Here is a 142,275-nt window from a genome sequence, read left to right as displayed (position 1 = left end):
CCATGGCAACCACCCCCCACCCCACCCCCATCCCCACACCGTGGAGCAGCCATCCCATAATACTGTGCCTGCTTTATTGGTTATGACTGTTAAGAAACCGGGGGGGGGGGAAGGGGGGGGGGGGGAGCAGGGGCGAGGGGCCCTGTGGCGGCTGGAGCGGGTGGCTGCAGTCAAGGGGGCACCGGAGCCAGGGAGAAGGCCAAGCCGCGGGGAGGGGGGGGAAGGGGGAGGAGGCAACCAGGCAGTGGCACTGGGGAGGTCCCAGCGGGCACGGCCAGGAAACATGCCTCGGGCTGGAGCCCCCCCCCAAGACTGCACCAACATCCCATAATAGCTCCCTCCCTCCTCCCTCCCTCTGTCCATTGCATCCCATAATATTTCACAGGGAGGCAACCCCGCAGTAGGTACAGAGACATCCCATAATAATCCCCCAGCCACACGCACTGGGAATTGTGCCATCCCATAATATTCCTCTCTCCCCTCACTGTGGCTGCAGAGGGCCTTGCCATCCCATAATAGTCACCATCTCTCTCTCTCTCTCTCTCTCCCCCCCCCCCCAGGGGCATCCTCATCCCATAATACTCCCCCCCCCCCCGCAGAAGGGCCTGCCATCCCATAATACTCTCTGCCACCCACCTGCCCCCCTCCGGTCGTGGAAGGCCTCGCCATCCCATAATAGTCCTGGCTCTCCCTCCCCCGCTGCAGAAGGCCTCACCATCCCATAATACTCGCCGCTCGCCCTCCCCCCTCCCCCCTCCCCGGCCTGGCCATCCCATAAGAGCAGCGGCGGAGGCCTGACCCCGCGGGCCGCACCCTGGCGGGTCCCGCCGCTGCCGCCGGCCCCCGCCTGCCCGGGGACTCTCTGCCTCTCCCTCCCTTTGTCTTCTGCCTCCCCCTTTGTCTCTCTTTCCTCTCTCGCCCCTTCTGGCTCTTTCCTTTTTGCCACAGGGCCCGGCTTGTTCCGGGCGCGACTCCTCGAGCCCTGCGATTTGCACGGCAGCTCGAGGCTCCGTGTAACTGTGTCCGCTCTCGGGGGCACCGAGCCCCCTGGCGCAGGCTGCACTGAGTGCTGTCATGGGCTCGCCAGGCTCTGTTTCACCTCTGCTCTGCAGTGGCTCCATGCAGCCCTCCTGCCACCTGCTCCCAGAGCCTTTGCCCAAGGCCCCGCTCTGCTGTGCTGCAGACCTGCTCGTAGGGGAACCTGCCCCGGTCCCAGTGCCCTGCATCCTCACCACAAGCAGCGCCGAGCCTTGTGAACAAGCTCTGCCTGCCTGCATCTGCTCCACGCCGGCCACTCTGCAGTCCCGCTACCAGAGCGGGCACTGCCCGTCTCCTTGTGGCCATCACTAAATCGGCACAGAAGCTCAAAGCCAGAATAAGCACCCAGTTGTGTTGGTCAACAGCAATGCAATCGTGTGCTCACACCTGATCCATATCAAATTTGTGCTGCTGAAGGACTCTGGAGGTGCACTGATACAGCATTAATGGTTGTGACCTAATTCGCTTGGCACTGTGCTGCCTTTTGGAAGGCCTCCTGCTCCCCATGCCTGGCCACGGCTTGAAACAACTTGGTTGGCTTGCAAAAGCTTTACCAGAAGTGAACTATCTGCTCGCATCCATGTTATCATGTTTCTGCCATAAAAGATACCTCTTAATCTTACCCTCTGCTCACATGACTGTGTTCCTTCTGAACATGATTATTACAATCTTTTCTGGGTCTTAATTTCATTCACATCACTGCTTTTTGTGCTTCTACTGTATTTAGTGTTTGTTATCTGTTCATAATGGTATTTCCAAGCTTCTCAGTGGTGTTACTGGACATATTCACCACACATGCTTGTAAGTATATTCCAGCACGTACAAAGTTTACTTTTTGTTAAAGCAAATGAAAATCTGCCTTCCAAACTGAAATAATTACACGTGAGAGTTTTGCATGCAGAAAACAACAACAGTTTAACTTCTCATATCTGGAACAGAGACTCCAAATAAGAGATGTTGTGGATTAGAAGTATCTATTTAGACTCAGTAACAGCTAGAAATGGTGGCAACATAGCAACATGTTTTCTTCATGGCAACTATCACAGGGTATAGTAAAGGTGCCTGTATTCATTCAGCTGGATACTTACAGAATAAATACGGGGTTTCAGTTTTAGAGCAGCAGTAAGAAGTTTTGAAATCATTAAGAGAAAACACAGGGAGAGTTCTAGTTTCCTCATGAGAAATTTCCCACCAGTGCTTGAGCAGGACATCATGGGGCAGAGTCTCTACCCTGCCTCATTGAGGTGAGGCCAAAGAAAGGGTCTGCCAGGAACAGAGAGCCCAGAGAGGAGTCAGTATCACTGGCACTGGCAAGGTGTGGTCCTTTTGTCTGGTGGCTTTCCAGCAGTAGATGCAGAAACCCCTTGGTAACTCCATGCTTTACAGAGAGTCCCCCTGTGGCAGATTTGTTAAAACAGAAACTGTTTGCTGGTATCACAGGGGCGTGGAATGTGGTAGAGGATGCAGGCATGCAAAGAGCCTTACATTTTCTTGCGACTGTCATATAGCAGGGTTGATTTTTTTCGTATGGGCACGATTTTTCAGCATGGGTTTGGGGACGGGAAAAAAAAAACAACATACCGTATTCTTGGAGAAGCAGCTCTGAACTCAGAAGCACCAAGTGCTTTTGACATTCCTTCCCACTCAACTACTTTTCATGTTTCTGTGCACTTTGGTATCTATTAAATATAGGTCTCCAGTCTGCATTTTCAAGAAGATATCTATCTTTCACTTATTTACATAGAAGACAATTGAAGGGCCAAAGAAGATAATTTCAGGCTGTGCTAAAACAGGGCTTTAGTTTGCAAAGTATGATCTGTACTAAACCATCTGCATGTGATGTAGTTAGATCAATGCTAAATCTCCTTACTAAAACATTATGAACACTTAATGCAGAGGAGGAATTTAAACTGTTCCAAGCCTGGCTTTAACTGGATATATCTGTGGCTTGGGCACACATTCACTTAGCAAAAATCTGTTACAATTTAGATGCTACTGTCCCCTAGCTGTCTCTTACTGCCCTACTGCAGTAGCAGTTGCTATTCTTTCAGGTCTGGTGGCAGAGCAGGTGTGCATGCTTGGTACCTGCTCCCATACAAAGACCAGCGTTTTATTGCATAAGAGCTACAGGAGGAGATCTGAAAGTGATCCAACCTCACTCAGTAGCTGTTCTAGAGTTCCACCTGGGCATCCTCTGCTTTTTGGGGGCCTCTCTGCCCTAGCAGCAGCTGTTTCCTGCTCTCCTCCCTGTGCCTGCCTTCCTTGCTCTGCTCCCACCTTCTTCAGCCCACCTGCAGGTCCTCTTCTACCAATCCTCTGCCCTTCTGCACCTGCCACAGAGGAAAAGGGAAACTGCCCAATCCAGAGAGCCAGGCTGCTGCCACTGCTGCCTCAGCACTGTGTCTTTACAGGGGCAATAGTTGCAGCTCAGCATCTCTGCACAGTAAGCAGGCGCAGGAGGGTATTATGGGCCAGGCAACAAGCCACACCAACCCACAGGCTGTCAGCTGGATTACACTAAGTGAACTGGCATTTAATCCTTTTGTTTAAGAAATCACCAAATTTAATTAAATCACTTCAGAATGTTCCATGTTAGGTGAAGCTTAAATGTGTCCACACTAGCAGTTTTCAGAGGTGTAACTAGACTGCTTTTAAATTGATTGATTTCTGCTGATGACATTGCTAACAGATGAACCATAATAGGACAAACTCTAGGCTTCAGTCTTGCCTTTGTATTTTCTAAGAAACATTATGGGGTTTGTGTTTAAAGGGGTTATTTCCAGCTACCAGGCCTCATTTCTCCTTCCCCATCTGCTTCACAATTCTGAAAAAGCTTCTGAGAAGGTATGGTCTACTGCAAAAAGAATGCTATATTCCTTCTTTCGTATGGGTCCATGTATCAGATAAATATTTTTTGCTTTTACAAGTTATTCTTAAAATTGTTGGGGATAGCAGTGTGGCACATCCGAAAGCAGCAGGCTCAGACTCTGCAGATGAACCAAGAAGAAAGTTACAATCAGAGCTGGAATGAGACTGTCTGGATATTCCCACTATAAAGTGTTCAGTTGCATATTATTTTTATGACTAGAGATGAAATTTTCCATTTTGGCTGTCTGCCTATATCTGATCTATTTACTTTTTAATAAGGTTTAGCCTGAACATTTAATCTGATTCTTGGGAAGAGCAGAGAAAAATGTTTTAGACTGTTAAAAATGTATGCTAAAAAGAATAGCTCTTTACTATGAACAAGTCCAGCCATGTTTTGGAGAAGGATTGCTGAAATCTGAAAAAGTGCTGTCCTCCTCGCATCAGGAATGTACTACTTACTATCACCAGAAAAATCCAAGTAAAAATTTTGATAAATAAGTCTTAAAAAAAAAACAAAAAACACAAAAAACCACTTTCATTGTATATGTCTCTAAAGATCACATCTTCCCTGAATACTGTCTCACAAAGGTCAAATAAACATATGTGCGTATGCTAGGACTGCAAGCAGCAGCCACACGTTTTCTGTGACCACTACTTTGCTCTAGATCCAAGAGGAAGGATCCAGTCTCTGTTAACTATTCTAGGTCCAGACTGGGCAAGGGAAGAGCAAGTGAGTGCAAAGAGGACAGCAAGTCTGGGGAGAGGGAAGCACAAAAAGTAAACGGAGACAAGGAGCCTAATGACACCAGAACTGGTGTGGGGAATAAGACAGAAACAGTAACCGAAAAATTAAGGAGTAGAAAAAGGAGAGAACCACCTTGGCTGGCTGAATACCATGACAAGTTTGAGAATCATAGCAAATAGGACAAAAGAAAAGCCAAGTCTGGTAGCGTACAGTGAGAGGAGGGCCTAGAGACAAGCTGAATAAAGAAGCTGATCTTGGGAACAACGGACAATGCAGGAATAGGGAACCAGTGCAACAGGGAAAGGAGGAGGACTGAAAACCAGCTGGCAGCAGGAAGAGAGTAACAACATTGGACATGTAGATTGGAGAGAAACAGTTGTGACAGATGCATTTAAGGAGCCAGAGGGCAAGAAGAGCATTCACATTAACTGAGCAAAGAGGTTTGAGAGGGAAGGGTAGGTAAGTAGCAGGGCAAGTGAGCACCAGTATCTATCCTGCACTAGGGACAGAAGCAAGCTTCCAGGTTCCTGCATCTCATCATTCCTGAGTCATGATTCAGGAATATTGAGGCTGGTAGCACTGCTACTGTAAAGTGCTAAATGCAGGGAAAGAAAGAACAGACAGAGTAAGGTGGAGCGGGCTATATGACAACTTCTGAGCTGCTGTTCTCCACATGAAAGAACACAAATAGGTTACTCCTAAAAAAGTTCTGCCACCCTCAACAACTGAGGCAAGGCATCCTGAGACCATCTTGTGGGCAAAAGAGCACACCTTCTGGATCCCACATTCTCATATGCTTCCTTCACAGGCTCCTTGGTAATGTCACAGAGAGCCTGCACCAAATGAATCGAGTCTTTTCTTAAAGATTTTTTTTTTTTTTTTTTTTTTTGAGATGGGCATAGGGAGGAATTTAGGGGGAGGAAGACCAGAAAGAAAGCCCTGTATGTGAAAAAGGGGAAGATGCTCCCCAGGTCCGTGATGTACCTCTTCCTACTTCACACACATTCTACCCCCTTTGCCTTACAATTACTCTGTCTGCCCTTCATACTCGCTTACTGCTCAGGCTGTGATTTCACCAGAGCTGCTGATGAAGCAGATGACCAGGACAACAGAGCTGGATGAGACCCATCCAAAGTATGTTGAAGGCTTTGATTCTTCTCCTTTGCTGACCTTCTTCAAACACTATGATGGCATGGAGGACAAAGTGAAAAAAGCTGAGAGTGAATGAGCTCTACAAGATGGGATACTCTACAACCACATCTAGTTTGTTTGCTGACAGATGCAGCTGCTCAAACTTGAAGTAGTAATAAGGATGGCATTACAAAAACCCCAGGAGCTGCACATTAGTGTTAAAACTGGTCTTTGTAGTACTGCATTTAAGAGCAATCTTCCCTTCAAAAACAAACTTAATTGGACAATGAAAACAGGTTTCTCTGTGTAGTAGGTTCATCCTGACAGTTGCATGTAGCCAAATGGACTCTTTTCTTGTAGTTTGCCACCTTTCATGGATGCTTAGACTCTCCCCCACACACACCCTGCAAAATCAGCTCTCTCTTCAGAGTTACAGCCCAGGAATCACTCCCTAAGCTATTTGGGGAAGAAACTTTAGATGTACAAGTTTGGTGCAGGACAAGGCATATCAACAGGGCATTCACGTGCTATGCAAGATACGGAAGCTGTAAGCTCCAAGTGGCTGCAGGTTCAGACATAAGCAAAGCCTCATCTCAGATTCCAAAAACATCCATCGCTGTGGCATGTATCCAACGAGCCAAGAGAAAAGGCAGTTCTGGGCATTTTCCTAGTATCCAATTCCAGAGACAATGCTGTGAAGATCCTGTGTTTGTGATAGGATTGTTGTTCCATTAACATCTTAAAATTTTTCCTCTGATGAAGAATACAAGAATTGGGTCTAAGAGCTTTTGCCTGTTCCTTTCAGGCTTTGTTGCAGTGCAGTGTCTGACATCTCACAGGCAGCCTAGGCAATCCAGAACATTAAGCAGCACAACCACCCTCTGCAGGGCTCAGCTGCTAACAGATACTCTGCAAGGGGAAGAGCTGCCTGTCAGACTCTGAGATCCCCATGTTACCCTGCTCAACCCTACGGGCAGAAAAAGCAGTACATTCAAACCGCAGCTGGATTCAACCATTACCACTGATGAGGTTATTTCCACTAACCCACTATTCCACCACTTACACCATCTCTGTGCTAAATCTGAACTAGGAGGAAACTAAATGATTAGTGAAGGCTACCCCATACGGGGTAGCAGAAGCCAACCCAAGGACAGAAATAGAACTAGTGTAAAAAGCAGGCACAATCTTTTTCCTCACATGCTTTGGTGTCCATTCAAAGTTTCTCTCCCAGCTGAATTATGCTTTTGGCAGACAGAACCTCAGGTTTCTGGAAGAGAATATTCCTTGTTATCACTTGCAGGCGTGTCTAACAAATGACACGAAGAAGGACTGCATGGAGGGAACAGAGCAGCGCAGGGTTGGGTTTGAAGTAAACAAAACAGGGAAGCTTACATATGACAAGGCCCTCCCAAGTTTAAATATGACTCGAGTTATAAGTCTGACCATTTCCTTTTGTAGCATCTATGTCACTCTACTTATGAGATTGGTAATGTATTGCTACTAGCAGTTACTCTGAAACGGCTAAAGTCAATTAAAAACATTTTGAAATTAAATAGTTATTATTTCCCATTACTTCTCATACATTTAATTCTTATTTGTCCAGTAAATCATGGATTCTCATGCAATAGCTTTCATTCAGTACTGGGTCCAGTTTTGTTCAACTCATTCATCAATGACCTGGATGAGGGGACAGAGTACCTCCTCAGTAAGTTTGCTGATGATACCAAGCTGGGAGGAGTGGCTGATATACCTGAGGGCTGTGCTGCCATTCAGAGAGACCTGGACAGGTGGGAGAGTTGGGCGGAGAGGAACCTTATGAAATTCAACTGAGGCAAGTGCAGTGTCCTGCATTTAGGGAGAAATAACCCCAGGCACCAGAACAGGCTGGGGGCTGACCTGCTGGAAAGCAGCTCTGGGGAAGGACCTGGGAATCCCGGTGGACAACAAGTTAACCATGAGCCAGCATGTACCCTTGTGGCAAAGAAGGCCAGTGGTATCCTGGGGTGCATTAGGAAGAGTGTTGCCAGTAGGTAAAGAGAGGTGATCCTCCCTCCCAAAATCAGCCCCAGTGAGGCCAAATCTGGAGTACTGGGTCCAATCCTACTCCAATTTGGAGCACCAAGTGTGCATGTTGATGGTTAAGGTTGCATTCCAGATATGTAAGTAAGGCAGTCAGATTACAGACAACCTCTGCTTCCCAGGTCAACAAATAATGTATTGCTACCCACTCTAACAGAGGCCAAATTTAAATCAGCTTGCAGTATCATTGATACTTTCTGTGCTTAAAATTTGCCACCAATATATGTATTTTTAAATTCTGATGATGCATCCTTACTATGGCTGCACAAGACCTCCCCCACACGTCTGCAGAATTCAAGTCTCTCATAACATTCCGCCCCACACCACACACACACACACTGCAACAGCTACTGGGTGTAGTAACACTGTCTGTTCAATGCTCCAATTCAGCAGCCTGCAGCAGAAACACAGCAATGCCCTCTCCTGGGCTGCGCAGGGTAGCACACGCTGCCAGTCAACATTCCTCAGCGTTTTCAATAGCTATAAAATACCTACCAGTATCTTTAATGCATAGCAGCATATTTTTCCTACTTTTTTTTTTTTTTTTTTAACTTCTTTGTCCCCTTTGAATAAGCCTGTAACCAGACACCTAAGTGCTGCAATCATGCAAATTGTCCCACCAGGTTTTTGTCATACTAATTATGTCAAATGTATGCTCATCAATGAAGATGTCGAATTCCCTTTGCTAATTATCTGGATTTCACACAGTGATATAGAAGCACTTGAAAAATTAATCTCCTCACAATACAACATTTGCCATCCTTTACCACGACCTTAGTAGCCCCTGCCTCTGAGCACCCAGGTAATACTGGGCATAAGCACATAAACAAAACTTTTCCCAAAGGCCACTAATGCTTTGACCCTCCTTTTAGGAGTTCTTAGTTTGGGACTGGAGTTTGATTTGCAGAACTGCTTAGGTCTTGTATTTGTGACTGAAGTCAGGAGGAGCTACCCAGAGAATGTGTACATGCTACATAATACTCTGAAAAGTGAAATCCTAAGTAACTCAGAACATGCACTTTAACTACTACATTTTCTGTCTATAAAACAACAAAAATACCATATCATCTTATGGGCCTCTTGTGAAAGAAACTGATTTAGATTTGTGAAGTCACTGGATACAGTAATGATAAAGAACACAGAAAAGCCTGAGAAGATCAGTAGTCCTGTTTGCAGAGTGGAGTTTGAATAATATGCAGTAAGATTTGTGTGCAGCATGTGAAGGAAAAAAAAAAAAAAGAAAAATAGTAAATAGTTACTCCCCCCCTGCACCATGAGCAGTGTTCTTCCTACACAGGGAATAAAAAAGGACTTCATGGAGAAAATAATCTGTCATTGCATAACCAAGGACAACCGTGACACCTATGCGCAAGGAAGCCCGCAAGTAGAAAACTAATCCTGGCATTTCTGAACAAAAAGTGCAAGGCTTTAAAATCTTCTTTTGATGTATGCTTTCATTTATTGCAGCACTGTTTAGATGTGCAAACTCAGCATTTATCAAATTGGGCAAAAGCCTTATGGAAGACACTGACCTGCATGATGAGCGAGATTACTTCAAACTGCTTTTTCTTTTTGTTGCTTCTTGCATTGTTCACCTCACACCAAGGCATTCCTGCAATCCTGGCAAGAAAATTCACTCCCCCTTCCGGAGAAAGAGGCACTCACACCTTAACTTCCTTCTGTTTTACAGCTTCTTCCCGTTAATATTATTACTATTACTTCAATTTTGCTTTTTCCCCAAAGCTGACAAAGCTCAGAAGGAAGGAGTAAGGATTAGAGCTGCACCCTGATGCATGATTACATATGCCAATTAGCCTTGATTGCTCCCATCCTGGGGGACGGAGTCCCCCAGCTGGCCACACTGAGGACCCTCAGCACAACAGGGACAGAATACACGGCTCCCTCTTGCCTGACAGTATAGTCTCCTGGAGGGGCTTAAAGGCACTGGCACCCTTCACAGCTGCTCGAAAAGGGCAGCGTTTGGCTGGGGAAGAACCCGCAGCTCTCCTCCTCTTTCCACGCTGTGGGTCTGGCTGTGGGGCCTCCCAGGTGCTTGCGCAGACGTTGAAACTACAGTCGCACTTTCTCCTGAGCTTGTGGCTCTTTGGTGAGCTTACAACCGTTCATGGGAAGTGCCACACACCCAAGTGCAGGATGAAAACCTGCACCCAGAAGAGTTATCCTAGAGTTTAAGCCTTAAGGCTGTGCAGTCGCTGCAATACGGAGGCGGCAGCTGGGAGCAGTTACCCAAGCAACCCCACAGCTGGCCCCACACTCGTGGCTGGGCAAATTGCTCCATGGCCCCCTGGCTCGGGGGCTCAGGTCGCATCCTTCTCCCTGGGACTACCCATGGTTGAACTTGGCTTGGACTGCTCTGGTTAGCCCAACACGCCCCCAGCTCGGCGCTGTCCTCCCCCAACATTGCAGGGGAAAACGCCTCTCTCCTTGGAAGCCCGCAAAGGGACCAGGGGAAACGCTGGAGGACAGCCAAGGCTGCTGGGACGAGGTGTCCGGCGCTGCCCACCCCCGGGCCGAGGCCAGGCAGCGCGCCCCGCGGGGAGGGGGGGCAGCCTCGCCGCGGCTGCCCTGAGCGAGCGGGGCTGGGGCCAGCCCCGGGCCGGCGGGCGCAGTCGGCGGCACCGCGTGCCGGGAGCCCCCGGCGGGGCCCCGCGGAGCTCCGCGGCCGCCGGGGGCCGCTGTTGGCCGCGGGGAGCGCGGGCTGCGCGGCGGCGCCCGGGGCTCGCTGCCCTCCGGAGCGCCCGCGGTGCCGGCGCTGCCCGGCGGTGGGCGCGGGCCGCCCTGCGGCGACGGGGACGGGAGAAGTCCGGCCTGCTGCGTCGTGCTGCGTGGCCGCAAAAAGGCGGGCATGTGGGCTTGGCGGAGGAATTCCCCTCCGTTTTTTTTTTCTACCACCAAACGCTGTGTATGTGTGTGTCTCTGTTTAGTCACTGAGGGACATATATATGCAACTCTATATGTTGTTTTGGATTTAGGAATTCTGCTATTTCAAAAAAAAAAAATTTTGTAAAAACACGTGAAAACCACCCACAATATTGGTCATAACGTTCCCCCCCCCAAAAAAAAACGTTCATTTCGGTGAAGAGGTGCCTCCTCCCTCCAAAACTTTCAGCTACTCCTGCATATGTCTGATTCAGTATGTTTTACCCTCGTTACCACTCATTGGAGGGAAAAGAATAACAGGCTGCGACCCTGCTGGTATCCATTCAAAGCTAGAACAGGCTGTTCCAGGTATCACGCTGTGCTCTGGGTTTGGTTCTGTCATCTGAGTCCATTCCTTATGCAGTGGCAAGCTGCTCTACAGCTCAGCACTGTCTTTATTGCTCTTTCTCTGTTTTTCCAGAGTCAGGCAAGGTCTTTCATCCTCACTTTCTGGTGAAAAACTTGATCCCTCCTCTCCTCCCACCCCAGATGAAAATACTTTCTTGTTCCCTTTTATTTTGGAGGCTGAAATGGAGAGTATCTTACTGCCTGCACTTCAAATATTGCAGTGTTTGGGAAACAGGAAGATTTTACAGCTAACGCGGAAGAATAGATCACCTTGTGTTGTTTGGGGTTAAAGCAGATGTACATCCAGAGCTTTCAGTTTATCCCTACACAGAAATGGCAGCGTAGCAGGTTCTTTGCTGCGCTGAGATATCACACTGTTTTTATTCACCGTATCTGGGAGCCTTGATCGGGCCACTATCCCACTACGCAAAGTGCTATGCAAACCAAACAAAAATGATCCAGGCTCAAAGATCTTTTACAGTATAAGAACAGAGGCTGGAGATGTCATGGACAAGTGGGAAAACACGAGGAAGCCCTGAGACAGTACTGATCACTAGGATGTACAGCTATTACCAGCACAGCAGTAGCTTGCCTGGCCTTTGCCGAGGTTCTGTTGGCAAGCTGGGGTATGCAATCTGTAGTCCAAAGAAGTTTAATTCTAAGAGTGGATGATATTGAAGAAGCATCAGATATTGCCAGCTACCACCATACTATTAAGTCTTTGAACCAGAAGTCACTAGGATTTGGTGATGGTGGTTGGTTTCTTCTCTTTAACACTTCTCTGTGGAATGCTGAAAAATGTTTAGGGTACAAAAACATAGAATCATAAAGTAATTTAGACTGGAAGGATCTCTGGAAGACATTCAACTCCTAGAGATTTGAGAGTTTCTAAATCATACAAGTAAGCAATCACTTTCAAAACACTTTCAAAAGTGACTGGTGTGTCTGTCCTGCTGGATGTCAAAAGACTTGAAATCCTGATGTATTTATGCATTTTTGAGAATATCCTGTCTGACCAATATAGAATAAGCATTCTGTGCTCATTGGGCATCCTCTCTGACCTTTTGCCTTTATTTTCATTTGTTCAGCCCTACTTAATAAGAAGACATTTGTTTAGTGTTCACACCTGCAAATGACTCAAGGTGCAGGCTAGCAGTGAAAGGGAGCATCCTTTACCTCTGACATATTCAGCAGGAACCCTAATTCAAGAATTATTTTGGTAGGCCACAGAGAGTCATTTATATCTGTTGAAAAAGCTCTGGTGAACTTTATTCCAGGTAAAATTTTTCTTTCTTGAATACCTTTGTTTCATGCAGTTTGTCGTATCTATTGTTTTAAATACATTTTAAATACATGCTTCAAAGTGGTACCATTTTGTAATAGTCAAAATTTTGATGTGATGGACTCCATCATGTGCCAGGTCTTTCAGATCTTTTTTTTTGTTCGCTTTATGCATACTTGTTTATTAGAAGCTATAAACCAAAGTCAGGTCAGTGGCTCATTTCACTGGGAGTCAGCATATGCATGTTCTGTTCTTTATGACTGCATGATGGAATAACAAATCGGGCTGACAAAAGCAAAAATGTAGAAGCAGAAGATCTATCCAATACTGATTCTTTCTGGCAAGTATGAAAAATAACACTAAAACAGTAAGCAAACAACCAAAATACCTTCCAGAATCCAAAGTGATCAAATTCGACTAGAATTCTCAAAAATGAAATAAAATTTGTGCTAACTGAATATAATTTAAGTCCAAAAGGGCAAACCCTAGCTTCATGTACTGGGCATGCCACTGGCAATATGTAAAAACTAAGGAAAAACTTCATAAACCCAAAGTGGGAAACTTTATTGCTGCATAGTACAGCTAGCAGCCCCTTTAACTGTCTGATGAGATCCATTAAAAGATCAGGTTTTCAGTTATTTATAATTTTGTCAAAATATTTGAGCTAAAATTTCCTCTGCTGGAGGTGGAATATTTATAAAATGTTCCAGGTAAAAATAGTTTAGCTGTTTTCAGGAATGAAATAAAAGAAAAGCTGATGTTTTCTTGTATTCTTTTTGAGATTTTCTGTAATTGAAGTAGCTCTGCATTTTGGGGGGCTGCTTTAAATTTGGCAGGGGGGTAGCCTCTTTCAAAATTGTGCCATTTACCACCTGAAAATTAATTCCAGGCTTTGAAAGACCTCTTTTCACCCCGGCTCAGGAGAGTCTAGGGCTTCTCTGAAGGTGCTAGGAGTAAAAGTATGCTCTGGGGCCACCTTTGCAGGGGTGGTGGATATGCCTCCCAGAGGTCTTCTGTATCATCACACGCAGGCACTGGTGACCAAGGAGTCTGTCTTTCCTTGGTAGTTTCATTGATGCTTCCCACATCCTGGACTCAATTAGCAAGACTGCAGCCTTGAAGGAAGTAATCATTGCCCACTCTGCAGCGCTTGGGAGGCCACACCTGGAGTACTGCTGTGCAGTATTGGGTCTATGAGTATAAGACAGACATCAACAGCCTGCAGGCAGTCCCACAGGGGGTCAATAAGATGGCTCGGGACTGGAGCACTTGGCCTACGAGGAGAGGCTGTGGGTACTGTTCAACCTGGAGAAGAAAAGGCTGAGGGGATCTAATGGTGTCTGCCTTTACCTGAAGGGAGGGTTTACAGAAGGCAGAGCCAGACTCCTCTCGAAGGGGCACAGAGAAAACACAAGAAGCAACAGCCATGACTTGCAACAAGAGAAATTCATATTAGACATAAGGAAAACCTCTCGCCTGGAAGTGGTTTGGCACTGGCACAGGTGCCCAGAGGGACTGGATAATCTCCATCCTTGGAGATATTCAGGACTCATGGCCCTGAGCAACCTGATCTAGCTTTGACCTTAGTTCAGGGCCCTGTGAGCGTCATATCCCCTCCTGGGGAGGTGGCTGTATGGGTGTGGGGCCAGGTTAGAGACAGTGCACCTGAGGGCTACCCCTTCCCACTGGTGACTTTGAGAAGAGCTTCCAGAAAGCTCTGGTGGGAGGTCTCATCCAGGGTTGACCCCTCTTGTCCCCAGGAGCTGCTTTTAAGCTTGGTCTCTTGTTCTTTGTTTTCTCTAGCCATATTGAAGCTGCATTACAGCCTTGCTTGTACCTGGCTGTGTATCAGGTTGATCTGGACCCTGATCTAGACCCTGGCTCAGCTCTGTCCCCCAGGACAGGCTTCCTGGCTTGACCAGAGGCCTGCCTTGTCTCCATGGATTTATCTGGTGATCCCTGGACTCTGGCTTACTGTGGTTACTATCTCCAGGCCTGATCCTGATACTGACTTGCTAACTTGTTGAAGTCTGAACTTGGACCTGCCTTGTCACCACTGCCTTGTCTGACCATCTGGATTCTTACCTAAACCTGGCTACTGTTAACATGCCTGTTCTGCTCACCTTGTTTAAGTAGTTTGGGACAGGGCCCTTACTGGTGAGGCTGCTTGTTCTGCTTGCCTTGCTATCACGTTCGGCTCCTAGCTCCCCTTCCTTTAGGGAGCAGCCAGCCCTTGCTGTTCCCTGACAATCCACTAGGAGCAGCTCCAGAGCAGCCCCTTCCCACCTAAGTATTTCTGTGAATCTATGAAAAATCTGGGGAAGGGAGACAGGACCAGAGGAAAAGGGACACGGAAAAAAGTCTAAGAAGGAGAAAAGTGGAGGCAGCTGTGGAAATGGGCAATAGTGCATCTACTGTAACATCACTCCTCTACCTTGTAAGTTCCAGAACAAAACAGTAATGTCAAGTCCCACCAAAAGGTATGCACTCAGTTTTGTTTCCTTTCCAGCTGTATTATTTCATAGGTGATTCATATTCATGTCACAACTGATTTTTTGAAACAGAAATATCCACTCTCCCTCAAGCCTTCCTCCATCTCTCTTACTGCATCTCTCAGACACCATTAAATGTCTTTCATCTGCTGACTTATTTCAACACTAGTTTGTTGGTGAAGCATATGTCGAGAGAGGGGGACGTAGGTGGCCTCCCTAGAACATACGTCTCCCAAAACAGCCTGTGGCACAAAGATCTCCCTGTGGAGGTTCACCATCTAGCCACTTGTGTTTGTAGTGACCTGTAATACCAGGACAGGTCTTCAAGGGAGACTAGAAAGGTGGATTTGAAACCCTGTATCTCCTGAACTGTGTTGTAAAACAAAAATATCGTACATTGCCATAGCTTTTTTTTCCCCCACAGCAATCACAGGCTGATGGCTTGAAATGTGATTCTTTGCTGATTTAGAAGATAACATTGGACTTTACTGTGCACAACATTTCTAGACACTTTCCATTATCATTCTTTAACATTAAAAAATAATCATATATACTGTAATGGATCCACATTGGGATAACCTAGTACTGCTTTTTTGAGTCCTGCTGGAAGCCAAAGAGAGGTTCTGTTGTATTGCTGGTGGAAAGGTGAGTCTTGGACACTGGCAGGAGTGGATAACTGTGGTTTCTGACGTTGCCTGTGTATAGCTGGGTCTCTTGCTTCTGGGGAGATTTACTGGACTTTAGTCTACAGTACAGGCTGAAAAGCACATACAAACAGTGCAAGCAAATATATTTCACCATAGCCTTATTCTGTAACATCATTCTTCTTTGAGAATGAAAATTATGCAGACCTTGATATCAATCACCCAGTGCCTAAGTGACAAGAAAAAGTGCAAAGCATTAATGTCTTATGTAATCTTCAGAAGTGGCTTTAGTTGGTGTCCCTCTGTTTCTGTGGCTGTTATGAATGCTGGGTGTTTTCACAAGCTCTTTTGCCTTAGGCAAATGTATACCTCATTGTGCTGCATGTATGTGTGTGTACGTGCGGTTGACAGACTGCCAAAATATTGCTTTGCTAAGGACTGTGACTTACTATATGTTTAGGAACTTATTTTCTGTAAGAGTATTAAACACTCAGCTGTTCCCTTGACCTCAGCAAGGGTGGCTAGTCGCTTCAACACTTCTTGAAAATTACATCACTTAATTGGATGCCTCAAACTGAGGCATCCAGTTAAAAAAAACATAAAATTTTCCTCAGTCTTTACTAATAAATTTGCTCTGACAGCAATGAGTACTGTATTTGTGTTCTAATTATTCCAACAACCATTTTACCTTCTAGTTACGTGTGCAGAAAGGAGGTGCTCAGGCAGGATGGACTTACTATAGGAATCCACATTGACTAGAACTAGTCACAAGAGGTTTTTTTTCAAGCACTTGTTTCCCACTGCATGTTTCCTGTACCAGAAGATTTAGGTGGGACCATGTCACCATCATATTTATTCAAAACAAACTTTCATCCTTCCTCTTTGTCTCACCAAGTTCACCCACATACAGCCTACCGTGCACCCTCTCTCAAACAGTTTGCTAATTCACCCTGACCTGTTTCCTGCTGTCTTGCTTTTACTATTGAATGCAACTCAGCAATGACACAACCTTTCTGTAGTTATATTTCCGAGTCCTCAATAGGGGCATTCAGGAATATTTTAGTAGTAAATGATGGCAAAGCTCCACGAGGATGGATAAAATTGTCATCTGGAAACTGTTTCATTTTTGAGGAAGTATGGACTTGGTGGGACTTATTTTCCACAACCTGATTCTTTAGCATCCCTATATCTGAGTCCCAGGCTTGTCCCCGCTGCAGTTTTTTAAAGGTGTTTCGGAAACCCTCAGTACTAAAGTAGTAGATCAGGGGGTCCAGCATGCAGTTCATGCTGGCCAACAGCATCGTCACAATTAGCACTTGGCGCACAGAGGCTTGTGTTTGTTTCTCAACCTTCAGTATGTGGGCTTTTATCATCCCGTAAACTGCCAGGGTAGTGTTGTAGGGCACAAAGCAGATGATGAAGATGATCAGATTGACCAAGAGGAGACGAATGGTCTTCTGCTGTCGCAGGGTCCTTGTCTGGCTGGCCTGGCAGAGCTCCCAAAAGATCCGAATTGAGCAGTACATCACAGAGCTCAGAGGCAGAAGAAAACCCAGGATTTCAGCCAGGACAACTAGAGGGAAGAGGTTGTTCTGCCACATATTGTCACTGAAGCTTTCAAAGCACAGATGAACAGTCTGGTTCTGTGTCATACAATGGTTTTGCTTGTGGACCATGGCTGTGGGGATGGATCCCATGAGGATCATAATCCAGACAATCAGGCAAAGGACCTTGGCCACTTTGGGGCGCCGCAGATGACGCCAGCGGAGTGGATGTACAATGGCAATGTAGCGATCCAGGTTGATGCACATGAGGAATAGGCAGCTACCATACATGTTGATCTGGAAGACAGAGCCAGAGACCTGGCACAGAAAGTCATTGAAGGGCCAGTGGTGGTTGGAATAGTAATAGAGTCGCAGTGGCAGAGGAAGTGTGAAGATGAGGTCACTCATGGCCAGGTTGAACATGTAGATCATTACCACAGACTTCAGGCGCAGGTAGCGCATGAAGATCCAGAGCGCGATCACATTGAGCGTCAAACCTGTAATGAAGATCAGGATGTAACCAGGCAGAAGGAGGTGGTGGCTGAAGCTGTAATCCTTGCAAGGCTGAGACACATTGGCAGCTGACATGCTCAGTGGGGAACAGAAGAGGGTCTCAGTGAAATGGCTGAGATTGCTGGTAGGCTAAGGAGGCACAAAGAAAAGAACGAGGAGAAGTCATTCCCCTCTAGGAAGCTATGAACAAGCCATTCCCTTCATCTGCAGCTGAGAAGTAGATGGGCTTGTCTGTCTCTGGGCTGGTGCTGCCTTGACTTGATGGTCAGTGGTTATCTGACAGGGATGGTAAAGTAGTCACCTCTAGCTCAGCAATAACTTCCGGTGGTTACAGGGATGCTGACATGACGGAGGGTCATTGCTGATTGTTGAAAGTCAACACAATTCCTGTTAAGAGTGGAAGATTAAGAAAGAATAGTTTAATTTAGAGGGGTAAATTCTTGAAAGGTCAAAATTCCACCATGGTGGCTTCTGCTGCAAAAAAACATGAAGAAAGAAAAGAGACAAAGAAAAATGTGCAGTAGAAGAGTGATGAAATGGCAGAAGAAGCAAGAACACAAGAGGATGTAACTGCTGTAAGGAATCATTTACTATTCAGCCCTGGAAAATTTATTTTGTTTTGATCATTGATGTGACACAGGCATATAAGAAATGGACAGCACAAGAGCATACAAGTAAAATAGTCCAGGCAGCTCCAGAAACAAGAAAAAAAGAGAGAGTTAGAGAAAGAAGCAAGAGAGAAAGAAAGCACTTTGAAGGAAAAATGCTGACTGGAAAGAAACTTAGAGCAAAAGCTGTGTGATGCCGTTTTATATCAGAGAAACAGGACTTTGTACGTGCATTGTAGATAACGAGGATTACACTACAGGTAGTCTTGACTCCACCCTAACTTCTCTTCCTAGGTAAAACAACGTACAGAAACCTGAGTCCCAGCTAAGGGCTTGACCAGAATGGATGAATTTCAATGGATAGATGCACATTATCCATGTTTCTAGGGATAAAACTGCAAATGGAACCAGGGCAACAGATGCATCTCAGTTCCTTTCTCAGGATTTGTAATAGACGGAATAACAGGGTTGATGTGATGGTAGAAATGACTGTGCTGCAATTTAATTAAGAAATTCCAGCTAAGTGCAAGTAAAAAGAGAGGATTTGTGTTACAGCAGCTGAAGTTCCTTAAGTTGCTTATGTTCACACAGTTACTTCTCTAGCACTTTTGGTGAACTTTCTTGCATCAGACCAGTAGTGCCTATAGTGGTGTGTGTCCTTAGATCGTTTTCCTGCTTACGGCATCATAAAGCACGAGGCAGACCACATCCCACCCTGTGCTTTTACCAGCACAGAGCAGAGTACCCTGGTAAGGCCATTACACACAGCAACAGAAGAAGGTAGCACTACCATGGTAGCTACTACTTCCATGGTAGCACTACCCTGCTAAACACTGATCGACTGGAGTGGGTCCAGGGGAAGGCCACCAGCATGGTCAGGGGGCTGGAGAACTTGACCTATGAAGAGAGGCTGAGGGAACTGGGCTTGTGCAGCCTGGAGAAGAGAAGGCTTTGGGAGACCTAGTAGCAGCCTTCCCATTCCTGCAAGGAGGTTGCTGGAGGAGGACAGTGCTAGGTTGTTCACAGAGTATGGCAGGAAGACAAGAGACAGCAGGCATACATGAAAAAAAAAACATTTAGGTTGAATATAGTGATTTTTTTTTTCACTATGAGGACACTCAGGCAGTGCAACAGGTTGGCCAGAGAGGACACAATGTCTTCTTCCCTGGAAGTTTTCAAGACCAGATTGCATAGAGCCATGAGAACTTAGTCTGATCTGATAGTTGACCCTGCTTTAGGCAGGAGGTTGAACAAGACACCTCCTGAGATCCCTTCCAAATTATCCTATGAACCTAAAACTAGTCATCTGCTCTAAAAACTTTCACAGTAGAGTAAGGGTTAGTAAGCATATTTGTAGGGGTTAGGTAGGGACTCCCTAGAGCTTACATAGAGTGTGATTTACCTCAAAAGAAAAGTCGATTTTTTTTCTATCTGGAGGAAAAATTATATAAAGTGGATTTTACTGTAAGAGGATGCCAGCCAGTAACCCATGCCTTCTGTAAAAGTCTAATGGAAGGAAAAAACAGTGCTTTTTTTTTTTTTTTTTTTTTTTTTTTTTTAATTCTGATGAATACATGTTAGATAATAAAAGTAGAGCTCTAATATGAGAAAGCAGGAATTAAAAAGAAGACAGCTATCTATTTGCCCATCCTTTTTTGTTGTTGGGCAAGTCTGCCACCATAACAAGTTTTTTGGAGAAACTTCTATCTGTCAAACTACATCTGAGCGGCTCTCATCCATTTTTGAAGAAGTTGATGGAAAACTGTGTGTGAGCATTTGCTTAAGTAAAGTATAAGATAAGGAAGACCAGACAAATATACAAGAATATTACTGTTTTTAAGTGAAATGATTAGCTGCCTCAGAAGATATTGAGGGAGACATGCTAGATTACACTAACGCGAAAACCCTGCAATAACTCCCTACTGAACAGACTGGAGAGCACTTTTGTCTTGCCTGAAACACAGTACTACTGAAGACCTGTGACAGAGCAGTTGTAACTTATCTGATGACCCGCTGTAACATGTGTGCCCAGACCAGGTGTCAGGTGAGGGTAACTTGACTCCATAGACAAGCTATTTTTTTCAGGAGGTATTCAATAAGCACTGCTAGAGAACACAAGTATATATGCATGGCTCATACTGTGTCAGATTGGTGGTCTCTTTATCTGAAATGCTGCCTATCTGAAATAATGGCCGGTAATGGATGATAAGGAGACAATATATGGACAATGCAATTATGTAGTGATACTCCTCTAAATTCTCTTTCTGCTTCCAACAAGCTGTAACCTAGCCAGAGACTTCCTGAGACAGAGGTGATATAGTTGTATTTAATAGTCCTCAGTGGATTTTTCTTTCATTATTTTTTTCTAGTTGCTTTTTGAATATCTGTAAAATTTAGCATCTACAATGTCCAGTGCTAAGAAGTGCCAAGGAGTTCCAAAACGTAGCTGCATCTCATGCAAAGAACCACCTCTTTATACTCCTTTTGAATCTGCCACTTGCTAGATTCAGCTTCTAGTTTTAGTATATGAAAAGACAGAGAAAAAACAATCCTATTCACCTTCTCCTTATCACTCATGGTTTTATAGACTTCCACCGTATTCCCCATCAGCCACCTTCTTTTTTTGAGGCGGATAGTCTTCTTAGCTGTTCCTCAGAGAGGAGCCATTCTGCACTTTTGATCATCCTTGTTGTTCTTCTCAGAACCTTTCCAGTTCTGCTACAGCCTTTTTGACTCCTGGTGTGGAGTGCGGAAATGCACATAGTATTCAAGATGCGGAGGCACTGAGCTGAGGATGAGGATCCCATTTGCATGTGGTAATGGTCAGTTCAGATTATTTTTTCTCATCACTTAGCTAGATTGAATTTCAGCTGTCTTTTTAACACCAGTCACTCACTCTCCTAATAATCTCTGCAGTTCTACATAGCCAACTCTCATCTTTTCTACTTTTAAAAATTTTATGTCTCCAGTAGCTTTGTTATTTCATTATTCATCCTGTTTCTCGGGTCCTTTATGAATAAATCAAACAGCCCAAGGCCCAGAACAGGTGTCTTGGAACTCCACTGAGAAAGCTGACCATTTACTCTCACTCTCTGTTCTATCTTCTACCAAATTTTATCCATCTAGGGACTTTTTATCTTGATTTCTTTAAACATCATCAGTGAGGGGCCTTTAGAAAGCCTATTGGAAATTCACTTGGGCCGCTGTCTATGTGCTTGTTGATTTCTTCAAAGAACTCCAGTAGGACTATTAGACACATCATCCCTTGACAAAAGGCGTGTTGACTCTTCCCCAGAACAGCAGCTGTGTCTGCAGGGCTGCTAGCTTTTTCCTTTATTTTATATGCATACATATATAAAAAATTATATATATATATATATATGCATAGTTTGTACTAATTTGTCTAGCTCAGACATTTGACTCACTGCTCTTAAATCCCCCAATATCCCTGAAGCCTTTTATCAAATTGTGTCTGCTAGACAGTCTTTAAAAGCAGTTTTAAGCAAGTGTTTGTGTACCACAATTGGTCAGCGCTTTCCTTGAGTTGCTTTTGGAACTGTGGGGTAAAAGCCCCGTGGTTTTGGAGCTTTGCTGTTTAGTTCATCCTGTTGCTCTCTAACCCTTCCTTCCACCATTCTGAATAGAGACAGTCCTTCGACAAATTTCCCTATAAGGAGAGTTTCTGCCATGGAAATCAACCAGGCACTCCTGTTATGGAAAGTGGTCCAAGAAATCTCTTGAGTTTTGTCTCCACCATCACCTTCTCTTTTTCCTGAGTGGCCTTGTCTTACATATCAGCCCTTAAGCCACTGAGGCACCAAATAGCAGAGTTCTGTAGTAGTTCTGTAGTATTATTAAATATAACATCATAGCCTGAAATTTGAAATAAAAGATATTACAATTAAGATAACTGAGACCCAATATGGGATTCTTACATCCACTTTCTTTGGAAAGAGGAAGTTGTGGGAACAGAGCTATTCTCTACAGGGCTCTGGAGGTACTGTTCTCACTGTTCCTTACTGAAGAAAGCTCTTGATGAAGCAGGCTGGGAGTGGGGTATTCATTGGTCTGCATAAAGCTGCTGAGAGGTCTTGTCATCAGCTGTACAAGGAAGCAGTGGTGTCACAGCTTGAACTCACAATAGGGAAAAAGCAACCACGTAGATATTTTGGTTTCCAAATTCCTCTGCAGAAATCATCCTCCTCATGATGAGATGCTACCTTGAAATCTTGAAGGAACTTTCTGTTTGACAATCGACCTTAAGTGACCCAGCAGGTGATGGTGGTTTCTTTTTATCTCTCAGTGTAGATCAGTGTGAGCCCCTGAAGGCCTGTGGGCATCTGCCCAGACCATAGTCTTTTCTCTAGTGAAGACAGAAAAGAGTAGTTCAAACTAGAAATAGTGCCTAGGCAGATAACCTCTTCCTGTCACAGTTTCAGGCAAAAGGTGAATTTATTGCTGGTATTGTTGCTCTGGCAGAGGGGAACGAGGTATGATAAGGACATGACACGTGCATGCACACACACACACACACACAGTCACACACACTCACTTGCTCACTATAAGCAACTGCTGCAGGGGAAGAGGTGGTATAAGAACTAGAAGGGAGGAGGGGAAAACACTAGCATCAGTTGCTGGTGAGGGAGAAAGGGCTGCTAGTGTATGCATGAGATGGGGGACACTGGCATCAGCTGCTATTGCTGGGTGAGGGGAGAGGAGAATGTGATGCTGTAGCATGGTGGACCACCTGAGTAACAGCTACAAAGAAGGCGCTGCCCTTCCTCACAAATACACCCTCCCATAGCCACCCTGCATTGGCCACAGCCAGCCAAGTGCCTCCTCCCAGCATGCAGGAAGTGCCCACAGCCCTAGCTGGGATGGGGGGCTCCTGCTAGCCTTAGACAAGGGTGTTCTGCCAGGACTAGCACTAGCAGAAGACAAGCCAGAGGTCAAGCCCAAGGCCTGTCAAAGACAGTCTAGGCAAGGTGGCCCCACAGGACATGTAAAACGTGCAGAGCTTTTGAATTTGTCTTTTACAGGGTGGGAAAAGCTAACCTTACTTGCTTATAGGGGCTGAAAGAGGCAGATGGACCCTGAGATGTATGTCTGGTATCCCTCTGCCTGGCCCTTGGCATCTTCTTTCCCAACAGCATCCTACCTGTGTGACTGAGAGGTACCCTGTCACTGTCTGCTGGCACTGCACAAACGGTGAAGGAGCACAGCAAGGTGGAACATAGCGTTGTTTTGGAGTAGAGAGATGAGGTGGAAGGAGAGTGCTAGAGAAGTATTGCCAAGCATGCTACAAGAGGGTAGCCAATGTTTCTGATAGTGACTTGATGTTTAAGCCCTGGGACACTCTGAGGCTGCTCTGTGGATGAAGACAGAGAGCTCAGTATCGTGGTAGCAAGTGAGCAGAGCAGTGCGGATGAAACCACAGAACAGCAAAAGCTGACTTAGTAGATCTGAAGCCAAGAGGAAAAAACAAAGAATGCGCCAGACCTCAAAAAAAATCCCATGGTTCCTTTAGAAATTGCAAGTATATATTTTTTTTGTAAATGTGGGTGCATTTTGTCTGCTGTAAGTGATATTTAAGCCCCACTTTCCATCTTTTTGCTAACTATGAGATTAAATTACTGTGATGATTAGACCCACAGAGATTTTTGAGACTTACGAGTGTCTGTTTTTAAGAAAAGATGTGTGATATTGGAGCTCAAGCCTCTGTACTTAACTCATGAGATCCGACCATACTGTCACTGGCTAGCTGCTAGAAGTATTACTCGTCTTCATCTCCTAGGGAGCCCCATGGAAAAGGACATTTGTCCGTTGAGGGCACCGTGGGAAGTAAGCCGTGCACACAGACAATACCTTCGTATCACAGAAAACCTCCATTTGAATAAATACTGAGATCTGCCTCACACCCCTCGGTTCACTATGTAACTGAAGAGACACGTAGAAGCATTCTCATTGCCCAGTGGTCAGTTCTGGCAACACATGCTCTGCAGCTTGCCAGGTTGGATACCCTGTGCTCTCAAGCCACCCAGCTCTCTAACTGCTTCTTGTTTGCTTACCTCGCTGCTGATGACAGGCTGGGGCAGCACAGGGGCTTGCTGTCTAATGCTTGCTCCCACTGTAGCGATTTCGATTTGGGCGTCAAAACTGCAATCAGCTTGAATCAAAACAGACTGATCAGGCTGTCTGGCTCGTTCATCCGAATCACAGCTGCTCCCTACTGTTGGTCTGTCTGTCATGCTGCAGTTCATCTTCCCTCCTCTCTCACTTCCTGATGCACTGCTGGTTGGCCACAGAGCATGAACTTTGCTATCTGAAGCCGATAAGCTAAAACACATCCTATGAAAGCAAACATAATTGTGAAAGAAGCAACACCCAGGTGTGTTTGTAACTGAGGAGATCTGCCCTGGGTTGTAGTGTCAAATATTTACTGGTCTTTGCGCCTGTGCTAACTCAAGACTGGATCAGCGTGGGAAAATTCAAACATTCCCTTCCCCCAAAAAATTGCCAAACAGAAGAGATAGATAGAATTGAAATATGGGAAGTGAGAGCAAAAGCAAGCATGCAAAGACAATTTAATCACTAGCCAGCACAAAGGCTCAGCACTTTATCAGTCCCACAAGCTTGGGCACTTTGGTGCAGAGCTGCTGTGCGGGGCCCAGCTGTGCACTACAGGCATGAGGCAAGGGCACACTGAAAGAACTGAGCACAGTGCCCATGGCAGACAAGGGCATGTTTGTCACAAATGTCAATTCTATTATCGAAAGTTGCAGGAGGCACAGCACTAAGAAAGTGCAAGTGCTGAATTAACAGGACATCTGAGACCTGGCGCTGCCAGGTGTAACTGGGATGGGATCTGCCCTCTCTGGACTCCATCCTGCATTCTGTCACTTTCTGAAGCCTTATTTCTGCTTTGTCAGTCCCAGCATACCTGAAAGAAGACAGGAGTCAAGAGGACACCTCCTAATCCTACCATCTTCCTTTCCTAGGGGCAGCTGTTCTCTCATGCTCTGAGAAAAAACTGCTGTGTCTACAGGCTCTTCTTTCTCTGCAGCCCTTGCGCAGCTCCTCCGTGCTACTGGATGCTACTGCTTGTTTGACTTTCTCACTCCATGTGTTCCTTGTTCTGCCATCACTGCCTCCTTATTCAAGGAGTGACACACCAAGGGATTTAAGTCCCTGCTGCTCATAAATCCTTAGAGGATACAATAGCACCTGAAACACTGATCTCATTCTGTTTCATTTTAGTGCCTGTCTTTTAGCAACCAGACTCCCTTTCTCGCTTCCTAGTTGCTGGGATCTTTGTTCTCACAGTTTTTCATGTCTTTTTAATTCCTATCAAGGCTCTGGTACTATTAAAAGTTTGCAAACGGAGGGGTCCTTCCCCCTTTTCAAAAAGAGTCTTTAACATGCTCCATGGGAACCTTCCCCTCTGCTGCGATCCGCCTCCGTGCACATGCATGCACACACATGCTAAACCTGGCAGTTCTGGCCTTACCATGTGTATCAGGAGAGGAAGACACGGAGGAAATGAGCGTAGTCCACAGGTCTGCATAGCCCCACAGCACCCATTACACAATCAGGTTCACTCACCTCAGCGGGTCTTGGCTCGTCCGCCTGTGAATTCCCGCTGCCCTTCCCCGGGGGGGGGGGGGGGGGTCACAGCTTTGCCCCTGAGCTGCTCCTTGGAGACACGGCTCATTGGGAAGAACAGCACAACCCCCTGCCTTTCCTCACTGCTGTCTGAGTTGGCAGCAGGTAAGACCAGATTACCGGGGGGTGTGTCGGAGGCTACACCCTGGTGCTGCAGATCCCAACATGTCTGTCACCCCAGAGTACTGACTCCAAAAGGCAGGAGCAAGGACCAAGCAGAACTAGAGAAGCACAGAGGTGGAGAGACGAGCAGAGAAATGGAAAGCATCCTGCAGCAGAGGGGTTGGTCAGGTTTGAAAGGATGGCTGAGAAAACCAAATACTCTTCAAATCTCTTTGGGTAGGGTAATGTAGAAAAGTGTAACAAAGGGGTTAGCCCATGTGTGGGGCATGCAGAAGATGTGGAAGACCTGTAACAAGGCCAGAGTAGCATTATTTCACTTTCTGAGTCATTCAGGCAGGAAAAGCAGAAACCTTTGGGCTGTGCGTGGGAGCTATGCCTTCCAGAGACTTCAGGACACCTAGAGGACATCCCAGGCCTGATGGGGGAATCACAGTCATTAACCTCAGGATATTTCACTCCCTAATCCCAATCACCCAACTCAAATTTTCCTAACCTCTCAGAGGTTCTTAGGAAAGGTCTACCAACAGAGAAGGGGGCAGTGATCCCATTATGCCTTCTCAGAGTAAGGGAAAGGACAGTCCTTCCTGCTAAGAGAGAAAAAGTAGAGTGAAGGCAGAGCTGCTAGGGAAAGAGTTAAGAGCCAAAAAGCAGCCAGGCTGTGTCTGTTTGCTGTAGCTATGTGGGCTGCAGAGTAGAAAAGAGGAATCTCCTGTCTGGGGGAAGTAGATGAGTGAGAATCATCAAGGACGGCGGCTGGGGATGAGGGAGGCAGCCAGTCTTCTTTCTGCTCCCATGAACTGTCACTGCAGGGAAACTGGCTCCCCAAAGGGCTTAATGACAGAAAGCAATGATGAGCTGGAGGGTCTAGTAGCTGCTGCTTGATGCTGCCAGATTTTTCTTGCATGGAAGAGTCTGGCCAGTACTGATTGGGTCCCAGGCTGCTTTTTGCTGATGAAGGAACTTGACTGCTGAGAAAGATCACTAGATCATCTGCTTACAGTACTGCAGAGACCAGGTGTCAGACATTGATGCTATTCCCAGCCATGAGCTCCCTCGGACAGATGCTTGCCCTGGAGTCCTAGTTCAGAGCTCTCCCATGTTGCCCCACAAACTGTAGGGGACGGTGCTGGTGTGGATAAGCTCACAGGGCCAACCCAGCAGATTTCTCTGGGCCACCAGGAGTCCAGCGCTGACAAACACAACAGGGAAGTCCATGGTTTTTGTCCAGGGCTGGGGCTACCTGTTCTTTGCAGTGCTGATCTAGAGCTGCCGTGAGAGCAACTGTCTGGCATCGGAGGAGTTGGGGGTCAGACGACGGATGCACAGGAACTGAAGGTGAAGTTTCACTGGGGACAGAATGGAGATGGTGTGGCTGTATGTGATACTGATTCCAGTGCAGCACGTCTTTGCTGTGACCTGGCTGTAAGTATGCTTTGGACTTTTATCATCTGGATTGAAAAGTGACCAAGAGAGCTGCTGTCTCCCAGGAGAATAGGCAGATCTGTGAAAAAAGGGTGGAAAAAGGAACATGGGCAACACAAAGGCAGCACATTAGAAGAAAAACCTCTGGGAACACCAAGAGAGAGACACAGAGAAATTGAAGAGGTTCAGGTCAGGAGAGAGCTCCAATTCTGCACAGAAAGGAGGCCACACGACCACCTTCCTGCCTCATTTCTACTTTAAAATAAGACTACAGAAGGCTAGTTGCCTGCAGACAGCCCTGGCTCTAGCCTGTCTGCGCTGAGACTCTTCTTTGCTCCACAGGTACCTGGCCAAGCAGAGTTCCCTGCATGGGGCCCTTCAAGACCCTGGTGGCTGCATGGGTCTGACAGGGCTGGTAGAGGAGCAGGTACGCATTTGCCAGCGGCAGATGGAAGCCATGGATGCGGTGAAGCATGGAGCAGAGCTGGCCATCGAGGAGTGCCAGCATCAGTTTCACTCTCGCCGGTGGAACTGCTCCACACTACAGGGCCTGCAGGTCTTCGGCAAAGTCATCATCCAAGGTCAGCAGGCAAGGGGGAGGCAGCACAGGCAGAGCTGGTTTGTGGCGCGATCCCCTTCAATATGTGGCTGGGGTCCCCTTGGCACACCAGCCTTTCCTGGGTTAATGTGTAAAAGTCACACTGAGCCCAGCCCCAGCATCTCCAGGCACATGCTAACTTAGCTGTCAGTACAGAGCAAACTTGGACCACAGCACATGCTGTAGCAAAATAGAAATGTTCTGGCTAAACATCTTTACCATTCAGCTAAACTTGGCTTCTAGGTCCCATGTGGACCATTCAGGGTATTAGCTTTGCAGACTGGTAGATCTCCCTATCCGTGTCATCAGCCCAACCCCTAGGAGTAGCAGCTCAAATCAAACCTCTCACTTCAAGGTCACAATCCGTCTTTGCCCCAGGCCAGGGAAAAAGGATCTGTCCATGCTCCAAAACAACACTGCACAGATTTTACATGTGCTTGCATGGGAGAAGGCAAACGGGGAGCTAAGAGCAGCTTGTTCTCACTGGCTGCTAGAGATAAGGTGGCAAGACTCTCCCTCACAAACTTCCCTGCATGGGAGGCCTAGTCCTAGGCTTACTGACAACCAGGCTCCCCTTTCAGGGCTCTTGGGGCAGCACATTAACTGACTTCTCTCTCTCAGTGGGAACACTGGGCCTGAGAATTGCAGATGCCAGAGGTTGGATGCCCTCTGCCCACAAGCAGAGTGTCCTTGCTGGATACTACTACAGACCTTGGGAGATGCAGCACTGTCTGAACATCCTGAGAGTGATTTTTCCTAAGCAGTCTCCATTTATGTTCCTCCTCCCTCATGCAATTACAGCTCCCTCCAACACACCTCCCCTGTGCATCCCATCAGTGCCTTTCTTCTCTCCACAAAGGAGCACACCAAGCTCAATGGATAGGGGCCATTTCTCACCCTGCTGCAGGCACACGGGAATCTGCTTTCATTCACGCCATCTCCGCCGCGGGCATTGCCTTTGCTGTGACTCGGGCCTGCAGCCGTGGGGAGCTGGAGAAGTGTGGGTGTGACCGCAAGATCCGAGGAGTCAGCCCCGAAGGTGAATGAGGGGATGACATAGGACAAGCTCCACAGGGAACACCCTTCGTTGGGGAAGACAGAGCTCACTTCTCCCAGAATACCTCTGTATGCTCTTCCACCCTTTGCCCTTCTGGAGCTCCTCCCAAGACCTCTCCTTCTTCATTGCCTGGCCTCTTTCCTTCTGCAGGTTTTCAGTGGTCAGGCTGCTCTGATAACCTGTCTTATGGGATTGCATTTTCTCAAGCCTTCGTAGACAATCCAGAAAGGAGCCGTGGCATCTTCTCCAGCCGAGCTCTCATGAACCTGCACAATAATGAAGCTGGGAGGAAGGTAAGGGCAGGAACAAGGGCTGGTAAGCAAACTCTGCTTCTGGAGTTTCTCTCTAGTTAGGTGGAGCTCAGTCCCGCCCCTTTCCCAAAGTTGCAGTGTGGGACAGCCACAGACTCCCACAGCAGGTCTGTGTCCTACTGCCTTTCCCTCAGAGCCCATGACTGTTCTGTCCCGTGCTGGAGCTGGTTTCTTTTATGCTCAGAGCTGGCTCCCGATTTTCCTTATCTTCCTCAGGGCAGATTGCATCTTCTCTTCCACTGCTTCAGAGATTTTTCTAACAGACCATAGTCAGACTGTTTTCCACAGTGAGGCCCCTTCAGTTTCATAATCTCTCAGTTTAGCCTAAAAAACCTCCTTCCCATCCCATTGGCTGGTCCTGCCTCCCAGCGGAGTGCTGGGATCTCTTTCTGATCCCTTACACAGGTCCTGTGGGAGGGGTGTGGAAGAATGGCAGGTGATATGGGGCCCACAGGTGTGGGAGGTGTAGGGCAGGCACAGGGGAAGGTGTCCCAGGTCTGGTTGGCAACTGCCTTCTACCCCCCGCCTCAGGCTATCCTGTCCCACATGAAGGTGGAGTGCAAGTGTCACGGTGTGTCAGGCTCCTGCGAAATACGCACATGCTGGAAAGTCATGCCCCCCTTCCGTGAGGTGGGCAACGTCCTCAAGGAAAAGTTTGAGGGGGCAACGGAGGTTCACCCCACGCGGGTCGGTTCCCGCAAGCTTCTGGTGCCCAAGAGCTCTCACTTCAAGCCCTACACAGCTCATGACCTGATCTACCTGTTGGCCAGTCCAGACTTCTGCAACTGGGATCCCCGGCGTGGGGTCTTCGGCACTTCTGGCCGCCAGTGCAACCGGACATCCCCAGCCATGGATGGCTGTGAGCTGCTGTGCTGTGGGAGGGGCTTCCACACAGCCCAGACTGAGGTGGTGGAGAGATGTAGCTGCAAGTTTCGCTGGTGCTGCTCGGTCAAGTGCAAGCAATGTCGGCACCTGGTGGAAGTGCACAGCTGCCGCTGAGTGTAAGCTGGCTGGGGTGGTGGGAGGTTGACAGGGGACAGCAAAGAGGGACAAGCACATGGAGCATCTGGTGAGAGAACAGCTACAGAGAGAGACACAGTAGGGGAAGCAGGGAAAGAACTTCTGAGGTGATGTGGGTTGTTGCTCCGTAGGCCCTCCAGAGAGCAGCCTGTGGCTCTGGGAGTGCCCCACAACCTACTGTGTGTTCTTTGCCTGGCATGCTCTCTCCAACTTTACTGGGCTTTTTGTAGTTTGAATTCTTTTTATGGACAAACAGTTGGAGGATGCAAGTCCAATAAACCCTTAAACATTAGAAATAAAACATCTGCAATAAAAAGAGAAGCGTGTACACGAAGCTCCTTCCTAGTGTGCTGCATCTAGGATCTAGAGTGCACTCGGCTCTGCTCTCTCCAGTGTGCTGGAAGGGGATGAAACCATGCTGGAATCCTTGGGCTGAGAGCTCATTTGTCTGGGGCCATGTGAGCTCCAGCACGTGAGAAACAACAGGGAACTGAGCAGAGGGAACTGAGGAACCACAACAGTTGTGAGAAGGGTCACTAAGGGATGAAATAGAGTGGCAGTGGAAGAGAAAAGGGAGTAAATTAATTTTGTGGATTGAATGAGCTCTTTATAAAACATGACTCAGCTTTAGGAATGCTACTGATTGGTATAGGCCTGGAAAAAGGTAAAGACAAAAGATGGCTGGGGACTTCAGACAAGGACATGAGGGCCTCTGGGCCTAAATCCATTTCCCCAGGGCAGATGCCTTCTCCAGTTCTCCGCAGTTCCTGTGGCTGGAGAAAATTTTTCTCAGAAGTTTTATCAGGCACCACAGGGAAATGCTGTTGAATGAAGCTTCCGTCTTGGCTGTGCTGCTGTTGGGGATGCAGAGAAGGTGTTCAGATAATGAGATTTGGTCATGTGGAGCTCACTGGACAGCCAAGAGTCTAGGAAGAGCTGTCCAGGTTCTCCATGTCACTGCAGCTCCAGAGAGCATGTTCTGGATCCCTGCACCTTCTGTGTGTCCCACTATCGCACCTTATTGCTCAGTGAGACTGAGGAACCACTGGTGCCACAGGAGCACCTCCTCCTTTCCTTCTTCCTCACTCAGCACCTGGTAAGTCTTGTTCCGGTGGCAGCCAAGGCGAGATACCTGAAAGGAAAACCTGAACTCCAGGAACTAGCACCAATGTCCATTCTTCCCCTTGGCAAAGGGAACTCTGGGATGAAGGGCATCATGCAGCAGCTCTGGAGGTGGGACAGCCCCTCCTCAGGTCACAGAAACAATGGGATGGAAGAGGCCATTAGAGGAGAGGGCCTCCTGGGAAGTGATAGGGAGGGGACAATAGCTGAACTGTGTGTTTCCTAAGATATAGGCTAGTCTTCTGTCCTGCTCTGGTATTTCTGATTTTCATTACCACCTGGAAGCATATAGCAAGTGGGGGAGACCCTCCACCATGAAAGGAGACACACTGATACAGTGATGGATGGGAGACTCCAAACAGCTCCCCATGACTCCTCTGTCTTGACATTAGCGACTGTCTCTGCTGCTATCTGTTGAAGTATCTGTGCAAATACTGTTTCAATGACATGCCACCAAGCCATCGAAGCTTGGGTCAATATTTGCCACCCCCACAAACACATTCACTTCAAGTCCTGTTGGAGGGAAAAGCATTGGGCCATTGAGTCCGGCAGGAACTCAAGGCTGGCAGTGGGAAGGGACCTGAATTTGGAGTGACTAGCCATGGAGAAGGGCTGGCTAAAGGATAGTGCATGCTGCTTCTCACCCTTTGGTTGTGGAGGCTGTGTTGCAGGCATTGGTGGCTCTTGAATGCACAGTAACTAGGGTGCTGAACTCCATCTGAGTCACAGATCTGGGGAGACAGCAATGAAAGCAGGAGAAGAAAAAGGAGAAGGAGAGACGGGAGGGTGCTTTAATGCATGGCACCCACCTGGCTCGGAGTGTCCACAGCTGGAAAGGAAGTGTATTCTGCCTGCAGCCAGAGGGCTACATGAGGATCATCGCAGCCGTGGATGCCCAAGTGGCCGCACCAGTACTCTGCATTCGACCCGCTGTAAACATTGAGGGCATAGTACTCTACGGGCTTCGTGGAGCTGTCCTGTAATGGGGTAGAACTGGGAGAGCTGTGCTTCTTCCTCCCTCTCCCCACCACTCCCTCCTGTCTCCCTCCTCACAGATGAGCCAGAGATACAGCACGCTCTGTACCTGGTTGCCTGCCTGATACTGGGCTGAGATCTGGGGGTTGATGTAGGCAGTAAAATTGCCTGTCCTGCAATGAACACGTCTCAGGTTGGTGATGTTCTGGCACTGCTCCCTCTTCAGCGAGCAGAAAGCGCAGTCAGGGCACAGGTCCATGTGGTGCCGCCCAAGGCTATCACACACCTGGAGAGGGGAGGGTGCAAAGGGAAGTTGAGGAGGAGTAAAGAGAGCTGAGCAGCTTCCATATCCCTGGCTTGGATCTTGTCTCCCTGTTAAACCCTCTTTACTTCTCCCAGAGAAGAAGTAAAGGTTCCTGAAAAGGCAGTGCCAATGAGCTCTAGCCACTGGAGCACTGTGATCAGCACTACAAGGAGCCCTACACACTGTGGGGTCAAAGATGGACATCAACATCTTTACCGACTCTCCAAGCCCAAGGGCTCTTTCTTCCATTTGTTTCCAGGCCTGGGTGACTACTGATGAGATACAGTTTCCTTCCAACATTGCACGGCAGAGGATCATCACTGCCTTGTTCTTCTCCAGAGCTAAAAGGCTAACAAGAGAAAAGGAAGAGAAAAGTCATGTCTTGGGGTCTCATTCTTGTGACATTCTCTCATCGCAAGCTGAAGAAATAGGCTCTAGTTAGAAATACAGAAAGGCAAACAACCCCAAAATAAAGCAAGAAACCATCCCAAAGAAACCTTGGACTCTTGGCTAAACTGCACTGAGGAGCAGGGATGTCCGCAGAGTGTACACGCCTGCATGGCGTGGAGGCTGCGCGGGGAAGGTGCATTTGGGAGCACGTGAGAGGGACTGGAGGAGGAGTGCAATTCATGGAATTTTCGCAGGGACCCTGCAGCAGCTGCTGCATTGTTTTGCCCATCTGACTGCACAGCAATAAGATGTTAAAGGTCTGCTGAGTGTCAACCAGGGGGCAGTCCAATTTGGGTATGGAGTATATAACTTACGAGGTTTCCTCTCCTGCTTGAGCCAATATATTTGATGGAAAAGGAAGAAATTTGTTAACAATGATGGCAAATTAACTGTTGATACAAAGTGATATGGGAAGCTAAAGGTATAAGCAGAAAACCTAGGGACAAAAGGGCAAGTAAAATAAGAATATTTTAGATCTCTCCAGAGCAGTAGAAATCAGACATGGTACAGAACTGATCTTAGACAGGGATGATGTGAATTATCAGTGACGCAGAAGAGGCAGAAATGCTTACTAAATACTTCTTTTCTGTGTCTGGAAACAAAACCAATGATAAATGAACAGATTTTGATCTATCAGAAAGTAGGACGAAGAGTAGAGCAGCAATTTCTTATGTTTAAATACTCTAAAAAAAAACATGCATGGAGTAACCTCTATCCAGGAGTTTTCCTAAGGCTATCTGAGACCTCTTGGATACCTTCAGATTGGCAGTTAACAGAACTGTTTTGATGATAGAGAAATTCCAGTGATTGGGAAGGAAAGAAGCTAACTTTATGTCCTTGATTATAGATGGAAATTAGGTCACAAAAGGAGGTTTTCTCAGCAATGAGCTGTGGTAAAGTCATGGGAACAGTGGTCCTAGACACAGTTATTGCTGTACCAAAGGACAGAATAGTCACAGCTCCATGGAAAGCAAGCATTGTCACTTATTCAAATTTTTCTTAGTGATCAAATGTTTGGGCAAGGAAAGTGATTTAGACAATATATGTTACCTGGATGTTTATAAGGAATTTGAATTAGGCTAGCATCATCTTCAGACTTAAAAACCAGCACAAGACTGAAATACACTCAGCACATATTTTCACATAGGCCAAATATTTGAATCTGTTTGAGCAGATTCAAATATATCTTACAATAACTGTTGGGAAATCATCTACAGTACTGGGGAAACCAAGCGATCTCTGCAGAAATCTCTTCTCAGACTCTTCTTGGCCATATTTCCCTCACAAAACTAGCAAAAAACTAAACTTACTCACTAAGGCGTTTCTGGCATGGTCTGCACGTACCATAGCAATAGGAGTGTAAGTAAGAGCAGTCACTAGCTTTACAGTGTGATCTAGTTCCTTCAGTGGCCTGGGCTCATTTGAGCGATGGGCATTTGAGCACAAGTCATAACATCTAAGAACCAACAATGCAGGATCACAGATATAGGTTGGCATATTGCACCTGCAGAAGCAGTGACTATAGAAAGGACTTAATGATGACAGTGATATGTACATAGGTTCATAGCCCAAGGTGATGAGTGAGTATCCAGATGTGACCTTTCAACACACAGCAGGAGAAGTTCAAATGTTTTTAGTTCTGATGTTCACTCTCTCTCTCTCTCTCTCTCTTTTTTTTTTTTTTTTTTTTTTTTTTTTAAGAGATGGAGAACATGGAGGGAGCTCATGAAGATGACATCACCTAAGTCCTGGAAAATTTTCACCTAGAGTGAGAAGCTAAAAAAGCTTTACTTAGTTGAGCAAAGGCGATATTAATTCACCATTCAGTCAATCTGTATTTTATCCAGGTGGGGATCAGCTAGCAGGCTCTGTTCTTCAGTAGATGAAAGACGACTTTTAGTGATTGGAATCTCATGTGAGACACATTCAGTCTAGAAATTTGATTCATGTTGCTAATACAGAGGCTATTTATCATATGACCTCTTCCTAAGATATCTCCATGCCCTGGAGACTTCAAAAAGCTATGCCAAATTTCACTTTGGAGAGGGGCTGTAAACCAACCACAGGGTACTGTTTTTTCTTCGGGAACCATCAGACACGGTTCTGTATCCTCTGCTGTGCAGAAAGGCCAGGGTAAGTGATCAGAACGACTGCCTGACCTGGAGGCCAAAAGAGATCAGCTTCTTTGCCACAACTTCTGACAGACAAACTGTGCACATGTAAGCCTCTGCCAGTACATCCTGTGTGAAGAAATAAAGCAGTGGTGTCCACAGACCACTTGAGAAGCATATCCTATATCTACAGAAACATGTGACCACTTGGTATTTGTGCTGGATTTGTGTGTGCACTTATATAGGGCAATGTGGATGGACCTTATGACTACTGCTAGGAAGAAGTTTTGTGCACACTTGTGAGCACTGGACACAAACACACACACACACACACACACACACACACACTGGGTACATGCTCAGGAGAACATTGCCTCATTTACTGTTCATATACATACCAGGGTACGAGGGTTTGTGTGAAATCAGTTACATGTACACAAATGCAAGGAGCTCAGCAGTTTGTACAAGGTCATGCTTTAATAGATCCCTGGGCCCTGCTGCACTGCGTGGATGAAGGAGCTAACAGCATGCACTCTGCAGTTTTACAAGGTCAGAAACAAGCCATCCTGTACCCAAAGAGTTCACCCAAATGAGCTTGCCAGGATCTCTGAAAACATCTCTCTCATTTAGATACTACAAGAGAATCTGGAAAGTCTCAGTCACAGAAAATACAATGAGTGTTTCCATGGTAGATATTTTTTAAAGATACTAGGGTTAAGCTTGTTTTATCACATTGCAGCAGATGCTGCTCTAGCCTGCGTCAGACAAGCTAAGATGTTCCTTAAACACACAGATCTTTATTGCATGGGACAGATTGCAAATGGCATTCTGAGAATGAAAACACACGAACAAGTTTCTGTGGTACCAATCTACTGCACATCCACATTCACTGGAAAACTGAAGACATTTCAGATCCTAGAAATCTAAAATTTGCAAGTCCATGCACCTCTTATTGCAATGCATCACACTATGACCAGTCTGGTCATAGGTTGATGGAGGGAAGATCGGGATTCAGAAAAGATAGAAGAACACAAACTGAGGATAGCAATGACACATAACAACTGTTTCAGGCAAAGCTGAGAAGGATTAAAATATAAGTCAATTAAAAAAAGGAAATAAAGCTCACGTATTCTGAGAGAGCAATTCCAGAACCTATATGATACCTCATGTCTGCTCTTCCATCCCATGACCCTGTATGATACATTTTTTCCTCTGTAAACATTCAGATAATTCAGGACACAAAAAAGAACTGGAAAATGTTTCAAATTTAAGCAAAATGTCCTTGTGGTTTGTGCTAGCCCACCTTGAAATCTTGTCTAAAGTTGTTTAATTCAAGCATCTTAACATTTTCCTGTGATACAACTCATAGGAAATGCTACTTGAGATTCACGAAAGAAAAGATTTTCTCTTTGTGTGGGGATTACCTAACACTGACAAATTCTCTCTTAAGCAGAGCAGCCCCAGAGAGAACCAGTGTTCAGTCCATTTCTGTTGATAAAACCTATAACGACTGGAATGAGCCCCTGCCAGCACTCAAAAGCTCAACTGCTTAGTCACATTCGGATCTTCACCTTCAAGAGCTGGTGAACTGGCTGGGTCATTTTGCTGAGACTCACAAATTTCAACTAATGACTTTGACATTATTCTCCTAGCTTATCTGAAATAATTTCCCGCCAAATATATTATCATTGGCTATTATTCCATTACTTGCTTGTAATTTCCGTGGTATATTTTGATTTAATCCCCTTGTCATCAAACCAGGGTGATCAAGCCAGTAAAGTGAGAAGCACATTCAGAATAATTAAAAATGATATTAATGATACAAATGTCTCCCGTGCTTTCATGAACAAGATTGAAAAAGAAGGAAACTCTCCTGTCTCCTGTATTTTTTTAAAAATAGCAAATAAATAGCAGCCTGCGGCTTAGAATGCATTGACTGCTACAAACTGGGTTGCTTTCTCTAGCACATTTACTGGTCCAACAAATGCAGCCTGAACAAGATGAAAATAGAGGATTTCAGGCAAAAAAAAAAAAAAAAAGCAGTAAAAGGGAATTCAGCTCTGTTCTTTTCTAAGAAAGAGTGCTTTCATAAGTAGTTCAGTGATAAAACACCCACCAAATGTCGATGACCTACTTGTTAAGAACAGATTCAAAGTCAGGCATGTGTAGAAGCCTTTGCTACATGACAAAGTTTAGATTTATAGATGTGACAGCCTCATATTCATAAGTACAGCCTCTTGACACTTTTCTGTTGACCATGTATGTAAAAACACATAAGCTGTACCCACAACATCCTCTCACCCATCCAGGAAACTGAATCTTTCCATCAGCCTCAGGTTACCAAGAAATTCTGTCGCTCTCTTTTTCACATCCATTTCCTCCTTTATCTCTGTTCTCTGTTGCTGCTGCAAGGTTCTTTGGCCTCACCCTTGCCAATGTATAAGTTGGTCTATCACCTTTAAGCAGATGAGATACATTTGCCTCATCTGCAATGAGAACTATTTCCTGGAAGCAACTGAGAAGTGGTAGGGGAACAATTCCTCTCCTGCATCAGCAGATCCAGGGCCAGGTCCTGGTCTCTTCTCTCCTTTGTGGTGACTGGCAAGCCCCCACCCTGTGGTGCTAGCTGCACTTGGAGGTTGTCACTGGTTCCTCTCCTGGTGATATCCACCTCCCCAACACTGCTCTTCGGTGTATTCAGGCACTCTCCCAGTGCTGCTGCCTTCAGAGACTCAGCTGCCAAAAGCAGGAGCATCTGGGGACAGCAGGAGATGGGACGATTAAGCAGGCTGCCCTCTTTGCCTTCCTTTCTCCCATACTTCATCCCAGCACACCTGTCCAGCAGTCCTCGTCCACCTTAGCAGTCCCTTCTTTCTAATTTCCGGGCAATTTTGATGCATACTGCTGCTGGCCTGGCTGTGAGGGTAAGGGGATGTGGCAGAGCAAAACTCAGCTGACACTAAGAAGGATCTGTACTCCAAGTTCAGTAATTCTTCAATAGTGCCAATGGAAACTTTTGGAGGAAAGCCCACCTTGCTTTAGGAACTCAAGACATGGCATGACACACATGCAGACTACTTTACTTTGCTGGTATCTCTGAAGAGGGCTGACTGGGAATAGCCACCTCTCCAGTAGTGTAGATTATAAGGATTTTTGCCATTAACTTTCACCTGCTGAACCTCCCATATAGCTAGCTATATGAGGTGGAGTAAGCATCTGAGGCAAGCAGAAAAGAAAATAAGGAGCAAACAGCAACTTTTCATCATTTTGTAACTTCTGATTTATGTGTGTCGCAGCAGGAAGCTAAACCACTACAGAAAAAAATTCATTGATAGCAAGTTCAAGAAGAAAAAGAGATCTTTTTTAGATAGCATACCCTGAGCAATACTACATGGTACGGTTATTATGTTGTGAAGCCAGAGCGTGTTAGTTGACATATCTTGTTACCCAGAATAATAAATATCTTTCAGCCTGTTCATAACAGAGAAGAATATTTAACAGCATGTATTAGGAATAGATCTTTTCAAATTAGCAAGTGCAGAAAAAGGCTCTTGTTCTTAGTGTGCCGGCTAAGGGTTGTCTGGGCATCTGACATTGCCTTTGAAATGTAAAGTGACAGGGACATCTCAGCAGCCTGCATGCTACCTGAACACCAAGAAGGCAGGCAGAGCGGTGCCTCAAACCCAGCAGATAATCTGATTCAGGAACCATTTGAAGAACAGGAATATAGTGTCTGTCCAAGAGCTTAGGGGAATGTAAACAATGGAAAACAGTATTTTAAAGCATTACAGTTTTGGGTAAAGTTTGACCTTATGTTGCCTGCCAATCCTGTCACAGGCACTGGACATCATGAAGATACAGCTAGGTCTTAATTAAACAGCATGTCCCAGTATTTAAGGCTTCTCAGTGCTGGCAGGGCAACCAACTTCCAGTCTGCTTGCCCCCTTATCCTGAATCTCCACTCCTCATGCTGGGAGATATCATGTCACCTCAGAAAGGATATGAGAGCTAGTACCTCTTCCACCCTTTTATCCAGGAGTTTGACAAACTCCCTCTTTCTCCTGCTAAGCCACATGGTTTTGTAATCTTTTTATCTCTGCCTCATTGAGACACCGGGAGCTCCCTGGTCTGAGATTCCCAAAAGCATGGGAGCACTTTAACTTTTTCTGGCCCTGTGGTGATAAGAAAACCTGCCTGGTCACAATTCTCCCTTCCAAATCCAGCCAAACCCAATGGCAATACGAAAACACTAAATGAACTCTGATCTGATTGAACTACCAATCCCCCCCCCCCCCCAAAAAAAAGTAAGTGCTAACAAGAGGTGATAATTCAAGGGGAGAGTTTTGTCAGTGCAATATTTTTAATGAGTGGTCTGGTGTTAGAAGCAAAGCCACTGGGGATGAAAAACATCAGCACCACAAAGACTGTCGGAGAGGTAAAACATGAGGAGGATGGGGCAGCTGCAGACAGGCACCGCGCTTGCTTGGGAAGCTCGTCCTGTTCAAACAGCGTGGTTTAGTTCAAACAGCATCTGGGTGCAAAGAACGCCAGCCATACCGGCAGCACAGGCTCTGTATCTGGGGCAGCGTGACGTTAAAAGCAGTTTCGGGGTCGCAGAGGACAAACAACTCAATGGTGTGAAGCCCTGGGAAAAAGGGCAGAGGCAATTCTTGGATGTGCAAACAGAGGAGCAGGGAAAGGCAGCTGATTTCCTTCTGCTAACAGAGCTGCTGAGACTGATCATGAGCTGGGGCCTACGGGCATGGAGCATGTGGATGTTTTAACAGGACGCTGAAAACTGCCATGGAAATGAGAGTTGAGTGGGCTTCATAGTGTGGGAGTCACAGAGCTCCGCTTACCTTATTGTAAGATTGACTTGTGGTATGTAGCTAACATGGAGAAAAGGAAATACTAGGTCCTAAATATCTCTTTAAACCCAGGACAGAAAAGCACAACGAGAACTAAAAAAAAAAAAAAAAAAAAGAAAATAAATGCGATAGAAGATATTTTGCCATAATGATTCACGGTTAGTGTAAATACCATGAAAGAGTACTGCAAATTCTTCATCTTATTATTTTCCTGTCAGTGTGTCTTTCTGAAGGACACAACTGGCTTCACAAGAGACCACAGGGCAGTTTCTGCAAGAAGGGAGGAAGAAGGAGGGCTTGAATTCCTGCTGGATGGAGGACTCCAGGAAAAATATGCAGCCCCAGGTCCAGTGCCTCTGGCACAACTGTGCACACCTGGAGTTAAACCAGATGCTGAATATGACGTGCACATTGACCATCCCACACAGTGCTGCATGTTTTACTGGAATGGGAATGTCCCAGAGCCTTTTGCCCTTTTCTTAGGTCCTGCTTTGAAGCCCCTTTGAGAGGAGATGGGATGCACTGAACAGTGAAACTGAGAAGTGCGGTCTGTTTTGCCTTTTTTTTTTAACTTGAGTTTAAGCTTTGATTATTATGATTGATGGGACCCTGACGTCAGGTTATAGCCACGGTCAGCTTTAGTGCCTTTGAGAAACTCTGTGATGGAATATGCAACCACAGCAGTCCCTCAATAATCCCTACATAACTAAATCAGAGCAAGGCTTAGTTTCAGAGGAAGGGAAAATTAACGTATTCTCAACGACGTGTAATTTTGCCTTAGTGTAAATATAATAGGAAACATCTGATAGGCAGTAAAGGCCTCCTACAGCATTAGCAAGGAGGAGGTTACAGTCTTGCAATAGAACGGTTATAGTCTTGCAGTAGAACAGTTATAGTTCTAACAATGTGATTCAATCTATTTTTATCTGCGGGAGTGTGATCCCTGGCTCAGCTGTAGTAGTATGCTACAGTATGTAGCAGTATTTTCATGGAAATCCCACATGCACAAAACCTGTGTGCTTACAGGAACGTCACCAGCCACAAACAGAGAAAAACTTAAATGATTTCTTCTTGAAATCCACACGTAGACAGCATTAATTTCACTCTTGGCAAGCAAAATAGTCTTTGCATCTCAGCCAAAGCAAGTCGTCCTCAGCCCCAAAGTCTGAAAGGATCAAAAAGCAAATCTGAGTGCAAATACGTGCTCCCTTTGTTGGTCATGTCTGTTTGGCCTCGCCAGCCCCAGCTGCCTGAACTCTGAGGCAGGCACATCCCCAACAGATAGCTGAGAAGAGGCCGAGATGCTCAACCAGCACCTAAAGCATCCCAGCGCCCTTCTCAGATGAGATTGTCTCAAGAAACATCAGCCTAATGTTGCACACAGACAGGTGAGGAGCGCAGAGAGCCATGTTTACTCCAGTGTCTCCACGGCTTGTGATTGCAAGGAAGGTATTTCTGCAAGTCACCCAGACTCCTGGCAGCCATGAGGTGGGAGGGGGATGAGTGCAGAGGGGACGGCACAAGCAGCGTGAGGACACGCTGTTGCACATGTGCGAGGAGTAAAGCCCTGCCTGAATGCATTTTACCTGCATTTTCATGTCCTAGCAATGCTGGGACACCCACTCCCTGCTCACTCAGTGTTGGGGCAGGGATGTCCGAGAGAGTTTCCCTGCGTACATACCTGCTCTAGTGTGGGACGGCTTGCCCCAGACAGCCTGCCTGTGCTCACTAGCTGTCCAGGGTCCATCAACCAGGCGGGGAGCTAGGCCTTTCCCTCACCTGCCGCCGGAGGCCGTTTCCTGTACCCTCTCCTCAGCGCCGCTGGATGCACTGCCCTGCTCCGCCTTGATGCCGGAGGCCTGTGAAGGGGCCTCTGTGCTCAGCGACGTCTCCAGCGAGAAGATCAAGCTGTTCAGCTGCTGGATGCTGTGCTGCAGGCGGTAGTCCCAGACTCTGCCAGCCTGGGCACGGGCTCTCAGCTTGGGAGGCAAGTTTGCAGGGGCAGCTGGGACTGGCGGGCTTCGTGGAGGCACAGGGAGCAGCCCCCCATTCCAGGGGACAACCTGGGCCACTGCCATGGCAGAAGGGAGGTGCTTAGCCACTGGTTTCTGACTCGACAGCGCGTAGGAGTACTTCAGGAGAGTGTCCACGTTGGAGTGCAGATGGGCGTCAATGTGCAAAAGCGAAGGCTGCCCCAGAGCTGGGGAGAGAGCAAGACAGGAGGACTGAAAGACTGCAGCTCCAGCTGCACTCACTGCACTCCAGTTGTGTGGAGGGCACATTTCTGAAATCAGCCAGAAAGTTGCCTCCCCCGTTAATTTATTTGCAACCACTCTGTGTTAGCAGCTGCTCACATGTGTGCACATGTTCTTCCTACTGCTACGTGCACCCGTACACACCGGGGACTAGAAAGGTTTTTGCCATGCCTGCAGGCCCCTGCTCCTGTCTCAATTACGGGACCATTCTGCAGACCAAGACGACAGAAGTGACTGGACAATGCGCTGGCCCACTCCCAGCTGCACGTCAACTGCTCTCGCATGCGGGCCACGGACCCAAACCTCGCACCAACTTTTTCTGCAGGGAAGAAAAGTACTTGGACGTGAAAGGCACACAAGCAGAGACATCCAGAGGAGCCCAGTGTAGCCATACCTGATTTTGCAGGGAGGCTTCCATCCTTCGCCCGAGAGCCCACAGCATGAGATCGCTCTGCCTGGACAAGATGGTCTTTTGGAGGAGACAAACTTGGACATAGGGTTCGCTGAACAGAGGAGAGAGAGGGAGAAACTCGAGACCCACGTATTATCTTCCTTGCCTTTTTACCCCAGCCATGGATCCTTTCTCCCATTGGAACCATCTGAAACTTGATTCCTTCCTTCCCCTGAGAGAGACACCCCCCTCCCCCAGCCTAAACCTCATCCTCACCTTCATGTAGAATTTGCGGTTGGAGCAGCGGTACTGGGCAAACTGGCAGAAGGTCTGAAACCACAGTGCCTCTGGAAAATCAGAGCAGACAGGCCCTAGAGACAGGTGAGAGAGCAGTCAGGTTGGGGCAGGTGACCACTTTAAGCATATACCCCCTTGGGGGTAACAAGACACAAGTGCCTGTTGGGTGCTTAGTTTCAGCTTTGTGGTTGATTTGAACAGAAAGTCAAAGTGGGCTGCCCCCGAGTGCTGATCTGAGCTTCATGCTATTAAAACAGAGCTTAGATGCCACAGGCCGTGGGTAACCACACAGGGTCTCGCTTCACCCTTCTGCCCTTTGCCAGCTGCTATCTTCCATTTTAGAGGCCTAAAACTTTTGTTTCCATAACCTAGTAAGGACCCTGTTCTTAGTCTTAGAAAGGAAAAACAAACAAGCAAACAAAAAAGCAAAAAGACAGGCAAGTAGTTATGTGATGGGTTAGAAAAATGACCAGATCAAGACTGGAAACACCAGATGAGATAACCTTGCATCTAGGAGCTTTCTCTGGTCTTGTCAAAGGAAAACACTTCGGACTCCAGTCATGCTGAGGATGAAGGAAAGTTTGTTGCAGTGCCATGCTGCTGGCAAAGACTGCCTAAATGTACTTGAGTAAGAATACTGAGCAGCACTGCTGGCCCTACTAGTTGAGAAGTTGCAAGTCCTCCTGCAGCAATCACAGGATAGCTGAGGTCCTGCAGCAGAGCCAAAAATCCTGGAAGATTTCCAGAGAGGAGTAATTTTGTGCTCCCTCTGCTCCGTGCTTGGACAAGCCAAGAGCTACAAACATGAAAATCACCAAAATTCAGGGAAGACAGACATCTCACACCAAAGAAAGGCAGACACAGCCTAAACAAGGAGTAAGACAGCAGTCTGCAGAGTGAGCAAGCTGTAATGCACGGTATGCAGAAAATGCTTAGCATTCACTGCCCTCTGGGATGACTTCTTGGTAAGCTGTCCTCTGCCACACAATAAACAGGAGGCTATATACCCATCTAACGAATCCCTCATCTCTTGTGTTAAGCATAAGGCTTCACTAGCAAAATTGGAGTTTCAGTATCTACCAGATTTCTGGCTTAGAAAAAGGCCAACTTGTAATGAGCAAATCTGAAGCTCCCTCAGTCCTTTAGTGACAGCCTGTAAAATTTCTCCAGGACGCAGGGAACACGGACTCTGCCAGTGCACACAAACTGGGGACTGCATAGTTGTATTCCACCACACAGACACTGCTTGCGATGGGCAACCAACCAAGCAGGGGAGAAAGCCCAAGCATCGCCTATACTCCAACATACCCCTGGCCCTCCTCAGCCAGGCCAGGCTTTGAATATTGTAGGTTTCTTCTGTCCTGGCACAGAATGTCCTTCTGATGATACAGAAACTTCCCAGTTTAGAGGAGAAAAAGAACATTTTAATTCCAGTGCCTTGCAAATGAAGAAAAACTTTACACAGATAAGGTTTCCCATGGACTCTCTTTACTGGTCTACTTACCTGCTCTTTATGTACACCACAGATCAGCTCTCCCACAGCCTATCAACTGCTGGTGGCAGAGCAGGACTAGCAGCTTGCCTCCTTTAGCGTTGATCCTTACTTCCTTTTTTCTCTAAGATCTTCTCCAATAAGGAAATACTCTATACTCCCCAGATGCTTCTGCTCTCAGCAGCTGAGCGTCTGAAGGCAGCAGCAGTGGGAGAGTGCCTGAATGCGCAAAAGAGCAGCAAGGAGCTCCAAAGGGGAGCTGGACATCGCCAGAAAGGGAACCAGGGACAGCCCCCAAGTGCAGCTAGCACCACGGAATTGTGGATTGCCGGTCACCGCAAAGGAGACAAGAGACCTGGACCTGTCCTTGGATCTGCTGATGCAGGAGAGGAACCGTTCCCCTGCCACAGCTGCAGAAACAAGCAAGAAATAGTGGCCCTCGAGTTCCAGTCCAAATAAGCACAGATAGTTGGCTGATCATGCAGCTCCTTGACGTTCATAGCTAAATATAAAGACATATTTTTATGAGAAATTTGCTCCTATTTTTTTCTCTGTAGAAAAATACAACAGAAGTAGTCCCAAGTTTTTCAGCTGTGCAGATATAATTATTCCATTTAAATTCTTGGATGCATGGGTGCAGGGAAAGTGTGACTGAAGAGATTTAAAAGGGGCTGTTGCCATGGTGATTTCTGAACTGGAATGTTTCTTGGCCACAGAATACACTGAGAAAAGCAACTTATCAGCTCAGGGTTTATTAAAGGCCTATGAGAGCCTGTAAACCAAACTTCTTTTCTAAATCCCAGATCTATCCGAAAAGACTCAGTCAGTCCATAACATGAACTGTTGGGAAGAGCAGGCCAGAGAGCTTCTCAAAACTGTGGCCAGTTTCTCCCCCTGCTCCCTTCCACACACAGTTCAACAGAGATATGGAGAAAGTGAAGAAGTAAGTATGGGGCCACTAAGGCGGCTAGGGCTTTCAGTGGGTAACCCAGGCTGAGGGAGCTGAGCTTGGTTGGTCAGGTATAGATGAAGCTGAGAGGTGATTTAATAGTAGCTTACAACTACGCAAAGGGAAGCTACAAAAACAACAGAATCTAGCTCCTCTTTGTAGTGCCAGGCAGCATAAGAGGAAAAAGCCAAAAATTCCAATTTGGGATGTTCAGACTGGACACTACAACAAACTTTTTCACTAGGAAGGTGGTGTAGCACTGAAACAGGTACCCAGAGAGGCATTGGAGTCTTCATCCTTGGAGATTTCAAAAACTGACCTGGACAAAGTCAGGGTGACCTTATTTAGTGTCGAGATTGTCCTGCTCCAATCCCGAGGTTGGACTACAGACATCTAAGAGCCTGACCCACCACCATTTCTGCAGTTCTGTGACATTTCCATAGCTGGTGACAGGACAGAGAAAGCCTGTGCCATTCCAGCTCAGGAAATTGCTGTCTTGCACTCTGAAGGTGAGGTGATCTCAGTGGAGCACTGACAGCATGTGGAGTGCCCTTGCACATTTGCACTGCCCTACCTTCAGGGATCTGGCCATGGTTCTCCTGCAGGTCCTGTTGCAGGACTTCAGGACTGAGGCAGCCATGGGCGTGTCGTAGCTCACAGGCAACATGTGCCTTCCAGGAGGGCCTCAGGTTGGAGAAGAAGACCTGGTACTCACTGTCGGACAGAGGGCTGCCTGGAAAAGGGACTGGTGGAGCAGCAGATGGCAGCAGCCAGATCAGCACCCCTGAGAAGAAAAAGCAGGACGTGCTTAACCATCCAGGAGAAGTGATAAGTGGCACTAAAAGAGCAGCTTTCATTTTCTCCCAGCCTCTGGCTTCAAGTTTAGCAAACTCTGCAGGATTTGCTCTGCCATCCCCAGCCCCACATCCTGTCTAGGAGCCTCCAGTGCTCTGGAGGAGAGCAAAGGCAACTGTTGGTCCCAGGGTTGGTGTTGCAAGGGGATGGGACAGGAGGGGGCATGGGTTGAGTAACCTGGTGCAGGGACTTCAAGGCTCCCTTTTCTCCAGGTGTGACATGTCAGCGCCTGGCCTCAAGGTTCTGAACTGAGGTTTTGCATGGAGACAGCAGCAACCTGGGGAGCACTCACCCATCAGGGAGGGGAGTCTCAGCATCTCCGTCCTTCACGCCAGTGCTGCCATCCTGCTGAGCCCTCTGCTTGGGCAGCCAGCACGATGGTGGCAGTGGCCCTGGTGGCGCCAGCAGTGGCGGAATGAGAGTGCAGCGACCTCACACTTGGCTGTGGCAAGGGCACAGAGAGAATGTGAGGCAGACTGGGCAACGGGCGGCAAGCAGGAGGAACAGAAACAACTCTGGGAACGACAGCTCTGCTCCCGGGACATGATGGGGGCTGGCAGCAGTATGGAACAACATTTGAGGACCAGGCAGGCTCAACCAGGGCAGAGTACCCACCAAAGTGTTCTCTGCTCTTCTGCAGAAGAAAGGAGACAAAATCAATGCCTTTGCTGTTGGCAGAGAGTCAAACACCCATTGTGCCCCCTTGAAGAGTGTCCAAGCACCGACCTGTTTCAGGAGTCAGTAGGAAACTAGCTTAATCTCTCCTAGGTGGCTGTGTCACCTTCTAAATACTTAAATAGTCACTGAAGCAAGGGCTGGTCTTCCTCTCCCTCTAAAATTGATGTTTAATCATGAGGAAGCAGAGTCACTCTCTGAACATTAAAGTCGTTCCAGGCAAGAAGAGGAGTCATGCTGGTAAAAGACACAGAGACTGCCAGCATTGTCAGCTAAGCACAGAGGTGTCAATGACGCTGGTGGTGGCGGCACACCTGACATTCAAGACCAGTCACATCAGGCACTATAGGAACTTCTCACTATTTCTCAAAACAGGTCTTCTTCAAGGCTGAGGAGGGGAAGCTACAGTTCTGCCCTAAGAGAACACAGACTCTCCAGCTACTTCACCATCAGCAGTGAACTGAGAGAAGGACCCCATTCCTGTGACAGCAATGGGGACCTCTCTGTGCATCACATGGATTACGGTCAAAACCCTGCTCGGGAGAACTTCCCATGGCTAGGCACTTTGTAACACAACAGGGAAAGGCACGACCATAATCATCACAAGCAAATGGCTCTCACAGAGCAGTTGCAAGGAAAATGCTTGGTGCAGCAACACCAAGAACTGCATCCATGAGCAGTATGCAGGATGGTGCAGCAGCTTTGCAATCTACAGTGTCACCCCACAGCCTGAATTTGGTTGTGAAATGACACCCTCGCAGAACCAAACAGGAGCTGCAGACAAGACATACGACTTTTTGAATAGCCCAAAAATGTGAGCACAGCAGGATGCTGTTGAAGGAGTTGTTTCTACTGCAAAGTCCAAGAGATTCAAGCAGGTGTGCTCTCCACAGAGGCATTCTGCAGGTGCGCCTGTGGGGATCCCATGATTAGCACATCATCCGCCATTAGCCTGAGTGGCCACAGAGGTTATCAGTGTGAAAACTCAAATCACTGCAGCCATGTGGTCCATTGTAAAGATGTCTGGCAACAGCACATAACTCTGCAGTTTCATGTAGGAGACAAGCTGTAGCTTGCTCAGAGAGGTCTTGTTGGCAAATAACACTCCTGAGAAGCTTGAAGCCCCACTGTTTAACAACAGTACTGAAGTTTGTGACTTTTTTTTTGCAGTTGCTTTCGAACACAGTGAGCAAGTATCTGTTGCCACTCGCATCAAAACAGGCAACACTGCTGTGGCTTGAGACAGCACCATATGACTCAGGAACAGGTTTTAGCCCATTCCTAGTTCTCCATTGCTTAGCTTAAGGCGCATTGCTTATTAGCTGATTTTGGACAACTCCAGGGCCTTCAGCTCCCCTGCTCGTCTGACCCAGCATCACCTCTGCACCCAGTGGCAATGGAGCTCAGGCTCGGTTCTGTGGTCCTGACTCGAGCTACTTGCAAGGGGAACTTGATACTGACCTGAATCGCTGATGGAAACTGGTGACCTAGGAAAATACACCAGTGTGGCATATCAGATTATCAGTGTGTGGCAGATGCTGGCTGCACGGTTTATGTGCATACTCCATCAAGAGCTCCTCTTCATATTTATCATAAATGAAAACAGGAAATAAGAACGAATAGACCAGAGTCCTTGAAGAGACTCACTCAGCACCAGAGCACAGCCTACATCTTCAGATTAGCCTGGATGTGGTTAGGTTGTCAAAACCCTTCAAAGAACTCTTATGCCCTGCAAGTGCATGAGAAGCCAGCTGCTCTGCAGAGGGCACCAGGGAGGACCAGCAGATGCTGAGTGCAGGAGAATCTGCTGTGCTGTTTGGCCACATTTGTGTCAGTTGGATAGGGAAAAAAAAAAAAAAACAAAACCAAAACAAACAAACAAACAAACTCATCCAAGGGAAGGGAAAAGGCCAGGGGAACCAGCAGTTCTCATCTATGCGGGGTAAGCCTAGTGGGGAAGACATGTGGGATGACTGCTGCTTTTTTTTTAAGCAGTTCCATTGATCCATAAAGCACAACCCAAAGGTAAGGTTTATTCTAGTATTTCATAATTCATGCACTGAAGCAGGCTTGCAAGCTTATTTTCAGAGGCACCACAAAATCACGTTTCCTGAAGTCCTTGTCTCTGTCTTGGTCTGAGCTCATCAGGCTGCTGTGCACAGATGTAACCCCCCCAAGCCTACAGCCTGCCTGTCTCCAGCTAAAGCTACATATTAGAGCAGGGTAATAACTCACTGCTGTTACAAGGAAGGGAGCTGAATTTTCCATTTGTAGTTATATGATTGCTGTGTCTGTTCTGAGCTTTGAAAGGGGATATTTGGTTTACGACGAACCATCTTATAGCAAACAAGCTCCTCTTCCAGGTTAGTCTTGTTACTGCCAAGAGCTATTTCTCAGCATTTTCTGCTCTACACGTACCATCACAAACAGCTCTAAGACAGAAAATCAGCACATGCTACATGCTGTTACAACACATATTTTCCCTGCTGTTTAAATTCTGGGATTTACTTACTATGATATGTTTTTACCTATTATTTTATTATTTTAATATTTTTATAAGTATATGTTATGCTACCATTACTTTCTTACCCTATTGTTAGCATTAGTGAGCAACAGGCTTACTAACTTGTCCTATGTACAATAAATGGAATAAATATCATGGAAAGAATTCAAAAACTTCAAACTCCTACTCTTCTTTACAGATAAGTTTGTCCTAATTCTTACAGAACTTAAAGTGATCCATGTTCGCCTAAATGTACCTGAGATCAGTCCATACAAAAACTTCTAGGAAAAAGGTAGGTCTCAAATTTACTGAGATTATTTACAGTATGACAAGTTTCTTTAATGTTTTTTAGGGTTTAAAACTGTGTAGTGTTGTTTTAGAAAAAATGCAGGTGATTTTTGTAGGCTATTCCACCTGATTGCAGCAGGTTTCAGGTATTTACAATACCACATTTTTTGGTTTTTATTTTTATTTATTTATTTTTTTCCCCAGAACTCTGTGAAACATGGTAAAAAATGGTTAAAAGTCTACAACAGCCCTCCCAGCGCTTGCAGTGCTGGCACACTGGGCCAGCACCTGAGCCAGAGGCTGCGCTTTTTGGAAGCTGGGCCTGCTGCAGGTGGGGCTGGCAGCAAAGGCTCCAGAGCACTGTGCACCCACAGACAGGAGAAAGCCAAGAGTTGAGGCCGGTCCCCCCCTCTTTGCACTGCCTGTTGCAGCCTGGGGAAGGGGACAGAAGGAGCTGCTGTTCTCTCTCAGTGGGACAAGTGGCAGGAGCCCCTTCTGAGCACCAGGGTAGATTCCTCTTGCAACCCCCCAGTCTGTGGCTCACAGACCCTTCTTCATGTGCTACGACGGTTATGTTAGCCCTTCATTCATCAGACTGATAGAAAACAGCACAGGATCAAGTGAGCCCTCCCCCCAAAATGACCGGTCTAGATATGATGTGCTGACCCAACCCTCCACCCTCGTGTTTCACCCCTACCGTGTGCAGGGGCATAGGGCATGGTGCAAAACTCTGAAGCCCTGAATAGCTAAGGGCTGCGGCTAGAGGTAGCAAATACAGCTAGAAGAAGCCGTCCTCACCACGGCAGCATGTCTGCCAAGCCAGGTCTCGGTGCTAGTGACCGTGAGCGAGGGAGCACTTGGGGAAGCCCAAGCGGACTGGCTGCGGAGCCAAATCACACAAATGCGCAGCACTGTCTCTTAGCGCGCGCATGCGTAATAGCTCTTTAAAACAGCCCTGACACCTACAACTCTGCTCATCGCACATCTGATTCCCTTCCCCACATCCCTGTGAACTGGCCCTGTCTGCACGCACAGCACAGGCCCTACAAGGGCACAAGCAGAACCGACGTCTGAGCCAGAATTCAGAGGTCTGCCCACGAGCGGACGTCCTGGCGGGGGAACCGCAAGAAGAGACAGAGAGGGAGATGGCGACAGTGTTAATGTGAGATGTGGCCAATTACAGCCTGGCACAAAGAAGCCTCTGGCCAAGACAGCAGTCCCACTGCCTACGGGACAGGGATTTAGGCATCCTTCGGCACGGTCCGCTGCATCTACCGTCACAGAAGTGTGCCCTGGGCTGCCGAGACCAGCTGCCATCTGCTGCCAAAGGAAGGGACAGCCCAGCTGAGAAGTCGTCAGAGCCACTGCACAGCAGCCAAGCAGCTGCCCTTTTCCAGTTCGGTCCTGCTCCTCACATCTGTTCCACCAGAAGAGCCCGATAGCAAACACCCTCCAGCCGGTAGTTCTGGCCCTGGGAGAAGGGATGAGGGTACCAGCCCACTTAGAGCAGGGTTGAGGTCTCCATCTTCAAAGGCAAGAGCCCTAGACAGCAGGCTGATTTAAGTCAAAATGATATAAATGGCTGACTTTAATCCTAGGTTAACTAATCTTTGTTCTGCAGCTGTACTTTATTCTAGTAGGTTTACTGTCACTGACTGAGAGCTATGAGAAAACATTGATAAATACCGCCATTACACTAAAACTGGCATTTTTTTTTAATTGGTGGATATGTTAATCTTTTCACATTTATACAAGCACTGTACAGTTATAATATGCATTAATTCAGATACTTAATTTACATTTTATTATGATAGAAAATACTGAATGAAGCACATTTGACTTGTCATTTAGGAAATGGAATGTTTAATTGATTGCAAAAACAGCATTGAAAAATGGTTTCTTGAATTAATAATACAACTGAAAATGGAGCAGATTCATAAAAGCAGCATGAATGAACTGCTCCAGCCTTTTAGCAGGCTTCTTAAAGGACATGTGATTCTTAGTGTAAGAATAACCTGATCTAACTGTGAAGTTAGCCCCACTGCGAGGAGGGGCTGGACTGCAGACAGCAGAATTCCCTTCCCACCTGAATCCTAGTTACCTTCCATGGTAACTAAATGGATTTTTCCAATGACTTGATCCTTCAGGCCTTCAGAGCTGGGAAACCTCATGGTCTTACACTCTTTTTTTCTTGCTTGCAGTCAACGTATGAAAAATAATTCCAGCCTTTTCTCCTCCCAGCCTGGCTTTCAGCTTTGAATGAGTTACTCCTTTAACGGCAGTACCCCAATTCATGGAAATTAAATTGTTCTGTACATCTGCAAAAACAGACTGCAGCAGGCAATTTACTGAGTATTTTTTTAAACTAGGCTTTAGGAGCTTAGTGCTTGCTGCAGGTTTGCTTTTCCTTAAGACTTGGGCAATAATGCGTTTTTAAAATAACATTTACATTTATCTATGCAGAAGAATAAACAAAAACTGTCAAGATGTTTAATTAGTTTTATAAATAAAATGTATTTTATTACCCAAGCCAGACATATTTCTCCTGATACTGTAAGTACTAGGTAAGAGGGCTGGAGGAACCTCGTGCAGTTGGCTTTGGAAACAAAGATAGGATGCTTTGCTTTCTCCTATTAGCCTCCAACTCTCTTAAGGTATTATCTGGTGAAGCTTAAATACTTAATGTCAGCTTGCAACAAGATGTCATTTCCTCACTGAAGTCTACAGCCAGAGATTTAAGAAACTCGAATCACCCAAGCAACCAGAACATATAGGCTCTAGGCTCATTGCCTGGCAAGAGTCAAGGAAGCTTTCACTTTGCATTAGCTGCAATGGGTGTACTCTAACCTCTTCTCCTGTTTTAGAAGGAGTGCTGATTACTATTTGGGTTTCTAGCACAAATCAGGTAGACTTGGAAAGGTAGGAAGGGCAGAAGCACACATAAGCGCCTGTGGGAGTATGCCAGATGCTGTAAATAGTCTCTTTTCTCTTCCAGTCAATGCAGACATACATGCTCAGAGTAGGAGACTAAGCATTTACCCTGCCAATAACTGCTGGTGAAGGATTTAAACTGCTTTAATGAAACGATCACTGTAAGACAATCATATTGAGGGAGGGCTCGCTGACCACTAGAGACATGCTAGCCCCACTCTAACCAGCATTTATGCGACTCTTTCTGCTTCACAGCAGGTGCACGTGCTGCCAGAGATCCATTTGTAAAAATATTTTGTGGAAATAACAGGGCCCTTCGATCTCCCAGCAGTGGAAGTGATCTGGGAGACTTTTGAAAGGGCCTGGATTTGTGGAAGGAGAGGCAAGATCCCTGCTATAATCAGTGGTTATTAGTCTGAGAAGCACTTTCTGCTTGGTCACAGGAGCAAAACCCTTTGCACCTTGTTAGTGCCAGCAAGGCCTTCTGTGTGTGCCCTAGCCCCAAAACTAAACTACTATTGACAAGAGTTGGGTCTTATTTAAACGATCGTGGAGATGAGACTGAGGCAGAGGATTAGGAGTTAACAAGGAAGCAACCTGGATCAAATAGCCACAAGCAATCAGAACCAGGTCTGGTACATTGTGGTGTAAAGACAGGACAGGATGGGACAAGTGCATCTGGCAGCAAGATGACACCGAAGCATCCTTTGACTTCATATAAAAGTGCTGGCCTTGGGTGTTTGCTGTTCCTGTGTGCACCTCCAGCACTGCTTGAAAGCATTGAGTTCACACTGAAGGAGCTCAGATGGCATCAAAGTGCATGACTGCCTCTGCAATTCTGCAACTCTTCCCAGCTCCCAGTGGCCATGAGTGCCATCGTCTCTGTGCCACAAGCTGAGATCAGATCTATCAGAGATCACCTTCTGCCTTGGTTTCACTGGATAACGACCTCTCTCCATTGCAGCAAGCCTCTCCATGCTACACAGTCATGCTGTTCCCAGAAAGCACATTGCCTTATGTAGCAATTCTTGCTGGACGCACAGTCTTTGCTGTTTCTTAGCTCTGATCTGAGCAACTCAGATAAATCATCTTTTCGCCCTTCTTTTGGACCGGTTGTTCACAAGCTATCAATCCATTTTCCAGATGAGGAAAGAAACCCAGACCAAGTTATCCAGAAGACCAGAAGGCTTCCTTTGGAGAGGGGCCAGCCCCTTGTGCTGTCTTTGTGAAGAGACTGCTGAGCTGTTGTTTACTACCACGGCTTTAGTGCAGTCACGGAACGCACGCTCCCCAAATGTTGCCACTCGGCTTGCCAGCTTTTTCAGTTTGCCCTCCTGGTTCATGTGGCACGGGAAAAGTACACCCATTGTTAATTAACTGCCAAATCAGAAAGGGTTGTTTCATGCAGGGCCCAAATTCTAAGGTAACTCAGAAGTTTGGATATTCAAGTTATGTTAATCTACCAAGAATCACAGAATCATAGAATCAGTAAGGCTGGAAGGGACCTCTGGAGATCATCTAGTCCAACCCTCCCTGCTCAGCAGGGTCACTTAGAGCATGGTAGATAGGGTTGCATCCAGGCGGGCCTTGAACATCTCCAGAGAAGGAGACTCCACCACCTCTCTGGGCAACCTGGTCCAGTGCTCCATCACTCTCACAGTGAAGAAATTCCTCCTCACGTTCAGGCGGAACTTCCTGTGCTTCAATTTATGCCCATTGCCTCTTGTGCTGTTGCATGGGACAACTGAAAAGAGTTTGTCCCCGTCCCCTTGACACCCTCCCTTCAGGTACTTACACATATTGATAAGATCCCCCCTCAGTCTTCTCTTCCCCAGGCTAAACAGGCCCAGCTCTCACAGCCGTTCCTCATAGCACAGATGCTCCAGCCCTCTGACCATCTTTGTAGCCCTGCGCTGGACTCTCTCCAGTAGCTCCATGTCTCTCTTGTAGTGGGGAGCCCAGAACTGCATACAGTACTCGAGATGAGGCCTCACCAGGGCTGAGTAGAGGGGCAGGATCACCTCCCTCGATCTGCTGGCAACACTCTTCCTAATGCACCCCAGGAGACCATTGGCCTTCTTGGCCACAAGCGCACATTGCTGGCTCATGGTCAACCTGTCATCTACCAGCACTCCCAGGTCCTTCTCTGCAGAGCTGCTCTCCAGAAGGCCAGCCCCTAGATTGTACTGATGCCTAGGGTTATTTTTCCCCAGGTGCAGGACTCTGCACTTGCCCTTGTTGAACCTCATGAGGTTCCTCTCTGCCCAACTCTCCAACCTGTCCAGGTCTCTCTGAACAGCAGCACAGCCCTCTGGTGTATCAGCCACTCCTCCCAGCTTGGTATCATCAGCAAACTTGCTGAGGAAGCACTCTGTCCCTTCATCCAGGTCGTTGAAGCACTTGATATCTCCAGTGTGCCTTCCCTGCCCCAGGAGAAACAAAACATCAGTGTTGCTGCTGTCAACTAGCACCAGCCTATATGCTATAGTTGCATTGTGGTCTGGGCTTGATCACAACGTACTGCTATGTTTTGACCAGGACTTCACTGAGCAAAGTTAGTGACTCATATCCCTCCTTTCTCGGCCTCTGAGAAAGCGTCAGTTATTTCCCTGTAGTATGTCCAAGTGGAGCAATCCTGTTGCTGCCTTCCACTTGACACTGGATGGGCTGCATATCTGCAATGAGAGGCATTCTGAGAGGACCTGGCCTTACTTGCAGCCAGGCTAAGCAAGTTATGTCCTGGGACTGTTGTTTTTCTCTGCTGCCAACTTTAGTTCTTTGGACTAATTCAGGCAGCATCTGCATCAAGCCTTAAGATCTTCTGCAACATCATCTTTTGTGTGGAACAATTGCTACTTCTTATTCTAGCTTTCTCTGCTAAAGGCACCAGCAGGATCCCTTCCAATCAGTGTTTTCAGGTCTAAGATACATATATTTATATATACTGTCTCGTAAGAATTCTTCCCCAGTAAGCTAAGTAAATATTACTGAACCAGACTTTACAATCTAGTCTTACATGCTCTACTTAAGCACAGGAGCATTACGCTACCAGTTTAACAAAGTTATACACTGTTCACTAACTTGCTCTGAGTAGGTAAATAATACTTTAAGACTGCTTAATTAGAGGTTAAACATTGCTGAACTATGGTGCCTACTTCAATCGCTTGTTAACATTTGTAACCGATGAAGAACAAGGTCACACTGGTCAAAGAAGACACAGCTATGGCTGGAATCACTTCAGTGCACATTGCACACGATGAAATGCAGAGTCCCATATGTGAGAAGCTGTTACGTATTATTTGCTTATTGGGAAGAGGAATACTTTGACGCACAGTCTTATCAACTGTACTCACCCAGCTACCCAAGAGTAAGTGTCCACACTTTGGAAAATCATGGCTGGAGGAGATAAATCTCTCATTTCTGTGCATGACCAGTTTTTATTAATAAATGTGCTTAAAGGGGAGTTAAAGTCTTCCCTCTTGTACTGCTGTATGGCTCCAGTTTCTTGCAACTCAGACTTCATCATCCTGCTGATTAACTTGGTTATTTCCAATCACTGTAAAAGTCACTTTCTTCAGCTCCTTTTTAGAAAATGTTTATGTTGCACTAACAGCTATCCCAGGAGATCTGCTGTTTAGCCATTTCTTTAAAGGAGTTCATGACTACCTTAACATAGTATATCCCTTTTTTATTATTTTAATTCTAACTTTCTAGATGAAGTAAATTTTCTAGTTGCCCATTACCACTAGGGTGATACAGATAAATACCATCAGTTATCAGCTGAAAAATCAGATCAGGTTATTTTGGACAGACACGCTCTTGTTATTTCCAGTCAAAATAATTTTTATTTTATTGCTCTGGCTTTCTTGTACATCCTAAACAATTTGCTTATCCACTGTTTCAGCACTTCACACCTGGGCTGCTATCAGTTAGCTGACATGTGTCAGTCCTCTTGGCCTCCTTAGGTATCAGCACAGAACTGGCTCTTTCCTGGCCTTTTGAGCTTTCCCTAACAGCCCACAAACTGATACAGAGCAGACCACAGATGCATTCAGTTGGCTTTCACGGTTACAAACACCACTTATGAAGCCTGCTGATCAAAAAAACGTTCACTCCAACAGATGCTGTTTAAAATCCTGCTTACTGTTTGCCTGGGAAGTGCATCATCCCATATGATACCAGCACCAACACAGAATAAATATTTACAGTACATTTCTCCCGCCTCTCATTACAAACAGTTCTGCTATCTGCAGCTGGTAACAGACATGTGCCATGTTCAATTATATCAAAAAACAAAAGATGTTCAACCCCTCCCCCCCAAAAAAACCCCCAAACACCTGCTTGTATTTCTAGCCTTGCCACTTATAGACTTTGTTCCCAATGGTTTCATTTTTTGTACTCTGTAATTTCTAGCTTCTATTGATTTTACCCCATTATTTCATTTTCCCGCTTTTTTGATTAAATATTGCAGTTACTGCCTTTATTCCTCCTCCTCCAAAGTTAGTTTTTAAGGGTTATTTCTCTCATCTGTATTCATACTTGTAAGTCATTTAAAAAGTCTTGGTTTTCAGCCACATTTTTGTCTAATTTCTTCTTCCACTCAATCTGCATTTGAGCATTTCCTCAGCCGAAGCAAACATCCTGAATGGTAAGTGCTGCTGATCAGAAATGCCTTTGTCAAACAGAAGCAGGTCACCATTGCAAGTCTGCAGGGAAGGACCATTTTCCTACCTAGTACTCCCATCAGTTTTCTGATACTGAAACAAAATTCAGCCTAGGTGTTTCTCATGTCTTTCGTGTAAAACGTACTAAGAATGTTCCATCTATTTTTCCATCATTATAAACAACCAAAAAGCCTAGCAGGAGCTAGGACTGTAAAATAATAGAAGAAAACATGCTCTGTTTCCTAAAGAACAAGGTTAACATTGTGCCCAAGATTTGGAAATAGTTTTAGCTTGGAAATAGTTGCTACTAATCCCGCCATCACATACGCACAGTGTTCTACTATGACTTCAAAAGACCATAGGACATGCGTTCCCCAAACTGAACCTACTCTTAATAGAATTATTTCTGCACAGTAGGCAGAATCTAAGCAGCAGCTCATCTTTTTTCCTGGATTAGTAGGCAACAAACAGCAGCCCACTCCTACTGCTAGCTTTCATATTACACCACATGCATTTATAAACTATTACTTATCCTGAATCAGCAGTGGTTTCATTGCAGGACCACCATCTCAGACACCTCTCTAACCCACACTTTCTGAAGAGCTTGGTGCTAACAGTGACTGTTATAATCCAGTGTCCTATCCCATTAAACCAAACCATTTGAACTTGTGTTTGCATCCTCAAAGCCAGTTCAAGTTAAAACCACATTCGCCCTTTATTCTGTCAAGTTTAACACCCACTTGATATCTGGATAAACCTCAGCAGAAAAAAACACAGCTCTTCTGCCACAGCCTTCTCACCCACTTGATGGTAGCCCAGGCTCTCATGTAACCAAGACTGTGCCAGGCACACAGCAGACATCTTCCCTCTCTGTTTAAGGAGGGAACCCCAGGAAAACGGTTTAAGATAATCTGGGATTTTAGATCCAGACTGTGGCAGTGGCGCCACAGAACATACAATCAGTAGCCTGAGTAAGTGCTTGCTACTGATCTTTTCTGTGTAAAATGGGAATCCAAGCACCCCTTACCCAGGCAACAAGAAACAAAGAATGACTCATCGCTAACTCACTTAAACAGAAGGAAGCCTCAGCACCAGCTTCTGAGCTGAAGGCTTTGATAGGCTCCCCCATACAGCACGGCAAGACCAGAGTAGCAAAAGAGTCTCCACCTACACAGTCTTTTGGATGGTTTTAAGGATCTCCTAAAAGGAGAACTTCCACTTTATGACCACAGCAGAAACACACTGTTGATCCTCGTGCAAGTTATCTGTGTGAAGTGAACATCTTATGTTTCATTCCTGTGAAAAGCTTAAACCTTCATGAATAGCTGAGAAGAGGACTGAAACTCATCCATTTCCAGGCCTCACCAATGGAATAAACATAAGGGTCAGCTGCAGTGTGGATCACCTCCTCACACTTACCTGCGGGCACTACAGAGAGATGTATCTTAAGCAACTGTTTGTGAACCTTACATTTTTTTGTAACAGCAACTGGAGTTTCTGAAAACAAAATGATCCAAGGTGAAAGTAATCCACTAGGGAGCAAGTTACCAGGATATCTGAAAGATCTGAAAATCCACTGTCTTGGATGGATATGGTTTACTAGCTGATGGCTTATTTTCTGAGCTGCACTACCCAACAGCCATACTGAGCCTTCTATAGCCTTCTCCATTCTCATTTGAGATTAGACAACTGATGAAGTAAATGATCTGACAAAAACATGAATAAATACTTTCCCTCTCATGGGGACATGACTGAAGGGGTAGATATTTCATAGAAGCTCAGTAATCTTCTGGCAAGTGGTTCAGGTATATTTTCAAGCCTGACTCAGACTTAAATTTGCCTTGTGACATTTTGCCTTTCTCTGTTCTTACCAACACTGTTCAGTACTGTGGCATCAAAAAGTTGTATTAGACTCATCATTCAGAATAATGCAGTGCTGAGAAAGAAAAACTGCAGAGACTCATTGTCACCCTTTGCTTCCATGAGCTTTATTTAGTTCTGTATTTTACAAGTGGGATCTGGATCCCCAAACTTCCCACTATCAACAGAACACAGAAGCCCAACTGCATAAAAGGAAGGGAGAATTCTGGGGTCAGAAGACAGCCTAGATAATTCATTTCCCCCCACGCAGTCAGAAATTCTTCCTCCTTTGCACAATGTGTGTCCCAGGCTAGCAGGTTTACCCCAGGAAAGGAATAAGAGACAAAGCTGGCTCTAAACACTCTTCCCTCCTCGTCTTCCCAACAAAAGAGGCTGCTCAATGCCAGACAGAGTAGTGGAATGGTTAAAGACAGGGAGTACATTAGGTTTTCAGTCTCTCAACCAACCCACTAGCTCAAGAACTGGCCTGGTTACTCCCTCTTTCCTGAGAAAGATCCAGGAAAATCAGAGACCTAAAATGCTGAAGACTTACCTCCTTTCCTTTCCCCATCCAAAAGCCTTGTTCTCAAGCACAGAGTAGGCTATGGACTCTGAGGGGGCTGAAGGAAAGCCAAGGAAAATTAGGGGCTACCTGAATCCCTGGGAATCTGGTGGCTACCCTGGTGCCCTCATTCATTTCCTCTGAGGTTCAGAGACCTGTTTGGAACAGTACACAAAGAGGTCCTCCCTCAGGGATTTGGAAGCAGCTAGGAATGTAGAACACACAGGTACTGTCATGAGGGTACCCACCATTCCAGGGATGACCCAAACCACAAACAGGGCAAGACTCCCCCCAGTCAAGGCCCCAAAGGCTGGGGGAGCTGTGACTAGGCCCTGGCAGGGGAGAAGAGAGCTCCTGCAGCAGTACTGAGGTCTTGTAGGATTTTACTTCTTCTTCCTCTCCTGGGAACAGCGAGGGCAGAACCTGGTTTAAAGGAAAAACAAAAAACAGCATTTATGGCACAATAGCAACCTCCAACATACAGTCCCAAAGGACATTCTCCAATTCAAATTTCCTTCTTAAGAGGTCTAAGTGTGTATACAGTATTCTCTCTTCTACCACCCAGGACCTCCCCTTTCCAGAGACCTACAGACCCTCCAGAGTGCTTGCTTTTGCATCCACTCACCATTTTCCTCTTGGTTTTGTTGTCAGACCAACACAGGCAAAATGAAACCATTCGATGGAACACTGTTGGGGTGGAGAGCAGTAAATCAAAGAGTAATTTCCTTCTGAAATAACTTCTGAGACATCTGTTTCCCAGTACTTGATCTCATAAATTCCTAAATCCTTACACCAGTGACCTTAACTCACAGGATCAGTCGGAGTATGAAGAATCATACCCAGCCTGCACATTGTTAGTAAGAAGATCTCCCCTCCTTCCTTGTTAAATAGTGCCAAGAAAAAAGCCTGTCATTTTAGGGATAATCATGAAGAAAGATGCCCTTAGCAGGCCATGGCAAGTTACCCTTTTGCCCTTCAACATTATCAGAGCTAACCCCTCTTATTGTCACTGCTTGCCTGCTATCCAAGCAGGCAAGACTTTCTGCACAAGATTCTCTCCACCCTCCTCTCCTCTATTTTCATCTATGGCAGACTCTTACATCTGGGTTGTCGCAGCCAATCATCTCGCCATAGGAGACCTGGTGGCAGAGGCAGTAAGTAGGCTCGTTAGGGTCCACAGGCATATCCAGCACATCCGAAGGGTGTACATTTCCAAAGGTCACGGAAGGCATCCCATACTCTGTGCTACTGCATGATGAGAATAAAGTAGGTCAACAAAGTAACCAGTGTGGTGCACCTTTATGTCTTCCAAAACAATGCCCTTGTTTACCACACACACTTCTTTGAGAATATACATTCATCTCCAATGCAGGGACCTGCCTTACCCTTCATGCCACACTCCTCTTCAAGAATTAAAAGGTTTCCTTGCTCTTGTTTCCCCAAAAGAAGGGACAGAAGGACATACAATGTGGTCTGGGTGGGAATCAGATTCTTTACAGGCAAGCCTAGGCTAGACCTTCTTTGGTCTGATTCACGATGCTTCTCCTCGTTCACCCAAATCTACCCATTGCTTACGTGCGGACAAGTTTCAATTTCTTCTGGGCAGTCTTTGGTGCCTCCTCATCAGAGTTCTTCCCTTTAGAGCGAGCACGGGCAGCTTTCTTCTCTTTTTGGGCTCGGCCCTCTGGTAAGAGGAGAAAAAGGTGTTAAATCTGCTACCCAATAAAAATAAAACTTGATAGTAACAACTTCTCTGGCACTAAAACACACCCCTACTGGACTGACTTCGGGCTACGCACTGTATCTTTTTCTCTGGTGATACTGAACATGCTCACACCAGAAGAGCTCAGGTCACCTTCTTTTCACCTGTCCTTCAAATTTCAGCATAGCAGTCTTTGACTCATGTCATTCCAGTGCCTGCCTTCATCCCCACCACTTCCACAGTTGTTTGTCTGCTTCCTGCATCAATCTGCAGCTTCATACTCACTCTTCTTGCCCTTGCTGGAAGAACTGTCATAGTCACTTGATTCTATCTGTTTCTCCTTCAGGTCAGCTTCAAAGCGGGCAAGGTCTGTGTCCAGTCGCCGGATATGCTTATCCACCTGCAAAGATGACAGTGACCAGGAGTCACCACAGAACACAGCCCAGACAAAGAAGAGGGGGTGTAAGGCTCACACAAAGAGCAGAGAAGTAAGAATGCATGCCACCTAAAAGAGAGATAAGGCCCTTCCAGGTATGGAGATTTTAGCAGAGCCCTTCACATGATAAGCACTAGACACTTCCCTTCATACCATCTCATAGGTCTGCATAGCCAGCTGAACCTTGTCATCCCCGAACTCCTTGCATTTCCCATAGGCCTCTTGGATCTGCTTGAGAAGCCCCAGTTTTTCCTCCGAAGACAAAGTCCGTGCATTGCTGATATATTCTGTGGCCAGTTTATCGATCTCTGACTTGAGGTCTGAAACAAGTTCACTGTTAAATACATAAATATACATACTTAAACACATACATACACACATGCACTACAGTGCCCTCTGTTAAGACAGATAGAAAGATCTGGGCAGCTGCAGGCTTTCCTGCCCTGAGATCCCAGTGATGAAGGCAAACGAAAGAAAAGCTCGTCAAGTTGCATGCTTCCTGCCTTGTCACAGAAATCATCTCTAACCCTCACCTTCTGTTCTCTGATCCAGATCTCGCATGAGCTGAAAGTTTCTCTGCAATTCAAATGGCAGGTTCTCAATACCTGCAGAGAAAGGAGGAGATATAGAGAAGTCAGATTCACATCCAGGATGCCAATGCAGAAATAAAGCTAACTCAACTGATAAACACACAAGCAATTCCCAACATTATTTCCTGGTGCGCATTAGTGGACCTCCATTTATTGTCAACTCTAAATGAGACAGTCTATAAAAACATGACACATTTAATTCAGGTGCACAGTTCTACAATACATATTAGTTAAGAGAAAAATGCTGCCATGCAGAAAGGGCTAAATTAAAAAAGCAGCAAAACAAAACTTATAATGAAGTCAGGCAACATAGCCATCTAAAAACTCTATTTAGTAATGAAAAAAACAGCACAATAATTGGTACATAATGTTATTTAGTTATTTCTGTGCAAGGATGTCAAAACTGAAGTTGATCAAATGCTAATTCATTGTAACCTGAGTCAGTTTCAGTGCATCATTTTTACAGACCAGGGAAGGGAAACACTTTGTGGAGAGCCAAAGAACAAGTCTGAGAGAGCCCCACTGTCTCCTGCTCCTTGTCCTGCCTTCTGCACCATAATCTCAGTGGGATCTATGCAGTACCTGAAAGGATGGATTTCTGCTGTACATTGTAAATAACAAATTTGTTTGTAGGGCTTTGAACGAGCAATGAGAAGTTCCCCTAGCCATCATCAGATGCCCAACTGACAAGACTAATAAAGCAATTTTCATTTTTTCATGCCTGTGTAATCAAACAGAGATCTAGCGTTGCTGCATTAACCTGAATTCCAAGCTTAGCTCTTGTCACCTTTATATTGAATAAAACATCTCTTGTAGGTTAAAAAAAAAAAAAAAAAGTGGCAGAAGCTCTTCAGAAACGGAACATAAGCATGTCTGCTTCCTGAATCCACTGTCTAACACATACAGAACATAAATGAAGGCGTCATAATCAAAGCTCTCTAACACATCAGTCCCAGCAACCCCAGGAGTGGCCTCTCTTTTCATTGCCAATTGTGTTTCCACTGTAAAGACATTTCCCCAAAAAGCAAATCAGCCAGCAAGGGAGCTCTGAATGGAAGAGACAGATCTGTACAAGTACCATACGCAGGCCATGAAATTTGTTCCTACAGAGGTAAAAACAACATTGTGTCTCATTAAGCTCAAAAGCCGTTTCCCTTTTACCTGATTTTTCCCCCTCCCACAAAGAGAATGTAGTAAGATACATACAAAATCTTTATAATTAATCAAGCTATTGCTTCAACACATTGTTGCCATTTCCATTTTAAATATCTGAGAAAAGCTCAGACAGCAGGTGCCCTTAAGTACTTAGATTGTTTCCATCATAGTCACACAGTATATACAGGCACCTCCCCTTCCCCTGCATTCAAGGACAGTTAACAGTGCAAAATCAAGTTCTCAAAAAATTAGGAAGCAGTAAAATGCTTCCTGCATATTCCTAAATTTGGTGCTTCCACATTTGCCCAGTACGACACACTTCATACAAGGTTCAAGCAGTCTGCTACCAGATTAGACCCCTAACGCTCCATAAAACATCTCATAAAACAATGGGGACACAGTTCCATGCAAATTTTCATTGCTTACAAAAGAAACTGACAGCAAGGATGAAATCCAGCTCTGGAATCACAAAATCTTTCCTTTTTCTTCCTGAAAACCCCAGCCTCATTGACACCAAACCTTTCAAATTTGTACAGCAAATGAAACATGGGTCATAAAGCAGTACACTACTTTTCACTCCTCTCCTGCAGCAAAGACAGGTATCCTCTAGAGGAAAAACAGCATCTGCTCTTTCACTGCGAATGTGTCAAATTTACACAGAGTTTATTAACTCTAGAACATCATCAGTTGTTATTTCTTGACTCTGTAATCCCTTTAAAAGAATTGGTGTAATTTTCTTTTTCTCCTCTAAGGAAAGTCACTAAAAGCACAAACTACATACATACTACGTACAGTCACACGTTCCCCGCAGCAGGAGTAAAGCCCTTCTATTAACAGAATACCTGAGCAAACACAAACCCCAGGAGGATGGTATTCTCTAGGTGGAACAATCCTCAATGAGGTTACTGCCGTTTCACAGCAATTTTCTAACAGTGGGAGAAACCTCATCTAGAATTTGTTTCTGCTACAGAATCCAAAACAGACTATACTCTAGCCTTTACAGATGTTACTTCAAAAATCTGCCACCATCTGTCACTAATGTTAGCATACACCCTCAACTGAAAAGTGTGTTTTCCCTTTGCATCTGTATCACAGCTTGTCTGGTGTCTCCCTTTCAGCCTGCCCTTCCTATCATCCCGAGTCTCTCTATTCCCAGTGTCTCCTCGCTTCATTGCCAGGCCCTCAGTCAGGTCAATCTTTCTTTCGTGTTCTCATCTGCCTTCACTTGTGGAAAATTCACATCACAGGAGATAAATACTGTTCCCAGTGTATCTCAGCTGCCCAGCATAACTGCAGAGAGTGGCGTTACCAAGCTTTGATTCTCTAGCCTAGAACAGGCTCAGCACAGACAGAGTCATTAGATCATTTATCAGTCAAACACATATGAGCAATAATCCTCCAGAAGCTCATTAACTGAGCAGATTTCCACAGTTATTGCTCAGACAACCCCCTGCCATTTAGGTTCCTTTCCTGCTAAAAACACAGCAAAATTAGTTATTAAAAAAAAAAAAAAAAGAGAGAGAGAGAGAGAGAAAGAAAAGAAAACCAGTAAAGATGCACAAATCTATTACTGACTAGCATTTTGTAATAGTTTTGTCAATAACTTGGAGAAAACAAAAAAACTGTTAGCACAGTGGCTGCAATCAGAACAGTGATAGAGGTGCTTAGTCTGCTCCTCTGAAAGTGGAAAGGAGCAGAGTATCTCCTTACAATCATGATCCAGAGAATTTGGTAGGAACATAAAGCATAAGACGACAAAACTCCAGCTGAGCAAGTTTTAACTGAGCAACTAACTACTCATACGGAAGGCAGTTTACCTCGGTACATAGAATTTTTCTAGCATTTGCAACTTAAGTCAAAACCTGTTGTCTATCCTTAAAAAGGCACACTTTCATCTCACACAATTTATCAGAGTGGTCAGAACACTGTTGAGATTGCTTGGCTTGTATTATGCTACCACACAAGATTATCCTAATAGGACTATTTATCATAAAAAAAAAAAAATCCTGTTTCCTCATTCTTACTAATGTAACACACTTTCCCTATCTTTCTCAAAGCATTCATATTATTTATGTAATTTTGTTTCCTCATGTATTTCTCCTTTTCCCTTTACAATTCATTTATTCTTTCTTCTTATAAGATGCATCTTAGCTTTTCTTGACTAAGTACTATTATCTAGAAAAAAGAAAAAGATAGTAATTCTTAGATTCTGAAAAGGATTGTAGGAAAAAATTTCACTGCTAAGAAAGCTTGCCCAGGATACCATATAGACCTCCTTGGTAGTCAGAGAATAGGCCAATGAAATGGAGTCACTTGGTCACATATAGAAAGCAATTTTACAGAAAAATAAAAGCAATGGCCTCTCTGAACACAAACAGCATAGCAGTGTGAGAGGAAGGCGAGGACGGGGAACACACGTGCTGTGAAGAAAGCTAACAGCTTGGCTCAACGGGTTGAGTGGGACTAACGCAACTATGCTAATTTGCACAGGTCCGCACAGAGCAATGTGCAGCCCCACCATGCCCAATGCATTTCTGCCATAGCACGATCATCCCATCCATGATTAGCATAAGTGTCTCACTGAGCTCTCCCTCCCCTTCCTTTTTTTTCCCCCATTTTTTTCTAAAGCTAAGAGGCAAGAGATGCTTTCCTTCCTCTTCCCAATTCTCATCACTTCAGTCTCCCCATTTTTCACTTCTCTATTTTCCCCTTTTTTCATCCCTCCTTCCCCCATTCACATTCTTTTCTCATCACATGAAGTGTACATCCATACCATGCTGTGTTCTCTCTTAAGAATCACAGAGACCCTGAATTCTCACTCTTCCAAAGTTAGAGCCTATCACCAGCTTCCTCCCCCAACAACTCTTCAACACGTACGTAGGATGTCGGTGCAGGCAACTGATACTTAAGCCACAGCTACTTATCTCAGATGTTAATTCTGACTCACACAGGCAAAGCACAAGCTCATGAGCCGAAGAAACTAAGCCACCTGATAACTTTCGCCATCCTTCATTCTAAGGTCTGCCATAATAGCTATCTTTTAATAATGCCAAATCACGGGTTTGTATTGTGACAGGGTTCAAGAGTCCTAAAAAAAGAGATCCATTGTGCCAAGCACTGTACAAAGACATGGTGTCCTTCCCAAAACATCTATTCGCCTACTGTATTCAGACGTATGCTTAAGTTTATTAACAAAATAGGAAAATGTTTTGAAACAAAAATCACAGTTGCTTTATTAAACAGTACAGATTCCAACAATTTAAACACAACATTAAAAAATTCTGCTTGTGACAGACAAGTAAAACAAGAGTTCTTCACACGCTTAAGATAGGAAATTGTCAGGGATTTTGTGAGGGAAGCAGACAAATTTTTGGCACTACAATTCTCAAAATTTTCTAGCACAAAGCATACTGCATTGGCTGATGGCAAACTTCAGCAACTTCCTTGTTCTCTCACTGCAGAGAGGCATGTATTACATGACCCTCTAACCCTCCTTTTAGATAGTATAAGCCTTTAAAAGAGCTGCTTCCACTCTGTCCTGATTGTTTATCTTCCTATTCAGATCAGTCTTTCCGGAGCTCACTGAAATTGGTGCACCTTTCTCTGCATTCATAAGTGGCTCAGCACTAGTGGTGTATGCAGTCTAACAACTAACATTGTCCTCCAAACCACCTCTGTAAGAGCTAACACTATCTACAGTTTAAAAATTCAGTACTCAGCAGCACAGCTGATTGGATTGCCAAAGGCCACCCAAGAACTCTGTGGTCATATCACATATCCCAAGTCCTGGGCCAGTGTACAACACACCTTGGTGGTCTAGATCATCAACTTCAGGCGCTGGCCAAAGAAACAAATATCAGTCAGTAACAGTGGTCAATATAATCACCATAGAAACCTAATAATACTCCCCCAAAGACAGTGTACACTTAGAGAGGGGCGATTCTTTTGGAAATGTTCTCATTACATCAGTTCAATACTATAGCACCCACAGCCAACACAGTAGACAATGAAGTTAATTTCAGTAAAGGGATCTTTATTGTTACATTAAAGATCAACTTTGATTTCAGAAGTTTGGGAGATTGACATGTTAAATAAGTCTTATAATTCCATCTGCATCACTGCAGGCATTTCCAGTCTAACTCTGACACAACTCCCAAGGGCACTGGCCACCACCAGAGAGACCACAGGACTTTTCCCCAAAATATCAGATCAGATTTGCTGATTAAGTGAAGAAATATGGAGGAAATGCAGTATGCTTTGTCTCGTTAAGCCATTTTGTATCAGTTCCAATAATAACATCAGCCAACAACAAAACCAAATTTAAATGAACTGGTCATCAACAATAATAACTATATTAAACAAATACATTATAAATGTGAATTGTGCTAGTAGCTTTCATGCAGAAACTAATGATGTCTATGAAGCATCAAATCCTCTTCTCTGCACGAGATTTTGCAGTTTTACGTGGATTGGCCTTATAGGTGCAACTAATCCAAAGCTTCAGTAAGGTGAAAGAGATCTTTCACAACACTAATACGATGATCAATACAGAAACAAGTTATTAAGAGATTTGCATATCTAAAATACGATGTGAGAAACCTTATAGGGAAGAACAGGAAGGTATGGCCACATGCTACATAGGGGAGGGATAAGAGCAATGACAGAAGGTGAAGTGAGAGACAAAAGAGCTACAGGGGAATTTGGAAGGTAGCTAGGTGTAACAGAACCAGAAAGTAATCAAGTGCTAGCCTACAGCAAGTTCTGATATCGCAGCTATGTTCCCTGAGAATAACAGAAAGACAATACACATCACACCCTCAGCTGATGAAGTTACACCGGGGGGAAGCCTGACAGATGCAACTACAGTGAAAGAATAATGCTATTTTACTGGGTTAATTAATGTTCAGGAATGAAAGGACATTGCTGTACCGGTTGAAGGGGAAGGAAGATGACTTTCAAGGGAGTCCATACTGCTAGTGGCGCTCTAAGCTCCTGCTGGCATAAGTATTCTAGTATTGGCAAGCCGTGAACTGGTGCATCTCTATATGCCTATTGACATAAGCAAACAAGCAGCAAAGGAAGCTGATGCCTCCCTAATCAGCATAAAAAGGGAGGGAAAACCCCAAAGAAACACAATGACTTCACAATACCATGTTAACTTACCAGCTGAGGACTCCTCATCTAAGTCTGTTGTCTCCATCATCCTCTTCACTGAGGCAGATATGTCCTAGTGTCTGCTCCTGGAACAGGTCCTGACTGGTGGCCTCCAAGACAATGGAATGAATATCAAGCAGCCATCTGAGTAGACAGGCCAGTGACATCCTTCTGCTTCTCAAGCTCACCAAGATTATCAGCACTATGTTGATGACTCTCCCAAGTGTTTAGATGTGTTAGTGTTAGACCAAACGTAGGCTGACTGTTCCTCAGAGGTTCAAGAAGGGGGAAGCTGGAAGCATTATTATTTTGTCACCATAACTTACTAACATTTTATACTGATATATTCAATATCAGACCAGTTCAACCATATGTTTAAATAGGCATTTGAATTTCCTTCCAGTGTGGCATGCACATCCCAAATGGAACAACAAGTGTTCCATATTCAAAAAGGCAAATAAAGCAACAATCTCATTGTTCCAGGCAGGAACATGCATGATGGACAGTGATGGGTGGAACCAGCAAAGAAGGTGCTACTTCACTGCTTCAAAAAGCATACTCACAAATACGACCTTTGTGTTCACCATAGCTATCTGAGCAACTGGGCAGACATCAGCAGCAGCAGAGCATAGAAAAGTGAGCAAGGAGGTCAATTCATAATTTCAGGCACTAGACAGTTGAGGAGAACTACATTCCTCAGTTATATTGTCACAAACGGCAATTTTTTTTTGGTGTCACTATGCATACTTACTTTACTCTGACACCTACTCAATGGGTAAACAGGGAAGCGTGGGTAGAAGAAAACAGATATGATTGCACAGCAATTCCCTCTACTATAAAGACAATCTCTACACTGGTAACACTTTCAGATACAAACATAGACTTGCTGTAGACTATTTGGGACTATTTTCTAAATGTACGTACTTCAATGATGCCTACAACCAAGAAGTTCTACAATCCTCAAGGCATCTAAACGCTAAAGAAATCCCAGCTATTTGTAACTTATCTCTAGAAAAACTATAGTAGCCACTCTTCCTTTTGCCTCTTCACCATACTTCTAACCCAATAGGGGAACAAATACTGAGCCAAGCACTGGAACACAAGTTTGAGCAAGCACAAACTCCTCTAATGAGTCTTCAAGTACATTCAATGCTCTCAACACAAAATACTATTATTTTTTCTTTATTCTTTTACTCTATTCCCTTCTACATCTCTCTAACTCCTTTGCAGTCATGGTTTCCCCCTTGCTAAACTTGCACGGCTTTCTTAGCATGAGTGAAAGCACTTCAGTATCTTGTTTTCCCCCCTCTTAGAAGCAGACATAAAATGATTTAGAGACCTTAAAACATAGACTAGAAGGAGGATAATATTTGAGAAGGAGATGAAAATCTTTTCATGTTTACCTTCAGACAATAATGAGAACTGAAAAAAGAGAAAAGCTCAAATAAAAACCATTCAGGAAGAAGAGAACTGGAACAGCAAACATTCCTCCTCCCCTTCTCTAAACAAATTGGCTCAGTATTATCATCGAAGGGGCACCTTTGCTATGAGGAAGGAAGTGCTCAGTGTAGACAAAATATGGCATTCCTCTGAGAAGGTTCCATACATACAGAATATCCATATTTTTCTGCTGCAAAAATGCCTGCTAGGGGCATAACACATTTCAGACAAAAAAAGCTTTGTAATTAACAGTTTAGAGCAAAGTCAAAGGCATATGTAATCCTAGGTCTAAATCTTGTATCAAATTGCAGCAAGGAGTAGAAAGCTACTGAAATACAAGAGATAAGAAATTGCTGAACATTTTACTAAAAAAAAACATTGTTAACTTGCTGTTCCACAAAAATCTCCTGAAAAGGATTTTAGAGGCGCAAAGTAGAGTTATGAACTGAAACAACTAAGGCTGTACATGCAGCTTTGTCAGACCGCTTCTGAATTTTAACATATATTCCTTAACTACCTAACCACATGAGATTTGCCATACAAAGTAGTTTTCATACCAAGTGACTGAGCAGTGATTCAATGTTTTATTTTATCCTCTTTGTTCAGTACCGATTCATACATACACTATCCCAAAACTGATTTGGTAATAAACTTTTCAAGGTGTTTATCACTGCAATATTAGAATGCTTTTTCACAGCACACCTGTACAGTTGCCCACTTCCCTTACCAATAAAATGAATAACTGAGGTAAAGAGGTTAAGGCTAAAGAGGCCAGCTAATTACATGCATCCCATTTGAAATATCTAGAAATGCTATACAGCTTAGCTTTCCAGAATTATCTGTTCAAAGCAGAGACTTCAATTGCAGCTATGAGCACTCTGAACATCTGCTCCTCTGACTACAAATTTTCACTGAGAATTTGAGATGCACAATCTGTGCGAGGAGAACCTGTAAAAAACATGACCTCAAAATAAATGCAAACATCAAACTCACTCTGTCAGAGTAGCATTGAACTGCCTCAATCATGAGATCACCTTTTCTCTTCCTACAAAATCTTCACTTAATTCATTATAGACCTTTCTTTCTTCAAGGAATGGAAGAGGATGTCTACAAAAAACTGCCCTCTTTTTTTCTTTTTTTTTTTTTTCATCACACACTCAGGGATTCACTCCCTGAGCAGATCCAGCCAGTAAACCATATGAAAGAGAAACTCTGTGGGAGAAAAAAAAAATCAACTGAAATTTGTGTCTACATTAGCACTAAAAAGTTAAACGAATTCCATTCTGACAGATAAATGCAAATATTAGACATTTTCAAAAGAACTGAACAAAGATCCCAGACTACTTATTTGTATCAAATTTCAGCATTTTGGAACATTAGTGAATTTCTTAAGGACTTTTTTCTAAACATTATTTTAGTGTTTAAAAAAAGAAGGGAAGGAAGGTATGAGGGGGGAACAGAACTTTGTCAGGCAGACATAAATCCAGGGAAGAAAAATGGAAGAGCTGATCTGAGATCATCTCAAAGAATTAAATGACGCTGGCAGTACAGATTAAATGGGAAAAAATCTTGCCCAACTTAACTTTTTTTGATAAAGATATAAAGTTAATCAGTAGAAGTTTTAATTTATTAAACTACAACTTATAGCAAAAACTTGAGCGGGTATCAGAAAGAATCTTGCAAACTAGAATGATAAAAAAATGAACACGAGATACATTAAAATGAATTTAAACTGCCACATAACAAGGCTTCAGAGAGGAAGGCATTATAGAGAACTATCACCAGTGGCTGCATCACTTCTGCAAATTTCACATGAAGCAGTTCTTGATCCAACAGAAGAAAAAAGTTACTGATCACTTGTAAATGAAGTATACACTGGAAAAAAATGAGAATGAAAGGAACAAACTAATAGGACAACAAGACACAGCCTGAATGGAAACAGATACTTTCCATGAAGTCTTACATAGGGCAATACATTTAGGAATGAACAATAAGAGTGGTGGATACAGGACGCTGTACCATATTTCTGAGAAGCAGTGAGATTTGATTATCATGGTAGATAATTACCTGAACATTAGCTCCCAGCTGAAACACAACAGTGAACAGGGATAAGGGTATACCCAACAGAAGAATGATAATCTGACTTCTTTAGTTAGAACTATGAAGACTGGTAATAAAGGACTGTACACATTTTCAGAGAGTCAGAAATTCAAGCAGAATGTCAAAAGATTAGAGAAGGCTTAGAGAAGAACAAGGCTAATTAGAAAACTGAAAAATATGTTATCACGGGAGGGTTTTTTTTTTTTCCCTAAGTTAAGATTTAATTAATTACAATCTACACAAGGAAGAAACTTTTTATGAAGAGACACTTCAGTTTGATAGGTAAAAGGCAAAACAGGTACAACAACTGAATATCAGAGCTATGAAAATTGAGACAAAAGTCGTAAAACCTAATTTAGCAGACTAACTTACCAAGGACTGAGAAGGATTCTCTTTGACCGGAAGTATTAAAATCGATACGATTAGCTTTTCTAAAAGATAAACTCTAGCTTAAGTACAAGTGTCTTACAATTAGCTAACAAAGGGAATTAACATTGCGTATAGGACACCAGACAAAATAATCCACAACAGCCTTAAGAACTCTAGAAGTATGCAGAAAAGGCTAAGTCGATGCTGTGAAGGTTACTATGTTTTTCCTAACATCTTCATAGCCATTGTTTTTAAATACACTTAGATTGAGCGCATTTTTTAGAGCAAAACACACATTAAAGCATGATATTCCACATCACCACATTGATATCAATATGCAACAGGATGATAAACTACCTCGATTGTAGGACAACACTCATATTAGCTGAGCGAGAAAATAATATCTTGTAATTTTCTCTGCATGGTTGCACTAGAGGGAAACAGAGTAGTTTTCAGTGGTTTCATGGATTTTAGCTGTCAGTGACAATGAGATCCAAAAGTGTTTGGCTTTGATGGGAGCACTCTCTAGCCACCAAGCTCATCTACAGCTTCCTGTCTTCCCAGCTTGATATTTATCAGACCAATGATATCTATCATACCTTTCAACATTCAACATTGCATCTTCCTCATCCCTGCCTTCTGATTCTACATCTCAGTTTTTCATTCCTTTATCTTCACGCTCTAGGCTCCTACTCAGAAAATGCTTGTTTTCCCATTAGGAAAAAACTACATCCTCCCTATGCATTTATGCCTTATTCTATCTGCTTCTTTCCCCTCTTATGCAGCCCGCAGCTGTTCCCATCCTCCCATCTCCAAGGCATCTTCGCTCAGAAGCCTCAGCCAAACACAGTCACCCATAAAAGAATGAGAAGAGCAGAAAAAGATACACCTCTGCTGAACCAGTCCTTGCTCTTCCCTAGCAGTCTGCCTTCTCACCCAGCGTTTCTTCCTGCCTTTTACATCCCTCTTCCTCACAGTACTGGATTGATGTTCCTGCCTGTTCACTTCCAGGTTCTTCTTTTGAGCTTCCGTCATAACTTCATTTCTTCTGATTCTTGAATGTTCTTAAATTAATTTACACAGCTTTTTCCCCCCACCTAATGACAAAAGGGGCATTGAAGTTAAATGAGAATAAACCCTGGGTTTCCATTTCAACACCATCTCAGCCTGTTTCCTAATGGCAATTGGTTCTGAATACCCAACCTGAAAGCTCCACAGTTTCCAAACATATTCAGACAGATGACAAGATATTTAACTTGAGCAAATGTCACAAAGTAAAAAACACGCTGCCGCTAGTACTGTGCTTTTAAAATGCTGCCCATCACCACCCTTGCTGACACCAAAGGACTAGGTCAGAAAGAAAAATAACGTTCATCAAAGAACGGGTCACCAAATCTTAACACATTAACACGTTTTTTCAGGAACAACTAATCCGGTTCGTTTATTTGACTATTTTAAGAACAAGTAGGGGGAAAAATGCATTCAGAGTCTTATTCCCTCAAGGACAGAGTTTGACAAAGTTATAAGCAACTGAGAGCAAGACAATATCATGGGAAGGCTTGGAGAATGCTACCAACCCTGTTAGCACATGTATAGCTCTTCTTCGACCAGCAAAACGAGATTGTGCTTTTATACACCGTAAATAAAGGAAGCCGATGTAACCATCTCCCTACAGATTACACTCGCTTTATCTCCTCAGTACCACGGCATCGTTTGTCGAAGGGAACAGCCAAGCTGCTGCTTCTGAAAAGCGGCTCCAAGAGCCCCTCAGCCCTTTCCCCAGGACAAGCCAGGCGGCGGCAGCACCGCAGGCCGGGACACGGGCAGCGGGCTGCCGCGGCCGAGCCCTGCCCGCGCCGGAGGGGCAGCCCGCGCCGTGCCCCCGGGGTGGGGGGGGGGCGCCGCTGCCGCTGGGTCTGCGCGGCTGGGCGGGGCCGGGGTCTCCCTGCGGCGAGGCCGGGGGCAGGCCGCCGCCCACCCGCGCGCGCGGCTAGGGCCCGGTCCGCCCCGGGGCGCAGCGCGGGGCCCCGCCTCTGGGCACGGCCCGTCCGTGCCTCGGCGGCCTCCAGCCGGGGCGGCCCCAGCCGCGGCCCGCGGCCCCGCCCCCTGCGGCTCTTACTATCCAGGTAGTGCTCCAGGTACATCCCGGCCGCCATCTTGGGCCCCGCGCACGCAGGCTCTTCCGGGGGCGGGGCGGAGGGGTGGACACCTCCTGCCCGCCCCGGAAGAAGACGTCCCCCCATCGCGGAGTCCGCTTCCGCCCTTCTTTGTAGGCGCTTCCGCCTGGCTCTGGCCGCCATTTTGAGTGCTGCGAGGCGGCCTGTGTTCCGCGGCGCGGGGAGGGACCCGACGGCGAGGCCGCCGCTTCGTCGCAGGACGGCAGCCCGGCGGCGGCGACAGGCGCCTGCCGGGGCCCAGCGGTGCCGCCCTGGCGGCTGTAACGGAGGACGGGGGCCGGCCCACTGCGCTCTGGGGAGGGCAAGGGAGGGGATGAGGCTCGCGGGGTGAGGGGTTTAAATGCAGCCTGTTCCTGACTCCCCTCTGCTCTGAAAGGGTAAATACCTGCTCCTTCAGCTCGCTGTTAGACGAAACAGGCCCTGTCTTTTGAAAGTGACAGAAATCTTCTGGCTTGAAATAATTTTCGAGAGCCTGACAGGACACTTCTGCTGAATAATCTGTGTGTAGAAGTTTGTTTCAGCACTGTATTTTTCCATTTACCTTATAATATGCCAGCTATCATCAGCTGCTGCTGCTGCATTATAAACAGAGGCTGTCGTTGTAAAATGATTATGGTACAAATTTTAAAGTACCTTAACAACCAAAAAAACAAAATTAAAAGTAACGTGAGCATGCCATTCTTTCTGCATCTTGCCATTACAACTTACATGACCATATACAAGGCACTCATAGATCAGTGATCTCCTTAACTTCAGAAGTGCTTTCCCAAGTTGTCTTTTGTTAGTGGTTGCACATGTATGGAATAGTATTGTGCTACAAAAAGAGAGGTCATTAACTGCAGTTACAAAAGAACTGATAACTTTTATCTTAATTCTTTTGGCCTTTAGGAGCTATAATGTTCAGGATTGTCACATGATGAGATTAAGGCTAGTTTAGCATGCTGAATGTATATGAGGCATTGAATTTACTTTTGGTCAATGTGAAATTTCATCTGCCATTCTCCTGTCCACTTGCCACCTGTGTTCTGTTTTTTTCTGAGTCTCCTGCTAGACTGTATAGTAAGAGTACTTACTATAGTAAGACTGTATAGTAAGTACAGGGTACTCTGCTGCTAGACTCTGGCCACGTGGAAAACTGACCAGGCTTGTTTCTGCTCTTTTCTCCCAAAGATCTCCCCATGTGCCAGACCTTGTCCTGTGTAGACATACTGGGATTAAGCCTTTTAGCAGCCTGCAATGCCAGACTTGAAGAAACTATTAATTCAAACAGTTCATTTTTTCTACCATTTTGCTCTTTGGTTAATTAAGAGGTCCACTGTTTTAAAGATGCAATGTTCTTCAGGCCTATTCGTATGTCATTTAGGTTATTTATGATCTATTTTTAATTACTTAAAACACTTATTCCTGATTCTTTCCAGTTCCCTTATGAAGCAGTTGGTTTCAATTAAGCTGAACTTTATTATTAAGCCTCACTACACATTTTTTCTTAAGGTACTGCAAAATTTTTTAATAAATTGCCTTAAACTTATAATTAAGGGGAAGGATGTGGCTCTTGCATGACACCATCTGCTTCTTATACCCCTCCGCAATACTAAACCAAAAACGCCCAGATGTATCCTGCTTGGAACTACCAGGTTAGATGAAGCTGATGTTAAGAACTAGGCATTCCTAGACACCACCTGTTTGGTTAAGAGACTACCTGGCACTCCCATCTTAATCCTCTGAGCTACAGCTAGCTAGAGGGCAAAACAAGACTACTGAACTGGAATGAATAACTCCATCTGGTCTATAGCAAACTGTAGAAAAATGAACAAATATATCTTTAACCTCATTAACTGCCACTCTGAAACTGGAAACAAAAGGGGAGAGCGAGTTTAGCATACTTGCATGGTCTGGCAGCCAGTACAAATGCTACCAGTCCAGTAAAAACTAGTTTCTAAACTCTAAATCTGGAAAAGTTTGCTGTTTGTCTTTTAAAAAGCTGAAGCACTGATGTTCATGGAGAGGTACATCTCTCAGGATGCAAAAAGCATCTTGATCTGCAGCTGAAATGTTACTGCTGTACTTGAGGGGTGTGATTTTTTTTTAGTGGAAATAGTTTTATGAGCTAGTTTTACTAGTATGGATACGTGATTTCACAGGAGGATGTTACCCAAACTGGAATACGCTGTACAGCCATATGAGGCCAGTGCTATAGTATTAATACCTGGGTAACTATTTTAGTAGCAAAGCCATATACATTAACTCCAATGGTTATTACTCTTTTTTCACCCCGTAAGTGTATTGGGTTTTGCTACTTCAATTTTATCCTATAGTTAGAGCAGCAAACACCCCTGAGTTTGGATGAAGGCTTGATTGATGAGTGGGTGTGCTACTCAATAGGCCTATGCATCTCAGGCAGGGAAACTAAACGGCCTACTAAAGTAATCTAGAAATGTGTTTCTCAGCCTTTGTGGATCTACTGATGCGTGTGTATTTTGCATGGAAATCTAAACATCCTTTTAACAAACTTAAGCCTCTAGCTTTTCATTTACCTTTCACAGACCTAAAGTAGTCCAAGGATTACAAGTGAAGGCCGCTACTTTAGAGGGATCTTTATGCATACCACAAAAAGAGGCCTACAACGCAATAGCCTCTCCTTTGGTTCCCTTTTTGTTGTAGAGGTAGATATTCAATCCTTCTCACACTTTAACATTCTCAGTTCAGAGGTCCCTGCTCTGTAATTCTCTCTCTGCTGGAAAGACTAGCGTACCCACACTTCTTTCTCATAAACACAATTCATCTGGAGCATTTGCCCCAAGTTGGTTAATCAATTTAACATATGAAAAAGGACACAAATGGCCCCATATTGTAGCTGTGTCCAGACATTCCAAAAATATACCCTAATTCAGTAGCAAAACTAGGCAGAGACTCTAGTTCTTTGGAATCATCATTTCTTTTCTTCCAGTTCTTTTTTTTTTTTTTCATTCATTACATAGACACTCCATGAAATCAAAATGTTTGTTGGACAAGTCACTACATCTCTCTAATATTTGTAATGCAGGGGATGCTCTACTATACAGAAACAAGAAACCATGCACATAAATTTAGTCTGTGGTACCCAAAAAGCAGACTGAACAGGTACCTATCTTGTAGATAAGAAAATGTAGAACTAAGCAATTTCCTGCTGTGTTCTAAAAATGTACTAGTAAACTTGAGCAGCTCTCAGGTATATTATCTGCAAAATATTAGCAAGAAGAAAATCCTAGACATGACATATATCCTTTACTAGATGCAAAGATGATAAAATATTAGTAACAATGCAGAAAAGAGGCAGTAGCTCATAATTATATTCTATATTAGGAAAGAAGTTGGATGCCATAGACAAATCTGAGAGAGAAGTAACGAAACATTATCTGTTGCCAGTGAGACTGAGGAGAATGTTTAGTTCTACCTGTTAAATAAAATATCCTAAAACTTGCATAGCTAGAAACTCACAACCAAGAATCTTAAAATTGTCTGGCAAGCAGATGGAAGCAATGGGCTTTCTTTTCAAAACAACTTTGGAGTTCTGAAAGTGTTCCAGAAAATCAGCAAATACTTTTATTTAAAAAGTATTTTAAAGGGAAATGGGATCATCCGTGTGGCTCTGAGCCAGTTAATTTAGCTCTGATTTGGCAAAATCACAGTGTAAGTGATACAGGATGCACTCTACTAAGAAAAAAATCCCATAATACTATTTAATTTAAAGTGTAAGATCTTATTAAAAGAACTACATATTCTTTTATGGCAATGTAAGTTCAGTGCTAAGAGATAACTGTTGGCCTAATATAGCATGACTTCTGTCTGAATAATATACAGCCTAGTCATTCATAAAGAAAAAAAGAAAGGCAACAGATAAGTACTACATGACATGAGTCGAACATTATTGTGAGGCACCTAAAACAGCTCGATTTAACTTTGCTGTTTGGGAAGATGAATGGAGTGACTTGATCATGGTCTGTAAGTCATAAAAGAGAAAGATTTCTGATAGCAAAAGACTTTAATATATTGAACAAAGGCATAACAAGACCCTATGGATTAAAAATCAAAATAAAATAGAATGGCATTTTTAATGGCAATGATAACCAACCGAAAACCTTTAATAAGGGACATAGTTGAATAACCGTAAGGCTTTAAATTATTTAAGCCTTAAATCTTTCCTGAAGATTAATTGAATTATAGATCAACCTTACTATCATTAGTTATAGTTGAGATTCATTTACTGTTTTGTGGATGACTTTTCTAAATGACCTCAAACTTACATGACAACTGTTTCCTTTAAAAGCAATGATCATTTCAAAATCCGGCTAAGAACAGACAACAGATAAAGGAGAAGTGCTACTGCCTTTCAGCAAGGATACAAGACTAATCTAAGACAGGACCTGAGTCACTGTCAAGGACATCGTGGGCACAGATTTACAAGAACAAATGGACTGGCATCTTGAAGAAAATACAAGGTTTAAGAATGCAGGTTGCTGAAGAGGAAAGACCGTGTCATCTTCTTAGAAAGTATCCCAGTCTTGTGAGTGAAAGTTAAATAACTGAACTGGACAGTACAAAGCAAAAAAACTGCAGACTGTGAAATTTTAGGCTTCATCCCAATAGGGAAGAGTTTTGTTTAGATGTTATATATTGCATCCTGCAGGTAGAAACTATTCTTTTTAAGTCACCTGAAGTGTTTTGAAGGTATTAAATTGAGCACAGGAATGCAAAGAAGAAAGCCTAATACAAACTCAAAATAAATAAATGACAGAAATAATGAAAGTAATATACTATTATTATACTAATAACAGGAGTCTGGGTAAAGAGAGAAGTAAATTACAACTGATGAGGAAAAAGATGTCCTGGAATAAAGTGGCATTTCTGAAACTTGGTAGGAAAGTCCCATTAATTACAATTGATGAGGAAAAAAATGTCCTGGAATAAAGTGGAATTTCTGAAAATTGGTGGGAAAGTCCCATTGTAAAAAAGTCATTAGTTTCTTCTTAGACAGTAAAAGCTATAGGAGGTGCAAACTGCACAAACACAGGCAGTAGCATCTGAAATTACTGGTAACACAGGGGCTGTGCAGCCTTAAGATACACATGGATCTTTATGCTAGGTCACAGAGTCCAAGAAGGAAAAGGATAGAAGACATTAGAAACCAACGTGTCAAACCAGGGACCAAGAAGGATGATTTCAAGCACCTGTAACACATAAAATGAAAAACCACTGCAAGGAGTTTTAATTTCTGAGATGTTCCCCAAAGTATTCAACCAATCAGCAAGTTTCCAAATTCTAAAATGATAGTTTTCTTAATACAAGATACTGCACCCAAAACAAGTCAACTTTTTGGACTTCAATATGATGCATAAAAGATAAGAATCACTTAAGTGGAAACTGGCAATTATGTCCAGCTCATATTGAATATGGACATGCAGAGGAAAGCCACAAGCAGTAATAAAGCTACACAGAGTCTGTGCTTCACAAAGCTAATTTCCAAAAGTGAGCAAAACTGTAAACTAAGTTGTCTGTGGGGGAAAAAAAAATAGTGAAAACTCTTCTTTAAGAAAAATTTATTGTATGGCCAAAAAAGCCCCAATTCCACAATCAAGAAAGAAGAACTTTGGGTGAAAGCTCATCCTGGGTTCAGTGAGGAAAGTCTGTGAGAAACTAGAAACTTTTTTTTTTTTTTTTTTTTTTTTTTAAATAGGCCAAAATATAACACATGGAAAAGGATAAAGCTAGACAGCAAGCAACATAAATTAGGCATTATAAAGCAGAGAAAACTGACAAGGAAAGCTCTGTGGCTAGCAAAACTACAGAAAATAGGAAAAGGATTTGGGATCTTTCATTCCTTTTAAGTAAAAATGGAACAAAAGAAATCTTACCAATAGCACAGATCCATACTAGATAAAAACAGTGAAATTGCTAGCGACACGGAACAGGGAAAATCAGTCAACAAATACCTCTATTCCATATCCAGAAAGAAACAGGATGTGGTAGTAGTTTTAAAATAGCAATTTACCTCCATTACCTTTGTATCAAAGTAGGGGATTAGACAATATCTACTAAGGATATATATTTTTAAGTCAGCAAACAATGAGGAGTCCTAAAAGAGTTAACTAACAAGCTTTCTAGCCCATTGATTCTGATTTTAATTAATCTTGGGATATTAGAGAAATACCATTAAGACATTCACGACAGTATTCCCAAAAGGCAAATGAAATGACTCAATGTCATAAATTTGACAGTAGTCTGAGGCAAAATAATGGAAAAGCCACTGAGATGAAGAATTAATGAATGAAAAATATAACCTATAATCCAAACTATCAACTTGGTTTTATGAAATAGAGATTTTGTTAAATAAAAAAAAAAAAAAGCCAAACCCTAATTTCATTCTTTGATGACATTATCATACATTTGGTTCGACAAAGTGGACTGCATAGGTGCAACATATGTAAATTTTTGTAAGGCATTGACCTAGCACCATAAGTCAAAAAAATTTACTGTACATAATCAACAGAGCACATATTAAAAGGATTAAGAAATGCCTAGCCTGCAAGTCTCAAAAGAGGATAATAAAAGGTTGCACTGAATGATGCTTTTCAAGTTCGTCTAGGTCAGATGCAACACAGCATTTTCAACCTGGATCTGAAAGTAAAAAATAACAGTGACAAAACCGGCAAAGTAGTGAGCAATCTGGACCATCAGCGAGCTGGGTCGATTCAAACAAAACGATCTTTAGTACAGTCAAATGTAAGGTTTAAGTATCTAGGAAATAAGAACTCAGGTCACACCTGTAGAAAGGGGAAAACACTATCATGGAGAGCTGAGACTACAGATGATCTAGGAGTCACAGCAGACAAGCAGCTAACATGAGCTCCCAGATAATGCTGTGAGAAAGGGGCAAATGCAATCCTCTGAGAACTTAAGGCAAAGGGCAGGGGGACTTTGTCCATGGCACTGGGGCTTGAACACTGGGTTCCAAAATCAACTTTCACAAGATATTGAAAAATGCAACAAGATGTAGAGAGACATAAAAATAATTCATGGACTGGAGGAAATCCCTTACAGTGAAAGATTTAAGGAGCTCTATCTATCTAGCTTGTAAAAAGGAGACTGAGAAGTGACACTACAATGTTTAAATACCTAGCCAGGGGATAAACACCCACTGTGCTCTAAGGCTCTCTGAATCAATGGGATGGATACATCCAGAACTAGTAGCTGGAAGCTAAAGCCAAACAAATTCAGAGGAGGAGAAATCAGGTCCAACATTTAAACAGCGAGAACACTAAGCCCTTGAAACAGGCTACTAAGGGAAGGGATAGATTCTCTGTATCCCAGTGCCTCCAAATCAAGCCAATGCATTTCACTAATACGTACCTCGAATACACATTAGTTACTGGGGCTCAATACAGGAGAAGTGAGTTGAAATGTCACCTGTGAAATGCAGGAAGTCAAATCAAATCAGACAGCTTCTTCTAGCCTAAACTATAAATCTACGAAACACTTCATTTGCAGCCAAGCCTGGTGACTAAGCGCACAGAAACAGTTCTCTGCCACAGGCTACACGTGTGCAGAGTGCAAAGAGCAGAGTTCCTAGATTCCCTTGTCAGATCTACTAGGCTGCCCCAAGGCAGGGGTGCGCTATTCTTGCATTCACACAGCCGCTCAGGACTCACAGCAACAAGATGCTCATGCAGTGTTCTGGTGCATGGGGAAGGAACACACATCACAGTGGCAGAGTGCTCAAAGCAGCACCTCCACAAAGCCTTTTACACCAATTTATTTCTATACAAGGTGGTAAAAAAAAAAAAAAAAAAAGCCCCTATTGGTTGCTCATACAGAAGTTTGGGATTCTGTACGCTTTGGGTGGATGATTGTTTTTAAATCCCAACAACACGTGCTTTTTCCCTTGTCTTCTCATTCTCTTCTGAGTCAGCCTCCATGATCCAAATAAACTAACAAGTGACACAAGACCAGTAGTTATGTGGACCAAAAAAAAGGAAGGAGAATTGAAGATGAAGAGAGAGGGAAAAACAAACGAAGATTGAAAATAAAAATTCGCCAGGATTATGCGTTTTATAAACACAGAGATAGAAACAGTTACAGCAAGGACAGAGCGGGCTGGGCTGGGGAATAGATATTTATATATATATATATATATATAAATTCAAGGAGCCTTCAGTTTATTCTTGTTGGCTCCCCCTTCTCATTAGATTGGTCTCTCTGTGGGGACTTCATCCCCTTCTCTCCACTGTCCACCTTTTGGGGATTCTCTCCCATGATCAGGGTCCAGAAGAGGCCACCACTGCCATGAGTCCAGCCCGTCTTGGCAAGAGGGAACCTGGGAGAGCATTCTGATGGGAGGTGAGCAGGAGAAGCTAGCCTTTCCCTGTCTCCTGCTGACTCCTTGAAAAGATTGGTCTATTCCTCCTCCTCCTTCCCTTTGGGAAACTGGGGGCAGGACAGGTGTGCCACAGTCAGAACTGCTGTTCTGCCTTTCAGGGAAGGGAGTAGAGAGAAGGGTGATGATTATTTTGGCAGTCTTTTACCCTCTCTCCAGTTGCTTTTTGGTTTGTTGTTGATGCTTGCAGGCTCTTTTGAGGAGGTGGGGGGAAGAAAAGAGGGAGAGGAAGAGGAGTACAGGCTGCTAGTACATCATCCACACTGGGCAGGAAGAGCAATGAGCAGGAACCCACACTCCCTACAGAGCCTTGGCCATCATGCTGCTCAGACAGCTGGGAGAGAGGAAGCAGCCAATTCAGAGAGACTCCTCTCTACTGCTCTCAATGAGGGGAGGAGAAAGAGTGCAATACTCCACACCCCTCAGACAGTTTAGGCACCTGTCAGGTCCAAAGACACACCTTACGTCTCCCGCCCCCATCTCACCTTCCACTGGGGAGAAGGAGGTTTCTCCCATCCAGTCCTCAGGGCAGGACAAGTGACCTCTCCTACCGTTCACAAGCAGGAGGGACAGGAATGGATATTTCTCTCTTAGACACTCAAGGAAATCCTCAAAAAACCCCATTCAGCTGTGAACTCTGCCACATTCTTCTATGGCCTGCAAAAAACATGTGTCCAAGCCCCTGTACATACAAGGACCCTCTCTCCATCCCATCCACCATGCATGCCTCAACAGGCACCCCCCCCCCCCATACACATCCTACAGTGAGAGAAGGCAAAACAGGGGCCTTTCATTTGGGTTTGAAAGGAGGGGCTCTTGCATGAGGAAGTGATCCCAGCACAGGAAAGGGGCTCTTGCACAAGGAAGCATCCTCCTACCAGGCAGTCTGTTGCACAGAAGGAGCACCCCCTTGAGATAGGCTGTTCTTCAAGGGGCTGCCATGAACAGGGTTACACGGCCAGAAGAGGCTGTTGCAGGAGGAGAGGCCAGAGACTGTTGCACAAGGAGGGCTGCTGCACAAGCAGTGCCCCTGGGCACAGGCTATGCACAAGAGGCTTTCTGCTCCCTGGGTTGAGGTCTCTCTAGGAGCTGGAGAGGTGCTCCACTTGGATGGCGCTGGTGCTGACAGTGAGGCAGATGTCCTTGTGATGCTCTGAAGTCTTGTAAGGAGTCAGGTCAAAGGAACACTGAGGGGGAGGGTTGGGTTGGTTAGTGTCTCCAGAAGGACCCCCTGCTGCCCCACCCCCCTGGGGCTGGAAGTGCTGCTGCTGCTGCGAGGCTTGGGCTTGGGCCTGAACCACTTGCTGCTGCGGGTCGGGGATGTTGTGTTTCCGCATGTGCTTCATCAGGTATGTCTCCTGCAATGGGAAGAACAGCATGAGAGGAGTGGATGACTTTTACAAAGCCTACAGGGAGGCATGTGACAGCTCATGGGGCTGCTCCCATTGGACCTAGAGGATCTACTCCTTCCACCTGTGCTCTCCCACCCCACATGGTGCAAACACTCACCGAGGTGTAGGCCCGGCTGCAGATGGAGCAGGTATAGACCTTGGCATGTTTCACCGTGTGCGTAGCCAGGTGTACCTCCAACGAGGCAGCATCTGTGTACGCGCGGTGGCAGTTGTGGCACTTGAAAGGTTTGTCTTTGTTGTGCTGCCGTCTGTGGGACTGGGGTGACGGCAGCAGGGCATAGGAAAGAGAAAGAAAGAGCAGCAAAGGAAGTGAACATTAATACTATAGGTAGGCTTTACTTCTCTCTCTCACAGCCCCTTCCAGAAGGCTCCAAGTTCCCTAGACCCCAGTATGCTGAATGATAAGACACCTGGCTCCTGGTGTAGGACACAGAGCTCTTGTCTCCAGCCCAAATCTTCCCCACAGATGCCATTTTTTCCTTGGGCATACTAGATGTTTGAAGAAGGGAGTATCCTGACTGTCCACAACCTCCCTCTTCACAGTCTTCACCCAGCTCTCATTCTTTTCCTTCTTTTTCTCCTCTTCTACCTCACTCCACATTTACTCCCCATATCTGTCACTGCCCTTAAGGACAGAATCTGTTTTAAGTGTTTATGGGCATTTACAGCTCTGCCATTTGGCATCTCCTGCAGTTGCCTTCCTTCAGGATACTGTAACAGAGCACAACACCTGTTTCTCTAAATCCTTATTCTCACACCCCCTCATTTCATTGTAAAACAAAATACTATCAAATAGGAATAAAACTCCTCATGTTTTGCTCCACATTTCACATTTAGCAAAAGTCTTGTCCCAGCTGAGTCAGAGAACTCCACAGAACAGATTAGAGGGAGAGGAATCCAGCTTTACCAAAGTCTTGGCACTTTCAAGTCAAGCTTATGATTCTGCAGAACAGAACTCATTTTGTGACTTCTCGGGATCACCACCACCACCACAAGAGCCATGAATCATTCCCCCCAGTGCATCAACAGCTTTTCAGCACTTTTTTGCTTTCCTTTCAGTTGCCCCAATTCCTCCATCTCTTACATAATAGCGCAGAAGTTTCTCCTCCTGCCCCTGCTGGTGAAAAGGGGAAGCCCAGCTCCTTACCTGCAGGTTAGAAAGCTGGGTGAAAGCCTTTTCACACCCAGGGTGAGCGCATTTGTAGGGCCGGTCCCCAGTGTGGATACTGTCGAGGAGAAAGAGCACAAATGGGAGGGAGTGAGCAGCCAGACAGGGAAGACTGCCAGGCTTGATGCTGTGATAAAAATTTCAGAGCCACTCAGGAAAGCAGGGTAAGGGAAGATGTTGAATCCAGATGCTGTTCTAGCTGAACAAAGAGAGCTCTGCCTAGCCCCTGTGTCCAGCTAGATGTTAAAGAAGATATGCAGTCAAGCAGAGTTGAGAATGGCAAGGAATGAGAAGCAAGAACTCATGAATGTGTGGCCAGCTTGGCATGTGGGCCACCTGAAAGTATGCTGGGAAGGGGTCTGGAGGCCCAGGCTCCTTGCTCCCAGTTCAGGTGTCCCATATGACCAAGGAAAATCTCTGCTCTAATTTCCCAAAAGGCCTTGAAAACAACTCTGTTCCTTCTCAGAATACACACTCAAATCACTTTCCTCCTCACATTATCAGGCTGAAATCTGCTACAGCATGTGTCTGTCCCTCCTGTCCCCCTGCAATACCAGGGGCTTCCACACACTCAGTCACAGAGCTCAACCCTCATGGTGCTGGGCTGGGTTCCCCTATGGCCAATGCCTCTCTCTCTATCGCTCTCTCTCTGTGCCCGCCACGGTGCAAGACCAAGGATCCCCAGGGCTAGCATGTGCCCACCTCTGCCCTGACGTGGTCAGTGTCTCCTGCGCAGCCTCCACTCCGTCCACTCTGGTGGGCCACCTCCTTCTGGGGGTGCAGCTGGCCGCATTCCCCGCCCGCCCCCCGCATGCTTGGCGCGCGTTCTCCACAGGTGCATGCCGGCAGCGCGGGGGGGGCCAGGGCCAGGCCCCCAGCCTCCTCTGGCCCTTACCGTGTGTGCTGCTGCAGGTGGGAGAGCTGGCGGAAGGCCTTCTGGCAGTAGCGGCAGGTGTAGGGCTTGGCCCCCGAGTGGATGCGGAGGTGCTGGGCCAGGTAGGATGTGTTGGCGAAGCTCTTGGAGCAGTGAGGACACTTGTGTGGCTTGACAATCGCCGTGTGGAGCTTGGAGTGGATCCTGCCGAAGAGGAGGAGGAGCAGCAGCAGTTGGACACGACCACCATCTGGCTAGTGCTGATGGAATCAGGGCACAAAGGGGGTGGGACAGCACCAGGCTATCTGGCTACATGGAGGAACTTCAAACTGGGAATGAGCATGTTCCGTGTCAAACCGTGCTCCCCTTGGATTCAAGAGACCATGGTCTGTCTGCACCGGGGGAGGATCCAGAGAGAGGAACAATAGAGTTTGGACTGAGGGGCATTGGCAAATCTGTGTGTGGGAAGCCTATGGCTGGAACCGCAGGGGGCTGCAAGTCTGGACTGAGGTGTCTGGCAGAACTACAGTGGGGTGAGAGGGAGCAGTCTTTCTATATCCACTCTACCCTGACATAAGAAGTCCTACCTTCTGTCAGAAATACCACTCCACTACAGACATCCATTAGAGTAAAACAGCACTAACCTCTGTACACACCCAGCCCCTCACAGCAAGCAAAAAGTCATGTGTAAGATACCACTACTGCCAATTTGTTGTGTATGAGAAGTGACCAGCCTGTGAAAAACAGCAAGGTCTCCCCAGGTAGTTGCCCACTGAGGGTGCTCACAGCATGCTGGGATGACAGCAACATGCATTGTGGATGGCCCTCAGCCTCCTCTGGCCCTTACCGTGTGTGCTGCTGCAGGTGGGAGAGCTGGCGGAAGGCCTTCTGGCAGTAGCTGCACGTGTAGGGCTTGGCCCCTGAGTGGATTCGAATGTGCTGGGCCAGGTAGGAGCTGTTGGCGAAGCTCTTGGAGCAGTGAGGACACTTGTGTGGCTTTGTCTCCGTATGGGACTTGGAGTGGATCTGCATCTCCGACTTGGAGTAGAAGGTCAGCGAACACATCCGGCACCTGGGACCGGGGTGAGGGGAAGAGACAGTGTCATACGGGGGCAAGCCCCAATATGTATCAATTCTAAGTGGATGGGGTCTTCCATATTGGGTGAAGAAAGGATAGTTTCTTGCTATGTGGTTCTGGGGAGGTTTCACCTTGGATACTGTGCTTAGCTGCGAGTCCTCCAGTCCCAGAGGGGCAAACTTAAGCTAGGAACTGGCAGAAGAGTCCAAATTACACCTTGCAGCAAGAAAAGTACAGGTCTTAGAGTTAAAGAGGTTAATTTATTAGGCTTAGAAGGGGAAGACGATGCAGCACTTCAGAAATTTTCCAATAGGAAAATGAAGAGGGCTAGAATAATAATTCCCAGACAAAAAAAAAAAAAAAAACAAAAACAAAAAAAACAACAAAAAAAAGGATTTATTTCAGTCAAAAAAGCTGGAAAGCCTAGAAATCCCAAGTTAAGGTTCAACTTCATAATAAAAGTTAATTCCATGTACTGCAACATCTGCAAAAGCAGTTATGACCAAAACCACTTAATTCTGCTCCTGTTTTTGGAGAAGACACTTGAGTAGTTGGAAGGCAATATCAAAAAACAAGAACAGTGCTGTTCTCCTAGTGAGTGGAAATCAAATGTGGTATTTCATTGGTCTCATGAACTTTCATCACTGATGTGATGCTTAACACCTTGTCTAGGAGTTCGGACTCCTTTGTTTCCACAATGAGGAGAAACATATTTGGTCACACACAGACTCTCTGAACAGAAAGAAGCAGTTGGTATTTATCTGCTACGGACACTGCTTTTAAAAACTGTTCCCCCCTCACAACATAAGGCTGTTAAGAGAAGCTTGAATTGTTACACAGTTTAAGACAGTAAAAGATTTTGTGGTTGATAACGTGATAGAGAGATAGAAGCTGCATCCAAGGGACCTGACTTCTCTTTTTTCTTTTCTGCCCCTCTCTCTTTAACTGTGTGCCAATTGAGGGGCAAAGCTTTCTCCGAATTTACTTTTCACTTGCAGACTTGTTGATTAAAAAAGACAAAATGGAACCTGCACTTGAAACTTCCAGGTCACATCAGAGAGAAAAAGAAATATCACCCAGAAGAGGTCAGGCAAACATGACTTCAACCTTCATAGCAGGTTGATTATGTTTTTGTCTGGGAATTTCCTACACTTTTACAAGTGTAAAGTGACAAGAGTCTGTGCAGGTGCTACAAGCCACAGAGTTGATCCTGCTCTTCCCCATGTTCATTTATTTGCTCTCCTCCCAGGATAATGCTTCACTACATCTATTATTGTGACTATTTGTTTTGCAGTCAGAAGCCTTTATGAAATGTTTAGTCTGATCAATGTATGTAATGTAGGCAATATTTACCCAGCACCTACCTTAACTTCCACATGCCCTTCCAAGCTACAGCTTGAATTCAAGCCACTTAACAGGAAGTCATGCCTCCCTAGTGAACACACTATTGTACACCTGCCATAACATTTTTCTTCTTCCCAATCACTGTTGCTTTACATCCATTATCATCCCTTAACAGTTGTTGCCACATTTCCTATCTTCATCTTTCTCTTATTCCACGTTAACTACAAACCCTAATACAATGCACAAATTAAAATGCATTTATGTATTACACCCATTGGCTAGATGCATCACTATTTCAAGAACATATCCTTATATATCCTCTCTCACACAAACACAAATCAATCCTTCCTGGAATCAAACAGAAATAATTTGGCCTGTTTATGCCTAGGTCCGTTAAAAATATGAGGAGTTGAAATGAACATCAGTCATCTTTTCTTTTTCTTTTCTAAAAAAGTAGTTTTTAGTTTATAAACCGAAGTATCTCCAAACATTTGTTCAATTTGCACCAAACTTTCAGAAACTGCTGAAGACTTGAGAGTATATGCACACTGGAGTTATCAAGTCATACTTACAAGATGAGCACTGTATCCTTGAAAGCAGTGAAGCTATAAAGAACTTCCAGTTGAACACTAAATTCAGAAAATCTGAGTAACCAACTCCAGCTCCCATAATTGCAAGCAATTACATCATAATTCCATGCATGAATTTATCTAGCTCCATCAGAGGACATTTATTTCCAGTATTCCTGATTGAAGTCTGATCCAGAATCTCACTCCCTGAAGAAAGTTGTTCAATTGAAAAATAAGCTCCCAATGCGATGTGCTAATATGGCTAACAGAAACACAAAGAGGAAGAGCAGGTATCACCTTTGTAAACAGGAATGGTATGACTGTTTTTGCAATAGTACGTCTAATTCTGTGGTCTGTGTAATCAACAATTATTGAAAAACTTAGGCTAGATCCAATTATTGAAAAACTTAAGCAAGATCAGACAACTTAAAGAATGATGTCATGCATGGAAAAATCTGCCTCCTAGTAGAAATTCATTGAGTCCAGTCTATGTAGGTTTGGAGGAAAAGTTTAAAGATAACTTGGTCAATACCCATAAAAATCATAAGAAAGCAGTATCACCCATTAATTCTACAATGCCATAAAGCCATCTACTTTATTGTCTGCTACTTCTGTGCACCTTTCCCTTTACCTGCACTTCTGTTGGGTGTCTACCTTCAGCTCAGAAATTCTCTAAAACAAATTTTAATTTACAAAGACAGAATATGCTTTCAAAATTTCCAAATAAATTTATAAAGAAGGTATTTCATAACCTCTCCAGCACTTGCATTAGAATGAAAGATAAACCTGACCATAAGTGGGGGGAAAAGCCCAACAAAGTCCGCCTGAATTTATCAGTGGTAGACATTGTATTGTATTGTTTTTCAAAATCAACATTAAAAAAAAAGTTTTGCAACAACTCATTTTCCAATAATCTAATTATCACCAGCCCTGAAAGGGCAAGAATATTATGTAGCATAAAGAAATTTATGACCTTTACGAATTAAAAAAAAAAAGCCCTAGAATACAGCAGAAAGCTGTACTCCAGACAGTTTCATATTATGTGGTATCAGGTGTTTTCAAAGGAACAAATGATCTCTTTAATTAAGGGCTTCACATTTTGCATCAAACATTATCAAATATTAAAAAGGAGGATGCAATCAGCCCTCTAGTGGGCAAGTACGGATCCAGAATAATGTTAGGTCCATACGGATAGCGAGATTACCATATCTGACACTTTAGTGGTGTTTATCAGTATTAGATTTCTCTAGAAATTCTCCTTTTTGGAGAAAGGAAAAACCACAAGTGCTGCTTGCTAAGCAAGAACATAATGATGTGTGAAATAGTCTTTTTTCTTTTTTTTTCCTGCTTAATGGCCATTTTTGATCTTTTTTCCTCGAGTTTCAAAGCATTTCACACTATGCCTTTAAAATAGTTACTTCCACTGTATTCTTTCTGAGAGCAAGGAGCAGACATGACTGCACTATTCCCAACACTGTTGATATAACTTCCTATCGACTGCTTGCCATACCATTCTGTATATATTCAGTGTTCTTGTTATGGCACTGGAAATTTAGACAGCCTAAGAGAACGTACTCTTAAAAACGCAAAGGTATATTTCTCCATATAAATAGCTAATTTAGTACCCAGCAATATGCCAAAGATCAAAAGTAATGCCTTCCAATATTTATCATTCTTTCTTTTTATAGAGAATCTACAGAAGTTAAACATTGAGATAATGTTCATGCTGCACAGAAACACCCTCAAAATCATGAAATGCCATTAAAAGCTGGATGTACAATTCTAATTCTGCTCCCAGATGAAATTTATCATGATGAGTCATAAGTGAAATTACACTTATAGCAACTAGACTACAATTCTGTGGCATGCAGTGCTGGATTTGCTCCACTATTCATGGAATGCTCTGCTTCATCCATTGGATGCTGTTATGAGACAAAATAACTGCTGAAAGAGCAATTCATAGCAAAATTTGCCTAACTGTCCAGTGCTTAATTAATTGATATCATAGTTGTAAACTCTGTAAGCTTTTACATCGCTTTGAGAATTCAAACTCCTAATATCTGAGTTTGGTCTTAGATGTTAATTAAGCCCTTGCTCCTTCTGTTGGACCACAAACACATTAATGGAATGGAATGTCTGAAGTTAGACTAGGTAATAAGTTTAGGCTGTCAAAGTCAGCAGTTCAATTAGCAAGGTGAATTTACTCCTTTTGTAATGTACAATTAATGAAATAACTAATGCAAACATGGCATAGTTCATGATGAATGCCAATTTAACCCCCTCTCCCCAATCTTTTAAAGCTGAAGTTAAACAGTTCCTTGCTAATATTTGTAAGACGTAGGGAAAAGGAGATAGTGTAACTATTTAATATAGAGAGTTAAAAAACTCAAATAAGACCTAAATAAATCCAGAGAATATAAAATTGCCAAATGAAAGCATTTGATTACTGTAGCTCTGGCTTCCCCATTTCCACACCCAGCATCATTTTGTCCCATTTTGTCCCAAGGAGGCAATGGGCAAAAATTGAAGCACAGGAAGTTCTGCCTGAACGCGAGGGGGAGTTTCTTCACTGCGAGAGTGACAGAGCACTGGCACAGGTTGCCCAGAGAGGTTGTGAAGTCTCCTTCTCAGGAGATCTTCAAGGCCTGCCTGGATGCAACCCTGTCTAACATGCTCTAGGTAACCCTGCCGAGCAGGGAGGCTGGACTAGATGATCTCCAGAGGTCCCTTCCAACCTTACTGATTCTATGATCATCCACGCCTATTCAAAAGTTAACATTATGCTTGCATTTACTAGTATACACTATTGACATGCATACTATGAAAACTGCATCAGCTATACTCCACGACTTTAGTCGACTTATTTCCAGTCCTTCAGTCACTTGGTAGCTTCATAAGCTGTGGTCATGAGGCCACAGAAAATAACATGCACCACTCTCCTGGCAAGGCAGTGAGTTTTTTAAATGCTCTCACTACATATCACTTATCCAGTTCTTAGATTTCTGAGGACATTCCAGATTTTGTCCATTTTTCCAAGCCATCTTTTCAAAATATCAAGCCCAGACCTTTATGTGGTATTTCAGCATGCTTCACAGTTATATCTCTTATTTTAATCACTCCAGCAATTACATTTACCTCCTCCTTCCTCAGCCTTGCACTGGGAGCTTACAAAATATCATTTAATTCCTAAAAATCTTCTTCATAGTCATTGCTTTCTAGGATACTGTTTCCCTGCCTATATTCCTTATTTTTAGATCAGACATATTCAGTGGTAGCCAATAGCACACTTCTATCCAGGCCCAGATGATTTTGTTTGCTTTACAATATGTTAAAGCATCTAAGCCTCAGTTGCTGACTCTGTTGGGGAAGTCATACAGTATTACCCAGTAAACTAAGCCTTCTCTTTGGTTATAATAAAAATATATTTTTCTTGAATAATCCCAGTTTAACAACCACATACAGCTTCCCTATCATTTTTAGCTATCCATCAGTATTGGTTCCATCTGTAAACTGTGAGTCATGATTTTACGCTGACCTCAAGATCAGTGAATATCGGACCTAGGACCTTGTCTACCAATTTCAGACATCAGCCACCATTAAAGAGCGGCAAAACAATAAAATACAATAAGACATTTCCCAATACAGTGATAAGATGCAAAAGCTAAGATTAAAAGAATACAAAACCCCATGAGAAAGCACTAACAAATTTGGAAATGCCAGAATTAAGGTCATCTATGTCACCATAATTTGGCTCCACAATGCAAACACATTCTGATACACCCTCATTTACTGTTTCAATTGAACTGCATCCTTATTTTGTTACAGAGATAAATACCTAACAAGCAAGCATTTAGCTTTTTGTTTCATTATCATTCTGTGCACGGCCTCAAGCCTTGTCGACCACATGCAAATCCAATTTCATAAAGTAGAATCACTCATCTGCAGTACCCATCACTGAAATATCAGTGCTCCATAAGCACTCATTTATCCCCACAATATTCTTGTTTCATCACTGCCTCCTCCTTAGCAAAAATAAAAATCAGACAGGGAAGTGAAACAGTAACTAATTAAGACACATCCACTAATTCTGATTGGCCAACCTCATATTTAGGACTTCCCCAAGCCCTCTCCAAAGGAAAATGTATACTATATATATATATGTGTGTGTGTATGTGTATATGTATATACACACACACACACACATATATATAAAAATACACTCATATATTCCTGTTCTGCAGCTGAGAGAGTCAATGACCCTGCAAAGCAAATCTGGGTCTGACATGTAAGAGAGGAATATTCAGCAATACTCGAGATAAAGGTTTGGGAACACTTGAGCCACCAAACGTTAATTATTTTACAATAGTTATCTGTAGTCACTTCTAGCCTGCAAGAAATGCAAATCTACTGAAGGCTACAGCTTACTCATATTTGCACATGTTCCACAGTAGGCTTACTTGCAGGTCTGAACCACATGCGGCTATAGAATACCATAGTAAATTTATTGCAGAGGCAAAGAGAGCCTCCAGTTCTTCAAACTAGCAATAAACTGCCTTTGCCAAATTACCCTTCTTGTTTATGCAATATATATATATAAATATATATATATATATATATATATATATTTTTTTTTAAAAAAAGAAAAAACCCACTCCTTGCAGATTCCCCAAGTAAACATGCAGGAGTCTGACAGGCAAGAGAGTCTAGTCATTGTATACACAATACTTGTAATCACATAATAAAGGATGGTATAAAAATGCATTGACTCAATAAGGCCAAATTAACGGGATGGTCAAGTAAATAGTTCAGTGACAGAATAGCTTCAAAGTTCTCTCTCCTCAGTTGAAACACAGTAACTAGCCCCCTGCACAGACTCATTCCATTGACATGCAAGGTAAAATGTGCTAATACTACAGCTCACAACTGTATAGTGTTTACTGTTAAATCCTTTTGTTTTACACTATGAACTAAGAGTGCGCTCTCTCTCTCTCTCTCTCTCACTCACAGACACACACACACACACAGCGCTACCATATCTCATCAGAAGAGAGAGAACTTGCCACAACACAAACTTTTGCCTTACTATGTCCTGAAGCATACGGTCAGTCTTAATTCTGACATTTTCTAACTTCAAGCACAGCACTTGTATACAAAGTTTAAGTGTACAAACTCTATGTGTACACACAGATCTGCATGTGCACCTGTCCACCTTAAAGTTTTGAAATAATCAGCCAATTTCAAATGAATCTGATTAAGGGGTAAAGATCTTAACAATAGAGTCACTACAAGTCTCATAAAATATGCAGCTGGTAAAAGAAGAGAGAACCTATTAGAGCCCACTGCTGAGGGAAAGGCTAATAAGCTCACCCTTGATTAGACATCAGAGAATCCACACAGGAGAGAGCCGCTGGAAACCAGGCTTCATTAGTTCCGCTGCTCACGGAACTACTTGTTAAAAAAAGCAAACAGAAATTCCAACATGTGGCATCATACTGACACCCACATTGGTCATCAGCAATCTTAAGATCCACTGCACAAACCTCTGTCATTGCAGCTAAGAGGATAAATGATGGCAACGGTAACTTGACATCTTTTTCAGCATAGCATTAGAGGGGGACGAGACTCTTTGCCAGAGGATGTCACATACTTGTGCTCATTGCAGATATGGCAAAACTTAAGAAAATGGCTTTAATTCTTCCAGGCTTTGGAGGGAATGTGGTCAAACTTTCTGCCTGATACTTCCAAACTTAATCCCCCTTTGCCCCTACCCTTCCAATCTGCTGCATCCTCTGTCTCAAACACCAGCTTCTTAGCCCCATCCCAGCCTCTTTACCCACGTCCCATCCTCCCTATCCTCTACTTTAGTTGCTCTTCCCCATTTCCTTCTACCAATTCCTCAACATTTCTTTCTTCTACCCCTGTTTTTGTCTGTCCACCTCCTATGTTCTTGTCTGCACCTGTTCTGCTAATTATACACATCTCATTTTCCCACCTCAGCTTATCTGTCTCATTCCTCCTCCTCTCAGGCTTGGCTCCTCATAGCTTATTTCTGTGCCATCTTTCCCTTTGCAAATGCATTCCCCATTGCAACCTCTGCTGCATTCCCTAGTTTCTAGGCTTCTTACACAAACATTCCTAATCTTTATTCTCTTCTCCTTTCCCACTCTCATTGCATCTCTACTCAAATTTCCAGACTTCCTAGACACCATCAGCTCCAGTCCCTATTTATATCACATGGTTGTCCCCACTGCATTTTAACCAAGCAGTGTCTTCATCACCCTGCCTCTGTGGCCACTAGGAGGTGGTTACGGTCAACGCTGGGCATAGAGAATCCCTTCTGAAGCAGAATGAGCACTATGTATGCCTAAAGGCATCCTTGGCCCTTCAGCCCTGCTCCTGTGAAGATGCTTATTACCGCAGAGAGAGCACACATAGTCCAGTCTCATATAGAAACTAAGAGAGGGTATAGTGTATTTAGTTGTTCTGGGGAGATGGACAATCTGGTCAGTGCCTGGAGTGATGCAAGCCTCAAGTAACATCAGAGAGAATACAATCTTCACATATTTCAATTACTGAACTATAAAGCATTTCTGAGCATGCTTAACATCTTTCCAAAGCTAACAAATAGCCAAATTTGGCCATATTTTCACAGATATATGTGGCTTACAAGAGCCAGACTCACCAGTTTTTGAATCTATTCTAAACCACAGGAAGTTCAACAAACAGCAATGCTAAATCCCACACAAGGCTGAAAAAAAAGGCTTCAAATGAGAAATGTCTGAGAACGTGCCTTTCTGTTCTTCCACTGCCTCCTCTTGCCTCCGTAATTCCCCAATTAAAGGGGGCCTCCACTCAGTTTCTTCCTTTACTAGAGCTCAACTCTACTTATTGCCAAGCCATTTGGCTTATGTGCCTTGTTTCTCCCTAGATTTATTTCAGAAGCTTCCTAAAATCCTTAGCTGCTCATGTTTCCCAAACTGAAACTCCCTTTTATTTCCATAGCCTAGTGAAAGTAAGGAAACTCAGAACTGGATATGGGAAACAGAGAGCTCATTGGTTACAGTATGATGGCAAGGCCCTTCTCAACCCAACCATTTTTCTGTTTATGTCCTAGGTTCAAAAGGACAACTTGCAAAACCATTCCAGACAATGACTTTACAAGCTAAATAGTGGAACCAAGTAATACCTGTAAAAAGCTATCAATCCCTTGTAAAATATCAACTTATTGGAGAACTGTTTGTCAGAGAACTGATCTGGCCTTGTTCTGAACCTGAAACACCTCATCAGCCCTGTCAGCTGATCATATCACACCACAAACTTCAAGAAGTGCTTCTGTATACAGGCAGAAGCCATAGTATGCAAAAATACTACTATCTCCAGGATCTATGCTACTTCTCTCTTCCCTAGCACTGTTTCCTAGCTCTGATGAGAAGCCATGTACTTCATACTGCCAGCATCTTTCTAGAAACACCTCTGATGTTTATTTCATTTTCCACAGAAAAAGTGAATTCTACAAAGATGTCAGGGAAGATTAATAAACACTTGACATTGAGTCCAGACAAGACTAAAATGACACTACGTATGAGTAAAATGAGCAAAAAATATTTTCCTTATACGGAAAATGCTTCACAGAACTGGTTTAGATGCCATCCCCTGTAGGTGTAAGCATTCATCTAATGACGCAAAGCCAAGTATAAGGACTTTGCTAGACTAATCCTAAAGCTAGATGGTCAAGATTCGCAAGCAACACCATCATTAGCAAAAGCTTCACACCTTTTCTTACAAAGAAAAATCTAGTCACAAGAATTCTTATATCACTTATAGAGGAGGCTACAGGTTTACTTCTAGAGCTGATAGGACAGCAGGAGAGCTACACTGTTCTGGACCTGGAATCTCCTCGTGCAGCAGGCTGATATGCAATATGCAAATCCTCTTTGTGCTCCAGTCCCACCAGAGCTCTCTGCCTGCAGTGCTGCCCATTCAAGGCCTTCCTGTATTTCCAACAGTACACCAGGAGTCAGATATAAGCAAATACTTGCTCAGATACTTGGGACAAAGCTCAGAGTCAAAAGAGAAACATAAAACCAAACAGTAATTCAATTTGACAAAAGACATTAGAAATTCACTATTAAAAAACCTAAAAAACACACAATCAAGATGATCAACATAGTCCAACTCTTTCCAGGCAACTGACTAGATTGTCCTCAGCATATCACCACCAGAATCAGCGAAATTACACAAACACGTACCATAAGCAACTCCTTCCCCAGCCTGAGAAGGAACAAAAGAAACATCTCATTCTACAATCCTAATTTAGCTAAGATATGCCTGCATATTGTAGTAACAAGAATTACCAAAATTGTCTTTTTTTTTTTTTTTTTTTTTTTTCCAGAAAACAGAAAGGGGCTAGGAATCCTCAAAGTTTTAACGGAGAAATAATTTTACTGTATTTTACAAAGGTCACCTCTCCGACAGCTTCAAGAGGAGGCAGCATTTTCCTTTGGTTTTCAACAATTATTTTTAGCTCTGAACTTGCACATGAAAAGCATCAGCCAAAAGGAAGGCATCCACCAATGAAGGCAGAAGTACAGAAGTACTACTTGGTGATCTTCAGTAAATCTCAGTTTAGCTATCTTCCACCTTAACACTGCTCAGAGGAAGATCTGCTTGGGACAGGGGCTAAAGGAAGAGGCAGAGGCACCACATTCAGACTAAATGTGAACACAGGAAATTTTCCTGATTATATGTTCCTACATATAAATGCGTTTGTCTTTTTTTGTTAAGTCTTTTTCATGAGCTGTTACATAGACTATTGGTGTTCATGAAGTTTCTGCTGAGTCACTACACCTGGTCATGGGTATTTTTTTTTCCAAATTTGCAAGTAAACAAGGAGCTATAATTAAAGCCTTCGTTCAGCTTTAATTCTAGTGTTCACTGCCAATTGTGTCCCCTGTAAATAAATATTTAACAACCTAATTAGCAACCCAGACTGTAAGCAGCTTGACTAGTGCGGAATTGTGGCTAGGGCCCAAAATAAATGGTGGGATTACACATAGCAAGCTACCTAACACTCCCACCCCTCTTCACCATACGCTGATTATATTTTCAAAGTGGAAAAACTGGGACACTGGTAAGGGAACTAAAAGGCTGATCCAAAGTCTGGCTTTGTACCCATTTAACTGTATTGATTTAAAAATGTAAACCTTTTTGAAATGTTATAGCTAAAAATAATACAAACCCTGCAATGGATGCACTGATTCTGTATAAATACCTCCATATTGTTCGGACTTAATCTGAGAAACATAATTAAATCTGGGGGAAAAAAAAGTCCAGGTTGGCAAAAGGGAAACTTTCAGAAGGAATAATGGGCACACAGTAGGAAAGTGAGAAGAACTGGGGACAATCTCCTATTTCTGTTTCAATCTGCCTACGTGCAAAGGGCAGAACAGGAGAAACTTTATCGTTGTGCTACTCCCTTGTCTCTTCTTGATCTTCATTAGCCCTCTGAAATACCCATCACTAAATCACCCATACATGCTCCCACTTCCCAACCAACACGGTCCATCACATTTCTTTCCTAGCATTCCTCTGTTCTGTCCAGTTCCCACCTTCTCAAAAACACCCATGCTCATTATCCTCCAGTACTTCTCCTTAATTAACCTCTCTCTTTGCTACCACTCACTTACAAACTCGGGCCACATCCCTCCAAGGTCAGAAAGCCAACCTCAGGGCTCAGAACTCTTCCCCCCTCTTATTTGATACCCTGAAGGCTCAGAAATACCTTTATATCTAATTCAGAAATATACTTTTTTTCTGTTTTGGGGGGAATGCTGAAACAGGAGAGCACAAGGGGCAATGCATATGGGAGCAGACACATCACCACAGTTCACTCCCTGCTCTGTGCCTCCAGTTTGTAGCACTTGCATTGCACAGTCTGGAGCTCTAGCTCAGGGGCAGCAAGGCACACTAGGGCTCCCACCTATATCTGAAGTGCTCCAGTTACACCCAACAGTACTGTGTTTTGCAGTACACTAGCCAGAGCACCTGGCTGTGATATTAAGGATATGGCTCAACCCCTGTAAGATCTTGGTCATTAACTGACTTATAGTAGCATTAATATCTGTATATTTAGGAAATTGAGATTGTCCACTAAAAAGGAGATCCCTCATTTGGGGACAACCCACAGGCTTGCAAATATTTCCAATTAGAAAGAAAACTAAACTCCTTGTGCAGCAGAAAGTTTCTATACTCAGGGACTCTACAGGGATGAGGTACAGATCTTTTCTTCCCCATACAACCCTCCAAAGGGTGAAATACACCCCCATCCCCATGCAATGTTACAGCCATGGTTGAACCCTGCTCCCCACCTGTACGTCTTGCCATCCTTGTGCTGGTCCTCATCATCCTCGTTTGACAGCACAAAGGGATCACTCATCTCTGGCAGCCCCGACTCCTGCAATCGTTTCTTCTTCCGGCCCCGGGGTGGTTTGGGGGCAACTCCCCCACCCCCACCACCCCCAGCACCTTCAGAGAGGGTGGTTGTCCCTTTCTTGGACAGATCTGGTACCACCTGGAGGGCTGCCTGGGAGCCAGGGGGTAGTGCGGAGACAATCATGGGGGCTGAGATGGGAAAGGTTTGGGCAGAGGATGCTGTGGTCACCAGAGAACCTGATGGGGAGGTTATCACCAGACCAGGACCTGCAAACAGAGAAAGATGGAAAAAGTCAGGTATTATATCTCTTACTATTTCAAACCTCTTCAACTCAAAGAAGTAAACTTTATGCATCTACTTTTGACCACAATGCAAATGAACAGAGTAGCTTGCCCTTCCTCCAAATATCCCCAGGTTCCACTGCTGGAAGTCAACATCCATGTGTCAAGAATGTCTAAAGAGTCACAGTGAATCCATGCCTAGGGCCAAGACAGTCCACATCATCAATAAGGCTAGGATTAATCTAATGTCCCCCAAGGATTCTCCAGGACTCCCCATCCCCTTCCCATCCTGGAGTCTCCTTCATATTGTCCCACGGCTCTTTGGAACCCCCTACCTGCTGTCATGAGCCCAGCAGACTGCACTGGTACCACAGTGATGTTCTGAGTCACAGGGGCTTGGCTGTGTGGTGTCAGCTGCTCTGGCTTGGTGTCCGAGTCCATGGAGATACCAGTGGGTAGAGCCACAGAGGTGGGTACTGTCAGCAAGGCAGGGTAGTGGGGGGGAGCCAGGCTGCAGCCCTTCTCTGTGGGCAATAGCTGCTCCTTCATCTTGTTAATAAACATGGTGTTCTCAATCTAAACAGGTGGGAAGAACGGCTTTTAGAATACTGCAGTGCAGCCTCTTCCCAGCAGTTGGCTGAGCAAGAAACATGACAGAAACACTTATCACACATGAACTTCTAACAGGAAGCAAGACCAGCATAATAGGTTGGAAGACAAAGATCTTACCTGTCCCGAGACGGTGGGCACCGCTGGCCAGAAGTACGGGGAGGAGTTGAAATGAGATTCTTCCATCCTAGCTGGGCGCAGGGGGGAAGAGAAGGGGGGAAGGGAAGAGGAATGGAGGAGAATGAAGACAAGACAGACAGACACACACACACAAAAGGAACATTAAACCCAAAGAGACTCCAATAGGAAACCGGCTTAGTCTAATGCCATGACAGTTCCTTTATCCCCTCCACCCTTTCTTACTTGAACAACTCCTCCCCAATTTCAAGCTGTCTGCCCAATTCCTGTTATTTTCCAAGGGAAAAAAGTCATGTCTGCCATTTCCAGAGGCTCAGGTCCCTCTCAAATGCCTCTTGCCCACAGACTTCCATGCAAAATAGTGCCTGATTACATCTGCCCTGAAACACCTCAAAAATTTTGATTACCATCAGCCCAAGTGCAAGTACATTAATGAAGAAGTCTGTGCATTTGCAGCCAGGCAAACACAGCTGAAAACCATTTTTCACTGACACAGACAGTCTGATCCCACAAGTGGTGAGAAGTCTGGACCCTGCCTGCCCTTCCACCCCAGCTCAATGCTAAGGACCTGGAGGCAGCAAGGGGACATTGGCATTATGTTACACAGGAAGAAAGACAGAAAGAAAGAGGGAAGCAAACTTGCCTGAGATACAGACAGCCACAGCAGATTAAGAAGTAAAAAACATAAGGCTCCTAACTTTCTATTGCCCACTGCTCTAACCACTTTAACCCCCCCCCCCCAAAAAAAAGGAAATGCCACTCCAGATTCCCGACAGACAGTATCCTCTTCACTCCCATCCAACAAAACTATACAGTGGGAAAGCAACCTGACTACTCTGTGCCCAAGACACCCTATTTCCAAGTGAGATAAAGCCATGGCTTTGTATTGCCCATTTCATCCCTGTCTTTGGCATAAGACTCTGTAAGATTCTTTCCTCAGTCAGGTGCCCACTGCTTCATCTCAACTCTGTGCAGTCAGAGGACTGGTTAGACACTGAAAAACATCTCTCTGAAGACAGAAGTGTAATATTTTCAAGAATATCCAGTTGAAGAAGAAACCTAATATTTCACTCTTTTCCATTCCAATCTGACCATTCATTTGTGCAGTATTACTAGCTAGCAAAGCCTACAACACTTACGCAAATGTCAGTCATAAATTAAAGAAATTCAGAAAAGAATATTTTCTAGAGCAGAAGATGCACCCATCCCTGAACAAATATGGCAAAATCGGTAGATAAAATAGAGAACATTATGACTAGCAGAGTAAGCTACTTAATGAAATCAAGCACTGTAGGTTTCTCATGCAGCTATCTGCAAATTGTTCCACTTCTACTTCAGTTATCATATAGTAGTGGTCTAATTAACAAATACTGTTTCTGAAGGGCCTCAGTCATCAGATAAACCGTGGAGAATGCCCTGAATAACATGAAATAGTTACTTTCTGGAAGCATACTCGAATAGAATAAATGCATGTGAAACTGTTGCATGTGTGCCAAAATGGAAAGATAATTTTCCTCTATGCAGAGGATCAGTATTTAAATGAACCAAATTACCTGTTAATTTTATTTTTATGAATTGCTCATGGAACAACAGAGCTAAGTATGCCTGCCTCATCAAACCAACCAACAAATATACTTAAGGATGAATTATTTGCTTATACTAGTGGCATATGGCCAGACTGCCAGCTGATTGACTGAATTACTCTGGATTTACACTGCTGTGATTCAGGCCGAATCAGATGGGGCAAAAATCTTACTTTCCTTCATTTACTTTCTTCACTGAGCCAAATACATTCTATACTTTGCCTACAGCAAGGTCCTGTGTATGTAATACTCTTAATTGTAGGGCTTGTTCTTCCACAGGATGGACATAAATGAAGAGATAAGACATTCCTTGACAGTTGAGCACCTCCTAAACCAAGAGTTTTTTGCTTGGAATGTCAAGGAATTTTTGTTGTTGTTGTTCTTGTTCTTTGCTTTTTTAGCAAGAAAATCTCTATCTGCTCAGCTTCCACATTAAAAAAGTGAAACTGATTCTATAGAAAAATGTCTCATATAACAATCATATACATATTCAAAAATTTTTTTTAATTCTTCCTGATTTCCTTTAATTCCTAAAGTTTCCCATTCAATCAATCAGAAAGATGCCAATTTAAATAAAAATCTCACAACAATCCTCTCATTTGAAGAGTACAAGATACGAAAGGCAAATCCATTTTCAGATTCTAAGATCTAAACCAACATAGGCTAGGACACCATTTGCTTCCTGTCTTTGTTTAGTTTCCTACTAGAACTTCACCAAGCACCTAACTTCTGTTTGCTTAGTTTACAAAACACATATGTTAAGAAAGCCTTGTACTGATTCTCGGAAAATGACTACGCTGTTCTCATTAAACTCTCTTAGAATCCATTTCCCCATCCAAAAAATCTTCATTCTTGAGCAGATACCAGACCTCAATAATCAGTTTGAAAGATTTAAGTCCAATGAAGTTAAAGGAATGGGAAGAGAAAAGAGAAATGGTGTAAGAATTGAAGTTTTCATGCAATCTCACTATTACGCCAATCTTCCAAAGGGAGAAAACAAAGATAAGATTCCTCCACCAAGCTACTGTCTTAATACCCACAGCCACCCCTTCCCTTTCCCAGTCTCAGTTATAGGATATTTTATAAACATGCACCCCTATTCACAGCCCCAACTTTAATACAGCTCACACTTACTTTACCAGAACCCTGAAAGTAACCCTTCCAATTGCTATACCTATCGTATATGGGCTGCAGCTTCAACCCTGTATCACAGCATGTTCCCACTGCAGTGCCTTCATCATCCCAGCTTCCATAAACAGGCCAGAGATGAGACCTTCTTCCCATTCACCAGTCTAGTATCAGATAGATGTCAACGTACCCTCCTGATACAAACCAGAAACACCTTCTATGTACACACTTCATATTTATATACACCAAATAAACAACCAAGTGAACTAGAGAACTCACAAGGGACAAGGAATCTGAAGTTTAGCTCTCAGAGTACTTCACAGAATCACATATTTAACGTGCAGGACTTATACTTCTTTGCAGGTCATCACTTTAATCATAAACACACAGATAAAAGCATATGCAAGTATATAGCAAGGTAGAGGCTGTGTTTCTGGAAGGTATAATTAAAGATGGATATGCAGGTATTTAAAGATTTACTTTTAATATGTTTTCCTTATTCTCCACATACCCAGCTTATATTTTCCATTCAGTATAGACTTTTTAGTTGAGAAAAAGCCCTGAATATGACACTCAAGAATGATTTAAAATGTTGCTTTGTATCTGCCTAGATCTTTGTTCAATAACAAAGAGTTTTTAGGCTTAATTGCTGAAAAATACTACTGATGCTGAAGGCCATACAAGATATTAGATCAATTGCAAAAGTGTCTCCACTAAGCTCATAAGCAACAAAAAATCCAAGTACTACTACATTTTTAGGGGAAAAAGAAAAAAAACACACGAGGCATACCTCAAATGCAAAATCTCAAGCCCACACGCAAGGGCTGGAACAATCTTAGTGCTTTTCCTTGACACATGCACAGCCACCACCCCAGCTACTTGAGCCGCCGTGGAAACAGATGCCTGGCAGGGTACGTACTCCACACACCTTACAGTTGAATTCCTTCCAGACAGTCAGTCCCTTCTCCCACGCCCTGAAGCCCATGTGACTTCAAGTCCCAAACGCTGTGACCTGCAGCCCACTCCCCCAACTCGATGCATGCGCTGGGGCAGCCTGAGCACCTGGGGCAAAGGCAGGGGGTTAGGGGTCACTCACACAGCTCCGGGAGCTCCTTACCCCTCTCACTCTCCCTCCTCTTGCATTTCTCCTCCTTCCGGGGCAGTCTCTGCAAACAAACCGCCAGGGTTACAGGGGCACTTGGGAGCCTGCATGACAGCGGGCGGCGCAGGGCAGGGCCCCCGCATCCGCCGGCCACATCCAACCCTCGGGGGAGCGGCCATAGCGGGGGGAAGGCGCTCTCCCACGGACCCGGCCGAGACCGGAGGGGGGGCCTGGACCCACCTCCCCCCGCGGGGCCTCGCGCGCACACGGCGGCGGTGGCCGAGGACGGGAGCTCGCCGCTCCGCTCGGCCCCCAGGGGCGCGATGCAGAGGCCGCGGCGAGGCGTGGGGCCGGCCCGGAGCGCGCCTCGGCCGCGCTCTGCACCAGACACCGGGACGGCCGAACAGACAGCCCAACACCCCCCTCCGTTTCCGCTTCCGGATCCCTGCGGCCCCGGAAGTGCCCCTTCCCCGGCTCTCCCCTCTCCCCCACCCGCCACCCAGCACATTACCGCGCACCACCCCCCGGCGGCGACCCCAACCCCGACTTCAGCGGCGGCAGCGGCCTTCTCACCGGAAAGAGGAGCGCCGAGTCGCTTCCGGGTCAAGAGGCGGGGCACGCCTCAGCTCTTCCGGGGCGCGGAGTGGAACGGAACGGCGTCATCGGCGGCTTTGCTTGAAAAAGAGGCGGAGCGGCAGCAGCCGCCGGCCTGCGGCACGTTTCCCGTCGGCGGGAGCGCGGCAGAGCGGCGGCTGCGCCGCGAGCGGCCGCGCCGGGGCCGGAAGTGCGAGGGCCGGGGGGCGACGTGGGCGCGCGCTTACCGGAAGTACGAGGCGCCGGCGCGCGGGGAGCTCGGGCTGGAGGAAGGGCGGAAGTTGCTGTGCCGACAGGGGAGGGCGCGCGGGGTTCCCAAGGCCGGCCGCGAGGCCACTTCCGGCCGAGGGTGACTCCCCGGCGTGACGTGTGCGGTGTGGGAGAGCCGCAGCGTGAATATTCATGAGCGCTCGTGAATATTCATGAGCAGCCGCTGGTGAATGGCCGCGGGCGCGGCCCCGGGCGGTCCCCAGCAGGGAAGGGAGAGCGGGCGCCGCCGCCGCCGGCCGCAGGTGTAGCGCTGGCCTGCCCCCAAGGCCGTTTGCAGTTCCTAGGCAGGCGTGAAGGCTCCCTCGCAGCCTGGCTGCCCTGGCCTGCCGGCCGAGGCCTCGGGGGGCCGCCCGCTGCCGTTGCCGCCCGCAGAGGCAGCGAGGCTGGTGCTGCTCGCTCCCTGCGGGCGGCCTCGGGGATGTTTGAGCCTGCCGGACGGGCGAAGAGCGCGCCCTTCGGGTTGGGTGGGTTTTCTGCTAGCTGTGCGTGTGTCGTGATGGCTTAGCGAAGAGCCCAGCGCAAGGGAAGGGGCAGGAGGGCAGGAATGAGTGGCTGGATGGCCTGGTGGCACTGAGCTGCGCAGTGACTGGCTTGCTGCTGCCGCCGCTGCGTGAGGCTGTTCCTCCAGACCCTTCTCTGGTGCTGGCTCTGCCACTTCCCTGCCTAGGTGCCAAACGAGTTTGTCTCACTGGCCTAGCAGAAAGGACTTCTGGCAAGCAGGTGTTATGTCGGAGGTGAAGTGGGCATCTCTGTCAGAGGAGCGTTGTAGGAAAGGGGGGAGCAGGGCCGTGAAGTTGCATGCCATAGCTGCAAGGCATTAGATCAGTATAACCACATGCAAATACCACTTTTCTCCTTTGTAATCATTCACATCTTATTCTGAATCCTGACATGACCACGGAGAGGCCTGCAGCCCCAATCTGATAATGTAGTTTAACAGATAACTCACCTACGTTTGGGTTGAAAGTCTCCTGCTGATCTTTTTCATGGCACCACCATTCACATTATTGTGCAGCACAAGTTACTGTGCTGGAAGCAGCAGTGGGTCTCTTGAGCCTTGGCAATGGCACAGGAGAGGCATGAGGCTGTTCCTGGGGGAGAGGGCGCAGATTAAAATTAGAGCCACCTCACAAGACTATTAAGCCAACCTGGCTGTTGCAGTTTTGCCCTGCCTTAGTCTCATGTAATAGTTCAGGTGGGAAGCGACCTTTAGATGTCATTTACTGCTTTCCACCACTCATAGCAGGGTTAACTTCAGCATTTGATCCAACTTCCAAGTTAGGCTAGGTTGCATTCCTCACCTGTGTCGTTGCTCACTGGGCATTTAGCTGAGCCATTTCAGTACTTTGACCTAGGAAAAAACTCCTTTTTTTTCTTTCAATTGCTAAATGAGTTTTCTGCCAGTTTGGCATGCTGGAACAGCTCTTCAGAGTCAGCATGAGTAAGAGGGTGGGACCAGGGAGAGCACAACTATAGCAGCCAGCGGTTAGATTGGCTCAGGCGATCGTGAAACCACAAAATCCGGAGCACTGGGCAATGGGAAATCTCCTGGTGGCTGAAAGGCAGGCTGCTTGATTAGCAGTGCCTGTTTGATTTCAAAAGTGCTGGGGTCATCCTAGACAACGCAAAAATTCCTCCTGGGAGGAGTTGGGATTAGCTCTGCATTCTTCAGCAGAAGTCACATGAAGGCAATTGTTGATTTATTTAAATAAAAGGAGTTGGCAGTCTAATCAGTTTGGTAATTAATTTCCTCGTTAATTTTGGATTTTTGACTTGCTCATGAATATTCACAAATCCCCATTTTTTTTTTCTTTATGTAATTATTTTTGTTTGTCAGATCACCTCTGAAGGTAACCTTTCTCTCCTTATTCTGCAACACAGCAAATGAATTCAATGTCACGCCTTGGAAAAGGAAATCTGGTCTCCTTTGCCTCTTCTTTGTCCCAGTGTCCTCGGTAGCCTTTCAGCTCTCCTCTTTCCTCTCTACGTGCTGCCTAGAAAGAAATAAGACAAAGTCTGCTCAAAAAGGAAGGCTGGCTTAGACTTGGCAACTGAGAGAGCTTGTCAAAACATTCTATGCCAGATAAGCTAAAGTCCTAATTGCCAGCTGAGGATTGGGACAAAGTGGTTGATTTTTTTTTTTTTTTTTTTTTTTTTTTTTTTTTACTATGCCTAGAGCTTTATGCTCCTTCCCCACCCCCAATGTCAAGCACCCTTCAGTAGCACATGAGGCAGTGTGACTAACATCTGTCACAGATATTTGATTTCTCTTATCTCCTTTCCCTAGAGGGAGACAAAATAAAAGAAACACAGGTGTGTTTCTCTGGAGAGTACAGCTGATCTATTCACCTTTTTTGCTAACTCTCTGTTGTCCCATCCTGCCTGTCCTTGTGCCTTCTTCTCAATAGTAAAGTGCATCTTGGCCTCCATTGCACATTTCTCCCAGGTGAGGTGTGCCTGTGTCCTTCACATACGTTCTTAGAGCTTTTGGCATTTCATAACATCTATCAGCTGAGCCAGACTATTTTACTATGAGGGTGACTGATCACTGGAACAGGTTGCCCAGAGAGGCTATGGAGTGTCTATGCTCGGAGAGATATTCAGAAGCCATCTGGACAAAGTCCTAGGCAACCTGCTCTAGGTGACCCTGCTTGAGCTGTGAGGTTGGGCTAGACAATCTCTAAGGGCCCCTTCCAGCCTCAACTGTTCTGTGATTCTGTGGCAGATTGAGGACTATGGTGATAAAAATCCAGGTATTCTCAGTTATAATGGCTCCTTTTGGGGATAGGAGGATCAGGGTTGGCAGAAATGACATGAAAGCTCTCCTTGCCAGCCAGCCAGAGCCAGCCCCCTAAAAAAGTAAGTCCCCCAGGGTCAAGGGCTGCTTCCAGACTGCTTCATTTCTTTAGATAACTTATGTTTGATGGAGTCTCCAGTCTGTACAATTTCTTATCGTTCAGAGAGCATACCATCTCAGGGCTTGATGCAGTATGAGGAGAGATGGCAGTGCTGCTCCAGCTCCGGAGTTCAGCCAAGGGCTATGTGTGCCAAAGGTGCGGGCAGACCAGCCTAAGCTGCCAGTTGGAAAAGGGATGGCAGAGAGGTTTAAAATTGTGTGACAAGAAAATCAGCTGGCAGCAATATAAAAACAGCTGCATGAGGTAAATGAGCCCTGGAGGGGAAGGTAGCTGGAGGCTAGCAGGACGTCCCTCCAGGAAGCAGAGCTGTGCAAGAAGCATAGCTGAGTACCTACCTGCCTCTGAGGGTACCAGCTCATGGCAAGCTCAGAAAAGGAAATGTGTAGAGAAAGCCAGCTGAGACAACAGCTATGACAGCAGTTGTCTCTCTTGCAACTTTTGTGACAAGCTCTTCTACATGGTTTTGACCCCAGAGGGCTACAAACACACACCTCCACACTGGCTGTCTGTTCCATCTCCCATCCTTGTTACCTCCTCTGCGGTCACATCTGGCCTTCATGGACCCACCTAAGCTCTTCCCCTCTTTTTCTGCCCACTTGATTTCTTCATCTCTTTCCTTCTTGGACACCTTAACACAGGATGCCCACCCCTAGACCTTCAGTAATGGCTATAGACCACCTGCTTGTAGCACCACTGTATGCTGTGTCCTCAGACACCTTTTGTCTGTTGTCCATGTATAAACTGTGCTGTTCGTGGTGGCTGCCCCATTGATATAGGTGTTGTTTTGTATCATGGGATCCTGCTGGGCAGGCTTCTAGGGCTAGTAGACCTGGCCTGACGTGTTCAGTAAGTTGCCTCTATTGGTACCTGAATTAGCCAGAGGTAGTTGAACAGTAGGCAGAGAGGAAAAGATGTGTTTGGAAAGTGTGATGAGATAGTGACACCCATTTTAAGGATGGAGGCTGTTCGTTCTTGCCCAAATTTTCATCTGCTTGTGGAACAATACTAGGTTTATCCTGAAGCTGGTATTTTAATCCATAATGTGAGTACATTTCTCAACAAGGCATATTGTCCTCACTCTGTCAGGGAACTGACATCTCTTTGGCAATCGCCTGATTAAATCCCCTGGCAGCACGCAGCAGAGAGCATTTCAGCATGTCATTTCTATTTTTTTTCCATTGCGTGGAAATAGAGTGCATCTTTCTCTGTTTGGTAGCTTCCCTGGTTGTTGTTGTTTAAGGTTTCAGAAATATATGGTAACTGAGAGTTACAGTCTCCATTATCCTTCATATGCTGGCCTGCCTGAATCATTGCATTTATAGTGGGATCCACACTCCTAAGGGCAAAGAGCAGGAACTAAATACCTAGGATACACTTTGGAATTTGAAGCAGAGGTAACAATGTTCCATGCTTGTTTGCTGAAAGAAGTAGATTGTTCTAGACCTGGGGACGTCACAGTCCCTGTTGGGCAGGAACTTGATAACTCAAGAGTGTTGTGGGATTGATCAATCTTAGCTACGGGCTGAGTTTAGTCTGCTGCTGAAGTAAGTACAGTCAGTTACTGAACTTTCTGGCCAGCACCATGAATACAAGGCCCATAATTTGGAAGGAGGATAAAAAATCACTGAATGTATCAGGAAGCAAGCCAGAGGGACTGTGCCTGAATGCATTCGGCACAGGACGAAAGTCACAATCCCATCAAAAGTGCCTGAAGGGGGATCTCCATTGCATGGGCAGAGCCAAAAGCATACCATATGTGCACAGGCAGAAACTGTTCCAGTGGGATGATAGCTTCTCTGTGGCAATAACCCCAAAAGGCTTAAATCAAAATGGATTGTAACAGATCACTACAAAACTCTCAAGAAGCATTTGGAACATGATTCAACAGTGAACCCTTAAAGCAATAAAAGCTCCTTGTAAACTGGGCTGTGTTAGCAAAAATGTGGCTGGCAGATCAAGGGAAAAGGTTACTTGAAAGGACACATCTGGAAGATTGTGTCCAAGGCTGGGCTCCCCAGTACAAAATGGATGTTGACAAAATGAAGCAAATACAGCAAAAGGACCCAACAGTGGAGGGCTGAAGTACATGATGTTCAGGGAAAAGGCTGGAGGAACTGGGTTTGTTCAGCCTGCAGAAATGAAGGCCGAGGAGGCATCCAACTGCTGACAGCCTTTGTATATATAGGGAAGTTACAGAGAAGATGGAGCCAGACTTTGAGAAGGGAACGGAGAGAAAGGACAGGAGACAGTGGGCACAACTGCAACAAGTGAAACTGACTATAAAGGAGAAGGCTTCTTCCCTTTGAGAGGAGTTCAGCAATGGAACAGGAGCCCAGAGAGGCTGGGGAATCTCCACCCTCGGAGATGTTGAGAAGTTCCATGGACAAGGCCCTGAGCTACTTCATCTAGTTTGGGAATTACCCTGCTGCAAGCAGGGGATTGGGCTAGAGACTTCTAGAAGTCCCTTCCCACCTAAATCTTTCTGTGAGTCAGTGATCTTGGTTTGTGCCATTGTGAACAAATGCTCAGTATGTTCATAAAACTGGAAGCCAAAAAGGTAGCATGCCTGTTTCATTTTGTGAAAACGCAGCTACGATGACAGCAATGTTAGCCTCTGTAAAGTCCTTGCACAAGAACAAAATTTCTGCAGTTGACTTGCCACATTCTATCCTTCTCAGTCCATCCTATTTGTGGTCCAAGGACAGGAAGATCCATTTGCTTTGTGGGGGACCCCTAAGCTGTGACATGCAAATTCTTCTGAACTGCAGCAGCCACAGAAATGCTACTTAACTTAATGAGAAGAGTCTTCCCCCCACTTCCGCACCTTAATGTCTTCAGAACCAGAGAAACTTTAACTTTGCATTCTTGGCTTAGGTGTGTTTGTTTGCAGTCAGAATATATAATAATGCCTTTCAGGGGATCTTTATTTCATCCAGAAGTTCTACAGTCACTTCACAGGTTCCTGCTTCTTAAGAATTGTCCCTAACCACTTAGTCCATTAGCCTAAACTGTAACATTTAATACACAATTAGATCACAGTGGTGGATGCTTGGCTGACATGCTCCTCATGCCACCTTCAGTGCTCTCCAGAGTGTTGTGGAAGTATCTCTCTGGATCTTGATAGCTGCTTCGTATCGTTTCTCGATAAAAGGGAAGATGATGAAAAAGGAGAGAGAAAAAGATAGAAGAGAGGGTGGAGTAAAGCAAGTTATCCTATCAGAGCACAAGTAAAAATTAAGAAGCTGTAACATATCAAAACTGGAGCTCACCAGCTCACCTCTATATTTGTTTTTTCAAAACTGACCAGGGAAACTGCAGTTTTGGGAGCAAAAATTTGCAGCTGATCCATCAAATTCAAGGGAAGAACTCCAAGACTGGAAAAAAAAGGGAGCTATATTTCAGGAAGAGAAAAACCAAAGTACACTGGGCAGCTGCAAAAGCATTAGTTTAGTCTCAATAGAGTGTAAGGTTAGGAACAAATTACAGAGGAAAACAAAATTAAAGCCACAGCAGTAAGTGAAAATTGGATTCACAGAATGGGCTTATCAACAAAAGCAATATGTGCTTGATCCTTTTCTTTACCTCCTTTTCCTTACCCAGATGAAAAAAAAACAAAACAAAACAAAACAAAAAACAGTTGACCTAGTCTGGCTGGATTTTGGTAGAACATTTGATACAGGCAACTAGATAAACTGAAGCAAAAGGAATTAGTAAGAGAACTGTAAGGTGGGGAAAATACTGGGGACAGGGAGATGATGAGTTGAGTCAAAAGGGAACTGTCACAGTGGAGGAATGTCACTGGCCTTGGGAGTAATTCTGTTCACAGTAATGGCTCCAGCTCAGCAAAAAAAAGCAGCATGAAAAGGAAGTTTGCTGATTAAATGCATTTAGAAGAATTACTCACAGACTGGAACAGATAAATGTGAGATCCTGTTCTTCACTGCTGTTACCAGGAATTTCTGCTCTACACAGAAATTGAATGGTTAGAAATGACAGAAGAGAAGACAGATCTGGGTGCATTTATCATTCACAGGATGCATATGAAGCACCAATGTGACATGATCACAAAGACAACAGTCTTAAAGAGATCATTACGTTAATCTCATTTAGGATGCTCTACACAATTTGTCACCCATATTTGGAAGTGGGCTTAAGACTAGCAGTGGCACATAGGAGCCATAATAACAGTGTCTGTCTGTATGCCTCTCTTCGGCTCCTAGTGTGTGTGGACATGGACAAAAGTTTGCTTCTTTAGCTTAGCAAAAGGCTGAAATAGGTGGGGATGTTCCCTGTGAAATGAGCTCTTGTAGAAGAGAAGTAACTTAGCCATAATTGAGCTGGGGAGGCCTTTTCTTTTTCTGAGTTTGATTAAAAAAAAAATCCCTGAAAGTCCAGGTGTTTATTTACCTCTCCCTGAAATTGGTGCACCTCCTTGGAAAGCAAAGCAGGTTAGCATGACAAGCAGCACGGCGTTATGAGAAAAGAGGTGCTGAATGCAAGCCCACATTTTCCTACTACATCCCCCAGCAATTTTTTTCTTATATGATAAGATATCAAGCCAAACTCTTGTGTTCTCTATGTTGGGAATTGCTTGGTGTTTCTCCCATGTAACATCCAGCTCTTGTAAGCCCTTTGAGGAAGCAAATTTAAAAAACAATGCCTTGAAAAAGTTTTGGGTCTCTGGAGAGCTGCAGAAAAGCCCTCTGAACTAAATGGACTACATGTACTTTTGTGGACAGCAGAGCTGAAAGGATTCATCCTGCTAGTTTTCAGCAGTCAGGGGGGCAGGTAATGAGTCCTGAACTGGTTTCTACCCAGCAGAGTTAGCTGTAGTCTAACATCTGACTGGGCGGAGGGGAAGCACTGAACAGAGCTTGCTGCGGTTTGCTTCTGCCAATGATTTCTGAGGTTTGTTTAGTTTAATTGAGGGAAATGAAATTGGGACGAGACCTCAGGCAATCATCTAATTCATCTTTCTGACCCGGAGACAAGATTAAGTAAACACAGATCATCCCTGACAGATATTTGTTGAACCTGTTTTCAACAGCCTCCAGTGACAGGAATCCCTAGGCCAATTGAGTCCAGTGTTTTATTACTGGATAGTTAAATAGCTTTTCCTACCATTCAGCTTAAACTTTCGCTGATGAAAATGAATCTGTTGATTCCTGCAGCCCCACTGGAAATGCCTTTCCGCTCTGACAGCGCAGTCTTCCCAAACCAGTTGTGTACACTTTTTGGCCATGATATGCACCTTCTGGCGATTTCATCTCGATTGTGTTTGTTTCCCGGTTTGTTTGTGAGAACTCCTTGCTTTTCAGTGTACCAAAAGCCTTAAAGTCAAGACATATCACATCCACTACTTCTCCCCCCGCAAGGCCGTTAGGCCAGTTATTCTGTCAGAGAGTGAAGTTACATCAGCCTAACATGATCTTCCCAACGAATTGATCTTAGAGGTTTTTTTTTCCTGTAGGACATATTTATTGGAGAGGAAGCTTGTTCGTATGTGCAACTGCTACCTGAAAGGGATGGGAAAAGAAATGAGAGGAGAGGGGCTTGGGGCTGTGGCAGGCTGAAGGGGAAGAAGGCAGAAAGGGTCAGGATAAGTGCAGTGCTACAAAAGCAGTCTGTGGTCAGTATCCTGGGCTAAGAGGGGCTGCCAGGAACGCCTTGAATAAATGCCAAAAGCTTGGAAGGAAGGTCTGCTACAATGGCAGCAGTCTGTAATGTCAGATATACACCAAACCTGTATCTTATGAATACCTCAGGGATTCACTGCAGACTCTGACACACTAAGAGGCTTTCAGAGTTACATGCTTTGGCTGTGTCACTCTGGGCACCCTTTCAGGTTTCAGCTGCTCTTGCAGTCCCTTTCTTTACTGTATCCCAAAGCTTTACTAGTATCTGGAACAGATACCTCTAGGTAGGGTGCCCAAGTTTCAGATAAATGTAATATTCAGGGAAGTAATTTTTCAGAAGTGTTCACAGCATCATCAGGGAATATTTCTTCTGATTTCCCCAAATCACCCCATAGTCCTCTTCCTGGTCTAGTTAGCAAAGAGCCCAGCAACAGTAGTGTTACCTGGTCACAGCACATCTTGCAAGCTTTCCACTGCTTCTCAATCTATATCATCTCTCTGCACTCTGCTGTTTCCTCAACAGGGAAGGTCCAGGCAACTGGGTAATCATGTGGCAGGAGGTGACAGTTCCTGATGAGCAAGTTACAGACAGCTTCTCTGTCACCATGTCCTTCTTCCTTGTGCCAAACTGGTCCTTCCCTCATTCCACCTCCAACTGGGATGGGGAAGACATCTTACCCTTGTTGCAATAGGGCACAGCTGAGATCCAGCCTACCATCTCCTATGTTGGTCTCCCCAAAGCTGTGGCTATATCTGTACTAAGTAAACAGGCCCAGGACATAGGACTGGATCGTGATGTGTGATCACCCATTCTGTCAAACAACCAGTGCAGTTTTAGCCCAGTCTAACTGCTGCTGCGCGAGACATTGCCCAGGTGAGGCTGGTAAGGTGGCACGTACCAGGGGCCATTCCCAGGAAGTGGATTTCATATTTCTGTTTTCGAGATAAGCAGGTTCAACTGCCTCTGTCTATGAACATGATATGTCCATTTGATGGAGTATTTTGTTCGTTTTATAGACTCAGTCTTTGTTTTCCTGGTGCTTTACAGTGCAATATGGTTTCTGGGTAGTTTTCCCCTATTCAGGATGAGCAGAGTAGTTATGAACTCATTCCTGGGACCTCTTGGTAGACCCAGAAGCTGTGCTCTAGTATTACTACCACTTTTTTTTCCATGTAGGAGCACCTCTGACTTTGAATATTGATTTGGGGATCCAGAAGTGGCCAGGTTTCTGCCCTGAGGAATGTGAGACTCTGAAACATGTTTCCTGCCTGAGTTGTCAGCAGAACAGTGAGTATTTTGCAGATTTAAGTTCCTGTTGTTCCTAATTCTGGCTGGGCTTCTCCTCCGAGGCAAGCTAGTGTTATGAACTCCATGTCCTTAGGGCTGTTATCAGTCTCATCTAGATGCTCAAGATTTCCTAGAAAATCTTCTGTGTCATCGCCAGGCCTCATTTTAGCAAGGATTCCTGTGTTTTCTAGGGATGTCTTCAGCACTGTAATCACCTGGGGTTTTGTTTCCTCCAGCCTCACAGACAGAGTGAGCATCTGTCTGTCACAGAAGCTTTGGCTCTGGCTGGGGAGCAGCTGCCTCCTGAAAAATTGCTCTGTGCTTGGTCCCTCTCTCCTTTTTCTGGAGTGGAGCCTTTCAGGCCTGCAGCTGACAGTTAATTCCAGCTTGCCCCAGACTAGGTCCTTTAATCTGCATCTATTTGTCATGGTAAGCATGATGAACTGCCCTTCTGGATCTGCAAAGTGCCCATTCTAGGAAGAGCGAAGGTCTTGCAGACTGTCCACATGTAAAAAACTCCAGAAAGTAGGCAACATATTTAAAGAATGCTACTCAATACCCCAAAACTGCTGGACATCAAGAGCCCAACACAAAGCCTGGTGGCAGAGAAGGGTGCGGAACAGCCTGTCTAGGGCAGGACCTGATCTGTGGCTGCATTTCATGCTAACCCTCCTGTAAGGCACTGCCTAGGATAGATGCACCCAGCAGCAATGACTATAAGAAATGACTTTCTACACAATAGGAGTTTTTAAAGCATTAATGGTTTAATGCAGTGAGAGAAAGATAAGCTGGAAATGGCAACAGCATAGAGAGGAAGGGAGATGAAGTGAGAGCCACTCTGACCACTCTTCTCTTCTATGCTTGAAGCTACTGCAATCACCATGTATTAAAACTGCCAAAATTTTGGGCCCTGGCCCTTGTCTGTTGTGCATCCTTGTGACCCTGCTGGCAATCCTGGCCCTAATTCCGTGTTCATAATACGGAGAGTGCAAGATGAGAGTGAAGCTCATGGCAACCAGCTGGTATCCTTCACTGCAGACACAACAGCCTCCATGGCAAAGCAACATGACTACAGCTGCATAAAAGGGCAAACAGCTTGCTGCTGCCAGGAAGCATGTGAGCCCTCCACAACTGCAGCAGAGCCAAATCTGCTGCACTAGCTACATTTGCTGTTGAAAATGCCTCTCACCTGCCTCAGTGACATTGCACTGAAACGGATTAGGGAGTGCCCTCAGTGAACACTGTTGTTGTTCTTCCCAGATGACTGGTGCCATGTGGTTGCACTTTTATAAGCTGACTCCTACAAGAAACCTTTTCTTTCAGTGTTATTGCAGAGAGGAGGATGCCTGCTGAAATTGTTACCCCAGGATGTCCTAATTGCGTATCATTTCCTTAGGTCTTTGAACACGCTGCATTGAAGTTGCCTGGATATCCCGTAGACAGAAACACCTTGCTTTTCATCACAGAGGTTGGACTCAGGCAGCCCCTCAACCTACCCCTAAAGGACTTGCTATCCCCTCCCCTGCTCACTTCCTACTACACTCAGCATTCTTGAGTGTGTCTCCAGTAATGCTCCCCTTCACTCATTGCCGAATGCTTTATACCTGATGCAGTGAATGCAGATGGAGAGCTGGCAAGCCCCCGACAGCTGCCAGCTCCAGAGGATGGGAGGTAAGGTTGTCTGGGCATGTACCTTAATTTTAAATGTCCTGTTTTTCTAGAAATTGGAGTTTTGATGAACTCAGTGTTCTGGGAAAGAATGTGCTATCATCAAGCAACATTAACTCTGTGTTAACAAAGGGCTTTGTCACTGAGTTTAAACTTAAGGCACAAGAATAAGTTATCACAGGCTGGGCCATGAATACACTGAGGCTGGAAATTAAAAGAAACTTCTTACCCAACAGTGTGAGGATCTGGAACACCCTTTGAATAGCAGCAATGAGGAAAGGAGATTGAGTCTGGTTTGAGACTGCAGTCAGGAAGTCTCTGAGTAGGAGTATGCGATGGGGCTACCTGTCATGATCTGGGAAATGGCTGTCAGTCCTCTCTTCTTATGTAATTGCAGGACGTTTTCGTAACATCTTTGCTCTTAATGCAGCACAAGCCAAGAAGGATGCCTGGAGCTTGCCTGGGAATGATGCTGCTGTTTGGGTCTATGGGAAGGGTGCCCAAGGGAAGCTGCAGAATGCTACAGGGCTGTAATTATCCAGGGAGCACAAATGTATCCCAGAGGCAGTACTGCCGCCTTCTGCGAGCAGAGAGCTAGTGCAGGAATTGGAGTCAACCATATGTGACAGGCAGGCCCATGCCCATGCACCTGAGGTGACAGCTAGGCTTCTTGTAGATATTACAGGATTTCTGATGCACAGAAGAGGGCTCCTTCATATTGTAATCCAGGAAAGCCGTTGTGAGCTAGGCACTTTTGGGCTCTGAGGCAGTCCTGTTTCCCCAGATCCAGGCCCAACCCCAAGCAGCCATGACCTCTGGCTCTGCTGGGGGCCAACCAGCCCATGAGCCACTTGCTGAAATCTCCTGAGAGCCAAGAGCCATAAGACACGAACCTGGGGTGCTGAGACAAGGAACTGGAGCCAAGGAGAAAGATGACTGTAGTTCTTCTGGTGCAGCCTCAGGCTGGACATGCAGCTGCATCCTGGAGTGAATCAGCAACATCTCTCCTAGCAGCACCTCCTGCCTTGCTCTCTCCCATGGCCAGAGGTGGAGTCTAGCCTAGCATCCGCAGCCCTGTGAAACAGCATGAGGCTTCTGGTCACCCCAGACTATGCTGTCACTAGGTACCAGCCAGTGCTCAGTTGTCCAAAGCAGAAATCCTTTTGTGAAATATTTCAGGTTTCAGTGGGTAAGCTGGGGATAAAATGGGAGTTATAGCAAATTCTGTGACTGACTGTTCCTTTTCTCTCTCTCTCTTTTTTTTTTTATATATATAGAAGATTAAGGCATTGCTGGAGTGACGTCTACATCTTTCTCAATGATGAAGGTTAGGGGTTTCAAGCCTAGCTTCTGACTCATAACCAAGAAGAAGAAAAAAGGGAAAATTAGCATTAGGAATGTTGCTGAAATGGCTTGTATCTGTTTAGTGATTAATCTAGGTAGTGTATTGCTGTCTGTGGCTGGTGTTTTTCCTAGGCGTTTTTAATGGAATCTAATCTTTTAAGAACATGGGGCACCTGTATGTAGAGCCTGTATCTGCAGATCCCATGCCAGAAAAGGCAGATCTTTAAGAAAAACTTTTCCAGAAAGCAAGTTTAATTCTTGACATTGCAATACCAGTGTTTTTTTCTGAACCTAGATGCCTTAGGACATTTTACTGAGCGTCTGGATGGCAGATCACTGGTCAAAGTGTAGCCTGGCTCTGTGGGGATTAAAAATCACTCCTAGTGGGTGTATGTCTGCAGGCCCTCCTAGGACATGCATTTGGTGGGACCATGTCCCATCTTCCGTGTTAAATACTTCTTCCCTGACTACACTAACTGGTAAACTCAGCAGAATGGCCTGGAAGGTGACCTTGAGCTAAGCTAATGTCACTTCCAGCGGATGTCGCCTGTGGATCAAGGATGAGGCAAGCAGGGGAGGCTCAGGCTGCTGCTCCTGAGATAACTGGAAGGATCAGAGAAGCTGGGTGACTGATCAGTCTAAGCAATGGCTTCAGAGCCAGAGCTGTGATCGTACTCAAATTAATTTCAAACAGACACAGTAACATAAGAAGCAATTTGCATAAGACATCACATGGATTCACATAAAAGTTTGAATATTTAAAAAAAAGCAATAATGCACAGCTCGGGTGGGTACATGAAATCATTTGTGCAGCGAGCTGTGCAGAGAAACAATGTGCAATTACCAGAGAAGAAAACAAATGACAGCAACCATTCAGGCAGCTCAGAAGTCAGGAAACACCGGTCCATTCTTTCATCCACCCCCTGGACAAATACTTGGATTTATGCTATCATTTCACAAACGTGCACTACTTTTCTGTCAGGCAGTTGCCTCTCTGGTACAGAGAAAGGATGATGCTCACTGTATCATGCTACTACTCACTCCTTCACATCTGCATCTTTGGCTTCATCTTTCTGTGGCTGTGGAACACCTGATGGGTCATTTTTTGTGGGCTTTCTACTGCATTCGTCACTGAGTCTGAGGGATTCATCTCTCAGCATATGTCACTCCAAGTGGTACTGCTCTTGCCCCTTGGGTGCGAAGACTAGAGGCCTAAATACTAACTCTGGAAGCCCAAGCGCAGACTCTGACAGCCTGATCTTTGGTGGTCCTAGCGCTGTGCACGTTCTTTGTGTTTCTGTGGATAAGATCACACAGTTCTCAGCTCCTGGAAAATGATAACCAGAACAACTAACATTAAAAAAGGAAGCTGACAAGAAAAGGCAAACACATCCATTAAGTGGGAATCGTCTTTCCCAGGGAACATCAGGAGGTCTGAGACCTTTCAACCTGCAGAATGCACTTTGACCACTTGACCTACATTTCAGAACAATCCTGCATTTCTGATGAATGGATGGGATCTCAATTTCTGTCCTCACTGGAGCAGTGATTCTGAACTGCAAGGGATGAGCCATGAGCACATACAATAGCATCTTCGTCCCCCTCCCTCCTCACCATGCTGTGGGAGCAGCACCTGGGTACCTTGGAGCTCCCAGCCCCCACCTCACCTGCCTTCTGTCTTCATTTACCCATTTCTTTTTAAGGCCTCTAGCTCTAAATATCCACCTTGATCCCTTCTGACCCTGTGTCCCCTTTCTGCCCAGTCTCTTAATCCTGGTCACAATTTCTGGTTCTGCTCACTCACTCTTCACCCTGCCTTTTCCTGTCTTCCCTCTTATTCTTCCCCCCTCATCGCTTCAGCAACTCATAGTTAGGCTTTTTTTTTTTTTTTTTTTTTTTTTTCTCCTCCCTCCACTGTCACCAAAAGCCTGGAAGAGGCAGGATTACTCTCATTTCTGTTATGTCATCCCAGCCCTCCTCCTTAACAGGGAAAAATCTCTCTCTCCCTTTACATTTGCTACATTCACAATTATTGCACCATATCTTTTATCCACAAACAAGCTGGCCAACCCAAGTGGCTGTAAGTAGCCCAGGACAGTCTTTTCAATCCTCCATTTTGCACGTAGGCCCTGATGCCCAGTAGAAGACGAACCTCATTATAGAGGAGCAAATAATGCCTCTGTACCTCTTACGGTTTTTGCTGTGTGTCTAGCAAACATGGGGTAATGCTAAGCTGAGTTTCTGACCTCATTTGCGCGGTTTATTCACATGCAATATGGCACACAAGAAAGGAACTAGCAAAGCAGAAAAAGGCATTGGAAGGAAAACATTTCAGGCTTAAATAACTCATCCTGGTGTGGCCAAATGGGTCCAAATCAATCTAATGACAGTGGCAAAATCTTCCACTTTTGGTGTGTCTGACTGTTGCACTGATGTTTTGGTTAATGAATGCATTCAACTAAACCAGTTTGTGTTTACAGTGCACTAACCTGGCTAGGCTGACTACTCTGCTACTAATAGAGGACACAGTTCACAGATTGTCCCTTAGGTTAGGAAGGGCTTAGAAAGTTCCTACTTGCTGGGTCACTTTACCAAGGCTCAGATGATGAATGAGAGGATCAGAGCGCTTGTCCTGGCATCCTCCCTTAGGCAACCTAACTGGGAAATCAACCATCTCTTCAGCCAGGGCAGGCCATAATGCAGTCTTGACCAGTGCATGCTGTAGACATTAAATAAAGTCCCTCTGACATTCAGAAAATGAGTCACCCTGGGCTTATTTGCTTGCTTGTTTGTTGAACTCTCACAGATTCTTCAGCCGTCAAAGGACTTTGGACCTCAAACTAGACTGGCTACCCTATAGCATCTTCTTTGCTGTCACTGGAGCTCTAACCAGGAGCCACAGAGATGCAGAGCAGATCCCCAGAGCGGAGAATGGCATTTGTTCCCCTGCCAGATCCCTTGTGGGGATTGATCTGAAGCTGAAGATGGTTTTGCTTGTATTCTGGTCACTCCTTGAGCATGCTGTGCTTTGGATCAATGTGGAATGCATCACTGAATGGTCTGTTATTCACTGAGCATGATATGCTCTTGGAGACACAGCAGCCCTCAATAGAGGCTCAATTCTGCTTCTTGGGATCAAAGCAGGCATGAACCAAGCAAACAGCTCTACTCCATTACATGACAGCAAAATGAGTAGTTGCTTGTTTCAGGGTTATTCTACATGGCAATTTCCAGTTGTACATTGCTGCTAATTAAACTGCCACCTGCAAAGTCACATCCCTTTAGCAGGATGCAGGAGGCATCTCTAACTTAAGCTGACTGGTCCCCTTGCGCCTAGGCTTACACTTGAATAAGCACAGCGCACCCACTGCTGCCATGCCCAATCTACACTGTGAGCCCATGGAGCCCAGTGAAGCCCCGCAGCTCCACTAGTGCTCTCCCACCACCGCTGTGGTGCCCACATCCTTGGGCCAGTTCTCTCACAGAGCATATTGCAAAGGCACACAAAATGGCAATAACCAGCAAGGGCAGGCCCACAAAGGAGTGCAGAGCCAGAGGGCATGGAGCCCTAATTCCCAGCTCAGGGGTGCCAACTCTGGAGAACTTCCTTGTTCTTCTAGGGAAGATAAGGAAGTGCTCTAACTCACTGCCAAACATCTATTTTGACAGACACTTCCAGTAGGCAGTTGCCTCATTTTTTTATAATGGGACAATTTATTGCAGGTTAGAGAAAGCACTTAGCTGGGGGGGGATCCCAGCTTTGGGAGCCACTTTGATTATGTCTTTCTGAAGTGCTGTCCTTCCCAGGAAATCACAGAGTCAGCAATAACTTTTGCTTGTTTTCCAGCCCCTTGCTGGGTGATTTCTATATGTTTTGATGTGGTTGTATAGTTTTTATTTGTTCTTCTTTGATTTAATTGTTTCCATCAATTCCTTCCATCTCCTGCCCCTTGTTCAATGTGCTGCTCTGCTCTAGTGCCTCATCAGAGAGTGAGAAGGAAAGGGGATGCTGGGGAAAGAGGCAGGGCTGGGAGAAGGCTGGAAGGATGGAAAGTCAGCATGAGCAGGTGGACAAGAGAGACAGATCAAGGATTGGTGATAGGAAGGGAATGTGCCAGCCTCTCAATGTGTCAGAAAGCCAGAAGAAAAAAGAGCAACTCATGGAGCTTCTGTGAGGCAGGGAGCAAGTCCTGGTAGAAAAAAGGGAATATTTCACTGAGTGCCTGCAGGCTCTGCCTCTGCTAAGAAGACACCAGAGAAAAATCATCTGATGACAGAGAAGCTAGCAGCAAGCTCTGTCTGGAAGCAGATGAGGTTCATATAAGACTTTTTGCTGTTCTGATGAATTTATGAGTCTTTAATTTCAGCACCATAAGAAGTCTTCTTTGCCTGCCCAACCCAAGAGCCTCTATGTGTAATTAATTAGAGAGGATCACCCTGGAAGATGAGTCTGACAAGCCATCTATAATAACAGGGATGAAGGGACTTCCTCCTCCCACATTCTGCACAGGAGCAAAAACAGATGTCATTCTGTCTCTCATGAGCATGGGCAAGGGACAGCTGCCACCAGCATATGTCTGCTTGCTGATGGGCCTGGGGCTACCTCCAGCCTGCAGAGGCCCTGTGCAGTGAGTGGGGTGTCACCTGGAGGGCAGGCAGCCCAGCAGTGATGCTGGATGTGGGCTCTACCTCGAGGGAGCCCGTATTGTCAACAGAGCACCCATTTCCCATTCCCGGTGGGTTACAGCCCCCGCACAGCAGCACAGCTGCCTTCTGCAGTGGGCAGAGACTCAAGGGAAGGACCTAGAGAAGATGGTCCCAGAAGATAAGGAGGAGAAGATGGCCCCAGAAGATCAGGAGGAGGCATCTTGCCCCTGCTTCAGTACACTGCAGTCCCCAGCCGTTACCTGGAGGTACAGCTCCCCTCAGCAGCATGGATATGCCCCAGGATGGCAATGACTGGACTTTTGGTTCCTTGAGTGGGCAGAGGCCTGAAGAAAAGAGGTCTGTCCCCTTTAAAAGAAGCACCAGGGAAATATTTGGGGAGGAGGAAAAAGCACGGTGCTATTTCCAGTAAGACATGGCTTAGAGGAGGTGTCAGGCTTGCTTTATCCCCCTTCCAGCAGGCAAAGACCTCAGGACAGTGTCTGAAGCCAGATCTGGGCTGGAGAGCCTGGTTCCTCCTCCAACACAAGAGCAGCAGAGCAAGGATGTCTCCAGTGCCTAGCAGGATTCTGCCAGTGATTGGGCGGGGGGGGGGGGGGTAGGGGTCCAGGAGCCATTCGCGGTGCCTGGCAATCCTCATGCAATTGCCAGGGAACACAGCCCTTAAAATCCACCCCAGTGTCTGCTGCTGGTCTGTAGCATCCCCCTGCTTGCCCACCCCTGTGCTGATAGTTGCCAGAGCTCATGAAGTGGAGGAGTTATGAGAGACAAGGATGCTTAATTACAGAGCAGCCCTGGAAACCAGCAACGGCAGCAGCACTGTGGCCAGGAGGGGAGGCAGCAGGGCTGTAAATAGAAAATGCGGAGGCAGCCGCGGGAACAGAGCGAGGGAGGTTTCTGCTCCTGCATCTCTCTGCCTCCCTCCCTTCCCTTCAGTTTCTCTTACCTCTCACAGCTATCCTGGCTCCTTGCATGAACCAACTTGTTACAAACAGCCCTTTAACATGGCCTGGCAACAGCAGCTCCAGTACCAAAACAGCCACTCAAGGCTGAGAAGCTGGTGAGAGGGGCCTCAGCAGCCTCCTCAAGCAGGGGACACCTCTTATGGAAACCTGTGAGGAGGCTTGCATGGCCTCGTGAGCCTGTGAGGAGACCAAGGTGAGACAGACTTGTGATCAAATTGTCCTGTCCAATGGTCTGGAACAGGCCACAGGATGCCAAATGTCTGAGCTCAAATCCCTGTACGGTTTCCGCAAGGGGAAGTCCTTCTCTCCCACCCTTGACCTCTCCATTACGGCCTCTTCTAAGCAGCAAGAGCTCAGTTTTCAGTATTTTGCAAAGGTTTATTTAAAAATGTTGAAACTAACATCCCACAAGAATTGAATATTTCACCACAAGGAGAAGAGAAATCCTACAAAAATATATATCACAGCGCACAAGGGCAGTGGAGGGAGAAAAGCGAGAACAAGCAGGGACTCAGGGAGCAGAACAGAGGGACAGGATGGGAGCAGTGGCAAAACGAGACTGAATGGCCAAGAGAGAACAAGAAAGGAGTAGGTAGAGCAAAACAGCAGGAGGGCAGAGATAACAGGGAGTGAGACTGATACAGGACAGGAGGGGGAAGTAGGAAAACAATGGGAATAACAGGAAAAGAGCGCGGAGCTGGCAGACGGTAAAAGAAGCGGGCCCCCCTCTCTTGTCTTGCCAAGACAGGGCCAGGACTACAGTGAGACATCAACTGGGGTGTGATAGGGGAGCTGGAGTTTAGCCCAGGGCTTCTGTGCTGCAGGATTCAGCTCTGAGGCTGTGCCACAGACTTGGTGTTTCCACGTGAAAAGCAAAAACCATGGTTAATTCAGAACAATTTGAAGGTGATAGCATTTCTTCTGGGAACAAACATTCCTTTACAAGCATTTTTCTGTAACAGAAAGGAAATTGGGAATGGAAGGGCCAGATTAACAAGGGCACTTGGGTGCCGTTGAGGAAGAGGTAGATAGCCCTCTCTGAAACCATAGGATGCTTGGATGGATTTAAGTCCCTGGGAACTGAACCAGGGGAGAGGTGCAGAAGCATATGTTGGTGGTCTGCTCCCCTGCCTGGCAATCACAACAATCCGAATGGGAAAACACAGGTAAGATTTGGCCTTGTAGCTGTGTCACTCAGCTGAGCAAACAGAGAGAGAAGTTCAAGTTCCTTCCTTCTCCAAAGCAATAAAGAGCAGAGCAGAGAGATTATTCCCCAAATTTCCCCTCTTTCTCACTATGGTCACAAAGAGACCACTCTCTTGTTCGCATTTGGAGTTCAGCACCGAAACAGTTCATTTCAACTCACCCAGTGCACCTGGATGTTTCATTTTAATTGGCCAGAAATATTTGATAGGCTCAGCCCAAGTTTACAAATATTTTCAGTCATTGCCCCCACCCAGTTTGCTCTCTGTAAAATTTCCCCTGGGAGAATTAACTCAGATCTTTCACAAGTCATCTGGAAGACAAGGAAAGCTGACAGTTTCGGATGGAGAAGGTGCTGGCCTCTTTGCCCTGGCTTTGTACTCTGTGCTGTCAATCAGTCCACATGCAAATCTCATGGACTATTAGCTTGGACCAAGGAAGAATACTGCAGGCATGCTTGGGGTCCATTCTACATAGGTGAAGGTGGTTTATAAGGCTTCAGGCATGAAGAAAACACATCCAGTGAGATTATTTATTGACTGGAAAAAGCTTGTGTGTCTAACATGTTTTGACTATTTTGCTCCAGTCAGAAAAATTCAGCAATGAAAGTTTGGGCAGGACAGTGAATGTGGTTCTCATATATAACCTGTTTCATGTGAGAGAGTGAAGAGCTGTCATAAAAATATATTTGGTTAGAAAAATTTGGCTTGGAAAAGATTTTCATTATATCCAAGCTTCTGCCACTGTAGGAGCTTTCTCTACTGCATTTCCCAGCTACCCCTTTGCCACAGCATCCCTGAAAGGCATCACTTTCTGGAGATGCTTTTAATTAAAGAGAGACACATTAAAATAAAACACCAAAATCTGGTTTGTTTGCAGAGTTTACAAAAGCCTGGCCACCAGAGCTCAGTGCTTCACTGCAATAGGTGTTGGAAAATGTTCTTACTGTGCCTCCTACAATGCCTTACCACTTTCTTATAGACCTTCTCTCCATGCAGCATGTAGAAAGGTGGAGAGAGAAAGTCCAAGGACAGCCCTTAAAGGTGGCAGAGTCTAAACTCTGGCCTTTTTTCAACAAATGATACTGATCAAAGAACAATCTGGTCTGGAAAATTATTTAAACCAGTTCAAGGCATTATATTGTAAACTGCCAGCAATAATCTATGCAGCCTTTGCAGGCTGTATGCAGATGTCTTTTCGAGCTCCAGTTGTGCTAGTGTGAGGGAGAACAACTCCCATTGTGCCCTCAGCTGAAGGGGGCAGTGATAAGCATACAATGGGCAAAAAAGCTATCTGCCCCAGTGTTTGTGGAACATCTGTCCATCCCTAGCTTGAATGTTCACCCAAAGCCTCGAGTGGAGCCAAAATAAGGAAAAGGCTCAGTAGCAGATCAACCTATCCTAAAGCAATCATATGCCCTAGAGTAAGCAGGAACTCAAACTGTGCTTAGGCTAGAGATCTCCAGAGTTCTTTTCCATTTACATCTTTCTGACATTCTGTGATTCTAATAAGCCTGTAATTTTATTTGACCTGTCATTTTCTCCAAATCTCCACTGTTTTTCTGTGAAGCTTATTGCAATTTACACTCTCATTTAAATGTCCTTTATGGTGAGTCAGATGGGACCTGAAATCACCTAGGTAAATGGACAGAACCAAACCTCTTGTGCAACTCCCTGTCCTTTGCCCTATAAAGAATATGCTTTATTATGAAAGAATGAAAGGGCCATTTCCTTTTCTCTGAAATGATGGGTAACTTTCAGTCAAAGCCTTTGCATGAGGCATCAGGTCCTTCAAACTGTGGGTGATTCTTCTGTCTCTGGACACATCAGCCCAGCAATTGAAGGTGTGATTGTAGTGGGGGGACAACCCAGCTGAAGTCTGCATCATTTCAGCCCAGTAGCTGTCAACCTGGCATCTGTGAATTACTTTGAAGGTATCTACAAAAGCTAAGGTAGGACAACTACTGGCATCAAGCTGAAATTTGCCATTTCCCAGTGCCTCAGTGATGTCCATGGGTACACATCTAATAGGAGGTTGAGATACATTGATCATGCTCACACAAGTAACAACAGCACTGACGATGTGGCTACCTAGTCTCCACACCGCCACAGCCCCTCAGTATATGCTCAAGCAACTGGTTTGCACCCATACCTGTGCCATTGCTCCTGCTGCCCAGCCAGCCAGGGCAGCATGCTCAGGAAGGCTGCAGCCCCATGTCTGGTTGTAGTAAAGATATCCTGTCTTTCAAGCCCTTGGTGAGTTTTGCCTGGTAGGTCTCCAGCCACAAGGCAGATATGAATGTCCCAGCAGTGACCTACCAGCAGTACATAGCAACCCTCCATATGTTCCCAGAGGTCATCGCCAAATTGCTCTTTGTCATCCAAAGTACAGTCATCTCTGCTCCCTGTTGCTTGTTACAGGAGCTTTTCAAAGCACTTCCCTACCCCAGCCCAGTGAAATCGAAGCTCCTAATACCCAGCTACGTCTGCATGTCATACTTCAGCTGCTTTGGCAGTATTCCAATGTACAGGATGCTTGCTAAATGACCTGATGGGCTTCACCTCAGATTTTCTGAAAAACATCACCATATAGTAGAGATAAAAACTTTCTGAAGGAGATTGAGAGGACTGAGGGGGACAGAAAGGAGGCTTTCAAGAGATCAAAAGGTTTGGAAAGTGAAAGGAACTGTTTCCCAAGCTTAACTGGCAAGAGAAGTGGGAGGAGGAAAATGAGGGGGATAAAAGAAACAAAAAAATGGTGATTGAGAGATGAAGGAAGGTACAGGCTGAGGAGAGAAAACAGAATAGTGTTAGGCAGAAAAAAAACCAAATATATGAATAATAAAGGCGGGGGGCATGTTTCCCTCAAGGAAATGGGTTGATGAGGAGGGTCAGGTGCTGTGTAAGCCTCTTCTGCCCATATTTACCCACTCTTGGGACCCTCCAGAAGGTCAAGGCCTTGGAAACAGAAGAACCTGCCATCACCTGGATCCCTGCTCAGGAGAGACTAAGCCCCAGCAGGGAGTTCTGCAGCCACTGAACTCCGGATGTTCACTTCAAAGCACACGACATGGAAAGGGGCACACAGAGGGGTTTGGGCCCATGGGGACAGGAGCACACCTTTCCACCTCCCCTATCCCCAATGTCAGGCATGCACTTGTGGGAGAGTCACAGAGATTGAAGTGTGTATGTTCGTGTGTGCTAGGAGAGGGGCAGGGGAGATTAAGCTTTCACAACACCGTCCGCTATCTCCCTTCCCACCATACCACTCTCTCATCATCCTGTCCTGCATAGAGAGGTCCCCAAACTTCCCCCAGCAGGAGACTAATGAGGCCTAGCTTGTCCATTGCCCAGATACATCCTGGTTTGATTGGTTAGTTAGCGATGGTGGTGGTGGGCCATGGCACAAGGAGATTGTTTTTTTTCCTGGGGTAGCAGAGGCGACAGAAGTATGTGCTCCCCAGCTGTAACAGGAGGGTGAGGGGAGCCAGCTCTGCTTCTCCCTTGTGCGTCACAGGTTCACCAGTGGGATTCTAGGGGGAGAACGGAATTGGAAAAGAATTAGAGATGGGAGCTGCTTATACTTACACTGCCCCAGAGCCCCCATTAACCGACGCTGCTTTGTTCATATAGGCACTTTTCAAAGTCACTCCGCCTTGCCCTTCCTTCACCTGCCTTTCCCTAACTCCCCCACCACTCTCACAGTCCCTCTCCCTCCCAGCCCACTGACATCCCTGTCAGCACTCACCGATTGAGCTGGAAGGCAGCGCTCTTTCCATGGCCCCCCAGTTTCTCCATGCCCTCTTGGCCCTGCCTGCATTCCTCTGCCTCTGGTGTGGGGGCCAGTGAGTCACTGTAGGGCCCCAAAATGCTGACAGTGGTGGGGGACAGGTCCGTGAGGGGCTGCTGGCTCTCCTGCTGCCTGCCGCCGCTCTGCTGCCCAGAGTGACGCCGGCGCTTCTGGTTACGATCCCAGCTTTGGAGAAAGAAGAGCAGTGAGATGAGAGTGCCTGTTCAGACATGCCTCAGCCGTTGGTGACAGAGGAGTTCACAGGACTCCAACATGCACAGCATATGGCTCAGTGGAGCCACGCACCAAACCTCCCGAAGGCTTACAGCACCAGATCCGCACCCTTAGGTCAAAGGCCTTCCTCTTCCAGCAAAGCATACAGCCCTTCTACCTACTTGCAGATACCAATGATGCTTTCAGAGCCCCATTAAGAAACAATATTCATTGCCCCAAGCCCCACTCACCAGAACTTGAATATGATGCCGGTGGCAACCAGGACAATGATGATGGAGATGGTGATAGTGACATAGAGCTGGGGGTCCACACCTGTGAGACAGAAAAGGGAAAGTAGGAACATGAGAGACATGTAAATCCCTGGAGAACAGCACCATAAGGGAAGCTTCCTGCTGGGGCACTTCTGTTTTTTGCAGAAGGAGCTGCCCCTGCATGGATGGTGGCAAAAGAAGCAAAGAGCAGATTTACCTTCTCCCCGGGGCCCAAACAAGAAGGGCCGCAGCGTGGCTGGAGTCTCGCGCAGGTTGAGTCCCGCGTTGTGCAGGAGTGAATGGGAGTTGGGCTGAGCCGTTGCCATCCCATGTGGTGAAACAAAGGTGTAACCCAGCGGAGGAAAGCCCGGGTTAGCTGAGTTGGCATCTCCTCCATCCTCGTCTGACACTGTGGGGCCCCACACAATGGCCCAGGGGTACTGGGAGGAAGGCATGCCATCCTCAAAACCAGACGGGGTGGCAGGCCGGCCCCCCACAGCCTGGCGCCTCAGCCGCACAACATGCCGCAGCTCTGCCCCCCGCGAGGGCAGGGATCGCTGACGTGGTAGGATGAAGCGCAGATCTCTCTCTGGCAGTGAGATCCTGTCCCAGATGCAGATGGGCCGATGGGCAGAGGGACTTCGACGGGCACAGAGAGGCCGAGTGGCCACAGGGCCCCGAGAACGAAGAGACCAAACAGTAGGAAGAGGAAAGGCTGAGAGCAGAAGCAGAAAATGCCACAGCTGCAATGAGTAGATGCAGGAAACCAGTGGAAGCATCATGCTGTGGAGGTAGAAGGAAAAAGAGAATTATCCAAAATGTCCTTCCTGCTGGAAAAGCCAAGCTGCCCCACCACCCTTGCTCCCATCTTGTTCCCACGTTGCTGGTTGATGTGGGGAGCTGTGAACGTACCAGGCACTGGGCTCCATCTTGGATGCAACAATGTCTTCGCTCAGCAAGGATCTGCTCTCATGGTCTTCACTGGGAGGCAAAAGAGAGAGATATAACTGCATCTTTTGCAATAACTGTATAGCCACCTTGAACACTTGACCTCAGCTGGCAGAGTGGTGCAGAGCCCTCACACGCACGCATCTGCCCTCCTTAGCCTGCTGTGCCCATGTGCTCTCCCATTCGGAGACGCATCTCTCCCAAATGCCACACAGAAACACACATATTAGCGTATGCACATGAGAGCAACGAGCAGTCTCTCGAGCACACAAGCTGGGATGCAGGCACAGGCTCCCGGGAGACCCTCCTGTCTGAGGACCAAGAGGGGAATTCAGTATCTTTGTTTGCTTATCGCTAGAACAAGTTGGGATCTTAATTCCTATGTTTATTTATAGTGTAGAGCGTGTAATCCATTTATTAAGAAAGATCCTTTTCATTGTGTGTCAGAGTGAGGGAGAGGGGGGAAATACAAGAGTGATAAACAAAGAAAATTGTGAAAGAGAGAGTGAATCAGCGAGAAAAGTCCAGCCTTACTAAAGAATTTAAGGCCAAAAATATGCTTATCAAATATTTATTATTTACATTTCTCTTGGCAAACATGGAATTACCTTTCCACGCTCCTTGTCTTAGCGTCCTCTCTGCTGTTCCAGCTCTCTCTTTCTCCCCTATTTCTCCCAATTCTCTCCCACCTCCCATCACTGAGTAGTGCTAAGCAGCACAGGTAACACAGAATAAGGGCTGGTTCCCCAGGCTGGATTTCTGTGCTGGCCACACACCATCCTCTGGCATTGCAGTTTGGCTACAGCCTGGCTGCCTTTCATGCTGTCTGCCCCTTTCCTTTGGCAGGGCACAGCACAACCTCAGCCTCGGCCCTTCCCTGATGAGTTATTATGTGCCTGACCCAGGATTCTCACCACAACAAAGACCTCACACACATACACAAAAATCATTTGCGATATTCAGCTTATTCCTTCATTGTGAAAAGGAAAGCATGAATGCCAGCAACCTACATTCCTGCCCTTCTGTGGCTTCTGGGATAGAGAAAAAGGGATACTTGGCCAGGGGAGTTTAGGTGGGAGTCAACACAAAGACCAAACACCCTGCCAACGCTAGGCCTGCAACAACTGTGTTCTGCCTTGAAGCATTCACAGCTCCCAAGGAGTTATAACCATCCTCTGCTGCTTAACCCAAGTGATTAACTAAAGGGAAATGAACCCTGCAGCACCTTCTAAGGGAAGAGCCTGGTGCTTGCTGTGGGTAGAGGAACACACATCCCATAATGTGCACCTGAGCAGATGGGTCAGGAGGAAGAACACCAAGAGAAGTGCGCAGCTGTCTAGTTCCTGCCGCATTAACTGTGGATATTTTTAGTTTCTTTCTGTTAAATATTTAAACAAAGTTCACAGGAAAAAAGGAATCGTCGGCTAATGTGCCCTGCCCTTCCCTCCAGGGCAAGATCAGTCTCAGGAGAGATCTTGATATGAAGATGAGGAGAAAACAGCAGCTATTCTCAGCAGTTCTTTGTACTTTGCTCCTGAACCTCTAAGCCTTAGAGGGGACTTAGCTTTAAAATGCATCTGTACAGAGAGGCAGCAGCAGGAGAAAGTTTTTTTCAAAGCCAGAGGCTCCCCTGTGATGGTAAGATCTCGGCCACCTAGATTATGATCACACTACTATGGAGGATCATGTCTGGCAATGGAAATCTATGACAGAACTTCTTTTGGACTTTGGAAAAGGAGTGAATTCTAAGTGTCAGGGATCTCACCATGTGAATCCCTTGGCTCAGGGGCACACAAATCACTGTGTGTGATTGCAAGTTGGTCTGGAGTGCCCATGGCCATGTCTGGAACTCCATAATAGACGTTAGTTCCTCAAGACAAAGAGCCTGCTGCGCTTGCGGTGTGGCATTATCAGTTACAACTCTGATCTTTGGAGATGTGGACTTTTTGTGCAGGAGCATGTGAATCTTGACAGTACCATTTCTGAAATGGAAATCCTCCCCTGGTGCAGGTACACCTTAATGCTAATCCCTTGGGGGAGTGTGGTATGTTGGGAGCACGCAAGTGCTAGCATTCCTCCTTGCACAGATGGCTTAGCTGAGAGAGACATGCCTGGAGGTAGGTACACAATGCTGGTCTGCAAAACACAATATTGATGAGCTAGAGCACCCAGCTCCCTGTATTCTTGCTTGTTGGTATGAATTGCCTCACTAGTATCTTGCAACAGAGACCTTGCTATGCTTCTGGGCTGAGATTATGAACTCCAGCAACAGCACCCTGGGTCAAGGATTCCCAGGATTTAAAGACTGAGAATAAGAATCTCTACGGAGCCAAATTATACATATAGTGCCTTCACATCTGCTGTTCTGAATTTCAGTCCTAGAAGCATGTTATGCCTATAACCCCTGTCACTGGTGTCCTCTTGTACATATAACATTATTATAATGTCAGCCTGAAAACTAAGTGTAAATCTCAGGAATAAGACACTTTTTTGACTAGATCCTGGTGCAGATGGTGAAGGAAAGGTGGTTCCCACTGCTTATACCTGAAAGCTGTCTCCAGATGAGTGCAGAATTGAGATATGTAAGCATCAATCGTCATATTATGGTTTATGGTTTGTTGATCATATTGTGACTGGAGATTGAGAATGTGTCCTGGTATTAATAAACCCAAATGTGTTTTGCACAGGAGTTAGGAGAAGCACAGAGGTGTCTCCCACAGCAGAAATACTAGGATGCCAAAGAGGAGGAATTTGGACTCTGATACATCACAGTGAGGGTTGGACTCCACTGTACATGGAGGACTAACGTGCAAAACAGAGTGTGGATATCCCTGTAGTTTGCCAGCAAAGCAGTAGATAAAACATGTCTGGGGCATCCTGCAGTTAGACTCTGGCATGGAATGGTGTCTTGGGCACAAATCCTGCTGCATTTGAGGGCAAGTATAACAAATACCTTTGATTTAGCCCTGTGCAAAGATACTGATACAAAACAGCAGATTTTTGGAGAGGATGAGGGGACTCAAACGCTCTTTTGGCCTGAAGGTATAAATTTCAATATCCTTGCACCTACATTTCAGAGGCCTTTTTGTGCAGGAGCAGAAAGTAGATTTCTGCACCAGTGCCACTCTGGCATAGCTCTGACTTTCAGATCTGTTTCCCCAGTCTAGTTGCAATAAGAATGGACAGGGTTGCTCCCAGTGTCCAAACACAGATCTGTGTATTTTCACTCTAGATATGGGGCATTCACCACAGTGTTCTGGTGACCTGTTATGCACAGATGATAGAGTGTGAATGACAAAGCTATTTCTCCAGGGCACTTCACTGAGCTCCGTTTGTGAATCTTGGTGCTTGGAAGCTGGGAGTAGGAATTTCACTGCTCTTTGCTAATGCATATGGACCCCACTACAGATCCAGACTAAAGATCCCTGGGGCTAATCTATTAGGAACTGCTCTCACTGCATTTGCAGGATAGAAGCACAAATCCTATTGCTGTTCCCCAATGGCAGCGATCCAGCTGTGCTCCCTCCCTCTTTTTAAGTCTCCTGCAGCCCAGAACCACTGCTGCTGGGACTTGAGAGAGCAGATCTTGGTAGCTATGCCCCAAAACATGTATCCTAGTGCACCAAGGGGGCTGGGGATTGACATCCTAACTAAAACATAGGAGCAAAGCCTGCTGCTTTCCCAGTCTGAGCAGAGAGCATAGACTAACCCATGAACGTGACACCTGGAGCTCCAGAGTTCAAAATCTACCGCACTCTGGTGATGCCCTAAGATCCACTGTGGACAACTCCTTCTCCATGTCCAGGACTCCTATATAAAGTGGTCCTAAAGATCAAATGTATTCAGAATGAAAGCTATCATGAGAATAAAGGAGCTGAGCTGCCAGCCGTGCGCAGGTGATACCAGCTCTGTAGCTCCCTCACATCAAATGCAGTCTGTAACCTTCTGTTACAAAATGCTGAAGTTTGACAAATTCAAATGAGGAACAATCCTATTAATAAAGAGGGTCACACACTAGACCAATTTACCTAGGGAGGTGGTGTATTCCCCACTGCCTAAAGCTTTTATATGGCTGCATTTCTAAAAGATACACAATAGTTCAATCAGAAGTTATGAGCTTGACGCAGGAAATGAAACTGGTGAAATTCTCTGGCCTGTGTTATGCTGTAGGTCAGACTAGATGATCAAAATGGTCCCTCTGGCCTTAAAATCTGAGAATCTCACAGCTTCCTTGATGCCTAGCAGAGATCAGCCTCTGACTGAGGAGCAATTGGATGAAGCCGAACATACACATGGTGTGTTAGTGAGAAGCGGATAGTCTCCTTCCATCTGGGAATGAGAAGCGAGTTGTACCCGATTCTGTCTGACTCGGCTCGCAGATGATGATCTATCTGTATTTTCCTAACATCTCAGGCTTGACTGCTGCGATACCGTGCCTCTAGGAATGAAGCCGTCTGCTTTCAGAGTGCTCCAGCTAGTCCTGAATGCAGCAGTCTGTTTGCTCAGCGACTCAATCTGCCGGGAATGCATCACGGTGCTTCTCTGCACCCCACCTTGGCTCTCCTTTGAAGACGGAGTCCAGTTCAAGGTCTCCAGCCTAGTATTCAAAGCCCAGCATGGGACAGGCCCCAGTGACCTAAGCAATCAATCACCTTTCCTTATGCAGTGATGACCTCACATGACAGATACGTTCCAGTGGAACAGTGAAATTGCCAACCAGTTTGGGGAGAGGGGGAAGGGATGAAAGAAGGGGAAAAAGCCTTATGACCTGAGGAACAGAACATTCACCGGAGCTGGGCCAAGATTACGAAACTTACTGCCGGCTGAAATAATGTTCACCATTAGCAACCCCGCAGCACTGAGCTTCATGCAAATCCTTTCTTTGCCTAGCTCCCCCACAGCAATGATCCCACTTGAAATAGTAATAAAAAAAATCAAAACAAACCAGAGGAGGATGCACCCTTCCTCACAGAGAGAGTGCATTAGGTTGGCTGTCATTTTTAACTCCCAGCCAGCATTAGGGGCTATGGTGACAGCCATCGACATGAGACTGTAATCTGGGACCATGAAACCTAGCAGTTATCTCCAAATACTGAGTGGACCAAGCTCAGACACTGGCAGTGGGACCCCACACGCACTGCCTGGTATCCCAGGGCATTACCCCATGCTTATCTTTTTCTTGGTTGACCAGGACGTCCTGAGTTCATGGCCCAAGATGCAGAGATGCTGTCATTCCTGGTTTCGTAGCAGGGAGCATGAATCTCAGCACTGGTGGAAAGGGGTCATACATCTTGCTGTACTGGGGACAGGAGGGAAGGGGAGAATCCCAGGGCAGCTGCCCCTGGGAGGCAAGGCTACTGCACTCAGGTGAGGTTTCACAGCTGGGCATGTGAATCCAAATGCTGACATTCTAGGGTGGGAGATGTCAAGCCCATCTGGGAAATGAGTTCCCACTGGTGTGGGGCTTGGGAACACAGCTGGGAAAGCTTGCTGAATTTGGGGGCTGGATTTGGCAGTTTGAATAGTGGCTCACATCAGGCTGTGAAGGCTGGTGGAAACACCCAGGGGGATCAGTCAGGACCACTGAGGGACTAATAGTGCTCACCAAGTACTAGTCCAAGGGGCTGCAGATCTTGCAGTGTTCACTGACCACCAACGGGAATTCCTGTGTCAGGGCACCAGGGCAAGTGCTTATAAGGTGGGTATAGAAATCCTAGACTAGGGCCCTGGGGCATGATGCAAGGCTGGAAGGATGACAGTATCCACAGATCTGGACATTTCAGTGTCTAGGGAATGGGCGTGTGAACCCTGCCAGTGCTGCTCTGAGCGTAAGTCTCCCTGCACTGGGGAACTGTGAGTGTGGCCCCCTTCCAGCCAGCCTTGTGGGGTGCCAGTCCCCTGCCATCTAGTGTCTGCCTGCAATACATGTCATGAGTCTGCCAATCGTCTGTCTCCCAGTTTTCTACTTCTGGGAGCATCCAAGTGCTTAAGGTGCTGAATTTTCACATCTGAATTGCTCTCCATTGCACGCTGCACCCTTCAGCAGGCAGGAGAAGGGATTGACCCCTCTGTTTCCTTTCTCCAGCTGCGCCAATTCAGCTGAAGTCGCCTTCCTCAGTGCAGGCTCCAGTGCTCCAGCACAACAGGTCTGTGATGGAGCTGGGAGCTGGAGGGCAAGAGGCAGCAGCAATGCCTGGGATGTGCCTCCCATCCAGCCCCCTGGAGATGCCCTGCCCCAGAGTGAAAGAGGTGGAGAGCACAAGGAGGAAAGGAGACAGCCTTCTAGAGGGAGAGGCAGGGTGACCAGATGGGGCCAGATGGGGAAAGGGAAAGAAAAAGGGGGAGAAAGGACACAGGGAAGGAGACGGGAAGAGATGACTTGTAGATAGGCGCACGTCTTTCCCTGCCCCTCACCCCTGCAGTCCCATCCCTGCACCGTCCCCCAAGCCCGGGATGAGAGGATGAACTTACCTTGCAGGGAGACGAGTGGGGGTCAGCCGGGCTGGCAGAGCACAGGGCTGGGGGAGCAGAGCTGCTGCTGCCGATGCCTCTCATGGCCAGGACGAAGGAAGGAGAGGAGGAGGAGGAGGAGGAGGAAGGCTTGATGAGGCTGAGCTCTGGCTGAGGGAGAGAGAGATGCCTTGAAATAAACAGCTGCCGAGGACTGGTCCAGCCCCTCTTTCTCTCTCTCTGTCTCTGTCTCTCTCGCTCGCTGCCTCCCGTTAACCCCATGGCTGCTGGCGCGGACCGGCTCCGTCGCTCCCGAGCCTGGTGCAGCCCGAGGGGCGCAATGGGAGGGGAGGGGGCGCCGGGGGCGGCAGCCCCGCGGGGGCTTCACCTCCCTCCGCCCGGGACCCCGCTGGCCCCGGCGCCGCCGAGCCGGCGCGATGCCCGGTGCCCTTCCCACCCCCGCGCCGCGCTGCGCCGCGCCGTGCTGCGCTGCCCGCAGCCCCCGTGCCGGGCCGCCCGCCGGACCTGCCCCCCCGGCTCTCGCCGTCTCCCTCGGTGTCGGCTGTCTGCTCCTTTCCCTCTCTCCCGTCTTGCCGGTTATTTCGGGATCTTCACAGGAAGCGATTAGGTTGCTATGGAGAGAGGTGTCTCCAAGGGACCCGTCGCTCGAGCTCTCCAGTGAATGCCTCCCCCAGACGGGCCTGTCCGCGGGGGCGGAGGCCCCCCGGGATCCCCCCTCCCACTGGCCATCCCCCAGGCTCCTCCGCCGCCGCCCCCGGCCCCGCTGCGCCCCCGCCGGGGGCAGACGCCCGGAGCCGCTCCCGGGCTCGCCGCCCCTCGCGGGCGCTGCTCCGCGGCCCCCCGCGCCGCTCACCCTGCCCGCATCCCCGGCCCCCGAACTCGGGTCCTCCGGGCCTGCCAGGGCGGCGGGGGCCGGGGGCGGGCGGCGGCGATGAGGTCCGGGCTGCGGGACCGGCCAAGCCTCACCGGCGCGGCGGGGCTGCCCACGCGTGACGTGGGACACGCAGGTGCCGTGGGAGCAAAGTGGGAGCTGTCTGGGGGGGCGGGGGGTCTCCCTGTCAGAAGATCCCCCCCTCTGTCCTACCCTACCCACTGGCTGCGATCCTTTGAACACAGCTTCACGTGTGCTTCTTTCGGGAGTCAATGGACCGTGTCGAGGAATGGTAGGGAGGTGAGGATGAAATTAAAGAAATGAGCGGATGTGTCTTGAGGGAACGGATATTTTACGGGGAAATTCTCCCTCTAGCATCAAGTACTAAACAGAAGGTGCAGTCCAAATCAGAAGGGAGCAGTCAAGCAACCAACAGGAGAGAGAAGAAAGACTAAGATAGAAGAGACACTTTCCACGCCAGGGTCTGAAATATGAGAGAGTCAGAAAGTAATTTCCTCAGATCCTCAGAAACAATCAAACTTTTCATCATAAAGTGATGAGGAAAGACTGTGCCTGACCCTGAGAAAAGAGAAAGAAATAGTAGAGACAGTGCTGAGCTATAAAGCAACCTGTCACTGCATCAAGAGTGGACACAGATGACAAATGGACATTCAGTACCAAACCCATGCACAGCTTGATGCCTGGAACAGATTGTGCCAACTTTTGACAGCCACCTGAGGGGTCCAAGTCTATTGTTCTTTGTCGGGCCATGAGTTCCCACACCAGTAAAACAAACTGAATTGAGCTCTCATGTGTCAGGATGTTTGTGCCTCGTGCCTTTTTTTTTTTTTTTTTTTTTTTTTTTTTTTTTGCATGTTTTGGAGAGTCAGTGGGTTTTTCACATGTTTGGGAAGTAAAGTTTGTGTATGTCTCTTTGGACTTACCAGCACATGAATGCAGTTGTTTTAATGCTTAGAGTCACTGGAAGCTTGGATCCATCTAGGAAGATGGGACTGTTTTGGGAGTCATCACAGTCTGGGTTTGTGTGAGACAGTGTCACTGTGTGTCAGCACCTCCAAGCCCCTTGCCTTTCATCTTCCTCACATACATTGGGTTTTATGTCAGACGTTATTCAGACTTCTATCTCATTCGCCGGTCTTTTCATCTATAACCCTCCTGGGGCTTGTGCAAATGATCTGTACACACCTCACTCAGCTAATCCACATCTCACTCATCCCAAGCAACCACTAGTATAGACACAGTTGGGGATAGCCCAGAGTGGAGTCAAGACACTTCTCCCATTGCACACCACCCGCCCTAATGCTGTGCAACCTGGTGTGCAGTTTTTCTTGCTTTCTACGCTACCTCCCTCCTGCCTTCTCACCTGGGGGTAGCAGAAGGAGGGCTTACTGCTAAAAAGCTCCGGAAGGGGCTACATCAGCCACACAGGCTCTTTCTGACCTTTTCAAATTCTGACAAATGTGTTTAGTATAATTGGGAAGCACAAACAGATGAGAAAATTCAACTGGAGAAAGGTCAGTTAAAGGGCGAAAATCCAAATGACGCAAACACTGAAAATCCCCCTGAAGAGCAAAACCACAGAAGGATGCAGAAGGAGCCAGAGATATGAGAGAGGATGGAGGAGGATGTTGTAGAGATCAAGGAAACCCTGAGAGAGATGGGTGGAGAGTCAGGGAAACCACTAGGGTGATGCGGCCAGTGAGCTTCAAGGACTAATGCCACTCTTCTAGGTTAATGGGATGTAAAGGGAAAGGCTTACTGTTTCGGTTTAGACAAGCAGGTGAGATGGGGCTAAGGAGGTTCTCTGAATGGGGTGGGTCAAGTTAGTTTTCAAAGGAAGGCTAACCTGAAATTACAGGGAAATTTGAGTGAAGAGATGGTGTTAGGTGGTCCAACATGCAGGTTGAAGGAGGGGCAGTGAGGCAGTTATGGGAAGAGGATACAAGAGTGATATTAAGTATTGCTCTGAAGGTGTTAAACTGAAGGTGATATGGTAACGGAAAGAAGACAAAAATGTAGAAATTATTTCTGTTGTGTATTTGATCAGGATCTGGAGCACGATCAATGTATGTCATGTGAGGATGATGAAATGTCTTCCTTCTCCATCATATCTAGGAATGATATAAGGCTGTTATTTCTGTTAGGCATAATTATTTTTAAATCATCATGTACAGATCATTTACACCAGAGTCTTGAGGTTGAGTGGCTGAGGAGATCTCTGGCCTACTGCTTTTTAGCACTGTTTCCTAAGGGCCATGAGGCCCATGTGATTGCCCTGCAACCTGTAGAAGTTTGTCTGTCCATCTGTTCGTCTGTCAATTGCCCTGCTGTGGAACCCATGGGTCAGTTTCTGCCAAATTTGACAAAAGAACCAGAGTCTAAGAGCTAAGTAAGTTGCAGTAAGTTGTATGAATACTGGCCGCCGACAGAATTCATGTCGAAGAGACACTGTCAGTGGCTCTCCTGAAAGCCCTTAGCCATACTGCTGGGCAAAAACCCACATGTCAAAGCAGTCCAACCAGCAGGCAAAAATAAATTATGGATAAAATATAGGGAAAGATGTCTATGTCAGAGAGTGGGGAAGGAAGAGCCCAATGACATAGACCATAAGCAAGGGGAAAGAGCTAGGAGTTGTGGAGGGTTAGCTGAACAGGTTATGGGGGGAACATAAGAGATTTGAAAAGAAAAGGAAGATAGTGATGGGGAGGGGGGTGGACTGGAAGCATTTGGGAAAACAGGCAGCAGCTGACAGAAAGGGTGTCATCAAGAGGCCCTGGCTGAAGCCGGGGTATACTAATGGGAAGTACAGAAAATATAGGACACAAATGCAGAGAGAATCTAGTTTTTTTGGTCCCATTGCTCACCAAGTAACCAGTTAATATGCTTTGGAATACCAGAGACATCCCAGCAGACTGGAAAAGAGCTATGTTCTGCCAGTATTTGTGAAGAGCAAACAGAAGACATGAAAATTTCCAGCAAAGCAACGGAAGAGCTGATATGAGATTCTTCAGCTAATGCCAATCAGCATGATTTTGTAAGAAACTGATCTTGCTGCATAAACTTGTTTTGTTCTTGTTAGCCTTTGATGTGACTACAGGTCTGTTTGGAAAAGGTGACAGCTTAGATCTCTCCAGGCTTTTGGAAGTGTTAATACCTCAAAGCATTCTGGTTAAAAAAATAGCATTATGCGATATTAACGGATCAGGAGATTAAGTGAACTGGTTAACTACATTCAACTACCTATAAATGCAAAGAGTCTTCTCCCTGGAAGTCCACCATGGAGCAGCAATGCTTCTTAGGTGCTACCGCAGCAATGAGTCCTGGATTAGGCATGATTCGCCGTTTTCTTCAGTGCTCAGAAAGCAGATATAAAGTTCACTCTGATACAATTTGCTGATGACACAAATATTGTTAGAGTGTTAAAAATAATGAGGCTAGAACCAGCATAGAATGACCTATCACTCTCAATAAGGTGGTCATTCACATAAAACTTCTTTTAAGACAGTCAAGAGCAAATTGTACAGCTATGAACAGGAAAAAAAGTTCCTTATCTACAGAGAACTTTCAGTCCTGTGAAGAGGTGATTGGAAAAAGATTTAGGGATCATAACAGGCAGAAAAATCAACACAGGCCTGGTGTGCCAAGCTGCAGCAGTGGATTTGACATGATCCCTGGCATGCAAATGCTGGACTAAGGAAGAGAAGCGAGGAAATTATTACACCACTCCCAGTGACATGAGTGAGTCCCACCCTGAAAAACTGCATGCTGCTCCATGGTCCATATTTTAAAGGTAACATTGAATCAAAAATGATCGGAAGGCTGGCAATCTTAGTAGTTTGAAGAGGTCAATCTATTTAACTTACCAAAAAGTAAAAAGAGACATGACTTGATTGCAATATCACTTCCTTCCT

General features: G+C 45.5%; 6 protein-coding genes and 1 long non-coding RNA gene across 22 annotated transcripts; 2 read left to right on the top strand and 5 right to left on the bottom strand.

The window, feature by feature from the left end:
* Positions 1–16,586: 16,586 nt before the first annotated feature.
* On the bottom strand, positions 16,587–17,699 carry LPAR5 (lysophosphatidic acid receptor 5). The gene has a single exon (XM_062571434.1). It carries the CDS (start codon positions 17,697–17,699, stop codon positions 16,587–16,589), a length of 1,113 nt encoding a protein of 370 aa, XP_062427418.1.
* Positions 17,700–27,374: 9,675 nt separating this feature from the next.
* LOC134138585 (protein Wnt-4-like) lies at positions 27,375–30,404 on the top strand. The gene is made up of 5 exons (XM_062572486.1): positions 27,375–27,439; positions 27,782–28,020; positions 28,945–29,076; positions 29,245–29,387; positions 29,937–30,404. The coding sequence occupies exons 1-5, from the start codon at positions 27,375–27,377 to the stop codon at positions 30,402–30,404; spliced, it is 1,047 nt and encodes a 348-aa protein (XP_062428470.1).
* A 1,039-nt stretch (positions 30,405–31,443) lies between these two features.
* On the bottom strand, positions 31,444–46,811 carry ACRBP (acrosin binding protein). The gene is made up of 10 exons (XM_062572359.1): positions 46,787–46,811; positions 46,214–46,423; positions 43,178–43,272; positions 42,905–43,013; positions 42,035–42,455; positions 33,043–33,175; positions 32,632–32,808; positions 32,357–32,524; positions 32,192–32,278; positions 31,444–31,557 (listed from the first exon to the last, which is right to left on the bottom strand). The coding sequence occupies exons 1-10, from the start codon at positions 46,809–46,811 to the stop codon at positions 31,444–31,446; spliced, it is 1,539 nt and encodes a 512-aa protein (XP_062428343.1).
* Positions 46,812–59,518: 12,707 nt separating this feature from the next.
* Positions 59,519–75,159, bottom strand: ING4 (inhibitor of growth family member 4). 5 transcript variants are annotated; one of them, XM_062594752.1, is made up of 9 exons: positions 75,043–75,157; positions 69,024–69,306; positions 62,649–62,720; positions 62,269–62,435; positions 61,965–62,079; positions 61,553–61,661; positions 61,078–61,225; positions 60,603–60,664; positions 59,519–60,400 (listed from the first exon to the last, which is right to left on the bottom strand). In XM_062594752.1, the coding sequence occupies exons 2-9, from the start codon at positions 69,061–69,063 to the stop codon at positions 60,361–60,363; spliced, it is 753 nt and encodes a 250-aa protein (XP_062450736.1). In that variant the 5' UTR covers positions 69,064–69,306; positions 75,043–75,157; the 3' UTR covers positions 59,519–60,360. The 5 variants fall into 5 exon arrangements, with proteins under 5 accessions (XP_062450736.1, XP_062450743.1, XP_062450744.1 ...); XM_062594759.1 differs by having other exon boundaries at positions 69,024–69,124; XM_062594760.1 differs by having other exon boundaries at positions 69,024–69,158; positions 75,043–75,058.
* Positions 75,160–80,661: 5,502 nt separating this feature from the next.
* On the bottom strand, positions 80,662–106,107 carry ZNF384 (zinc finger protein 384). Of its 12 annotated transcripts, none has more exons than XM_062594634.1 (13): positions 106,050–106,107; positions 105,802–105,937; positions 105,244–105,292; positions 104,173–104,320; positions 101,398–101,468; positions 101,004–101,244; positions 100,323–100,653; positions 95,323–95,400; positions 87,812–88,036; positions 86,986–87,168; positions 86,070–86,148; positions 85,020–85,178; positions 80,662–84,868 (listed from the first exon to the last, which is right to left on the bottom strand). In XM_062594634.1, the coding sequence occupies exons 5-13, from the start codon at positions 101,461–101,463 to the stop codon at positions 84,593–84,595; spliced, it is 1,638 nt and encodes a 545-aa protein (XP_062450618.1). In that variant the 5' UTR covers positions 101,464–101,468; positions 104,173–104,320; positions 105,244–105,292; positions 105,802–105,937; positions 106,050–106,107; the 3' UTR covers positions 80,662–84,592. The 12 variants fall into 12 exon arrangements, with proteins under 12 accessions (XP_062450618.1, XP_062450562.1, XP_062450592.1 ...); XM_062594578.1 differs by having other exon boundaries at positions 101,398–101,464; XM_062594608.1 differs by lacking the exon at positions 95,323–95,400 and having other exon boundaries at positions 101,398–101,464.
* On the top strand, positions 105,938–121,704 carry LOC134150789 (uncharacterized). Its single transcript, XR_009960719.1, has 4 exons — positions 105,938–106,054; positions 115,824–115,934; positions 117,331–117,605; positions 118,880–121,704. It is a non-coding gene; the product is annotated as an uncharacterized LOC134150789 (long non-coding RNA).
* Positions 121,705–129,289: 7,585 nt separating this feature from the next.
* Positions 129,290–130,982, bottom strand: PIANP (PILR alpha associated neural protein). Its single transcript, XM_062571426.1, has 5 exons — positions 130,966–130,982; positions 130,271–130,836; positions 130,033–130,114; positions 129,527–129,754; positions 129,290–129,311 (listed from the first exon to the last, which is right to left on the bottom strand). Exons 1-5 carry the CDS (start codon positions 130,980–130,982, stop codon positions 129,290–129,292), a joined length of 915 nt encoding a protein of 304 aa, XP_062427410.1.
* Positions 130,983–142,275: the final 11,293 nt, after the last annotated feature.

Source organism: Rhea pennata, chromosome 1 (assembly GCF_028389875.1).
Source record: "Rhea pennata isolate bPtePen1 chromosome 1, bPtePen1.pri, whole genome shotgun sequence".
NCBI classification, from domain to species: Eukaryota; Metazoa; Chordata; class Aves; order Rheiformes; family Rheidae; genus Rhea; species Rhea pennata.
Note: the sequence above shows the minus strand (reverse complement) of the source record. Positions and strands in the feature narration are given on the sequence as shown.

Coding starts and splice junctions, on each gene's coding strand:
- ACRBP (XM_062572359.1), bottom strand. CDS start 46,811: ATGCTGAGACTCCCCTCCCTGATGG. Junction 43,273..46,213: donor CCATGGCCAGATCCCTGAAG/GTAGGGCAGTGC, acceptor ACCTGTCTCTAG/GGCCTGTCTGCTCTGATTTT. Junction 43,014..43,177: donor ACCGCAAATTCTACATGAAG/GTGAGGATGAGG, acceptor TCCTCTGTTCAG/CGAACCCTATGTCCAAGTTT.
- LPAR5 (XM_062571434.1), bottom strand. CDS start 17,699: ATGTCAGCTGCCAATGTGTCTCAGCCTTGCAAGGATTACAGCTTCAGC.
- PIANP (XM_062571426.1), bottom strand. Junction 129,755..130,032: donor GGCATCATATTCAAGTTCTG/GTGAGTGGGGCT, acceptor CTTTCTCCAAAG/CTGGGATCGTAACCAGAAGC. Junction 129,312..129,526: donor GCTGCCTTCCAGCTCAATCG/GTGAGTGCTGAC, acceptor TTCTCCCCCTAG/AATCCCACTGGTGAACCTGT.
- LOC134138585 (XM_062572486.1), top strand. CDS start 27,375: ATGGAGATGGTGTGGCTGTATGTGATACTGATTCCAGTGCAGCACGTC. Junction 27,440..27,781: donor GTCTTTGCTGTGACCTGGCT/GTAAGTATGCTT, acceptor TTTGCTCCACAG/GTACCTGGCCAAGCAGAGTT. Junction 29,077..29,244: donor CCGAGGAGTCAGCCCCGAAG/GTGAATGAGGGG, acceptor TTCCTTCTGCAG/GTTTTCAGTGGTCAGGCTGC.
- ZNF384 (XM_062594578.1), bottom strand. CDS start 104,282: ATGGGAAGAAGGTCTCATCTCTGGCCTGTTTATGGAAGCTGGGATGAT. Junction 85,179..86,069: donor CCCAGCTTTCTAACCTGCAG/GTAAGGAGCTGG, acceptor CCGTCACCCCAG/TCCCACAGACGGCAGCACAA. Junction 84,869..85,019: donor GCAGCCGGGCCTACACCTCG/GTGAGTGTTTGC, acceptor TTCCCATTGCAG/GAGACATACCTGATGAAGCA.
- ING4 (XM_062594752.1), bottom strand. CDS start 69,063: ATGATGGAGACAACAGACTTAGATGAGGAGTCCTCAGCTG. Junction 62,436..62,648: donor TCTGGATCAGAGAACAGAAG/GTGAGGGTTAGA, acceptor AACTTGTTTCAG/ACCTCAAGTCAGAGATCGAT. Junction 61,662..61,964: donor TTCCAGCAAGGGCAAGAAGA/GTGAGTATGAAG, acceptor TCCTCTTACCAG/AGGGCCGAGCCCAAAAAGAG.